Raw genomic sequence first — 140369 nt, 5'->3', positions numbered from 1 at the left:
ATCTTGCCCTGGATGAAGGGAGTCGGGAACGCTCACCCACTCTCCTTCTTGAGCTTGTGTCAGGGACTGTTGGATCCTGTGCTGATTAGCATGGCTGCCAGAACTCACGTCACTGGCACCCTCTGCTCTAGACCTTTACCTGCCTTTCTGGATCATATTTTATTTTTTCATACCCACCCCCCTTCTCAAAAAGCCTTATTTTTGTTAGGAGACAATGAAACAATGAAATCAGCTAGTCACTGCTAATGAGTTTGCTTTCTCATGGTATCCTTCCCAGGTCCCAAATGCCATGACCTAGCTTAGGTAAGAGAAGTGCATCTGCCTGCAGAAGGCCTGAGAGAACACTCCAGGCCTGGGCCACTGGGGCGTGTGGTGTCTGCTGCTGCTGCTAAGCCGCTTCAGTCGTGTCCGACTCTGTGCGACCCCGTAGACGGCAGCCCACCAGGCTCCCTCATCCCTGGGATTCTCCAGGCAAGAACACTGGAGTGGGTTGCCATTGCCTTCTCCAATGCATGAAAATGAAAAGTGAAAGTGAAGTCGCTCAGTCGTGTCCGACTCTTAGTGACCCCATGGACTGTGGCCCACCAGGCTCCTCCATCCATGGGATTTTCCAGGCAAGAGTACTGGAGTGGGTGCCATTGCCTTCTCCGATGGTGTCTGCAGCAGGCGGCATTTGCTAGGCGTGCACCCAGTCTTTTCCATTCGGCATTGTCAGGTGCTGAGAGAAGACACCAGCCCTCATGGAGGAATTCACGTCTAGAAGGGAGTCAGGGGCTCTCCTGGTGGCTCAGTGGTAAAGAATCCTCCGGCCAGTGCAGGAGACACGGGTTCAATCCTTGATCCAGGAAGATCCCACATGCTGCAGAGCAACTAAGCCGGTGTGCCACAACTACTTAGCCTGTGCACCCTAGAGCCTGTGCTCTACAAGAGAAGCCGCTGCAATAAGTCCGCAGACTGCAACTAGAAAATAGCCCTTGCTCGCTTCAGCTAGAGAAAAGCCCACACAGCAATGAAGACCCAGCACAGCCAAAAATAAATAAAGTTATTAAAGGAAAAAAAAGGAGGCAGGCATGCTAAAATGGTCACTGTGGTATAGAGTGTGTGCTGGAGCACACCATTTCTATGTGGCCCTATGTGAGATGAACTGAGCAGATCCATTAATCAGGGAGATCTCAGGGCCTCTGTCCTGGCCTGGGTGGTAGCCATGGAAAGGTTCATTTTAGCTGTCTGTGGACTCAAAATCTTACAAAGACCTGATACTGTGGTGGATGCAGAACTCTTGAGGGCAGTTTATGCTGGAACAAGCACAGCCTGGCATCTGAGAGGAATTTTCTTGGTGGAGCAGAAGCCTTAATAGCATTGTTCAGTCACACCCAGGGGTAGGGACAGTCTTCACATGCTCTCATCCAGGCCTCCTACCTAGTGGCAGTAGTGTAGTGTTAGTTGCTCAGTCGTGTCCAACTCTCTGCGACCCCATGATCTGTAGCCCTTCAGGCCCCTCTGTTCATGGGATTCTCCAGGCAAGAATACTGGAGTGGGTTGCCATGCCCTTTTCCAGGGGATCTTCTCCACCCAGGGGTCAAACCTAGGTCTCCTGCATTGCAGGTGGATTCTTTACTGTCTGAGCTCTTACCTAGAGAATAACTTTTAATGAGCCCCAGTCGTGTGCAGAGTGAATATGGGAATCAGACATACAGACTCCTTCCTTGACCCCAAAAGCCCATGGCCACAGTTCAGGGCAAAGCTTGTAGGACCTAAAAAGGAAGGGTGAATGTTTAGTAATTACTATTAAAACAACTTAATGGCAGGAATTGAGTTACAAATAATGATATCCTTTTTTTTTTTTCTTTTTTAATAAGTACTCTGTAACTCTTTACTTGGAGCAAGTGTTAGTCGCTCAGTCGTGTAAACTCTTTTGCGACCCCATGGACTGTAGCCCGCCAGGCTCCTTCCTCTGCCCACGGGATTCTCCAGACAAGAATCCTGGAGTGGGTTATTATTTCCTTCTTCAGTGGATCTTCCCAACCCAGGGACTGAACCTGCATCTCCTGCATTGGCAGTCAGATTCTTCACCACTGAGCCACCAGGGAAGCTCTTAATAAATAGTTGTTTGAGTAAGATCAATGAAAGATAAGTTGTGTGTGTTTTTTTTAATACTTTTTTTTGGCTACATCGCATAGGATATGGGATCTTAGTTCCTGGACAAGGGATTGAACCCATACCCCTTGCACTGGAATCTTGGAGTCTTAACCACTGGACCACCAGGGAGGTGCCATAGGAAAGTCATTTCTGAGGACCTTGGTTAAGTGATTTGCATCCCTTGAAATTAAAGAAATCTCCCTCAACTTTAGGATCCTTGGGAGGAGATGGTGAACTAAAGGCAGAATGCCATCATTAGTCTGGCCCGTGCTACTGAAAAAGGCTTCTCCTGTGATAGACAGACATAGATAGGTAGATAGATATTAGTCCTTCTTTATAGATGAGGCAACTGAAAAATGCGCTAAGTCCCCCAAATTCACCCAGCTGGTAAGTGGTGGAAGTGTGCATGGAACCCAGGTCTTGTCTGTCATTCATGATCCAAGGCACTTTTCTCTACCCCATGTGGCCTGAACTGAAAACATAGGCATCTCACATCTCATAACAGTACATGGTGAAGTAACTGAGGCCAAGAAAGGCTCTGTGACTTCCAGATTATGTTTTGAGTTGACCCTATCTTTATTTCTGAGAAAGATGTTTGGGCAAATGTTGTCTTCTCTGTGATCACTCCATTCAAAATTGCCCCTTGCCCTTCTCTCTATGTAGAGACCCCAACACCCCTTCTCTGCTTTATTTTTCTCTACAGCATTATCACTATCTAACATTTATATGGACGGGGGAGCCTGGTAAGCTACAGTCCATGGGGTCACTAAGAGTCGGGCATGACTGAGCGACTTCACTTTCACTTTTCACTTTCAGCATTGGAGAAGGAAATGGCAACCCACTCCAGTGTTCTTGCCTGGAGAATCCCAGGGACGGCGGAGCCTGCTGGACTGCCGTCTATGGGGTCTTACAGAGTCGGACACAACTGAAGGGACTTAGCAGCAGCAGCAGAGAGGGCTTGCCTACTGAACATTGCCTTATGGCACACTTTAGGCTGGCATTTCAGAAACCGAGGAAGGAATACAGTGATCAGAGTGAGCCAAGACATTGTCAGTCTTGGGCCTTGTCTTCTGTCTGAAAGGGGGTTCTGATGAGCAGAAGGGTCTTGGAAGTCTGCTTAGCTGAGCTCAGCTTCAGGTCATGGACAAAGCTAATAGTAGATAACATATGGAAAAAGTGATGTGGGTGGTAGGACTCTTGGGTTCCTTTTCTCCTGTGCTTGGTCCTGGGCTCCGCTGTGGTGGGGGGCGCCGGGAGGGCTCTGAGGGCTCAGATTCTCTAGAGTGAAGTCTACAGGTTTGTCCAGTTATGGATAAACTTCAGATCTACGTAAGATGTGATGGTTATTGAGTGAGGGATTACTCTTGAAAGGATTCTGGGCGTCTGTGTGCTGTGGATGCCAGAATCCTCGACTGAGACTTAGCAGCCCCAGGCTCTCATCTTGGCTCTGCAGCTCATCTTCTGGGTGGCTTTATGGAAGGCACGTCAGTTCTCTAAGGCTGGCTTTCCCTGTGTCTCTTTAGCTTGTAAGAATCATGACAGGTTTAAAGGTCTTTAAGGCCTTTGAAGGAAGGAGGACAAGGAATATTAATTAGCACTTATTTGGTGATTCCTAAAGTTGGCTTAAAGCTCAACATTCAGAAAACTAAGATCATGGCATCTGGTCCTTCATGGGAAATAGATGGGGAAACAGTGGAAACAGTGTCAGACTTTATTTTTCTGGGCTCCAAAATCACTACAGATAGTGACTGCAGCCATGAAATTAAAAGACGCTTACTCCTTGGAAGGAAAGTTATGACCAACCTACATAGCATATTGAAAAGCAGAGACATTACTTTGCCAACAAAGGTTCGTCTAGTCAAGGCTATGGTTTTTCCTGTGGTCATGTATGGATGTGAGAGTTGGACTGTGAAGAAGGCTGAGCGCCGAAGAATTGATGCTTTTGAACTGTGGTGTTGGAGAAGACTCTTGAGAGTCCCTTGGACTGCAAGGAGATCCAACCAGTCCATTCTGAAGGAGATCAGCCCTGGGATTTCTTTGGAAGGAATGATGCTAAAGCTGAAACTCCAGTACTTTGGCCACCTCATGCGAGGAGTTGACTCATTGGAAAAGACTCTGATGCTGGGAGGGATTGAGGGCAGGAGGAGAAGGGGACGACAGAGGATGAGATAGCTGGATGGCATCACTGACTCGATGGACGTGAGTCTCAGTGAACTCTGGGAGTTAGTGATGGACAGGGAGGCCTGGCGTGCTGCGATTCATGGGGTCGCAAAGAGTTGGACACGACTGAGCGACTGATCTGATCTGATCTGAACTGTCAGCCATGGAAATCCCACGGACAGAGGAGCCTGGTGGCCTACAGTCCACGGGATTGCAAGACCAGTCGGACATGACTTAGCAACTAAACAAGTGTCAGCCACAGCATAAGATGTTTTCATTGGGAGAATTAGCTCAGATATTCTTCACAACCACTTTTCAGACAAGGGAACTGAGGCCCAGGGGTTTGTCCTCAGTCAGGAACCTTTTCAGGGTTCTGGGTCTGCTTCATGAGCTCCTTCCTCAGACATGGGCCTTGGCCCTCAGGAGACGTCCAGGTGACCCTGCCCTGGGTGTTCTTTGGGGCACAACTGCTTCTCTACTGAGCTTCAAGATGAATAAATAAATAGGTTTTGTTATTCAGTGGTATTAAAATGGAGATCATGAAACACAGCAGTCTTAAACAGTGTTCTTTGTCAACAGCTGGGGACTGGGGACGTGTATAGATTAAAGTGGTTAGAAGATCTTGGGCTTTGCCCGAACCCAGTTGACCCCAGCATTTGACCTGTTGATCGCTTCTCCTAGAAATGCTTCACCCTCGGCTTCTGTGACCCACACTCTCCCCTTAGTCTCTGTCCTTTTGTTCTTTCTTGGTCTCTTTTGGCTCAAGCAACTTCTCCCACCCTTTTATGTTAAGATATCTTAAAGAGTCTGTCCTCCTCTTCATTTCTTACTTTACATGTTCTTCCAGAGTGATATCATTCATTCCCAAGGTTCCAACTCCATGAATTTCCTAATAATTCCTAAATCTCTATCTTCAGTTCAGATGTCTTGTTGAGCTTCCAACCCCTATATTCATTCATCTGATTGTTGGGTATCTCTGTCTGGATGATCCAACAGACTTGACCATAACATTTCTAAAGCCAGCTTCGTCATGTTGCCATCTCATCTACTTCTTGTATTCACTTTCCCAGGAGATGGTTCCATTATCTTCTTGATCACTCAAGCTCAGGTCCTGATCACAGAACCTGAGCATCATCTGGATGTTTCTCTCCACTCTACCCTGTATGCCATCAGTTAAGGAAAGCCATAACTATTTCCCCTTCCTATTTCAGTTTCCACTCTTTCAGTTCCTAATCAGCTCTAACTTCTACCAGCCACAACCTCCAGTTACCCCTGCATCATTCAAATCTAGCCTCCAATTAAATACCAAAGTCATCTCTCTGAAGCACAAATCTTACCATTATCCCCCTGCTTAAACTCCTTCAGTTGCTCTTAATAGGCTGCAGAGTAACACTGATGTTTTTTAATGTGGTGTTCACAGGACACCTCTGGACCTTCTCCTGTGTGTCTGCGTCTTATACTTTATGCTGCTCAGCAACAATCTGCTCTTGGTCCCATGCGCTCACTGCTGCTTTTTTGCAGGTGTAGCCCAGTGCCTGGAGTAGAATAAGTGCTCATTAGTCAAATGATAGTGAATAGTATAAATATGGGACCCACTGAACCAGAAGTATCCCAGGGTTGGAGCTTCTAGAATAGGATACTAGTGAACCAACTTAGCCCGAAAGTTCCCCCAACTGAGAGGGTGTGTGGACTCTACTGACTAGAAAATCGTGCCACACAGCTTATGGGATCTTAGTTCCCCAACCAGGAATTGAACCCCAGCCCACAGCAGTGAAAGCACCAAGTCTTAATCACTGGGCTGCCAGGGAACTCCCTGTAAACTTCTTTTCTGCTTTTCGATTTTGTGGTCGGGACTTGAGTCTCAGCTCTTTTCTGGGATTCAGAACCCTTAGACCTAGTCTTAAATCTGTCACCTGGGGCAAATCCTATCCCATCCCCAAGCCCAGAAGCAGTGAGTGAGCAAAGGAGCTAAGAGAATGATTTCCAGAGTCCAAGCTGCCTGATTGGAGCTCCTCCCTATCATTAACCTCTTCTTTCCTCAGTTTCTCCATCTGTAAAATGCGTGTGATAATAGTCCCTATCTCACACAGCTGTTAAATTAAATGAGTTAATATAGTTCCTGATGTAGAGGGCGTGCCAAATAAATGTTGGTTGCTATGATTGTTGTCGTTATTGAAGGAAATATATTAATATTTGGCCTTAGGAGACCTCCAGATGACAGATAATTATGAGCTTAACTTAGCAGAGGTATAGAGGGAACTGAGGGCTCCTTTTCAGTCCCTAGTCCTGGGGTCTGACCTAACAGATCATGTCTGAGTGACTCAGTGGAATGGGCATGAGTAATGCTTGTCTCTAGTAAGTTCCTGAAGAGTAGAAGAAAGACAACAGGGGTTAAAGAAGCCCTTAGGGTGTCCCCTGTCTCTGTTTGCGTCTTCCTCTTAGATGCTGTACCGTGGGCTCCCAGAGCCCTCATGCTGCTCCTCGGACCCTGGGATGGCCATGATATCCCTTCTTGCTCCTGGCGTGTTTCTCTTCTCCCAGGCCTGTATCCTAGAGAATCCAGGAGTCTCTGTGCTGAGGTCTGATTGCTTGTGCTTAGCAGTTACCCTTCCTGGACAGTCATAGTTGCCCCAGGGAGCAGAGGCCTCAGTGTTTGGAATACTGAGTCCCTTTCAGCCCCGTCCATTAGAGCTTGTTGGGCAGGAGTGTATGTTGGACCCAGTAATTGGAGGCACTCCAGCTGAGCTCAGGCCCAGGCCACTGCCATGGTATATTTGCTGGATTTCTCCATATAAAATGGACAGAGGCAGATGATTACATCATTCTAGACATGCTCATTTTTACCTGCTTACTTTCCAAGGTAAGATACTTAAACTTCGAACCTAACTGCTAAAGAAGCTGTGCAGGATGTGAGGTACAGGGTCAACACACTGGGATGTGGGCATGCTTTACCTTAGCTCTACACTCCACACTGCTCCTTCCTCCACTTCCTCCCTTCTTTCCATGTTTCTCCAACGTGCTAATTCTTTGTTTCTAGTAGAAAAGAAAATGGCAAGCAACCTCACAGGTCCATTTCTTCTGGTGCTAGAGCCACATCCTGGAGTTACGGAGATGCAGAGGAAACAGAAATACAGCTCACTTAATCTATTAATAGCGTAAGTCTGCACCAGAGTTCCTCAAGGTGTGGCCCAAACAATACCTGTTCTTGCCATCACCTTGGGGAGTGGAGAGTGTTGTTAATTATTTCTGGATCCTTCCCCTGTCTTATTGAATCAAGAGTCTCCAGGAAGGTGGCTTGGGAATAAGCACTGTAAACCAGCTTATCTGGTGGTTCCTGTGCTTACTCAAGCTGGAAAATCAGGGCTGTAGAGGTTGGTGTTTAGTCTGGGACAGCTTGAAGCAGGGGACTGAAGTCTTGGGAGGAAGGCTTAGCAACCTGACTGAGCACCAGATAGCAATGTGCTTGGGGTTTGGCAGAAAATATCCCACTTAAACATCCAGGTTTTCCTGAGTGGCATGTTCTAGAGGCTGTGATGGAGACAGGAGGATGTGGGGCATTCAGCAGCCATCTTGCCGGAAGGTAAGAGAGCACTGAAATGATGACCCATCTCTCCCTGTCCCCAACCCCAAGTGATGGAATTAGTCAGATGGGGCTGACCAAAACACGCACCCTTCTAACTTTAGCTTTATTCATTCAGCAAATCCTTTTGAGCTCCACCTATGTGTCAGGCACTGTTATTGGTGGGTTCACTCATGAACAAAGCCAAGATCCCTACCTTTGTGGAGTTTACCTGCTGGAGGTGAGAGTAGAAAATAAATAATAAGTCAGATAGAAGGTAACAAATGCAATGGATAAAGGGAAAAGTAGAGCAGGGTAAAGGGCTTGGGTGGGGTCAGGAGTCAGTATTGAATGGGAGACCTCCTGAGTAAAGGGCAGGAGGAGGTGGGCCGCTGGCTGTGCAGTTGTGTAAAGAAGTGCACAGGGCTTAGAGAACAGTCAGTGCCCAGGCCTGCAGTGGGGAGCAGATCGGGTGTGCCCTTCAGTCTGTGGCTCAAAGTCTTAAGCCCTTTTCCTAGGAAACTTACTACCGTGACCCTAATTCTTTTCATGCTTGGGACCAAAAAGGAAACCGACAGTAGCCTTAGTAAGCATGGGCTAAGCTGCAGAATTGGAGCTCAGTGCTGGAAGGAACCTCTGGCTCATTCCCTTCTTCTTACCAGAATACAGGACATCCAGGGCTGCGCTGAAGGAGTGGCAGAGGTGGGACCAGGCTGTGGGCCCCCCCTTCCTGTTCACTGTGTTAGATTCTTCTGGGGAGTTCTGTTTGGGATTAACCCTCACGTTCGGCTGTGGAAGTGGTGGATTCAGAGGACTTTTCATCTTTCCTGAGGGTCCTCCCCCCAACCGAGGCCATTGCTAACCAGTCTCTCTCCCTTCTTTGCTGCTAATGGTGGGAGCCCTAGAGAGTGGCTGTCAGGCAGAATAATGGTTCTAGAAGACAATATACGCTTTATCAATATTGAATTTTGTAGCTTGCCTCTGCTGCCACTGTAGGAGGGAGCCGGCCAGGCTTGGCAATGTTATTTGATAATAGAATAATCATCATTTATATTGCAGCTCGGAGTGCCTCTGCTACTGACAGCGACTCAGTGCCTGGGTGTTGGGGAGATAAAACAGACTAGAAGGGAGAGTGAACTGGCTTGGGATCCAAGACCCTGGAAGTTGGACTTTGGCCTCTCTCACTGATCTCTGAAAGGGGAGAATTTAGCAGAGATGTCCCCCAGGGATAAAAGCAGCCCTAAAATACTTTCTATAAAACAATGTAAAAAAAAGGTGGGGGGTACCTGTGACCACACTAGGTCTTACCTCCTGCCCACAGGACCCGTGACCACATCTAGGTCTTACCTCCTGCCCACCCTAGTTGGATAGTTGACTCTACTTTGTACCCCCTTTATCACATCGTTCTTCCGCTGGGGGCGTAGCCAGCAGCTGGACAGCGAGGCACACTCTGAAGTGGCTCTGTGAGCCCAGGGGCGAAAGGCCGTCCTGTTGGGCACATGGCGGGGGAAGGAGGAGAAGAGTCAGCCCGTGCACTTACAGATTCTGAGATTAGAGCTCCGAGGGACCTTGTGATGTGCAAATTTGGATGTCGATCTCTTAAGCAAATCAAAATTATCAAAGCTATTCTGTCTTTAAATGGTGTGGTGAGTTATCTTGTGAAGAGGGCCATCATTCTTGTGCAGTTGTCGGGGAGTTTGGAAGGGTGGCTGTGAACTGGGCCAGACTCACACAATAGGACCCATGAAAGAAAGTAAAAGTCACTCAGTTGTGTCCAACTCTTTGCTCCCCACGGACTGTAACCCACCAGGCTCTTCTGTCCATGGAGTTCTCCAGGCAAGAATACTGGAGTGGGTTGCCATTTCCTTCTCCAAGGGATCTTCCCAACCCAGGGATTGAAGCTGAGTTTCCTGCATTGCAGGGGTTTCTTTACCTTCTGAGCCACGGGGGAAGCCCTTAATAGGATCCATATTCCCCTATATATTCTCACATAGTGAGACTCTCCTGGAGGCCCAGTGATTAGGACTCCATACTTTCACTGCCAAGGGCTCGGGTTTAATCTGTGGTCAGGGAACTAAGATCCCACAAGCCATGCAGGGTGGCCAAAAAAAACCCCACAGTTTAATACTGTTCTTCAGCATTTGAGATGTGCTTGACCCCATCAATCTCCATTGTCTGCCAGCTCCCCAAAGGTCTATGCTGGAAAAGATAGGCCCATGCTGTGGCAGAGGGATGGGTGTTCAGAAACTCGGGGGGCTGTGGGCCCTGGCACGTCTCTAAGGCTGGCTCTGGGGTCTCCTCACTGTCATGAGTCATGTGTCCCTGCAGGTTGAAGACAGCCCATCCTCCTAAGGACTGATGGCAAGGCCAAGCAACCCTGGGGACTGCCGGTGCTGAAGTGAGAAGGACAGGAAGAGGGAAAGTTGCTGGGAATATAGCAGGGGGTGTCCCAGAGACACCTGAGATTTCCTGACCAGGATAGGGTAGAATCTGTGATGGGAGTAGAAGCTTGGGGTCAATACCAGTGATGCGTAGTGGGGTTGGGGTGTCCTGGAAGGGAGGGCAGAGATGGCTCAGAGCTGATGTGAACCCAGGGTACCAGGAACACTTGGAGAGAGTCTGTAAAATGTGAACTTCCGCCACCCATCCACACCCCCAAGGGAGTTCACTCTCTGAAGGCGGTGGATGCTGTGGGTTCTGGCAAGCGGGCGGGGGCGGGGTTTAGAAGAGGGAGCCATGAGGGCCAGGGCAGGGTGGGAAAGACAGGCCCAGGCCTTAGTCACAGAGGAAGAAGCGGGTCTGGGTCAAACTTCTAGATAACATGTTTGTGATAAAACCTGTGCTGGCCTTGCCTGAAATTTTAACAGCAGAAAATAGAGGAGCAGAGCTAGAGGTCAGAAAATCCCAGTCCTAACATAAATGTTCAGTGACCTTGGACACGCTCTGTTACCTTGGACAAAGCACTTCACCTCTCTGAGTCTTGGTTCCTCTTACTCTAAAGTGAAAGGATTAGACTCAGTGGTTGCTGAGGTGTCTTTCCAGCTCTGAAGATACAGGTCTGTGACCCTAAGGGTGATATCATTTCTCCTCCGTGAGCTGGTTTGGTGCTTCGCTGCGCTGCACTTGGAAGACCGGAGCCTGGGCGCTGTGCTTTCTTTCTGGAATGCCACACCTAGGGCCAGCTTGTCCAGCTGCCGGCTTCCAGGCCAGGACCACCCCTGAGCACTTGATAGAGCTTTCCCCAAAGTGGGGCACTGCTTCTGTGGGAATAAGTACATTACATTAGGAAGATTTTAAATCAGAGTTCCAGGTCGGGGTTAAAAGCATTCAACACTTTTTTTTTTTAACAGAATTTCTCAGCGCCTTTAACACACCATTCTACATTTTGAATCTCTTAAGATGGAGAATATAGAGTATTTCCCAAATAATTTGATCATAAGATCCATTTTTCTGAGGCGCATCTCATCAGATTCTCATGTCATAGAGCACCCTCAGGAGTTTTGCTATACTGGCATCTCTTTTTCTTTAAAAACAACAACTCAAAATTATTCTTACTGTCTTTTCCCCAAATTCTTGGTCTTCAAGGTGGGTAGGAGTGTCCACTTTTCCTCCTCTGGAATCCTTGTCACAGTCTTCCTGCACGCAGTGTCATTTATCTTCAGCAAACTGCCATTGACTCCTGTGAAACTGACACCCCTCATGGGTCCCCATACACAGCTGCATGTCTCCCAGCAGCAGAGGCTCACAGGGTGCCCCCCACCTTGACAAGGGGTAGGGAAGGCCAAGTCAAGAGGGCTCCTGTGAGCCCAGAGTCTGGTCTTGGTGACCTAATCTGAGGGTCATTGTGGTTGGATGGACAGGTAGTAGCTGTTGACTGGTTTGGAGTTGGTTTTCTCTAAGAGACAGGAAAAAAGCAGCCAGAGTCTCCCACCCTAGGAATATATACTGATCCTTCTCCAGGCTGGATGGGGACGAGCAATAAGCTGTGTCTCATTCGGGCAGGAAAGCCTGGGTCACTCTCACTTGGACTCAGTTTTCCATGCCATTTTCCACGCCCCTGTCTCATCATTCTGTTCTCCTTCTCTTTCCTCTTCTTTTGGGTTCTCTCCATCTGCCCCCACGGTGCTCCTAAGCAGACAAGCTCTCTTTCCTTCTCCCCGATCCCAGTCTCTTCTTCACACCCCTTCTGTCCCCCCAGCCTGGCAGCCTGCCCTTTAGGAATGTTAATTAGCATTCATGGTTTAATTAATTCAGTAGCTAATTAATGATTGGGGGCTGGGAGTGGAGAGCTTGGGTGCAGGGGAGTTGGGGGCTGGAGGTGGCAGGGAGGAAAAGCGGAGGCTGCAGAAGGCATCGCAGATGGCTGTGCGGTGGCTGGCACGGTGCCCACCGCCATGGATGCAAACACTCACGCGCACGCACACGCACACACTCATACACAAAAAGGAAAGGGTGATCGAGGAATAAAATCAAAAGCAGGGAGAGAAGGGCACAGGGGCCCTGGGAACTGGTGGTGGGGAAGGCTCTAGATCTATTTGAATCTGCTCCGGAAGTGGAAAAGGAGGAAAAAAAAAGAAACCACCACAGGCGCAGAGAGAAGAGAGCTCTCCCGGTACCCCACCCCGCCCCCACCCCACCCCAGCCACCCCTCCTCCCTGGCATGGGATTCATGGGCACCAGCTGAGGACAGGGTGCCCTCCCTTTGCCTGCCATAAACATTGGCACTGAGGACCCAGACTCAGAAGGACACGACATTCCCAAAGAAAATAGTTTTCCTTTTAAGTTGCTTTGTAAAATATACATGTATCTCTTTTTTAAAAACATTGCACCCGTCTTGGTGTGAGGGCGAAAGCGAAGGAAAGAAGGTGACCGAGCCAGAAGGAGACAGCACAGATGGCTTGGTGGTGGTGTAGTGTGGTGAGTTGTGGGAGGATGAGAGGGGTCCGGCAGAGGTTGGGGGTGGGCGGAATGAGGACCCTGTTTTCCTCTCTTCGTTTTGCTGTGGATGAAGGAGAGAGAGAAAGAGAGAGAAAGGGGGTGGGGGGAGAAGCGAGACAGATGGCAGAGTGGAGAGGCAGCAGCCAGTGCCGGCACTGCCCAGCCTGGGCGGACCCAGCTCCCCCCTCTGCCAGCCTCCAAATGCCACCCTTCCCCCATCCTCCCTATCCCCATCCCCCCAGCTTGGCACTGATCTCGGAGAGAGAGGGAGGGAGGCTGGGCAAAGAGCATCTGTTCCCTCCATTCTCCCAGCTCCATCGGCTGCCAACCTAGGGCCATCGCCTGCCTCCATCACCCCTCCGCCCGCCCGCCTGCCTGCCTACCCACCCAATCCCAAATGGGTGCTGGATCAGGTGCCGAATCTGGCTGCCTCCTCGGGTATACCAGTCACTATGCATTGCTGTGTGTCTGCCACCGCTGCCTGGCACTCAAGGGGCCGTGTGTGTGTGTGTGTGCGCGCGCGTGCGTATGTGTACGCAGAAGTGAGTGTTATATGTGAGCCTCCTGGGCATGGGTGGGGGTTGGCACTGCGGTCGCCAGTCTAGTGTCCCACCCGAAGGACAGAGGGATGGGGTGGAAGGAGGGGAGAGGTTTGGGGCCTGGGCGAGCAGAAGCAGGTGCCTGAGTTGCTTCATGCTGCCTGCTTACAGGCATGGCCCTGCAGCTGCCACCCTTGTGCCTGTGGAGATGGAAGGAGGCAAATGGGGAGGGGGCAGTGCCGGGAGTCCTGGTGCTCTGGGAGGAAGGCTCGGTACCCAGGAGCCATTGGCATCACATCCGTCAGGCTGGCGCTCCAAGCGGGTGCCGCGGGAACGGGCCCCAAGAGGCAGAGAGGAGGGGCAGGGATGTTTCTGATGTCGCTGTCCATCTAGAGCTCAGCTCTGGGAACTGGTCGGACTGTGAGGTGGTTAGTTCTCTTCCAGCCTGGGAACGTGAAGTGGTGGAGGGAGAGGCCAGGCAAGTGCCCAGAGAGCTTCTAAGAGCCAAGAGGAGAGGTTGTGCCACTGCTCCCCAGGGAGACTCTTTGAGCTGGCAGGCCGGCCTTTGAGAGGCAAGGGGACCCAGCAGGAGGCGGGCAGGTGCTGGCAATGCCCAGGGAGCCTGGCACGGGCTCTGGTGTTGTGTGGAGCGGGGGAGGGTGGCAGTGCCTCTTGCCAATCTGGTTGAGAGGCTTGTTGTGCCAGGAGTGAGAAGGGAAGAGGCAAGATGTTGGGTGTAAGAGTGTGAGAGTGTGTGTGTGTGTGTGTGAGAGAGAGAGAGTTGTTTGGGAACACAGACTTTTTTCTGCCAGGACCTCCTTCCCGTTCCCTCTTAGGCATGGGGAGTAGAGCGACAGACGGAGAGAGGCTTGAGGACACAAAGGAGAAAGCACGCCATTGCCAAGACCCCAAGGAAGGAGGATGGAGAGGCTGGCAGTCCCGCCTGGCCCCCAGCCAGCTTCCTGCTAAAGATGGCCAGATCCTCTCGCCTGGTCTGTATATGTTACTCTGCGGGCGTGGCGGGGGAGGGAAGGGCTTGCTTGCTAGCCGGGGTCTGGAATGAGAAGGGCACCTTGCTGTGGATCCCATTTGGACGCTCCACTCTAACAAGTGAGATGTCTGGTCTTCTCCCTAGTGCCCTCCGCCCCTCCCCCCTCCTTCCACCCCAGCCCCGTTTCATCTCCATCACCACCTGGGTCCTACCGCTTGGCACCCAACCAACTAGATGCCGCCACGCTTGGCAGCGCTGCACTGGCACGTGAACGGCATCCCAGACCCTGGCACTGCAGCAAACCCAAGCCGCTGAACATGCTCACGACCGCCACTTGGCGGCAGGGAGAGGGGTGCACACGGGCGTGCCAGGTACTGGGTGGAGCCCTGCTGTGGGGCAGCACAAGGATGTTCTCCACAGCAGGGCTGAATCTGCGCCCTCTAGTCAGCTCCGACTCCGCCTTCCTCCCAGCCAGACCCCCCTGCCTTCTACCCCCACCACCTCCAAGAAAGGGGTTGAGATGGTGCCACTATCCATATCTGAGCAGAATTCCAAGGGAAGCTAGAGCATGGAGGGATCAGGGCATGTTCAAGAGTCACAGCCAAGGCGCCAGGCTGGTGGACTCCACTCCTGTCTGGGGAGCAAGGACAGAAGAAAAAAAATCCTAAGAGGGCAAAATGAGATCCTAGAGAGAGGTCAGCCAGCTCTGTTGTCACAAAGATGGTGCCAGAAGAGACTTGAAGGGAAAGACGAGAAAGAGGGAGGGGCCCTCAGGCCTTGCTGTTGGATCGTGGGGTGGCTGGTGCCTATGTGGATTTCGTTCTGCCCTCTGTGTGTGATTGGCTCATCTGTGGTTGAGTTGAACCGGTTCTTTTTCCCTTGCGATAAGGCCCATATTCAATAGCAGTCCTAGAAAGATGGAGAGGTGATCAAGGCCTAGAGTGGTGGAAAGGCGTAGGGAAGACAAAGGCACCTTGAACTTATCCTTCCAGAAAGACCACTCTGGGAGATTTTGTGTTTACAAATTTCTCCTTGGCTTCCCAGTTCAAGGTGGACAGATTTTTCTATTTTTGAAGTCCACTCTTGGAAGAGAGACAACAGATCAGCAGTGAGCCCTCCGGGGTAGAACAGAAGCTCTTAGGAGCAGAACCCAAGCATCTGTGGTAACAGAGTCTGTCCCTACACCTCCAGATGCAGTGCCATCAGCAGTCCTGCTAAATTGGACTATGGGCCTCCATGTAGCAGGTTGGGCTTTCCTTGCTTCCTGGGTAGTCAGTGACTAGGAAAGTCTTCAAGTAGAAGAACTGGCGGCTCTGAATGATGTCATGGGAGCTTGGGTGGCTCTGATGAGGGCAGGACCTGCCCAGAGGCCAGTAAAGCCATTGCCTGGGCTGGGGGTATTCTGATTTCAACACCTCTGGAAGTGGACGCAGCTCTAGAAGGTGGTTTCCACAGCAGAGGAGAAAACAGGGAGGACTCAGCCAAGGGGGTGAGTGGGTGATGCCTGTAACTTTTTTCCTGTTCAAGAACAGCCACCATGAGCAAAAGACACAGTCAGACTTCCAAATGTCAGAGTGATGAGGAAGACAGTCTGAGGTGATGCTAGACCCTGTGGCAGCCCTGGGTGTAGCAGGGTTGAGCCTTGGATGCTGGAAAGTGGTGACAGGTCACAGATGTCTGTGGGGCTGAGCAATACACATCCGTCATTCTCAGACTTCAGAAAGCACAGAGTCACTTCAAGCCTGCAGAGAGGTTATGCTGCAGGCTGATTTAGTTGGTCCGCAGTGTGGTCTAGAAATGTGCATTTAAGACAAGCTCTCAGGTGACTGTGATGCAGAGGGACAAAACTCTTGACAACACTGTCCTAAGAGATGGCAGTCGCCTTAGAGGACAGTTAATCAGGTCTGGATTTCCCATGTCTTTTGCATCTTCCTTCATCCTCCCCAACCGTATTTGTGGCCTTATGTGGTCATTGTGGTGGGATATACGTATTGTGGGTTGTGGGGAATGTGTGTTTTAGGTGTGGGCAGCAGGAGGAAAAGGAGAGATTATGAGGTCAAATCAGGTAGATTTAACTTGTGAGAACTAGGTTTCTCACTGACAGGCATTATTGCAGAAGAATCCCTCATGGGACGCTTTCAACCCCCAGGTTTGATGGTTGGCTGCCCTGTTTCTGAAACCTCACCACTGAGAACCCCTTAGGTTAGGAGTGTTGTCAGGAGATGGCTGTCTGCGGCACAGGCAGTTGGGTGTGGACCGTGCAGCTCAGTATGGGCTGGGTCCTAGTTACGTTTCTTTTTGGAAGCAGGTGAAGGTCCCTGGAAGTGGAAGCAGGGCTTGGCAGAGGCCAGTGCTCAGTGAGCTGCAGCCAGTGCTGCTGTTTGAGCACTTAGCGGGGCGGTCCTGGTTCAAGCACAGTGAGGGCAAGCTGGCAGAGAGAATATGCTGCGGGCTGGGATATCAGGGAGGGCCCATAGATGTGGGCAGTGCTGAGCTCCTGCTGATGATTTGTTCCAGGCTTTTAGCCCACTGTCTGTGTAAGAGTCTGTGTATGGCCAGGGTGGGTATGAGTCAATGCTGGTCACCTTTCCCCGCCTCACTGTCTTTCTGGTCCACTGATAATTCACCTGCTTCCCTGCTAGCCTCTATCAGACACCTCTCCCAGGCTGGGAGCTGCAGGAAGCATGAGGCTCAGACTGCTGACAGGGAATAATGCCATTGACCCCTTGTCTCTCCTTTGTCTGAGGCTGTGGGGATTCTCTACACGAAGGAGAATGGTGGGGTGGGTCCTCACTCAATTTTATGTTCTTCTCAGAGTTTATGTCTTTCCCTGGGAGGCTTCCCCTGAGGATCACTTCCCATCTTGCTCTAAATTTAATGAGTGGTGGTCTAGGTCTTCTGCAGACATCCTCTCTGGGTTTTCTTTCATTTGATCTTTTCACAGTGTAGCCACGCTATAATGCTGTAACCCCTTGAGGCAGGGCCACTAGACTTTCTTATCGGAGCCAGAGCTTCGTTAGAATCAGGGCATTTCTTCCTTACTCAATCCTCTAGGAATGACATCCTGAGGGCTTACAAGTTTCTTATTAGTTGCTCCCCAATACCTGGCCCTTCCTGTAACACAGGCTCCCAGCCTAGTTTATCCCTGTGTTTTCCCCGGAGTTTCTCTCTGGTTTCTCTTCTACCTCCCTCTTCCCAGCATCACACAGCAGAGGAGTTTAAGGTCCTCTCCATGGATTAGTGGTCAACATTTGGTCACTCCTCCTGATACTGGTTACATTTCTCTGTTTATAAGCTTTTCTGAGTTAGTGTTGTATGAAGAAAATGACTGTATTGGAGGGTGTTTCTACTCAACGGGAGGGCCGCTGGGGATTCATGGCCCTTGTGCCTGTAAGCCGTGCAGCCTCTCCTTGCTGGCATCCGTGTGTATCCATGCAGCTTTCTGCGTGGTTCTGGTGCTGTTTCTGAAGGTGTGCTTGCTTGTTCTGTTGGTGCAGTTGCATTTGCAGCGTGCTGTATTTCAGGTGTATGTATCTATACAGGGGTGAATGATTAGATGATCGAGTGATCAGAGTGGCCAAGATTTGGGGATCAGTGATGTGGTCTAAAAGCCCTGAATATGGGGAAGGAACAATAGAAGGAATTAAACAGGTGGGTGCCACTGTGCCAGGAGTAACTGGCTTTCTTGGTTCTTGTGCATGCTTCTGTAAGTCTGTGCCAGGGGCCAGAGGGTCAGGGAAGAACAGCTCTCTTTCTGTGGTCCTCTGGCAGACACTGACCCATTTGCCCAACAAGTCTTCATATTTTCTCATGTTCTTCTATAGATTTTGATTTTTGCTCCTAGTTGAGAATTGGGTACCTTAAGCTATCCGCACATAGGCTTTGGCTTAGAGCAAAGACAGCTAAGATCACAATAAGTAGGATGGACCAGAATTTGGGTGCTGTAGGATTTACGTATGTCAGAAACCCTAGGCCTTTGCCCCAAGCCGTGGAAGACCAATCTTGGGAGCCATGATTCAGGCTCACTTTAGAGCTGGGGGGAGGGGCGGGGGCGGGTCCTACAGGATGCGGTGGAGGTATTGTGTCCACCACAGGAGTGGAGGTACTGCACACGCAAGTTGGTTTACTGCTTCACAGAAGCTACACGTTTTAATCTGGGCAACTTGGCATTCACCTGTAGCATTCTTCACGGGGCCATGCCGACTCAGCCTCTCTCCACAGAACTACCCACTCATGTAATCTCCAGAGCATAAGTGGAGGACTTGTCTTGGGAAGGGGTTGGGGAGGAATGCTTCACGCCACTGGGAATGTGGAATGGCACCTTCCAGAAAGAAGCATGTTGACTGACTTTAGTCAGCAGTTGGCCAGACTCTTGTGTCCCCAGATTACAGGATTCCTGGTGAGGACAGCTCCGTAGTCAGCTTCAGTTCACAACTGTGAATGGACATGGTGTCCCGCACCAGGGAATCTGGGTGTAAGAGATTGTGTTGAAGAGCAAGAGGAGGATGAATCTGTGGCTATATTAACTCCTGGAAAAATATTCATAGTTCAAACTAAAGCCAACCTACCCTGGCTGTAAATCCCTAAAACGCATGATACCACACCTCTAATCATGCCACACCAGCTGTTTGCCAGTGTGTTTTATAAAATATTTCCTCTTCTCCTTTTTTTTCTTCTAATTTTTGTTTGTAACTTTTATACACAAATCACATTCCCAGAAAGCACAGAGTGAAAAAGCTTTTTTCCTCATATACATGCTGCTAAGAAAATAATTTTATACACAGAATTTCAACAGGAGAGAGCAAAGGATAGGCGGTGTGCATGAGAGATGCTGGGGTGGAGAAAGGTGGGGGCCACAAGAGCGAGCCCATGGTTGGGCAGTTTCATTCCTCTTGCCTGCATTTGTAACTGGCGTATTTAGCATCATCAGGATAACTAATCCACCCAACCCCTGATTTGCTAGAGTTGGAGCTTTTAATTTCAGAAATGAATGGGCCCGGAAGTGAGATTCACAGAACATATGGGGACTAGAGACCGAGCAGTTTTCCCTCCCCTCCTGTCTTTTCTGCACTGCTTCAGCATGAATATGTTCGAGGAGTGACCGACAGACCACAAAATCTCAGTCCCAGGGCTGGCTGGATGAGCGGTGTGTATGTATGAAATGGATAATGGTAGCAGAGCAGCCTGAAGGGAGCATGTAGAAGGAAACCACCTAGAAAGAGGAGGTCTTAGGGGCAAGGGTTGGAGGAGAAGCCATCAGGAGGACTGGAAAGTTTCTGCAGGCTTCTGCTAAATACCTGCTTCTCTACCCAGTGCCACTGCAGGTAGGCTTTGGGGTTGCCACAGTTACCACTTGATTCTTACAGAAAAACAAGGTTAAAGATGGTTAAAGGTTAAACCCTTCTTCTAGCTGATTCCTCATCTGTTGGTTCCCTGGGGGATCTCTCCCTATCAAAGATTGACCTTGGGCTTCAGTCATCTCCTTGCCCACCCAGCCCCTTGGATGTCATCGGCTCTATGCCCTATGAGCCTCATAGGGAGCACCTCCTTTGGGGAGGTACCTCCAGAAGCTTCTGGTTCCTGGAGGAGGTAGATGTGGCTGGAGGAAGCTGGAAGCCAGGGCAGAGGATAGGGTTGGGAGAGGGGGAAGAACACAGATGGGGAGGAAGGCTCCCCACAAACAAAAAAGTTCAAGAAGTGCCAGAAATGTGAAGGGGGCACCAGGAAGGGAACAGAAGAGTTTTGTGAAAGAAGTGAATGAGAGCAGATGGAGGCAATTACATGCCTAACTGCCCAGTCCAGTCCACCCTTTCCTCCTGAGATGGCCAAGCCACTTTCAGTGACACTGACTTTTCTAACCCACAGCTGAGAATGAGGGGATGTTACCTGTCCTGAGAAAATACTCAGTTCAGGGGGCAAAGATGGGTCCCTCCCAGCGTCCAGGTTAAAGGTGGTTAAAGGTTAAACCTTTAACCTTTCCCCCATTACCAGCTTGTGGCTGGGCACAGTATGGGACAGGGCTGTACTGCTGGCAGTCTCCAGGACCGCTGTACCCAAGCAAGGACTAAAGTCATTGATCTTCCAGAGACAAGGTGGTTCAAAGAAACCCTTAAAATGGAATGGGGTGGGGAGTGACACAAACAGGGAAAAAAAAAAACACTTGTTTGATGGGAGAGTTTTCAGGCTTTTTTTTTTTTTTTCTGTTTTCCAAGTTTGTCATTAGTTCATTCCTCTGGTCTGGTCTCTCCATCTCTCCCACACGAGAGTTCGTGCTCTCTCTTTTTTTTGGTTGTGTGTGTTTCAGTTTTTTTCAAAAGAACTTTGGATTTGCCGTTGGTGGGCAGTGCCGGTCCCGGAGGCTGGATCCCCATGTGGCAGGGCTGGGACAAGGGGCAGGCCCACGGCTTCTGAGAGGATCTCTGTGTTTAAAGCCTTTGAGAATAAGTTAACTGCAGTTCCCAGGGTGCAGGGTGGGGGTTGGCAGAGGGGTTCCTGGTGCCGGCTTCTCTAGAGTCCAGGCCACAGGGGCTCCCCTGTCAGGTGAGGAGGGAGGGCTGTGAGGAGAGTAAGCCGGAGCACTTCCCCCTGCTCACCTCCAGTTTGGTTAGAGTTTCTTGGGCTCCCTGCCCATCTCAGGCTTCAGCCTTGGGAGCCAGCTGAGTATTTGGGAAGAGTTTGTGAGCCGTATGGTACTCTAGCCGAGGAGGGTAGGAAGAAGGGGAAGTGGCAAAGTTTATTTTCCTTTCCCCTTCTTTGTCTTGGGTTTTCTTGTTTTCCTTTCTTTTTTTTCTTTCTTTTGGTGTTTTCTCAGTCAGTGGAACAGCATGAGATAACATGTATTTGCATGGTTATAGGCGTTAAGGGGTGACTGGGAATTCAGTAGGAAAGAGGCTGTAGGAAGATGAAACCAAGGAGATTTTGTGCCTGGTGGGCAGGCAGACGTTAATGGATAATCAAGATGGGAAGATGGGTGTGTGCGCCCATGGAGACCAAGGGGCAAGAATTTGCGAAGGGTTGGCGTGTCAGTGGGGGTGGGGGAGGAGGCAGGATTCTGCTGGAGGTGAGGTGTGAAGCCCACTGGGGGTGGGAACGGAGATTCCCGTGAGGTGGGCGGGGCCGGGGGGGGTGAAGGATTTGCGCTCCCCACACACCCCTTGGAGGAAGAGGAGACCTAAGGCCCACCCTTCCCCCACATCTTGGTTTATCTGTTTATAAAGCTAGAAGTGTAGAGGTAGTAGTCGTTTTGGGGTTGGAGTCCGTGTGAGGTAATCTTGCTTCCTCTTTGGCAAAAGCCACCGCAGCCGTGGCGGCAGTGGCAGCGTTGGTGGCCGTGCCAGGTGGGCCCCCTGGGGGCGGGGCCGCCTTGCGCCTGTGGGCCGAGGAGCGCAGGTGCGAGGCTAGGGCCTCTCGCCCACTCAGCAGCACCTCACATGCCAGGCAGTGGTAGGTACAGACGGGCACCCGCAGCGGGGCAGGCACGGAGCCCCCAGAGCCCCGCCCAAAGAAGCAGAAGGATCTCTGGTGAGCAGTGGCCGGGGCCTCCCCGTCAAACGCCATCTTGCACTGGCGGCACAGGTAGCGGTGGGTCACATCCACGGTGGAGATGCCAGGGCTGCCCGTCAGCAGCTCATCGGCCTCCCCAGCCTCCCCCTCCCTGGGAGCAGGCAGTTCGGGTGGCTTCGGAGGCGCTGTGGCTGTGGGCTCAGGGGCCTGGGGCGGTGGCTGGAGGAGGGCGTTGGGGAGCAGTCCGATGAGGGTCTGAGGTATCACCGGGTTCATGGGGAACAGCCCCTTCTTCATGCCATAGAGCTGTTGGAAGTAGGCCCCCGGCAGCTGGGGGCCAAAGACCGCTGGCGGTGTGGCACCCCCTGCAGGAGGCAATGGGAAGGGCAGGAACTGGCCCCCCAACAGGGCTGGGACAGTAGCCTTCAATGCTTTGAGGTTCTTGAGGGCGTCAGCAGAGGAGTTGGTGGGGGCTGCGACTGGCTTTCGCTCACCAGAAACCTTGTCCCCAGAGGGTTCGGGGGGTGGGCCTGGGGCAGAGTCAGTGGTGCCTGCTGGAGAGGGCTTGGTTTGGTCAGGAACTGGTCTCTGAGGTAAAGGGCAGCCTGGGCCAGCAGTCTGGACCACTGTGGTAGCAGGTAGGACCGAAGTGGCAAGGCCAAGGAGGCCTGAGGAGGCTGCAGGGCCTAGGAAGATGAAGAGTGACGATCAGCCACCTCCCAGCACCACCATCCTGCCTGCTGGAGATGACCTCCTGCACACTCACGCCTTCCACCACCTAGCCTCCATGCTCCCTTCCCTCCCGCACCAGTAGGAAACACAGGGAGGCCCAGGAGGAGACTGGAGGCAGAAGAGTCAGGAAGGAAAAGGAAGGACACCCCATTAGAGGGAGATGCCCTCTGAAGCCCAGCTCCTCCCAAGCTCTCACTCACCTGAACTGAAAGGAGCTAGGCTGCCCAGTGGGGGCTGGGCCAGAGCTGGGCCAGACAAGAGGACGGGGGCCAGGCGAGGCAGGGCCGGGGCAGCCCCGAGGGGCACAGAGGCAGGTGCAGTGGCGGGCGGAGCCTTGGGAGCCGGGGCTGCCTCAGGTGCTGGTGCCAAGTCGTAACACTTGCTTTCACTCTTCAGCTGGGCTCGGACTGCCTCCTTAAGCTTGGCCAGGTGCTGGCGGGAAAAGAGATGGCCTCGGCAGGAGACATAGAAGTCATATTTGACGTCACAGTAGGGGCAGTCAGTGCGCTGGGCTGCCAAGGGGCTCTCACTGCTGCCCCCAGCCCCACCAACTGCTGCCCCTTGGAGCTTGGCCTTCTTCTCCTTGGCGCGAGCATTCTGGAACCAGACCTGGATGACTCTCTTGGGCAGCCCGATCTCCTCGCCCAGCACCTCGCACTCCTGCATGGTTGGGGTGCGGTAGGCTTCATAGCAGGCTTTCATGATCTTCAGCTGCAGGCTGCTCATCTGGGTCCTATAGCGCCGCTGCCCCATCCCATCTGGAACTCCACCTCCACCTCCTGGGCCCCCACTGGCCCCTCCAGCCCCAGGGGACTCTGGTTCGGCCAGACTGGAAGCTGACGAATCACTTAAATCCCCTGCTGATGGACTGCAGGCCTCACTCTCTGGAGAAGCTTTTGATGGCTCCTCTGGGCCCTCATCCTCACAGGGTGGAGGGGGAGCTGGGAGAGGTAGAAGTGGCTCTGGTGTCAGAGTGGGGGGCTCTTTCCCAGGTGGCAGGAAAGGCAGGGGCCCGGCAGCCGGGGTGACTGGGGGGTAGGGAAGAGCAGGTGCATCCCTCTTAGGGGCCTCCCTCCCAGCCCCATCATCTGCCTTGCCCAGCAAGAGGTTGAACTTGGGGAAGGGTGCAGGGCTGGGTGTAATGGGGGGCTTGACTGCTGGATTGGGCACTCCCCCAGGGGTGCTTCGAAACTGGCCCTTCCGCTCCCGGGCCCTGGTGTTCTGGAACCAGACCTGCACCACTCGCTTCTTGAGCCCCACCTCCTCGGAGATGCAGTCGAGCATCTTGCGTGTGGGATTGGAGTCCTGCATGTACCAGCGGTATAGGATCTCCAGCTGCTCGGGCAGGATGGTGGTACGCAGGCGCTTATCCCTGGGGGGCTCGCCCTCCCCACCCACCCCCACTTCACTGCCTGTTGGGGACAGGCTACCGTCCTCGTGCTTCCGTTTGAGGGGTGGCACTGGCGGAGTGCCTGCCACCAGGGGGTTTCGCTCCCCAAACACAAGCATGGGCAGGTCTAGGAGGTGGGGGGCAGCACTGGGCTGCACAGGTGGCAGGAAGTGGAGCCGGCGGTGGTTGGCCAGGAGGTCCTGGTTGGGGAAAGACAGGGCGCACTGGTCACAGGTATGGACTGGGGAAGGCGAGGGAGGGGCCCTGCCTTCGGGCTCTTTGCCCTCTGGCTTTGTGGCCTCCGCCTGGCCCAGGTCCTCCCTGTCTGGGGGTTCTGGTGGTGGGCCCTCAGGCCCTGCTGGGGGCTCCGGGCCCTGTTCCTCCTCTGCGTCATCCTCTGCCTCTTCCTCTTCTTCCCCTCTCTCTGCCTCTTCCTCCTCGTCGTCAGCAGGCTGGTCGTCATAGCATTTCTTGAGGTGCCGTACCAAGTCAAAAACACAGGAGAAGGTGGCATGGCAGCGCCTGCAGCCGGAGGCTCCCCCGGTACCTCCTCCACTGGGCGCAGGCCCACCATCGCTGGCATTTTTACGAGCTTTCTGGCGGGCGTTCTGGAACCATACCACCACCACGCGGCTAGCCAGGCCCAAGAGGCTTGCGAGCCGCTCCACCTCGCCGTCCTTGGGGTAGGCGCTGGTCTCAAAGAAAGACTGCAGGGCTTGGGTCTGAAACTCTGTGAACTTGGTTCTGGAGAAGCGGCGGCCTGCAGGCACCAGGGGAGGAAGATTCCCTCTGGCGCTTTCATCCTCCTCTGGGGGCCAGCGTCCTCCAGCCCGACCTCGCTCCTCAGGGGGACGGGCCCCCCCTACCTCAGGCTCTGGGACCAGGAAAGGTGGGCCCAGTTGGGGAGCAGGGGAATCCAGGGGCCCGTCGGGCGGTTTGGGGGATTCTGCAGGGGGCGGGTAGAGGCTATCATAGCTCTTTCGAAACTGAGCAGCATATCGGCTCAGGGCCTCGAAGGGCAGAAAGCGGCGGTGCACGTGCTCCTCATGTGTCTTGAGGATAAGCATATTGGAGAAGAGTTTCCCACAGGCCCTGCAGGCCAACTTGTCCCCGCCCCCCAGGGCCTCTGGGGGGGGCGGGGTCGGGGGTGGGGGCACAGTCTGCTTTCCTTCGTTGTACTGGATCACCAGCTCAAACCCGAAGTTTTCTAGAAGGGCTTTGGCTGCGGTGCGGGCTGCCTCATTGGGCGTTGGGTGCAGGGGTGAGGGGGGCCCTGCCTCAGCCCCCTCTTCTGTTGTAGGGGGCCGCTCCCACTCTTGCTCAGCCAGCTCAGCCTTCGGAGGCGGCGGTGGGGGAGGGGGGGCGGCCGCTGGCAGGGACAGCAGGGGTGCAGGCCCAGCCAGTGCTAGCTTGGGCCCTACCTTGAGGTCGTGGAGGTAGAAGGGCAGGAGCAGCTGCTGCTGCTGGAGCTTAAGCAGTGACTCAGGCATGAGAGGGAAAGGGGGCAGGACTGGGGGTGTGAAGAGCGGGGCTGGGAATCGGTGCAGGTCCAAGGGAGGTGGGGGAGGGGACAGGAAGGGCAGTCCAGATAGGAAGCCACCAGGCTCAGGGCCTTTCTTCTCAGGGCCTGCCTCCCCCTCAGTCTCGCCTTCCTTGGGCTCTTCTGGGCCTCGCTCTGGCCCCTCGGCCTTGGCGTCGGTCTTGGCTCCCCTGGAGCGAGTTTGGTGCAGGACGGAGCGCATGTGGATCTCCAGGGTGGAGCTCTGGTTGTAGGAGACCCGGCAGACCGTGCACTTGAAGGGCTTGTCTGTGGCGGCAGCAGTGGCAGGCGTGGTGCCAGCTTCTCGTGCTGGGCCAGAGGGGTCAATGGCGGCCTTCTTCATCTTGTGCAGGTGGGAGACCGAGTTATAATGGACCAGGAGAATGTTCTTCTGCGTAAAGGACTCCTTACACACAGTGCACTTGTAGGGCCGAGCAGGGTCGAGGAACTTGTCCAGGGCAAAGTTGGTGGTCTTCCGATAGGTCAGAGGATGCCGAGAGTCAGCCGGAGCGGGCTCTGCAGGGCGGGGCTCCCCACCAGCCCCCTCTTCCTCCTCAGCCATGGCGGGTGGAGGCGCTACTTCCTCAGCTTGGGCATCAGGACGAGGGGCTGGAGACTGGGCTGGAGATGGGGGCTGATCAGGGCTTCCCGTGGGCTTGTCTGGGGCCTCGACTGAGGGTGGGGGAGGCTCGGGAAGAGGATCGGGACTGGCTTCTGGGGTCAGGTGAGGGCCTTCTAGGGGAGAGAGAAGGGGGTGCAGTGAGAAGGGAACCATTTCTGAGTCAGACCCCACCCACTTAACATCTAGGGTAACTCCTCCTGGCTTCGGGCTTCCCAGGTGGCGCTAGTGGTAAAGAACCCACCTGCTGGTGCAGGAAACATAAGAGACGTGGGTTCAATCCCTGGGTTGGGAAGATCCTCTGGAGGAGGGCATGGCAACCCACTCCAGTAGTCTTGCCTGGGAATCCCCATGGACAGAGGAGCCCAGCGGGCTACAGTCCATGGGGTCACAGAGAGTTGGACACGACTGAAGGGGCTTAGCACACATGGTCCTTGCCTCGGCTGTCTTCAGATCTACTTTGTTCAAGGACCCCAGGTCCCCTTTCCTGCCACCTTGGGAGGTCTGCCATCCAATCCTTACCTGCGGCTTGGGCTCTGCTGGGCACAGGCTCAGGTGCGGGAGAGGGGGGCTCTGGGCCATCCCCCAGAGGGCTTAGAGCAGGCCCGGGCAGCACTTTGGTCGTCAGGGTCATCTCTACAGTTGTGGCCTGAGATGGAAGACAGGTCAGTGACTTCCCCCTACTGGCCCTCTACTCCAGACCCCCCGGCTCCACACCTGGTCGTGCCCAGCCTAGCTCCAGGCTCCTCTAATTTCCCACCTAACCCCTGGCTGCGGCCTCTGCTGTCCTACAGCCTCAGCCGTGCCTGCAGTGGAAGCCAGCTCCTGGCACGCCTCAGTGGTGCTTCCTCACCAGCGAGCAGAGGCTGCTGGACAGGTTCAGCCCCCAGGTTGCCTCCAGCTCTCAACTCCTGTCAGATCCCCACAGAGCCACTTCCTTCAGCACACACTCCCAGCCACACAGCTGCTGGCCCCCGCCCCCCGGACTCACCACGAGCAGCAGCCTCTCCACACACTCGGGCACCACGTTGTGGAGGTGGCTGAGGTGGAAGTGCAGGGCAGGCCGGCCCACCAGCTGCTCCTGGCATAGCGGGCACCGGAATGTGGGCTGCACCGCGTGTTGGGAGAGCGCGTGAGCCCTCACCTGCTCGGACTCCGGGCTCAGGAAGCTGCAGAATGGGCAGCAGAATGCCTGGGGGCACACAGGCGGGGTGTCAGGGATGGGAGGGCCCCACCACCTCTGGGCCCTGGGGTTTGTGGACATGGCTGGGTCCCCCCACTCCTGATGGAGGAGGAGCCCCAGTCCTGAAAGCTGACTCCGCCCTCGCTTCTCTCCCACGGGACCAAAGGCCCAGGCTGAATTGCCCTAGCCTGCCTTCCTCAGCCTGCCCTCTGCTCCGGTCTCCTTCATCCCGGTTCCTCTTGCTCCGTCTCTGCTGCCTGCTCAGGTCTCCAGCCGACACAGGGCCCTGTCCCTACCCCTCTGGTTTAGTTTTCTTTTCTTACCTGCCCCTGCCCTGCCTGTATCTCCTCCGTGAAATGGCCCCCCTCCCCTGTGGCACTTCCTGGACCCCACAGGCTCCCTGCCCGCTCTGCCTCTCTGAGGAGCGGGCGCTCCCTACCTGTCTGCTCAGAAGCCGCCTCATTCTCCCTCAGAGACTCAGCAGCTCCCACATTCTCCGCCTGCCTTTTTCTCCCCTTTCCTTTTTAATGTAAACAAACACGACAGCTCCCCCAGTGGCCCAGGAGAATTCTGGCCTGGCTTGGCTGGCACATTCCTGCCCACACCTCCAGAGGGTGGGGCGGGGAGGCCCCTCTGCTTCCGCCTTCGTCACCTGACTGCCTGACCTCCAGCCTGCATTTCTGTCTTCCCGGCTCACTTCCTCCCGATGCCAGTGCCATTGGTCCAGGACTGCACATCAGGGAGGGAATGGCCAGAATGGAAGGGTATCCAGATGCTCAGCTTAATGCACTCAGGCCTGGGAGCGGACATCTTGAAGTCAGGATGCAAGGGAGCTGAGGACATACGCCGTTACTGCAGTGTCTGCAGTCGTAACACACACGGGGTGTGCGGTCCAGATTGGAGAGATGGGAGGCAGGGGTGGCACCTCAGGACCAGAGGCTGGGGATCCCCCCAGAGTCAACCTAAATTACCCTTGGGTCCTGCCTAGGTAGGCATCCAGACTGGCAGAGCTTGCTGTCTGATCACCTGGGTCAATGGGTTAGTTCCTCTGCCCAAGGAAGGAGGTGCCAGGGCAGCGCCACCCAGGGCTCTCAAGGAGGTGAACTTCATGTCTCATCTTTCTGCTCCCAACAGAAATAAAGAACTGGGCAGCAGCTAATGTTTTAGTTTTGCCTTTCTCTCTTCATTTCTTTCTTCCCTCCCTCCATCCACTTCCAGTCTTTCCTCCCCTCAGAACAGTTTCTTTCGTCACCTTTCCCTCGAATTCCCACCATCGCTTCCTGTTTGTTATCCCCCTTGTGCTCCACCCCTCAGGGTCCGCTGTGCTCACATCTGCAACCAGACCTAGGTGCAGAATTGTATTCAGAGTGACAGGAGTCACAGGCATGACAAAATTAAGTCTACCTTTGGTCTGAAATCCCTTGTCTGTAAAGATCTACAGTTGAGCCTTTAGAGTGTGAGCAGATCTCAGTAAAATCAGAGCCCCCCCAGCTCTTCCCCGTTACCCCAGTTCTGACCGTGGTCTGGTTGGCACTGTCTCCAAGAGGGCCAGTCTTGTTCTCTGCCTCTTCAGAAACTGAAGATGAAAAGAGAGATTCAGAGACTGTGACAGCCCTCCCTCTTCCTTTCACAGACCCCGGGCCCTTAAGATGGTCTGATTTGTAGTGCAGGGCTTGCAAGGTAGAGGGTGGGCCCTGGAGAAAGGGAGAAAGAGCAGAAAACTACAGAACTGCGCTCATGCAGGGAGCAGGGCTTGGCAGGGCTGACCCCAGGCTGGCGGGATGGCCAGAGGGCGGAAGCACCCAGCTCTCTGTGGCTCCACCTCCCTTCCCTCTGATGAGCCATTTCTTTTGATCATGGTAGCTCCTTCTAGACAGGAGGCCTTGCTGGGTGTCTGGATTACCAAGAGGTTCCATGAGCACCTCAGAATGTATGAGAATTGTGGGGCAGGTGTTGGGGAGTGGTGAGGAGGACAAGGGATGGAGGGAAAAATGGACCAGATGAGCAACTCACCCAACTGTTCTGTCTTACTCTGGGCATCTTTCTCAGGGGTGGGTGGCCCAGCTAAGAGGGTGACAGGAGTCTTCCCTGTGTAGGATGAAGGGAGAGTCAATTTAAAAGGATGAAGCACTACAGAAGGAAAGAAAAAGGGCAGAGGAAGCAGGACAAGCGGCCAGGCAATGAAGGAGAAAATGGGTAGATGAATCAGTAGGCAGGAGAAGACAAAAAGCTGCCGAAAAGAAATACAGAGAATGAGGGGCAAAATTACAGTGTTAGGACTGGTTACTGTTGTTTTAGTCGCTAAGTTGTAGCCTATTCTTTTGTGACCCCTTGAACTGTTGCTTGCCAGACTCCTGTCCATGGGATTTCCCCGGCAAGAATACTGGAGTGGATTGCCATTTCCTTCTGCAGGGCCCAAGAAATCTTTGTGAGTCTAGCCTGGAAACTTAAAGACGAGGGAACAAGCCCAGCAGTAGACAGGAACAAGAACAAACTCAGCTCCCTGTCTTGACTGATCCTGGAAGCAAGGGAGCCCAGAAATGTAGTGAGAAGCACCAAAGTGGGGAGGTGAGGTTGAAGGGAAGCAGCTGTGGTGAGTAGGAGGCGGCAGGTCTGGCTGGGAAAGGAGATTACCACTCAAGCAAGAATTGACAGATGTGTAGGAATTTATTTTCGGTGGCGGCCTAATTAAAGTGTTAAAGTTCCTTAACTCCATTCAGCCCTGCGCCAGAATCGTTAGCTATTGATCTGGGCCCCTCCGGCACTTAACTCCAGCCAGCGTATTGGCAATTCAATTAGCACCAGTCAATGCTGCCTGTTCCTGGTTCTTGCTGCCTGTGCCCTCACCCTCACCCACCACCGGCCCCTGCAAAGCCCAGACGCCTGTGCCCACGTCTCAGAGTCCCTTTCAGGCTCTTCTGCACTGCCTGGATCAGTGGTACCCGGCAGGCTATTCCCAGTCTCTCTAGTACAACCTCAGCTGCCTAAGGGGGACCCTTAAGCCCAGCCTTGGGGCTGAAGAGCTCCTCGGAGACAGGAAGAGGCTGGGGAGCTCATCAAGAGCATCCCATCCTGCTGCCTTTGGGCCATGCCCCTGGCTCCCACCTCCTTCAGACGAGTCCTGGCCCAGCCCAAAGCTGTCTATTGTTTTTCTGTTCTTCTCCTTCCTCCTTTCCAACCAGCTCCTGCCACCCCCCAACCCTCAACCCCGCCAGCACTGTAAGCACACAGGTCACTACTCAGAGTCACTGGGTGGTTCCTTCTCACCTCCCTCCCTGCTCTATTTCTCCACCCCGCAAAATCTCTGCTCTGCTCTTCTTTCTCCTCCAATAGCCTCTCTTCCCCACTCCCCCCGGCTGCCCCAGCGTTCCTGAAAGCCAGTTTTAGCACCCTTCACGGCACCTTTCCACTTGCTCTGGACTGCGCACAGACCCGTTTCTCATCCCTGTGCCACTCTCTCCTGGGCCCCCCACTCCCGCCCGGGCTGCCCTTCCCTTCCTCTCCTGTCCCCTCTTCCTCACCGCGAGGCCGGAGCTGCCCATGGCTGAAGCTCAGGATGCTCTGAAGAGCCGGGAGCCCCTCGTCAGTCGCGGGGCCGCTCTGTAGTAGCTGCAGGCGCCGCTGGGCCTGGGCGTCGCGGTGGGCAGGTGCCCGCAGGTGCTGCAGCACCGCGAGGCGGGAGGGCGTCTCCCAGGCACACAGCAGGCAGCGGAACAGCCCCAGTTCCGGCCCCGCGGTCGCGGTCCCCTCCATCTCCAGCAGAAACTGAAAGCACGGAAAGAGGCTGCTCAGGCCCAGAAGGACGGATGCCCCGGAGTCCAGGGGGCTCCTCTGCTTCCCCCAGGGGAGCCTGACCAGCGGCAGCACCCCCACGTCCCTTCCTCCCTTTTGAGCCCTTTTCTTTCCTTTGGCCACCTTAGTGTGACTGCTTTTGCTCCCTCGCCTCCCTTTCTTCCTCCCACCAATCCTGGATTTCCTCCTAGTTGTACAAATAGAATCGGTTCTGTCTTCTTGAACTTCTGGTGACGAGATGGACTGAGCAGACGTGAGAACCCTCCCCCCTAGTCCCAAACATCAGAAAAGCCGAATAAAGTACTGGAGTCACCTGGTCAGAATCCACCATCCTTGTTCTCTTTCTCCACATCTGACTCCAAATAGCTTTCACCCTGGTGCCCGGGCCTTCTGCAATTCCGCTCCCCTGGGTTTTTATCACTTTCTCACTCTGCATCTCCTCACTCCATCCCAGTCCCCTTTTCTTCCTCTCTCTCCCCCAGGCTCTGCGCAGTGGCCTTTGGATTCCAGACCTTCCTGCCCCACTCTCACCTTATAGATCTGGCTGTTCTCTTCGTGGGCTGCCCCCCGGGCATGCAGCTGCATCTTCTCCTTGCTGTTGGACTCAAAGTCACAGATGTTGCAGCGCAGGTGCAAGGTGGGGACAGAGCCATAAGGAGCCCCATCTCCCAGAGGCACTGGAGAGGGCGTGCCCATGGCCCCACCCCCCTCCCTCAGGTGGGCTGCCAGCTGGTACTTCTGAGCATGTTTGTCGGTCTTGAGGTGGAGTTGGAAGTTGGCCTTGAGCTGGGTGCCATAGCAGCAGAGCTTGCAGCGGTGGGTGTCACCGGCCACCTCCTTCCACTCGGCCTCCGGGAGGCTCCGGCCCATGCTGCAGTGGTAGAGCAGCAGCTCCAGGCTGTCTGTGCTGAAGGCCTGGCACACCAGGCAGCGGAACACCTTCAGGGACGGGCTGTCGTCTGGGGGCGGCGAGGTGGGCAGCCCGTCAGACAAGGCTCCCAGGAGCTGACTTTGAGGCAGGTGGGTGTCTGGGGAAGGGCTTCCAGGGGCTAGGGAACAGAGACAGGTTAGTGACCCTGGGAAGGAATGGGGCAGGATTAGCTTGCTGTGTGGCAATGGAGGGGTGGGTGCTGAGGGAGCTGGCATTAACTAAGGGTAGGGGTGCTGGCCCTCAGGAGAAAGCAGGGAACCAAGTTTGGCCCTGGGGAAGGGAAAAGAGGAGAGCACCCAGGGAGCTTACCAGGTGCAGGGAACTTGCGGGCAGGCGCTCCAAGGTGGTGGAAGCCATTGAGAAGCAGCTGGGCTTCCAGGGGCTTGTCTGGCCTCAGCCCGGGGCCAGGCAAGGGAGCCTGAGGCTGCCCTAGGGCCTGGGGTCCAAAGTACTGAAAGAGGTCAGGGGGGGTGGCAGGGGCAGCCCCCGCCTGGGGAGGGGGGCTGGGCCCCACCAGCCCAGGCGGCAGGCCCAGCGGCAGCCCCTGGTGGAGCATGAGGACGTTCTGCAGGTGCTTCTCAGAGGTCATGTGGATGCGCAGGTTGCGGGAGATGTTGGTCTCATAGCTGCACACCTTGCACTGCCACGATGACTTGGTCTTGGGCTCCTTGTCCCCTGCAGGGGGCGGGACCACGGCTTCCTGGGGGCTCCCCTGGCCCCCGGGCCCAGCCTGGAAGCCCTGCAGGTTGGCCAGGTGCTTGTCAGACTGCATGTGGATGCTGAGGTTGCCCTTGGTGGTGGTGGAGTAGTTGCAGACCTCGCAGCGGTAGGGCTTGTAGCCGCAGTTGTAGCTCTCTCCCCGGGCGAGGCGGGGGTGTGCGCCCCCTGCAGTACAGTAGCTGCAGTGGCTGTTGCTCTCAGGGTGCTTCTCCCGCATGTGCACGTCCAGGGTCTGCTGGTACTTGTAGTGCCAGTTGCACTTGGGACACTTGAGCGTCTTGCAAGAGTTGCGTGAGTGCAGCAGAGACATGTGGCTGGACAGGCTGAGGCCCTGGAAGGCTGACGGGGCCAGGCTGTAGTCATCGGCCAGGCGATAGGGCTGGGCCGGGTCGCCAGGGTCTTCAGGGGAGCCCCCCAGGGCAGGGAGAGTGCCCCCCTCCTTGGAGGCGGGTGAGCTTTGGTTGAGTGGGGGGCAGAGCCCGCCATCTTCCTCATGCCCCTCAGGGAACCAGTCTGGCCCCGCCTCGCCTGCCAGTGTTGGTGATTCTTTGGCTTGGGTTGGGCTGGGGTCCCAGGTGGCTGGAGTGGTCTCGGGAGAGGGTGGGCTAAGGGCCATGACTTCGTCCATGGGCGGGACAGGGGCCTGGGCTTCTGCCATAGGGGGCCCGTTCTTGGTCTGGGCTGCATTGGCTTCCGCGTTCACGGTGCTGCTGTTGTCAAGGGGTCTCTCTAAAGGGCGAGCAGGCAGATTTGGTTCCAGGAAGCTCAGCAGGGCCATGCAGGCCTCGTCCCCCTCCTGGAGCACGGCTGGGTTGCCCAGCAGGCCCTGGTGTTGAGCAGCGGTTAGCTTCACCCCGTGAGACCGTGTGTGACCCACAAAGGCCTGGTGCCTGCTGAACCCCAGGCGGCACAGGAGGCAGAGCCAGAAGAGTGCCCTGGGGTCTCCTCCCCTGCTCCCCGTGGGGCCATCTTTGGGATCTCCGGGTGGGTTTGGAGCCAGCTGGTAGCTCCAGAAGGCTCCGTCCCTTCCCTCACAGGTGGCCGGAGATGGCGCTGAGGTATCATGGGACAGAATTTGGTCAGAAGAGCTAAAGCCTTGGATTGGGTCAAAGCCATGTTGGACGTGAAGGGCAGTGAGGTGTACAGGGGGCAGGTGGGCAAGGAGGGGCAGGCTGGACTCTTGCTTGACGCCTGCCTCACCCCGGGGGAAGCCCTTTGGTAATGGGAGCTCACTGTCACCTGCCGGGAACAGCTTGGCCACTAGGCAGGCCTCACCTCCAGTTGTGAAGAATAAGTGGTCACTCAGATCCACAGGAGGGAGCTCTCCCTCCTCCTCCTCCTCCTGCTCCTTGTCCTCATCCACCCCCAGGTCCTTTGGTGGGAAGCCACCACAGCCAGGCTCCTCCTGGGGCTCCCCTATCTCCTTTGGTGGGACGAGGCCACAGCCTGACTCCAGGGGCTGCCCCCCTGCCTCCAAGGACCTCATGCTCTCAGAGGGGGAGGGGGCATCAGGGGGATCTTTGGTGACAGGATCAGAAGGGGTGCTGGGGGAGGAGGTGTCCAGAGGCAGGGACGGGGCATCATGTCCAGGGGAGGGGGTGGTGCCAGTGTCAGAGGACAGGTTAAGGGTGGCCATGGCAGACGGAGGAGAGCTGGGGGTTCATTTCAGCGTGACAGCCAGGACCCTGTTGGGGAGACATGGAGAGAGCGGAGCAGTGAGGTGGCAGGAGAGACACTCAGCCAGGCAGCTGATTCTCCCGATACTCCAGGCCCACCCTCTTCCCTCAGCACCATTCAAGTACCCATTTGCCAACCTGAAGCTTCATTAGTGTCTAACAGACTTCAGACTCAACATGTCCAAAGTCAGAACTCTACTTCTGCCCAGAACTTGTTCCTCTCCATCTCTCCTATCTCAAAAATTGGTAGCACATTTATCTGGTTGCTTATGCTAAAAACCCAAAGTTTCCTCTCACCCCCGCCCACAGGCAGGCCATTCGACAGTAACCTCTCAAGTGAGCTCAGTCCTCCATTCATCCTCCCCACGAGCACCACCTTGGCCAAAGCCACAGCTGTCTCTTTCCTAAACTAGTGCAAGAGACTCCACGTTGGCCTCCATTTCCACTACAGCCCCTCCTTCCACTCAGAATGACCCTTCATTTAATTATTTAATTCTTAATTATGACAAATGCCAAACATAAAGATAGACCAAATATAAGGAATCCCTTTGTTTTTACTGATCACCCAGCTTCAACAGTCTTCAAACTTGGGCCAATGTGGGTTTTTTAAAATTAATTAATTTATTTGGCTGCACCAGCTCTTAGCTGCTGCATGCAGGATCTAGTTCCCTGACCAGGGATTGAAGCTGGGCCCCCTGCATTGGGAGTGCACAATCTTAGCCACTGGACCCCCAGGGAAGTCCCTGTTTTGTTTTTGTTTTTTAACTGAAATATAATTGATTTATAATGTTGAGTCAATCTCTGATATACAGCAAAGTTACCCAGCTATATACATATATACATTCTTTTTTTATATTCTCTTCCTTTATGGTTTATCACAGGATACTGAATATAGTTCCCTGTGCTGTATATTAGGAGCTTGTTAACTCGGGGCCAGTCTTGTTTCATCTGTATCATCAGGCACTTCCCCTTTCCCTGTATTGTTTCAAAGCAAAATTCAGACATTATAATCACCTTTCAAAATGTAAACCATACTATATTCTTACAACCCATCAGTGATTTCTCACTGCACTGTGAATAAAACCCAAACTCCACTCCCTGATCTACAAAAAGGCCTATTTGATCCGGCACCTGCCTACTTCCAGCATATCTTTAATACTCTCCACCCCACCTGGCTGGCCAGCGCCAGCCCACTGACGTTCTTCGTTCCTCAAACACAGCAAGTTCATCCCCACCTTAGCCGCTGGCCAGAGCTGTTGACTCTGCCTGCAGTGCTCTTCCCCCAGTCTCTGCCCAGCGGCTCCTTGTCCTGTCTGCTTAAACAGCACCTCTTCCAATAGGCCTCCCCTCTCTACAGAAGCTAACATAGCCTGGGGGGTCTGTTTTCTCCAGAGATCTATCACTAGCTGATATTTCCTGGTTTCCTTATTTTTCCCTTCTAGAAACTGAATTCCATGAGAGCAGAAACTCTGGTTTATTGATTGTTCCATCATGGGTACCAAGAAAGATGCCTGCCACATATCCATACGTATCTGTTGAGTAGATGAACTTTGGAAAAGACCCTCAGATTTTCTACACCCTGAAGAGGTAATTTCCCTAAGTCAAGATCCTCTTGCCAGAGAGGCCACAGTGAATTTCCTCTGGCCCGCAGACCCCATGCTACTCTCAGATGCCTTCCAGATCCATCTCTGGTCACAGGTGGGAGCTTCTTGGCCAGTTGAAAGACAAACGCTTATATGAGATAATCCTCCTCCCCAGAGATTAAAACAAAAAAAGTAACAGTAATATTAAGCTGTCAAGGTACATATACTATGGTCCCCGCACTGCAACCTTATTTAATGGGTGACCAAGAAAGAGAGGCTGAATGAGCTGCTGACTGTCACGAAGTTCCAAAGTGAAACTAGAAAAGGACTGGTGGGGCGCAGAGCTAGACCCCAAAGCTGTGGCCTGGGCTCCGCCCTCTACTGGGACTGGCCCTCAGACAGAGTACGGGCAAAATGAGCCTCCAAGTCTAGAAACCAGGATTCCTGAGCTCCCTCCAGCTGATTAAAACTACCCAGCTCTGCATGCTGCTCCCAAACTTTTTAATCTTGGTTCCCCGCCTAACTCAGCAGTTTCCCACGCCTCACCTCCCCATACCTCTCAGTGTCCCACGTGTCCTAACTCCTCTTCAGTTTGTAGTATCAGCAGGTCCCTAATGATTAAACCTTTAGTGCTCAGGCCAGAGTGTTTCCAGAAAGTGGTGGGGCTGGTGGGGCTTCTCCCTGCTTGGACCACGTCTTACCCTCACCTTCAGATTCCTTGATTTGGAATGGGTCCTCCATCTGGCCCCAGTCAGCCTGGAAGCCTCCATTCCCACTTTCCTCCTCCTGGGGGACCAGCCAGGCGTGAAGTCAGAGTAGGAGCCATTAAGGAGCTCCGCGTGGGGCTGGCTCCGCATGCTAATGAAAATTCAAATCAGCACCTGGGCCAAGGGTGGGGGGTTGGGGGGGCTGGAGAACTAACAGGGAAGTAAAGGAATTGGAAGGTGGTGGGGGGTGTTATCTTAGATAACTAGAAAGCAGAAGCCCTGAATTTGTGGGATACAGGCATTCCTCCTATGGAATCGTTGGGGAGCAGGGGGAAGTGGGGGATACATGTGCTGGACTGGAGGGCCTGATTTTCCACTGTCACCCCCATAATGGGGGCTCACCTGCTAGGAAGAGCTGAGGCTTGGCAAAAGACGCTGAGGGCTGAACATGGTGGGTGCTATGTCCCTGCTGGCCCACCTCAGGTCCATCAGCAAATTCTCCCTAGCCCCAGACTCACAACTCTATATCACACTGCAGAGGAGGGCTACGAGGGCCTAAGCCCCAAATCCTCTCTCCAAGCTTCTACTTCCCAGGACAGAAGAAAGACACAGCTCATTCCTAGCTAGAAACCAAAGGAGCTTAGCTTTGGGCTAGCTAGTGGGTGAGACCTGGATCAGTGCAGGGAGGGTAGGTCTGCAGCTGTTTAAAATTGCAAATCTCTTCCCCACCTCCCCCCTCCTCCTCAACAGGAAAGAATTTCAATTGCAAATTTATCTCTGCCTCAGTGCATCTCCGCCCCCCCACTCCCCTCTCCCCCTTTCTTCTCTGTGCTTCCCCCATCACCCACTATTTATTACAAACCTTTAACTGCAGCAATTATTTTTTTTTCACTTTTTCCCCTCCTTCCATTTTCCTCCGCCTCAATCCTTTCTTCTGCCCCGCTCTGTGACCCTTTCTTTGCCCTTCCTATCTTGACCTCAGTTTTCACCTCCTTCTGGAGATGTTCAGTCTCTAAGTCGTGTCCGACTCTTTGCGAGCCCATGGACCGTAGCATGGAACCAGATAACAGGTCCCCACTCACCACCCCCAGGACCAGAGTCCTGTTCTCCCTCAGACCACGGACATCCCTGCTGTGGTTCCAGGCTTTCCTTAAGGGCCTCTCCTCTCCCTCAGGGTACATCTTAGCTGTGGGGCTAGGGAGAAGGCAAGTCCTCAAAGGTCTTGGCATTCCTGTGTGTGGAGGACGGAAGGAGGAAGAGGGCAAATCAGGTGCAGGGTGTAAGTGGGGGCAGTCAAAAGGAAGGACCTGGGTAGAGGCGAGGGCCGGGGGCCCTAAGGAGAGGGGTTAGGGGAGACAGAGCAGGCGGTGGTGGCGGTGTGATTAGAGCAGAGATTGATGTGAAGGGGCGCCACAGACGGCAGAGAGAGTCAATAAAACGAGAGGATCACATTAGAGGCGACAGAGAGAGCTTTAAATTACAAGGCTGCTGCCACCGAGGGGGATGGGAGGAGGCAGGCCTGGAGCCAAGGGAGGGTGGAGAGTTCTGAGGGTGTAGTCATCCCCGGAGATGAATCTTCCAGCTCCAAAATGGCCCTCAGTCTCCAGAGCTCCCTCGGTGCCCCTCCATTCCATCTCCTTCCCTAACGCTTCCTTCCCTCACAGGGTGGGGAGAGAGGGGAAGATGGAGAGGAAGCTGTGGGAGACAAGAGATTGGTTTTGGTATTGCCTCTCTCTTCCTCGGTGCAGACCCCACTCCCTGGCTGTTCCTCAAGGTGAGCAGGAAAGGATGGAGTGCTGCTTTCAAATTTCGTGGCCAGGTCGGGGGATGGCGCTGCTAGCTGCCCCATCATGAGAGTCTCTGAACAGATATTCCTCAACGGGAGGAGGGCCGAGAAGCACCCTGTAAAGAGCTGGACAAGAATTCCTACTTCTTGATATGCCCTCACTGTTCAGGGGGGCAGATACACTGTACTTAGAACAGGAAGAAGCCAGGGAACTTCCAGGAACCTTCAGTACAGCCTGTAGGGCCTGAGAGCTACTGAAGATGTTACGAGAGTGACAGAAAGGCTTGGATGTGAAGCGGAAAACCGCAAAGGGGGGTCTCTGAGACCACACTTGGCAGAACAGACCTCAGAATCTTGAGAATTAAGGAGCCAAAGGGACAAGGGCAAAGGAAGGACCAAAGAAGTGAGGCCTGAGGAAGGAATGTGCCCCTCACCAAGGGGCCAGGCTGGCCAGGGGCGCTCGCTCTGGAGCTGGAGCCCCTCCCATCTCGGGCAGAGCTGGAGCGGGAAAGCGACAGGAATGCTCCCTAGTGGCTACAAAGGGAACATCACTGAGGAGGGGACAGGCCTGCCTGGTGAAACAGTGGCTTTCTCCTCCCAGCTCCCCTCCTTTTAAAAACAAAGCCTCTCCTCACTTTTCTTCAAACCCACTGGCAGGGCAAAGTCCTTCCCAGCAAAGTCAGCCAGAGGGCACCAGACATATTTGCTTACAATTTGCATACAGTGATTTCCAGTCAGAGCCCTCTAGACTTGTTTGCCAACTTTTCAATTGTTCCATCTATTCTCCTTCCTTAGAGCCCGTTTTGGGGAACTTTCCTTTCGTTCTCTGAAACCCCTGACTCCAAGCTGCCCCCTCCACATTCACTTTGTCCCGCCTTTCTCTCCTTTTGGTTTCAACCTGTTGCTTTCAAGAGGCAGCCACAGAGGGAAGGGGAAGATGGGAGTCTGTGAGCCCACATTAGGGGGATCAGTTGGTACCAACAGCAAATAAATTCTAACCAGATGAGATTTCTTTTCTAAGGCAGTGGAAGAACATGGGCTAAGGATTCATGCAGACCCAGGTTCAGTCCTGGCTGTCCCCACTCACCAGCCGTGCAACCTTGGTAAGTTACTTATCCAGTCTGTTTCCTCACCTGGAAACTCCCTGGCCCTCTAGAGTGCTCACACAGAAGGGTTCAGAGCTGGCTTCGTGTCCTTTGCTGAGCCTGGGTCTCTCCAGTGCATCTGCAGGATCACACAGCTGTGCTCACCCGGCTTTTGTGAAGACTAGTGCAGGTAACATGTGAAAAGTGCCCATACTGGTGTCCATCAGGTCAGTTCCTTTCCTTCTCTCTGGCTTTCCCTGCACTGCACCTCATCCCACCCCACCTCTCCCCGAAGAGCTGGGCAAGATGTGTACAGCTAGGCCAATGCTTTCTTTCGGTCTTGCCCCTTCTTGACCTGGCCTCTTCCTCTCATCTCTGCCCTTTAACTGAGGGCAATTCTTTGTTGAGTAGGATTTCAATCTAGTCTGCCCAGCAGCAGTGTTCATTTCTCATAGGCCCTCTTGATGGCTGGGTCTAGATACACCCCATTATCCCGAACCAGAGACTGGAAGCTCTGCCCAGGTTCACACTTGGATCAAAACTATTATGTCTTCTCCCTGCATTAAAATTATCACTGCCTCTGTCTCTAAAGCTCACCTTCTATATTTAAAAAGAAAACAACAAAAAAGGTATTCCTATTCCTCCATTTTAATTCTACCTATCTCTTTTAGATCTCTCCCCAGCACCCCAACATTTAGGGAGTGTGTACTTTGTGCAAGAGAAGTTTTGTCCAAAAGAGAGAAAATAAGAATGGCAGGGATTGAGGCAGGCAGGGAAAGGAGTATCAGAGAGAGTGAAGAAAGGGACAGCCAAGGCAGATAAGAGGAGGGAGGGAAAAGGGAGGGAGAGGTAGGGAAGGGGCAGGGAGTTGGGTCTTGATCTGCACAGGTAAATACTGCAATCAGAGTCTCCTCAAGACCTCCCAGCTTTGGCATCATATTGGGCAGGGGCCTGTCCCCACTGAGAAGGATGGAGCAAGGAGGTTATCTCTTACACTTTGCAAGATGCTGAAGGTAGGCAGAAGGGACATAGGTGGGGTGTGAGGAGAAAGGAGAGGCTGAGAAGAAGAAGATGGGGGAGGGAGGGAGGAGACGGGGCTAAAAGGGAAGCTACAGATTAAAACCACAAGCAGAGAGGGACATCCGTGCACACTTGCGTCACTTTGCTGAGATGTGCCGCAGCATGCCGGCTGCTGGAGTTGAGGATGTCCCAGAGAGAACAGGAGCCTCTTGCCAATGTGTCTCCCTCAATGATGCTGAAGTGTTAGGACAGCAGTGTGCGGAGCTGTGTGGTCTTCAGGCGCACTGGAGAGACCCAGGTTTAGATAACCGCACCAAGTCAGCGCCGAACTCTTCTTCTGTATCAGCACTCCACAGTGAGAACAGGGGGCTGCACCCTTGAATTCAGATTCCGGACCCTGTCTGATCCTGGCATGGGGTACCTCTGTGGAAGATCTTTGATCTCCCTGAGCTTGAAAACAATTACATGCAATTCTTCTAGAATTATGTGGAAGGGTACCATTGTAAATGGCTGTGTATATAAAATCCTTCTCGTTCTTTGATTCTCATGAACCCTCGTGATGGTAATGACTATTTAAATACTATTAAAACAACAACAACAACAAATAATATCTTTAAATGTTTATCATGTGTCAGGTACTGTGCTGAGCCCTCTGGAAGCATCACGTCACCTAATCTGCCACTACAATCTGATAAAATAGATACAGCTAGTCATTCCCATTTACAAACATGGCAGCAGACTTAGATGGGTTATGTAATTTTCAAGGTCTCTTACTTGGAAAATAGAGTTGAGATTGGCCTCAGGTAGCCTGACTCCAGCACTCTGCTCTCAAGTTAATTTGTAAGCCTTTAAGCTTGGGCTGGTAGGTATTTGAATGAGATCTTTGAGTCTGAGTGTGCTCCTCTGCCCTTGTGTGTGTTGCCTTGAGCGTACATGCTGTCGCGCTCTTTGAGCTTGTCAGGGCCTTCTCCCAGTTGTTACAGTAAGATGGGCCACTGCTGTCTGTGCAGGGGCCCTGGCCATTCTGGGTGCATGTCTGTGTCTGTCTGGCTACTGGAGGTGAAATGGAGATAGCTACCACAGATTTGTGATAAATTCTGAAAGTCTACACATGTGTATTCATAATATGAATATGAATATGAAAAGTGAAAGTGAAGTCACTCAGTCGTGTCCCACTCTTTGCAACCCCATGGATTGTAGCCTACCAGGCTTCTCCGTCCATGGGATTTTCCAGGCAAGAGTACTGGAGTGGGGTGCCATTTCCTTCTCCAGGGGATCTTCCTGAACCAGGGATCGAACCTGGGTCTCCCGCATTGTAGGCAGACGCTTTTACCTTCTGAGCCACCAGGGAAGTCTCAATAGTAATATGAACTTAAGAAAAAAAAAAACAAAAAACGGTATGGTATTGTCTGGAATCAAATTCTAGTTCTGTTCCCTATGATGTAAATGTCCTCAGGGTGGGTTGCTTAAAGCTTGTTTCTTCATAAATAGAATGGGGAATAGTTCCTTATAGAGTTGTGCCCACTGAGATGATCATTATTGAGACTGGCACTTTGTATGTGATCAATAAATGGGAACGATAATTGCTCATCCACCTACCTAACTCCCTGAGTTGGGGTGTGTGTGTGTTTACTGCTTTCTGCTCTTATGTGTGGCCGAGGGCCTGGCTATAGCCTTGTCCGGGCACCTCTTCGGGGTTAGCGAAGGGGCCCCCCAGGCTCTCGGTTACACCCCCTGGGGCCCTGGGTTTCCCGTTCAAAGGTAGGGGTGTCCTGTGCGGGTGTGCTGCCGCGTGCTTGTTTGTGCGCGGTGGCCCGGCTGGCGCGGGCGTGTTTGGGGTGGTGGTAATTACTGGGATGGCCCAGCCCTAATGAGTGTGATCTCGTTACACTCTCACCGCCTCTAATGGAGCTAACCTCATTTCACAGCCATTAGAGATGGAGATGAGGCCCCGCCCCCAGCCCCGCCAGCTGCAGCTCCCACAGCCCCGGCCACGTTCTTCCCCTCCGGCTCGCCATTTCCCCTTGCCACCGCTCCTCTCCCTCCCGGGCCTCTGCTCCTCCTTCCAGGCTTCCCTCTCCCCTTCCCCATTGTTCTTTCCCTTCCCATCTTTCCGCGCTTCCCTCCCCTGCCCTCCTCTCCTCCATTCCTGGCTTCCTTTACCCCTCCCTCTGCCTACCCCCGGTCTGTCTGTCCGCTGCGTCTCCATCCCCCCGTCCCCTTCTCCGCTCCCCTCCCCCGCCCTTCCCCGCTGCGGGCCCTCCCCTCCCCCACGGTGCCCCGTCTGGCCAAAGGACAAATCTCAAGGGGAAACCTGCAAAGACAAACAAGGAGCAGTGACTTCATTATCGTCGTTAATTTGCCACTTCAGTTCCTCCCACAAGGGTCAGAGCCGGCACGGCTTGAACTCAGGACGGAGGCGGAGGCCGAGCCGGCCGCCTGCCTTTTCCGCCTTAAGCCTCTCCCACAGCCACTCGGCCTCCCCTCCTCCTCCCGGCCTTCATTTCTCTGCAGGGGGTCAGGCTCCGGGTTTTTCTCTTCCGTTTCGCAGTCCTCGCAGCCTCAGCCTACCGCCCTCCTTTTTCATTTAAATTATTTGGCCTTCCCTCCGGCTCTCCTGGCTCCAAAGGTTTATACCTTTCTTGTTCTATTCTCCCGGTTTCCCCTTTTCCCACTCTTCCCTGCCCTGCCTCCCTGACTCCCTGTCTTGGCCTTCCTCAGTCTTCCCTTTTCCTAACCTCAAGCACACTCCTGTCCCTAAAGCACTAGGATTTATCTCTAGGTTTGAAGACCACATAGCCTGGTGACGCAGGGAATGGGAGGAAGGAGTCTGTGGTACAAGCAAGAAAAGTAATACAGAAGGTGGAAATGGCTGGATTGAAAGGAAGACAACTGTGATAAGGGATGACAGGCACCTGAGTCAAGGCAAGCAGCAGAATCCAGACTCAGAGACTCAAGACACACTGGGTTCCAGAGAAACCACCTTACCAAGACCAGAGAAAGATGGGCCAGAGGGCCTTGCGGTGGGGGGTGGGAGGGTGTTACCGACAAGACAGGGAATGAGAAATCTGAGGATGGAAATGGTGCTCACCCCATCAGTTCCCCAGGGAAACACAGACTAACACTCCCCTCCCACCCTCTGCCCTCCTCCACTGAGAAGCCAAATGACTGACAATTGACTCTTGACCTTTAGCCCAATCCCAGCCCCAAAGGGAGAAACTGAAGGTAGCTGGCTGTGACTGGAGGAGGCACCGCAGAAATGTCTACACAGGAAGTAAACATTTCTTTACCCACCCCTGCCCTTCCAACTGTGCACTTCCACACGCTACACAGGACCACATTGCATATGAATGCCCTCTTCTCTCCGCAGAAACCGAGCGCTACTTATGCCTTCTAATTGCTCAGGCCCCAGTGCCATCACAGTTCCAGTGGATGGCCCTGCTGTGATTCCCGTCCTGGAACCTTGTATTCCTGCCCCAGTGCAGAGGCAGCTCCTATTCTCTCATTTGACTTTGAAAGAGATATTTTGAGGGAGTGCCATGCTGTCTTGGGAGGGATTAGGAAAAGGTGTCTTTCCAAGTATGTACAGCTTGGTGACAGGAGAACAGGTGGATCTCGGCTCTGTCAGCCCCTTAGCTGGGTACCCTAGACAAGTGGACACAGAGGCCCTGGTCTGCACGTGTGCCTGTAAGAGGGGGGCAGTGAGAGCCAATGGGATTACCTCAGGGTGCTGAAAGGCACCTCTAAATCCTTCACCCTATCTCACTGGCCTAGGGTGGAGGAGGGGTGGGCAGGCAGTCCCCTGGAGCTTTCCACAGAGAGGCAAGGGGCTCTGGAAAAGTGAGTGGTGGGATGACTGAGAAGCCAGAGAAGAAAGATGGAAAAATCAATGAAATGAGTTTCTAACGGTGAGGTAAAGGACCGCTGTGTCGACAGCCTGTCGCCTGCTGCAAAATATGAGCTGCCCAAGTCCATGGCAGCGGCTGACAGTGCATCCACCACCACCGTCCTCGCTGGAGGCCCCCGCCCGCCAGACCCTTCTCCAGCTGCCCTGGCCATTCTTATTACAGACAGGCTCTCCCTCAGGGCTTTGCGACCTCTCTTCCAGGGCTTCTTTCCTACATTCCTTTGATCCATTCAGGGCATTTTTGACTCTTCACCACAGGCACAGGTTAAGTTATAATTCCTGACTGGGTGCATCCTTTTCCTCTACGGCTTCTGTGTTTAGCAGCCTGCTCACAGATCTCAGAGTTGTGATGAGCTGTGCATCTCTTGCCATCTCCTGTTTTACTCTATACCTCTAGACTCCAACAACGCAATGCATAGTCAGAGGTCAAGGCCCTCCCTCTTAGGGCTTCTTGCATCTAAGTCTGTGCCTCTTTCTGCCTTTTGGCCCACTTGGCCAACACTGACTTCCTCGTAATTGCCTAGATTTGGGCAAGATTTGGGGTCTGTATTGATTTATGAACTCTGTGGCTAGCATGTCTGTGCGCATGCATGTGTGTGTATTTACGTATTTACATATGGCAGATTCCATTGGTTTCATGACTGGGAATGGGGTGGGTTAAGGATGCTACTTCCTTTTTTTTTTTTAAGGATGCTACTTCCAATTCAAATCTCCAAATCTGTCTTTAGAAACAACTCTTAACCTTTTCTGGAAATCACCTCCTTTCTCTGCTGCTGCTGCTGCTGCTACTAAGTTGCTTCAGTCGTGTCCGACTCTGTGTGACCCTATAGACGGCAGCCCACCAGGCTCCCCCGTCCATGGGATTCTCCAGGCAAGAACACTCCTTCATATCTTCCTCCTGGGCTTCTAAGACTGTTTATTCATGTTTTCTCCCAGGATCTCTGCAGACTCCCCAGATCAGCTCCTAGAATCAGCCCTGGATGCCTCTGAGTGTGCCCCTAACCCAGTGTCTCTTCTCTCCGCCTCAGGTTTCACAGGCACTTCTGGTAACTGCCCTCCAGTCCTTTCCTCCAGTGTCTGCTTTCTCAACTTGCCCATTTATGCAGACTTAGGCCTGAGAGCTGGGGTGAAAGGAAGGCGGGCACCTCTTCCTTAGCCTCCTCTTATTTATTCACCATCTTGATCAATAGATATTAAGCATCCCCTGTGTGACAGACATTGTGCTAGGTGCTAGAAAACAATCAGAAACTAGACACAGGCAGTGCTGGCTCATATGGCCATCAGGACTAACCCTGGGTCTCTCACTGACAGCTTCTCTCAGAGTCCCCCCACCCCACCCCCACTTTTACCTTCACAGCCAAGTTCCATTCAAGATCCTTCCTTTTTCTGTATCTCTGCTTCACACGGCTCTCACATGGCTCCTATCCCCTCTAATCTGCATTTCCAGCTTCGTGTCTATTCCTAAACCCAAAGCCCAAAGCGAGCTACATCTTAAATTTTTAGTAACTCTCCTTCCTGCTCACAAAGCCCTTCTCCTTTCACATTCTGTAACTGCCCATTTCCACTCTCTTCCTTCTTTGCCTGTCTTTCAGTCCTACCATCCCATCCTCAATGCCCCAGTCTCCTGAGATCCTTTCCTTTTGCTCCTGCAGGCTCTAGTGAACCTCAGGTGCCCACAAACAAGACTTCATTTAGAGCTAAGAATAGCTGCAGGGAGGCAAGGTCAAGCTACCAACCTAGGAATCCTACAGATTTGACTATGGCCCTCGCCAATATGTGTACAGATCCCCAGCAAAGCAGCAAGTTGTTCCTCTGTGGGTTTTAAGGTAACACCCGCTGCTCTGACATCATGGAGGGAGGAACCCTGTCAGGTTGCCAAGGCAACACCAGCAATTTATGACATCAGAGGCTGTAGGTCTTTGGTGCTCAGGGGCTAGAAAGATTCCAGTTCCTATCAGTTAAAGTAAATGGGAATTTCTAGTGTTTTTTTAATCTCTGTGCTCACTGTTGCCCTGGCTTGGGAATGAAATGCAAAGGCCTCCAGTAGCTTAGTGAAGAATTTGGCCAACAGAATGAGCCAAATCTCTCCTCTTCACCAGATATCTTTGCATTTCCTCTCCTCTCCTCTGGCATCCCTCTCTTTTGGGGATTCGCCCAATGGTATTTCTGCTCTGCCTTTTTTCCAAATTGCCCCTCCTGCGGCGCTCTCTTTGCATCCATCATGCTGTGTCCTTCTCACTCCAGAGGCATTTGTTTCCTTTGATACCTCATCCTCTCCTCTTCCCTACCAAGCTCCGTGCAGCTCTGATCTGCTTCAGCAGTCCTCTTTTTGCCTTCCATTCCCCTTCTTTGTACCATGTTTTCCCACCTCATCTTATTCTTTAGTTCCTCCCTTCCCCCATCTTAACACTGTATTTATTCATTTCATATTGCTTTTTCTGTTGACCTTCCTCTGGAGAAATAGTCTATCCTTTCTCTCCCTGTCTCCTTCTGTATCATTATTTATTAACTCATACTTTGTTTCATTCTCCCAATTTTTCATGAATCACCCCGATTCCTCCCCTGCCCCCATCCTGCATGAATTTTCTCTTCCTTTGCGTGTTCCTCACATCATGCATTTCTCTACCCTGTGCATTTCTCTCCTCTTCCTTTCTGTCCCTGTTCACCGCTGAAATCTTCCATCTTCTGCCCATATCTACCTCCTTTTATCCTTCAAGCCCCTGAAGTCTGGAAAAACAATGAGCTTAAAACAAGGTAAACTCTCCCACTCTTTATCCACCTTTCCCATTCTTTAGGCCTGAATGAACCTGGCCCTTTGCATAAGATAGCTTCTGTCACATGGATGAAAACTGCCTCCTGAAGCACACTGAATCCAAATATGATAAGATCAAGGACCCAGGAAGAAGACAAATTAGAAAGTAGAGAAAAAGCCACCAGGGTCTAGAATGAACTGAAGGACAAGGGGCAACCAAGCAGGGTGGAGCTCTGAGTCCCAGAGAATGTCCCCTTACAAAATCAAAGTTGACAGTGAATGAAACATAATGGCTCTGACTGATGAAGGGGTTATATGCCCCTGGAAGCCCATTAAATTGATTTCTTGGCCTGTTTATGTGCCTTCACTAACCATACTCCCCAACTCTCCCAGCCCCTTTGCTCCCTGGTATTTTTGGCTGCTGCAGTTAAAATGCTGAGTGAGAGGGTAAGAAATACAAGAAACTTAGGGTGACCAAAGAGAAAAGGGAGGAAGAGGGCAGATTACAGGAACAAAGGTGAAGAATAGGCAAAGGAGATCATGGGAGATGGGGATGGGGAAAAAAGGGGGTGAAACAAAACGGGGAAATGAAAAAAATAGATAATGGTAAAGTTAGGGAAGGGAGGAAAATCGAGTCAGTGATGAAGAACTATGTGGTGGGAAGCTCCTGGAGAGGCAGGTGACACGCAGGAGACCAGCGGTGAGGTCCTGATGGGGGACACAAGCACATGGCAAAGGGGACAGTTAACAATGCTAGGAGTTCCAAAGTTCCCTGGGTGAAGACCGAAGACGAGGCCGGCCTGGCTATGCGGAAAGGGCACTTGAATCCTTGAGGGAGATACACCTATCCCTCCACTCTTCCAGGCCCCTGACCAGTGACTACCACAATCATCAATCATGACTGATAAGCAAACTCCAAGGCAGCCTGAAAAGGCCAGAGAGATCCATTCAGACCCCGAAGGAAAGGGCACGGAGTCCTAGATGGGTAGACCAGTTATGCAGCCAAGGTGTGACACACAGTGACAAGAACACACAGCGAGAGGATCGCCCGGATAGGAAGTCACATCCGGAGACAGTGACACACAGACGGACCCGGACCCAGAGACGGAGGGGTGGGGAGAATGAATGAGAATGGCAAGATCCAGAGGTAGGGACATGGACAGCGATCGGCAGGGCAACAGGCGCAGCGTGGTCCAGTGCTCAATGATAGAGCTATTCAGAGAGAGGGACAGACAAGAGCGGATGGAGAGTTGGGGGGCCAGGAGAGGCACACTTCACCTTGAACAGGAGCGGTGGCCTCCCCTCACCTACTAGTAGCACCTTTCAAAAACCAAAAAGCAACAAACAACCCAACTTCAGGCAAAACCTAAAAATCAAAGATTAAGGGTACCCACCTCCCCTCCCATCCTCCCACCCGTGGTGAGCTTGCCCATCCATCAGCCCGCCTGCTAGCCGCCGTTCCTCACCCATCCTGAGGCTGGCGGGGGGCCGCCGAGTCTCAGGCCCCTCCAGACTGACAGCTCCGAGCCCCCATAGTCACCCGGCCTCCTCTTCCCTCCAGGATCCCCGCTCCCCGTACTGCTCGGCGCGACCCGTCTAGCCTCTCGTTACCCTCCGCCCGTCCGGCTGGCTTCTAGTCCAGCTTTGATGCCTTTCCGTTCCCCGCCTCTGCCTCCACCCCGGCATCTTTCTCTTCGCACTCTCGCAGGCCCTCTCCTTCCCTCCCACAACCCTGTCTCTCCTTCTCAGGCTCTCGGTCTGTCCGTCTGTCGGTCTGGGTCCCCTCCCCCAGTCCCTTTCGGTCCCTCTCCGTGCCCTCCAACGGCAGTCTCCGAGCGCCTCCTCTCCCCTCCGTCTCAAGCTTCCAAAGAGCAAGGAAGGGAAGAAGAGAGGGAGAGGAGAAGAAAAAAAAAAAAAAAACCAACCAACCCAGCAGCATCGGAAATCGATGCACTTACACCTCAGCTGGAAGCAGGGACGGGAGTCGAACCGCGGCCGCCGAGCAGCGCGAGGCGGGGAGGGGAGGGGGTGGCTCTTGGAAGGGACTTCTCCGATGTGTTGATTCCTTTTTTTCCCCTCCTCCTCCCTCCCTCCAGCGCTCACTCCGGGGCGTCGGGGACGGAGATGGAAAAAATAAATAAATAAATTCACGGCGGTGAGGGAAGTGAAGGAAAATAATCAATGCTATTTGGCTGCGGCTGAAGTGTTTTCCCGGCTTCGTGAGGGGGTTTCCATTGATTCACCCTGGGCACTCGCTCGCTCCCTGCCTCCTCCTCCTCCTCCTCGCCCTCCTCCTCCTCCTCCTCCTCCTCCTCGCCCTCACTCCTCCGCCTCATTCAGTGGCTGGAGCCGAGGCGTCCCACACAATGGAATAATCAATACCCAGGCGCCCGGGGCGGCCCCACTGAGCAGGTGCAGCGGCCCGCCCGTCGCGGAGTAAGCCGGGAGTTGTAGTCCGCCGGCCCTAGAGCTTGGTGTCTGCTTCACCAGACTGTAGGCGGAACCTATGACAGGCGGACTGCGGTGCTGGCCACCTGCTTGACTGTGGCTCCAGGTCCAAGCCGGTGCCTGCAAAGAGCATTTTAAACACTTTCCCGAGTTCTCCTCCTCTTTCTTCTGTCTACAGAAATATACATGTGTTTTGTTATTATTACTATTATTTTTTTTTTAATCAGCTCTAGAGCAAGCCATGGCTTCTATGAGCTTTCCAGAACCACCAGAGACCTCGCTTTTTTTTTTTTTTTTTTCTCACTTTAACTCCCTTCTTTTTGCCTTATTAATTCCCCTCCCTTCCAGTTGGGCACTATAGAACCTTGTCCGCCGCAGCAATTACTCTGAGTCACCGGAGCTTCTGTCTCCTTCACTCGGTCACATAGTCCCCAGAGTTGGGTGCAGGTGGGGTGGGGAGAGGGCCTGGTTCCCCATCCTTATTTTCAGTTTATCAGCTCACATAAACTCCGTTATATTCTAATAACTGCTGAAACTTAACGAGTGCTTAGGGACAGTACCAAGCACTTTAACATATATTAACTTATTTAATCTCCACAACTAGTCTCGTTTTACAGTTAGGAAGGCCTGCATGTATGTTCAGCCCTGTCTGATTCTTAGAGACTCCATGGACTATAGCCCACCAGGCTCCTCTGTCCATGGGATTTTCCAGGCAAGAATACTGGAGTGGGTTGCCATTTCCTCCTTCATGAGATCTTTCCAACCCAGGGATTGAACCTGTGTCTCTTGTGTCTCCTGCATCAGCAGGCAGATTCTTTCCCCTGGCACCAGAAACCAGGGCACAAACAATTCACTGGCCCAAGGTCACATGGCCAGTAAATGACCCAGCCAGGATCCAAATCCTGATGCTCAGACTCCAGAGCCCATACTAGCTGCTACAGCCTACTTCTATTAATAGAAGGAGGAAAAAAAAAAAAAAAAAGGTCCTAGGGTTCACAGGAAAAAAGGAAGGAGAAAGAAACTAATATTTTGAATCTCTATGATGTGACAGCATGTCATTGAATCCTCACACTTATCTGTGAGGGAGTCCACATTCTACTAAAGACAAAACAGAGATTTCAGGAGGTAGAGTATCTTTCCCAACACCAAACACCAATAAAGTGAAGACCGGAGTTGACTCCAGGTCTGACTGACTTCGGAGTCTAATCTTTCTTTCTCTTTAAACTGCTGCCTCTGCCCTATTGGATTTGAACCCTATAACTCAAGGAAGAAATTAAGTCTTCTTACTTTGAGCAACAAAACTTAAAAGCAAAGGACAGATGAAAAGCAGACCAATGAAAGGAGTTAGGGGCTGGGATCCCTCTCTTCCCTGCACACTGGTTCCTGTCATTGGGTGGGTGGGGGTGGGGGGGGGTGGGCGGTTGCAGATAAACATTCAAAACATGCCAGGTTCAAGATGCCATGTCTGTAAACCAGTGTCCTCTCCACGGTACCTCCCATGAGTCATGTGTTTCCAAAAACATACTGGGGAAAGGATAAGTGTAAAGAACCTAGCCCTTCTCACCCATCATAGGAGGGAAGCCAGGAGTTGACAAGAACCACTGTTTCTCAGTAAGCTACCTTACCCAAAAAACCAGACATACAGTAGATGCCTCCAGGTAATCATAACCCTGGGAGGGAGTAAGGAGAAGCAGCATTCTCTATTTTGTCTCCCAAAGCAGTCAGAGGGCCATTCTCATGTCTTCCTATATTTTAAATGAACACAAGTATTTCTCCTATTCCTGACAAAGCCTGCACAGGGGCCACAGGAAACAGACAAACTGCTCAGTTTGGCATGCAAAGCCTTTTCCAGTCTGCTCAGCGGTATTTCCAGCTTCATCTCTTTTCCCTTAAACACTGGCCAGGTGCTCTCCAGCTTCTGGGTCTTTGCTCATGCTGTTTCTGTCTCCAGTCGTTGAAATCCCATCATGTCTTTAGTTTTCATCCAAAATATCATTTCCTCCTCTTACAGAAAGTCGTTGGGGGAGGGGGCTTCCCTGGTGACCTAGTAGTTAGAATTCTGGCTTTCACTGTGGGAGGCTGGTGTTCAATTCCTGGCCAGGAACTGAGATCCCTCAAGCTGCACACACACAAAAACAACTCTCCTATCCACCGTTATCCTGAACATTCTTGGGGATGTTTCAACTCTCCTTTAAAACTCCAGAGTCTAGAGTAACTAGATTGGTCTTAGCTATCGTTCTTCTTCCCCCAGCTCATTGCCATCGGCCTGCATTTAATGGGCCACCACAATAGTCAATAAAGTATCTGCTGGACAGGGTCTGAGTGAGTGGCTTGTATTCCAGGCCCATCTGCCAACGAAGTGAGAGGGTTGAAGGCGGGAATGGGGTCTGAGTTCCTTTTCCATCCGACTTAACTTCAGATAGACTCCCACAGGCGTCAATCGAAGCTTTCTTGTCACCATAGCGACGAGTGGGCAAGAAAGCAAAGTTTCCCTTCGGAACTACACCTCCCATCATGCACCCGGGCTCCAGGGTGTCAGGCTCAGCCTGCGGCCTGAGACCCGGGCCGCCCCTCGGGAGCTGGGAGAGGTCTGGAATGAGGAGCAGAACGGAGGGGGCTATCCTTGCTCTTGGCCCACCGCGGAGGTTGCGGCCCCTCATAACTTAGCAGGCTTCTCGGCCCAAGCCTGCCCTCGGCATCGCTACATCGGGCCTAATATGGCCGCTTGTGCTGGGACCTCCCCCGTGCGCAGAGAACCGGGCCGAGGTCCGGAGCCAGGAACTGCTTCCGGCATTCCTCGCGGGCGTGGCGTGGGCTTCCTTCCCCTTACTCCAGGTCCCGCGAGAGGAAGACCGTAGGGCTTTCAGGTGAGACCCGAGGCTCCGCGGGTCGGTGCTCTGGGGGGATCGGGCGGGGTCATCTCCCGCTGTGAGTAGCCGTACTCCCGAGGTAGAGTATGTCGAACGAGGGGCGTTGAAAGGATACCCGCTACACGGCTTGCTTTCTAGAGAGCCCCTTGGATTTTCCAGGGAATCCTTTGGAATAGGACATCAGCAGCAGAAGGGATCCAACTGGAGATCTGTGCCTGTTGCTGAGACTTAAAAAACATCAGAGACAGACAGGGCCATCCATCACAGAAGGAGGAAGGACCCCCGACAGACAGCCCTGCGACGGTGTGTGCCCCTCACAAGTTCTTCCGGGGGGAGGGATCTTCGGGAGCTCATCAGTGTTTGTTGATTGACTGACTGCAGGTAGCATGGCTCAGGGCCTGATTGAAGTGGAGCGAAAGTTCGTTCCCGGGCCCAGCACAGAGGAGCGGCTGCAGGAGTTGGGGGGTACCCTGGAGCACCGAGTCACTTTCCGAGACAGCTACTATGACACCCCTGAGCTGAGCCTCATGCGAGCTGATTACTGGCTGCGACAGCGAGAAGGCAGTGGATGGGAGCTCAAATGTCCCGGAGCGGCAGGTGTCTCAGGACCCCACACTGAGTACACGGAACTCACAGCTGAGCCTTCAATTGTGGCCCAGCTGTGTGAGGTGCTGGGGGCTGAGGTCCCGGGGGCTGGGGGCGTGGCTGCTGTGTTGGGCCCCCTGGGGCTGCAGTTAGTAGCTAGTTTTGTGACGAAGCGCAGTGCCTGGAAACTGGTGCTGTCCGGAGCTGACGGAGAGGAGCGGCTGCTCAGGGTGGACCTGGATACAGCTGACTTTGGCTACGCTGTGGGTGAGGTAGAGGCGCTGGTGCACAAGGAGGCTGAAGTCCCAGCTGCCCTGGAGAAGATCCACCACCTCAGCAGCCTGCTTGGTGAGGGAGACAGGCTTTTCTGTCCTTCCCTTGTTCTTCTGAGTGTACCCACTGGGCCAATTGTCGGGGATGTCTCGAGGCTATTTCTTTAAGAGGAATTACTTTAGCAGTTTTCTAGAGGACCCAGTTTGCTCAGGGCTCTATCAAATCTGGTTCATCTTTTGCAGTAGCTGTCTAACCTGCACTGAATCCTTCCGTGTGTCTCTAATCCTCCCCAGCCATTGGCTCATGTCATTCTCATACCTCCAGCCCCTCTAGGTATCCTTCGATTCCATTTGTCAGTTCTCTTCAATCTTTCCATCCATCCTTTCTCCCCTCAACTCCTGTCCTCTGATTTTTATAATGAAATCCTCATTGGTCCTACTGGCTTGAGTAAAAGTCAAGAATGTTGTTCCTATGCGACAGAAAGCGGGGCAAACATTAGCAGGTTGGTTCTGTTCCCAGGCTTAGCTCCCCTGTACACAGTTCATCCATGCAAGTACAAGGTTGTGCCTCCCACGGGGCCTTACAGCCCTGGGATGTTGCTCTTGCCTCCTCAGCAAACCTATACTGAGTTCCCTGCTATCGGCCCAGCATGCTGCCAGGCACTAACAATCAGACACTGGCTAATTGTGGCTCCACACCACAGAGGCTGGAATTCTCTGCAAATCCCACCTCATTCATGGTCGTAGCTGCTTCTCCTTTCTACACCCCTTGGTTTCTCTCTGTGTGTGCATCTCTGCATGTGCTTCATTACCAAGCTAATGAGCTTTGGCATGCCTGGAGAGGCTTTAATCTTGATTGGGGGGCAGGAGCAGTAACTGAAATGAGTTGCTATTGAGGCATCCTCTGTCTTCCTAGCGCCTGAGTGCCCTTCGCCACTTCTCCTTGCCAGAGGAGAGGCTCGTGCTTGGCTTCCTAGGCCCACTTCTGCCTCAAGTGGCCCTCTTCGGCCCCGCTTCCCCAGGCCAATCAGGGAGTAGGCTGGTGGGTTAAATAAGCTGGCTGGCTGGCGTTCGGAATCCCAGTGCTGCCTTGGAAACAACTTGGGGTCCAGCTGCGTGGGCAGGGAGAGGCACAGTATTTGTGGCTGTCTGGTTCTCTCCTCATTCTCCTTTTGCCTGTAGGTGTGCTGGAGCAGGGGAGGGCACCTGCCAAGCTGATTGTGTACCTGCAGCGCTTCCGGCCCCAGGACTACCAGCGCCTGCTAGAAGTGTACGGCTCCAAAGAGAAGCCTTAGGGGACTGGAGATCTGGATGTGACACGGGGCTGAGAAGCTTCATTCCTGGGCTCACCGTGCCTCTTCCCTTCTGGCTCCCCTTCTCACAGTGACTCCTCTCGCTCCAGCTCTGCCTGTTCCTTCACCCTACCCTCCGCTATCCTTCCTGGAGCCTTCCTGGCTGCCTCCTCTCCCTCATCCGTCAGATGCAATCTGTGGGCCGCCCCTCTCCCCTGGCCGCTAAGCAGCCTCCATTGATTTCCGCTCGTGTTTATAGGATTTCCACTTAGCCGTGATCAGTAGTTAAGCACAGGAAAATCCCTTGCCACCCCCCTCCCTTGGTCGATGCCATTGATTCTGCCAGCGGCTCCTAAACTGCCTTACAGCTGAGTTAGAGAAGAGGGGAGGCAGCAGGGATTTCCCTGCCTGGGGCTACAGGGAACAGCAGCAGCTTGGGGAAGCTGGTGAGGATTCCTGTTAGAGATCTAAAACTTCTGGTTTGACGTTGCCCCTATGCCCTGCCCTGGCCTAGAGAGTAGAGTGCCTCCTGTGGAGGTTTAGGGGCACATCTGCTCCCCAGCCAGAAAGGGGGTAGAAGGAAAACCTTCCTTTGTTGAAACCAGTTCCAAAAGCTTAGGGCAAGATACCTACTTCCTGTGTAAGAAGGCTCTTCCCTGTCTGTTATTCACATACATTTTCTACCTCAAATATGGCTTTGCCCCCTAGGGCTTTATTGGCTTTCATCATTTGTGGGGTTCCCCCCACCCCAGTTTCTGCAGCAGCAAGGACAGGACCAGAGTGCCACCTGCTGGTCACCCTCAGATATGGATCCAAGTAGCTCCTGATTTGGGGGCACAGGAGGAGTTCAGGCTTTGAGTGGAGGCTGAGTTATTGCCATGTCTCCACGGGCAAGTTGTTCACCTCAAAGATTTCCTGTACCGACTGGCCAAAGTGGTCGTAGGTGAGGCGCAACTTCAGCCGCAAGGGGGCCTAGGAATAGGAGAGCGAAGACCAGGGTAAGCACAGATGACTCCTCCCTGCCCTAGGTCTTAGCCTCGAGGGGCTCCTGGAGCTCACCTTGTTAGGATTGAGGATTCTGAGCAGCTGGGTCATGGGAGGGCCACCTTGGGCTGGAACAGTGTCTCCACTGGGGGCCTGTAGCTGCAGCTGGAAACTCTGAACACAGGAGGTTGGACAGAGCACACAGTAAGGCAGCTGGCTGGCTCAGGCAACCACTCCACACCCAGTAGTTTTACACCCTCTTCCCGCGACTCCCCAAGTGCCTGTCTCTGCAGTCGCTCCCTTCTCATCTCACCCTCCCTCCACCCCCAGTGCCTCCTCTACTTAGTGGCTTTTTCTCCTGGAGTATCCAGGCTACCTCTGAGTCCTGGTCTTCTACAAACCTTAGGCACAGCCGCCTGGCAGATGAAGTGGGTGACGTCACCCCCTGAGGTGTTGGTGGCAGTGACAGTGATTAACAGCAAAGTAGGGGTTCCAGGGGGTCGAACAAAAGAAAGATTCAGCTGAAGTCCTTCACGCTCAAATACTTTGAGATTTGGGATGGGAGCTACAGTAGGGAGAGAGAAGTGACTCTGTATATGGGCTGAAGATAACCATTCATTCATGCAAGAAAAATTAAATGAGCACCCACTGGGTGCAGGGAACTGCTCCAGATGCTAATGATCGAGTGGACAAGAAGATGAGGTCCCCAGTGGAGCTCACAGCTTAGGAGAGAAAAACAATAAACAAGGAAACAATCACAGTCTGTAACTGGTGCTCTCAAGGAAATAACCTGTGGGGGGAACTAACTTAAGCAGGAGAGGGAGGGGAAGCATCTGACATTTTAGCTGAGGCTGAAGATGGAGAATGAGCCAGTTATTTTAATGTGCTGGGGAAAGAACATTCCACGTGAAAAGAATATGAACACCAAGGGCTTGAGTTGAGAGGGGCCAGTGGAGCGGGCAGTGGGAAAGCCTGTGAGGTGGGCAGGGAGGAAGCAGGACCCCGGGCCAAAGACATTGGAGGGTATCCAGGAGGGGACTGTATGATCTAATGAATCCTTTTACTAAGATGGGGATGTGATGGGAGCACACAGCAGGGACAAGGGAATCAGAATCTCGGTCCTCAGCTTAGAAGGGGAAGCACCTATTTCCACCGCCCCTTCTTTAAGACATCTCCCCTTTGCTGAGGCTTACCAGGGGGTCGGGGAGCGCAGGGAAGGTCAAGGAGGTGTATTAAAGTATCTCCTGGGGTGGGATCCAGAGGGGGAGGGTGCTGGGCATTCTCAGAAGGGCCATCCAGGAGATCTAACAGATCCAAGAGCTTTGAGGCCTGGAGAGAGGGCAGAAGGGTCAGGGCTCGGTATGGAAGCTGGACCATGCTCTTCCCCCAGGGCTCCCCTGGCTTCTCACCTGGGTCTCTGTGGGGAGAGGGGCTGCTTCCGAAAGCTGGGCTACTTCTTTGCTTTCCTTTGCTTCCTCATCAACCTGAGGGCCACCCCGCTCCACAAGAGGCATCTTTTCCAGGACGGCAGCCCTGAGAAGAAGAACGCAGGTGTACCCCTCTGGGTAGACCCTGGGGTTTTCACAAGAGATGTGTGGGAGGAGGGGTAAGAATATGAGAGACCTGGGCTCATGGCGGGTCAGACGTACCCCTGTGATTTCCTAAGACGGAACAGTTTTACTGGCTTTCAGATGAACAAGGAGGGTGGGAAGCCCATTTAGTGTCCATGAACTGTGGGCGGGCACAGGTAAGGCTGCGACCCCTGCACCCAGAAATGGACATAGGGAGCGAGCTGGGGGTTGGGTCCCACACCGTCAGCGGCGCACCTCAAGTGGTCGTACTTCCGGAAGAGGGCGTTGTACTCCACTGCCCGCTGCTGCAGCTCCACGTTCTGGCAGCTCCCGTAGATGGACATCACCTGGCAGATGCGGCTGGGCCACAGGATGGTCTGTGACTGGGACTGGCCATCTGCCCTGCCCTTCACCTCTAGGATGCAGCAGGGAAGGAAGAGGCCCCCACAGAGCAGGGAGAGACCCACGATACTTGGCTCAAAAGGATCCAAGGACAAGGGGCTTGGGATGGAAATGCAGGAAACTCAGAAACTGGGGGCCATAGTGAAGGGACATCTCTCGCTGGAGGTACCAAGAAAAGGCTCTGTGGGAGGGGCCGGGACCCAGTCTTACTTGTTGTCCCCATGGAGCCGGGTGCTGAGCTTCATGAGGGCCGTGAGGGCATATCCCCTGGTGGCTGGCAGGGACATCTGGGACTGCAGCACCCTTTCCAGTAGTGCCAACACCTCCTCTTTCTCCACCTTCCAGGGGGCACACAGAGAGTAATCCTGGGGCTGGCTTTGACTCCCCTCACACGTCCCTCCTCAGTGTACCCCCAACGCAGGACCCACCTGCAGGGGCTCGGTTTCCTCACAGGTCCCCTCCAGCAGGAGGTCTCCGTATTCCCCGATGCACCAGGCTGCCACCTGCACCAGTGGTTGCTGTGGGGGATGAGAAACATGCTGGGCCATGCTGACCCATGAGAAACATGGGTCCCTTCCTCACTTCCAGACCCCGTGACATCCCTTTAGGCAGTGCAGAGATAGTGGAGTTTGCAGGGGTGGGGAAAGGGAAGGCCCTTGGCACAGGGAGCAGTTATGAGCAGTTGTGTTAGTTCCGGGCTCTGTCCTGGCTCCTGGGCTTCCTCTGCTCTCTAGTGGCCAAGTATAAGAACTACATGGCTTACAACAGATCTCATGATTATACTAAGTGAAATAAGCCAGAGAAAGACAAACGGTATGATATCTGTGAGGAATCTAAAAGATATTACAAATGAATCCAAACACAAAACAGAAACACTCACAGAAATAGAAAACAAACATTGTTACCAATGGGGCAAGGGATGGGAAGGATAAATTAGGAGTATGGAGATAAACTGATACAAACTACTATATATAAAATAAATATGCAAGGGTTTACTGTATAGCACGGGGAACTACATTCAATATCTTGTTATAATCTATAATGGAAAATAATCTTGGGACTTCCCTGTCAGTTCAGTCATTAAGACTTTGCCTTCCAATGCAGAGGGTATGTGTTTGATTCCTGGTTGGGGAGCTCAGATCCCACATACCTCAGGGCCAAAAATATATATATATATATATAAAACAGAAGCAATATTGCAACAAATTCAATAAAGATTTTTAAAAAATGATCCACATGAGAAAAATAATCATCTTATAACTGGATCCCTTTGTTGTACGCCTGAAACTAACACAGTATTGTAAATCAATTGTTTCAGTTTTTAAAAGTACTGTAGGATAAAATTCAGAAAGAAATACCAAAAACAAAACAACCCCGCCCCCCTCCCATGGCCTAACCACAAGGGGTGCAGTGAGGATGAAGTGACGGGGTCCTCCCTTGAGGAAGGGGTAGGTGGTTTCTGCTAGACTACTAAAGTAATATGGAAAGCGGTATTGGCGTATTGGTTATTGGTTGGCATCTGTGAATTCACTCAGCATTCAAGGTAGTAATAAGAACTAATACATGCAAAAAGAGCTTTTATCTATATCCTGTTTGATCAAGACAGCTCTGGGTGGTAGGCAGGGTAGAATGCTGAGTAGACCTGGTATGAAGAAAGTTCAATGAGTCATCTGTGGTTGCACAGACAGTAAGTAACAGAACCAGGACAGAAGTCCAGGTGTTCTAACTATAAGCAGGGCTCTGTTCTTCAGTGACTCCTCTACTAAGTAGAAAGCTGTGAGGATAAAAAAGAGAGTGAGACAGAGCTGTGACTCTAGGGGAAAAACAGTTGGGAATCTGGTGTATGGAGCAGGTAGCCCAGGAAGGGATGAGGCGGGTGGACAGCCCTGCGCCTGGTGGAAGGAGCGGTACCTGGGAGATGTCCTCAGCCAGGGCGCTGTAGAGGCGGCGCACAGAGTAGGCGTGGAGCTCCTGGGCGCCCCCAATCAGCTGGATCAGGTTGGCCACTGCATCATCGCGCACATAGGTGCCTGCCTGGAGGAGTGAATGTGGCTTGGTCAGCGTGGTGAACCCTGCCCGCTCCCACCCAGCTCTCAGCCCAGCCCCTGCCTCACCGTCGTCAGCACACGGAGGATGGTATCTATGTGCCACCGCTTGGTTGGGGCGAACCTAGGGGACATCATGGCTCTTCAGTCCTGGCGATGACCCTCCCTGGATTCCACCCTCTCTACCTCCTGGGCACCCATCCCCTCACCTCTCTGCTGCCAGTAGGATGCCAGAGGCACAGTCGGCCCGTAGATCAGGGGGGCAGGACTCCAGAAAGCCCTGCAGCTCCTGGGTCATGGCTCGTACGTTAGAGCTATTCACCAGGGCCAGGCTCAGTTCCAGGGCCCGCCTGGAGAAGAAACGTGTGTTTAGACAAGGTCTCCCAGGTCACCCCATGACATTCCTTGGGGCTCCCCTTTCCCAGGCACCTGTCTCCTTAGTCCCCTTTCTCCAGCTGCTAAGCTGGCCCGGTGCCTGGGCCCTCTACTCTTTGCTATGGTTCCTCTGCCCTGCTTACCGGCTGAGGGAGGCATCAGGTTCCCACAGACATTCCACCACAGTGGGCCGGTGCCGCTGCACGGCACTGTGATCAGACTGCACCAGCTTCAGCAAGGACGTCAGCGCCACGTATCTGGTCAGAGCACGAGGGTCCTTAGCATACCCTGGCCGTCAGCCCTCTCCCCACCCGTCCTGCTCTGGTATGGAAATAAGAGGCTGGTGAATCCGGAGATTCTGGAAGAAGGAGGGCAGAGGGTCAAGGGCTCAGTGGCACAGCCCTGCCAGACACCTGGGCCTATTACCTAATGTTCCTGTCACTGTTGAGTAGGAAGCGGCCAAGAATGTTGACAGCTAGAACCTATGGAAGGCAGAGGTTGGGATTCAGGGAAGGAGCAGCCTGCTCATTCAGCAGTGGGGAGTGCATGGCACAGGGTGCCCAGGGTGGGGAGAAGAAACTGGAGAACAGGACCTGTCTCCCTGGCTGGAGTGGGTGGGAGGGGCCCAGGGGAGGGGCCTCGGGGACGGTACCCTTAGGCCCGCGGCAGAGCGGATGTCCATGATGGTCAACACTGTCTCAAACAGCACCGCGTTGCCCGCGTTTCGGCTGGTGTCCGTGTTTGTGGCTACCTGCGTGGATGGGAGAGAAGCTCTAAGGGGCTCCATCCTTTCCTCATGTCATCCCTCAAACAGCTTACAAAAGTCTATCCATCCCCTCCACCCCCACCCCCCCCCAACTATGTGCCAGGGATTACTGCACTGCAACAGACTGTGTCCCTGACCTCAGGAGAGATCACAGTCCAGAAAGAAATGGAGACACGATCATCTGGCCACTGCATGGGGAGTGGTCATGGGAGGGACGCCCAGGCCAGTGGGATCACAGAGCAATACACATAACCCAGGCCCCCACCCCAACCTGGGCCAGCAAGTCATTCATGGTCTCACTGCTCTCCTCGTGGTTCCGGCCCAAAATCCGAAGCAGACGAAGTATCTGGACCTGAAATTGGGTTAAATAAAAGTTGGGCGTAAGGGGCTGAGGATAGAAATCCAACGTTGAGAGCGCTGTGAGGGGTCTGGCTGGCTCCCAACAGTCTCCTTGCACTCCCTCCTCCCAGCCTCCTCTGTCCCCTTGGGCCCTGGGAGGGTTCAGAGATGAGTGAGGCCAGGAGATCTGGGGACAGTCTTTTGAAAAAAAAAATTGTTACCAAGTTGGACTTTCTAGTTTTCAGGCACTCCCCCTCACCACACTGGACCTGGGATGAGCTGGTGCCTGCTACCCTCCTGCCCAAGTTATTGATGAACCAAAGTATTGTCTTGGAGGGGACCACTGGCCATGGGCTGCCTAAGCTTTTTGTTCCAGGGATGCAGCAGGGAAGGATCAGCCCACCTGCAGGAATGGGTCGCTGACTCCAGACACGCTGTGTTCTGCGGAGCATCCTGTCATCACCAGAGTCCGGAGGGTGTGCACCAGCTGGGGTACCACCTGAAGGGAGGGCAGAGCCTGACCTGGGCATTCTTCTTAATCCTCTCTCCCTTCAGCCCCCTCCAACCCCACTGCCCTTCTCCTCCTGGCCCGGGGCCCACCCCTTCACCAGCCCACCTTTCGAAAGTGCTGGAGGGCTGCAGGGCTTCGTTCGCAGAGCTCGGTGATCAGCGTGACAGTGCCCAGCAGGATGCCTGGGTCAGGGTGAGGGAGCGAATGGTGGACAGAGCGCAGGGGAGTCTACTGTGTGCGTGTTTGCATGCACATGCTGCCCTTCACCTAGGAGCTACTGTTCCTGTCCTAGGGCTCCCTGCTGCCCACAGCCAGAGCTGAGGCAGTGGACGAGGAGCCCCGTGGCCTTACCATGGTGGCGTTCATGAAGCAGCTGGGCACAGGGTGGGAGGAAGATGTCAGAGAGTTCAGGGACCTTCCGGATCATGTGTACTGCAGTCAGAACAGCCTGCAGAGGTCAGGGGGCTCAGAGAGGGCGGGGGTCTGCCAGGATGGAATCCCCCACCTCTATCATGTGGCAGACAGGACAGTTTGTGCAGGAGCAAGAGCCTAGAACCTGCTGTCTCACCTTCTTGCGCACATAGGGGCTGGGCTGCAGGAGCAGCTTCTCCACCTCCGGGGCCAAGTCCCGGCACATCTCAGCAGAGCCCATGGCGCTCAGTGTGCACAAGGCTAGGCCTTGGACAGCCTCAATCCCCTGGCTCAGGTCACTGCAGAGTTTGGGGAGGACAGTCAGTCAAGCCTCTGAGAAGTCCAGTCCTCCAGTACCTACAGCAGGCAAACCCCTGGGATTTCCCAGTTCCCCACTCTCCCATCTCCCTGATTCCAAGTGCTTCCCAGAACCCTCTCACTTCTTGATGCTGTTGGTAATGAGCAGGTGGGCATCCTGCCTCTCATCCAGTAGAAGCATGGCCCCCAGGTAGCCCACCCTCTTGTCTGTGAACCTGGGGGAGGCGATCAGTTTCAGGCACTCCATCTATAGGGAAGCGGGCAGACCAGGAAGGGGTAGGGGTGAAACCGGAGGCACTAGCGTGGCTTTTCTTTCTCCTTTACACCAGATTAACCTGTGGGGGCAGCATACCCCAGGACCGCCCCGTTCAACAAGAATAGAGGTTTAGGAGATTTAGTTTCAAGGAAACGGAAGATTGGGAGAGAAGAGCAGGGGCCTTGAATGGCGCTGGCCAGAGAATGAGGGGTTCAGTCCATCTGATGACCAGTTGGGGTTGTAAGGGCAAGGAGATCTGCGGTACACCCTGTGAGGGCCCAGCAACTCCGCAGAATAAAGAAATCGAGAAACAAGTGAGGGGGGTGTTCGCTACCGTGCCCCACTAGCTTCTCTCATCAAACTCGGACGGGAGGCGTCCACGCCCAGTACCTGTCCAAAGTGGGCGGGGTAGCCTAACATGTGGACGTAGAGCAGTTTGGCCAGCTGGCGGTGGCTGTGCAGAGGGTCCCCATCGCGGAAGGAGGCCCGGATGTGGGCGCACTCTTTCTGGATCACCTCCCGCTCCTGGGCCTGGGTCTTGGCCCCACGAATCTCCTGGATTAGATCCTGAAGCTTCAGCGAGGACGCCACCATCCTGGCGGGCAGAGCCCGGAAACGGAGAGGGCCTTAACCCTCTGGCAGTAAGCATCCGGCCTTTTCTGCACAGGCTTGCAATAAACCAGATTCCTGAGGGTCCGGGTCCCAAGACACCCTAAAACTGATTTCTGTCACCAAATCCCGCCCGAGACCTCCATTACGCATGCGTCCTCGCCCCACCCCCGCACCCGTCGCTACCGAGCCTGCGCTGGAACCCCGCCTATTTCTCCCCCAAAGGCGGGTCTCCACCTGGCTTCCCATCCCTAGTTCAATTATTCCCTTCCTTCTAGAGCCCGGCGCTGTTTCTTTCGCAGAGACCCCGGTCCCCTTCTCAGGCGGTGTCAGCTTCCCCACACCAGGACGCCAGCCTCACCTAGCTTCAGTCTCAACTCCGCGGCTCTCCCCCCAGCGCTTCCTGGTCCAAGCCCCGAGGAAGGTCCGGGCTTGGTCTGATCCTTCCGTCTCCCCGCCCCTATTGTGGGACCCCGCCCCTCCTGGGCCGCCCTGCAGAGCAATCTTGAATCCTCTGACCTCAGGCCTTTGTGATTTAGAGTTTAAGGGAAGGATCTTTTTAACTACTTCGAGGCGGCGAGACTGTCTAACAGGCCTGGGACTTCCCAAGAGGGCTCCTTCACTGGAGAGCTTCTGAGAGCTTGGGTTTGAATCCATCGCACCCAAAGGAGAGGACAATTCCCCCCCCTTTTTTTGAACTTTTTTATTAATATATTTTTTTTGGTTAAATTTCTTTGTTTTTTTTTTTTCCTGCAAGACTTGGTGTTGGCGGCACTGTTGTAGTTTAACGTCAATCCCAAATTCCATGAAATAGAAATCAGAAGTAAAGGTTGAGAGGGGAGGAAGGAGGGAGGCAGGCCAAGGAGTAAACAGAGTTTGACTAGAAAAAAAAGAGTTTGTGTGTGGTGGGCATTCCCAGGCAAGGCCATTCCTTGAGGGAGGGGGTTGGCAGGCAGCTTGCCTCTGCCTCATGCAGGGGAGGGAGGAAAGATCCCCTGGGGACCCTCAAGCCCCCTCTTCCTAGGGCTTCCTGTCCCCAGGGGAAAAGCTAGTACCAGGGATCAGCCACAACCTCCAACAGAGCTCTCTACCCACCTCTCACCCGGGTTTGGCTCTCACCTCTCTGCTCTGCCTGGAAAGTGTGTGAGAGATTGGCTTCCTCGATCCCCTCCTTCCTGTTTTTTTCCATTTCACAAGATTCTGATATGATGGAGGAAGGGATCTAACCCACTTAGAGACTACTGACCAGCTTCTCCTGCCCTGTGAGTTCCTATTTTCTTGTGTGGTTCCTTTTCCAGAGCTGCCTCCCCTGCCACTACTGCCAGAGTTGGGGAGTGGGGTCCTTGCTCAGGTGCCCCTAACCCTCTGCAGTAGAAATGTCTTCTTCAGGTCCCTTAGGAATTTAATCAAAGGCCACACGTGAGTCCAGACCAACCAAATAAACTTTTAGGGGGAGAGAGAAAGGTGGGAGAGGTCAGCAGGTGGGCTTGGCTGCATGGGGCATTATCTTTCCTTTACACATTGCTTTTGACATGGCATGCCACCCTAGGGGGTTGGGTGAGGGGCTGGCTGTTGGGGAAAGAAAGAGGGAGAAGATGCTGGGGAGCTGTTCTACTTTTCATTTCCCTTATCTCCTTCAGGGAAGGATGGAGTTTGGTAAGAACCTAGCTCAGTGCTTGGAGGTGAGATAGGCTCCTCCGAGGTCAGAGATGGAGGCTGCACCCCTTCCAGCTTTGTCACTAGGCCTCAGAGGGACACCTGGCTCCTTGGGTCGGGGAGTCCTAGCAGCACGGCCAGCGCCTTGCCCAGTCGATGGTCTTCTCCAGTATCAAGTGTACCCCTTCCCCATGTTCCTTCCTTTCCACTTAGCTTCCAGGAGACTCCTCAGGACACCAAACCCCCACCCTCATCCAAGTTCAGGTCTAAAGAAAAGGCAGGGAGGGTGTGGGGGCAATGGTCTGACTTAGAATTGTGTGTCTCAGAGAAGAGACTCTGAGCGAGAAAAGCCCTTCGTATGTAAACAATCTAGAGAGAGAAGGGTTGGGTAGGGAAGGGAGTGGGAAAGACAGAGACAGAGCCAGAGGGAATGAGAGAATCTAAAAGGAGAGAGGGAAAGAAAAAGCAAGAGATAAAACCAGAGAGGGACAGAAAAGAAAGAGAAGGGAGAAGAGAAAGAAAGACAGGAGAAAAAAACAACCAGGGGGAAGGAAAGAGAAAAAAGGCAGGTCAGAGGAGTGAAGAGGCAGCGACCAAAGCCGGAACTAGGCCAGGCAGGTGCCTCAGGTGAGGAGCTGGGAGAACAGGAATGCCAGGCTGAGGTCCAGGAGGGCCACGGCTCCCACCACCAGCGGGTTGGCAGCTCCCTAGAGAGATGGGGAAAAGGCAGTCTCAGTGCCGGAGGACCAGGCACTACGAGTCCCACCTCCTGCCTTGGCTGAGGTGGCAAAGCAGAAGGGTCCCGGACACCCTTCCTCAGAGGAGAGCAGGGATATCTCCAACTTTGGCTTTGGATTGCAAAACAGCCCTCTACTCCCAGGCAGAGCCCTGCCTTCCCTCTGGCTCCCTCAAGTGAGCCCATCCCCCGCTCCTCTCCCCTCCCTGCAGCACGTGGCCCAGGCAGAAGGTGCCTGGCCTTAGTAGCAGACGTTGGCAGCAGGCGCCTTTACTGCAGTGAAGCAGAGAGGGATGAAGGGGTGAGGATGTGGTTGCTAGGAAACAGGAGAAGGCCTGGAGTCCAATCAGAGTAGAGGGTTCTAGGGAAACTCCACCCTTCCAGTTTTCTGCCTTCTTCCCTATTTCCCTTCTTCCCTGGAGAGGGAGGGAGAGTCAGGGTAGGGAGGGAACAAGCTTTTCCTTTTTTATTCCTGGGCACCAAAGAGAGAAAGTGTGGAGGTGGGGGTGGGGGTGGAAGTGATATGAAAGGAGAGCACGGGAAGATGTTCTGGCTCTACTGATAATTATTCATTTGTAACCTTGGTGAGTTACTGTAACTGCTCTGGGCCTCAGTTTCTCCATGTGTCAAGTGAAGGAGTTGGAATGTGAAGGTCTTGGAGGTTCCTCCCAGCTTGAAAATTCTCTATTTCTATTTTTTTGAGGCAGGATATAGTCCAAGACTGGGTAGGCAAAAAGAAAGCTAAGTGCAAATCAAAGCCCCACAGGGGATCAGAGAGAGGCCTGGAAGTGATGATAGGCCAAACTTTGAGGGGTAGCAGGGCCAGAAAGGATGGGAGACTCAGAAGGCACAAGGTTGGTGGCGGGGGAGAGTTTCTTACCGGCTGGGCAGGCCTCTCCGTTGCAGCAGCCTCCTCAGCCTCTTCCACCAGGCACCCGGCTTCAGGACCCCTCGAGGACAGGCCCCTCAGGACTGGCAAAGCTGCAGGTTCTGGCTCCGAGCCCCCTGGGGTGCTCAGCTGGGGAAAGGGCTCTTCATCCTCCCCTTCCTCCTCTCGAAGACTTCCAGAACTGTCGCTGCAGCCTCCAAGGAGTGGGGAGCCATCTCTGGGCTCTGGCCCTTGCATCCCAGCCTCATCCTCAGCCTCATAGCCAGCTAGTTCCTCTGCCTGCTCACCCGGGCCCCCCCACTCCTCAGGCCAAGCTTTGGGGCTGGAGAAGGGACCCCGGTCCCCTCCAGAAGGCAGTGGGCTCCGGCAGGTAGGGGGTCGCCAGGGTTGGTGGGAGGAGGCAGGACTGCTGGGCAGTTCAGGGGAGCCCTCTGAGGGGGTCAGTCCATTCTCGTATACCCCAGGGCTGTCCTCATCCAGGGGCTCGGTGTCGGAACCTTCCGAGTCCTGTCTGGGTCTTCGGCCTGGGGTAGGGACAGCTATGAATCAGATGTGCTGAACTAGCCTTGGGCTACCAAAGCTACGATTTTATCTCTCTGTCTGGTCACCCCTCAGGACTCTGGTACCCCAACTTTACAGCTTCTAAATGCCAGGTTCCAACCCCCAGTCCTTATTACTCTATTTTTCAAATGCCTACTTTAGTTCTTAAACAACTGGGCTTGGTCCCCACCCTCTGTCCCCTTAGACTCTCATACCCTGGCTTTTCCCATCCCCAGTCCCCTGCAGGGATTCACTGCCCCCTTTTCCAAGCCCAGGTCCCTCCAGCTCCCAGGAAGCCAACCCCCTACCCCGCCTCAGGCTACCCACACCTTACCTGGGGCTTCCAACATTGGCTGCAGATCTTGGGCTATCAGTTTGGCCATTCGAGCTGCCTCCACAGCCTTCTCGGCAACGCTGCTGGCTGCCACTGCCTTGAGAAGGGCGTCTGCTGCCCTGTCGGGTTCCGGGGACAGGGTCTTAATAGACCTACTCCAGTCCCTTGACCCATCTCCCTCCCAACCCACCACCCCCCATGTCACAGCCCCCAGATCTGAGATCACCTCTGGCAGCCTCAAGCTGGCTCACACTCTGCCAGCTGCTCCCCTTCCACGGCCTGGCAGGGCAGCTGGCCTTTGCTTTCCTCTCCAATACCTGGGCTGGGTTTGCTGTCATCACACCTTCCCGTTCTTCTCGCACCCCTCCACCATTTCACCCAATAGTAACACTTCCCTTCCCCCAGCTGCAGAGGCCAGGCCCTCCCTGCTGCCGGCAGCCCTGTAATTCCATTCCTGTCCTGCTCCCTCCCAATGACAAATGAGGCCTCACTCTCTTAGCACCTCTCTGCAGCTCACCTGCTTGGTGCTCAGAAGCTATGCCACTTTGCTGTGTTGATACCTCCTGTGTTACGAGAATTTAAAATCTTTTCTTCAGCTACTTCTGTTATCACATCCTTCTCCCCTGCCCCTGATCACTGTCACTGTCCCTCACCCCATCTCCTCCTTTCTGAGCTCTGGAACTGGGTGGGTCTCCCCTTTCTGCCACTACCTATTCCCTCTCCCTGCTAACATGCATGCTTTCTCACCATTGTGATTATACCTTCTGGGTGAGTGCTTAATCTCCCTTCCACAACCAGCCTTCAACCCTGCCCTGCTCCTTGAGTGTTAGTTGTTCAGTCGTGTCCAACTCTGTGTGATCCCATGGACTGTGGCCCGCCAGGCTTCTCTGTCCATGGGATTTCCCAAGCAAGAATACTGGGTTGGGTAGCCATTTCCTCCTCCTGGGAGTCTTCCCAACCCAGGGATCGAACCTAGGTCTCCTGCACTGCGGGCAGATTCTTTACTATCTGAGCCACCAGGGAAGCCCAGCCTTGCTCCTCAGTTACAGGTAATCTTGAAGCACTATCAATCCCTTCCTCTTTTTTATTTCTCAGTTTTCCATCTGACGTCAGATGTTTCCTCAATTTTCCCCTCCCTTTTACCCTCTGCTGTTATTCATAGATGCCTTATTCATTAATGCATTAGTTCTGTAATCTTGACTGAAGATGGGGTGTAGGATCAGAGGCAGAGGTAATCTTGACTGAAGGACCAGAGGTAAACGTAATCAGATATACTTGCCATGGGCTTGAATGTATCAAGACCTACGACTCCCTCGGGCCTAGGCTTGTTTTATCTGGCCTAGGAAAGTGGTCTGGGTATCAGGGTATGGAGAGGGTCAAGGTGTCCCCTACCATCTTAGGTCTACTTCCTTTTTATATACTGTGGGAGATGTGGTTAGCTTCCTCCCCTCAGACCTGGTCGGTCAAGGACTGTTAGAACCTGCTTAGAGGGATCTCAGATACCCCTCCCTGTTCTTCTGTCTTACAGCTTTCAGGATCTATATGCTTAGCCCTGGTCTGAAACTGAGCTGGTCTCAGAGTTTAAGACAGGGGATTAGGATCACAGTTTGGGGTCGCATTGTGTTCTGTTGGTGGCCAGGAAACTGCAACATTGACAAGGGTCTGTGCTTTTCACTTCGGAGGGTATGGTTGGTCAGAGCCTAGCCACTAGACCCAGTCTGTGTTCAGGAGTCAGGCCAGGCTCAGGCTACCTGAATGATGTAGTCTATGTGCACCTGCTGCTGAGGCTCTGCTGTTTCCATGGCAACCAGCAGCCAATCAAGTTTGCCAGGCCTGTTGCTGGGGAGATCAACCAGCTTCCTCCTACTGCCTGATCTTTCTGGCTACTGAGACCAGTTTTTCCTGCACATGCCCACTCCCTATCCAGCCTAAAGTGCTCCCTGGTGCTCTGCCCTCCCCCTTCCCTGGCTCAAGGCCCTGGACTCTAACCATCCAGAAACTCACATATATCCACACACAGACATAGACATTCTCTGGTTCAGGCCTCTACTCTGGATATGACCTATTCTCACACACACACACACACACACACACACTTTACACCCAAGCATATTTGGACATATCTTGACTTTCATCCACTGAAACCCTCTCAAATTTCAAACAAGATCCTTCAACTGTGCCCTCCCCTTTCAAGAAAAAACAATATCTAAAAATTCCTATGTGTAAATTGTATAATTAGGAGCTTATGAACTCATTACAAATAGATTTTTTGGCTTTCTTCAGTCACAAGCCATTAAGCACTTAAAATTAAGCACTTAAAATGAGGCTAGTCCAAATTAAATGTTGTACTCTAAATGCAAAATATATATTAGATTTCAAAGATTTAGGGAAAAAAAGAGGGGGTGATATAAAAATCTCTCCTTAATTATTTCATACTTATTTTAGATTGAAATGATAATATTTTGGATACATTGGTTTAAATAAGATATATTATTTAAATTCATCTTTTTCTTCCTATTTTTTTCATATGGCTACTAGAAGGTTCAAAATTATGTATTAGGCTTACATTATATTCCTACTGGACTGCACTGCTTGAGATAATGAGGTTCCTGATGCATGAAATGTAATCTGATTTACAGAAAGAAAATTTCATTTACAGGCAAGTCTGCTTCCCTCCAACCTTTATCAGTTGGGTTAAGGGAGTCCGAGGAGTCAGAGCTGAGAGGGACTATTTTTTCAGGTGGGTAGATCAGCTGTGGGCTTGCGTGATAACTCAGTTGGTAAAGAATCCGCCTGCAATGCAGGAGACCCTGGTTCGATTCCTGGTTCGGGAAGATGCTCTGGAGAAGGGATAAGCTACCCACTCCAATATTCTTGGGCTTCCCTTGTGGCTCAGCTAGTAAAGAATCCGCCAGCAATATGGGAGACCTGGGTTCAATCCCTGGGTTGGGAAGATCACCCGGAGAAGGGAAAGACTACCCACTCCAGTATTCTGGCCTGGAGAATTCCATAGACTGTATAGTCATGGGCTCACAAAAAGTCGGACACAACTGAGCGACTTTCACTTTCCAGATCAGCTGTACAAACTAGACCTTCCCCAGGCCTAAGGCTGAAATGTTATCAGACTGTGGGCTGGCTTGGATGTGGTTAGGCATGTACACCTCTTGTCTCTCTGCCTGGGGCTGTTGCTCCCAGCAGCAGAGTCCTGGAGGCTGGATCAGCTACAAGATGAGGAAGACTAGGAACATGTCTGAGTTCCAAGAGGTTTCCTGGGCCGGCACAAGGCAGCGCTCATTGCTACTCCCACACACAACAATGACACACTCCCTACAAAAGACACTGAGACACACTTATAGTCTAACAGGGCTTCCCTCAAATACCCAGCCACCCACAGTTACACCTAAGTCCACCTGTAGCCTCAGATATAAACACAACAAATTCCCAGGGCTACAACTGCCAGGTCCTAGGCCTTGGGTCTTGGTCCCCCTTTAAGCAACGCCCACCGCCCCCCCAACCCTTCCGTATCCACGGCGTACATTCTTGCCTTAACCCAGCTTCGGGCTCTGCAGTGGGTGCCCACCTGGCAGCGGCGATCTCCTGGCGCTGGCGGGCAGCGCTCACGGCTCGACGAGCACCCTCGACCGCCCTGTCCACCTTCTCCTTGACTTTGCCCCGGCGAAGGGCCAGAGGGAGGAGGCTGCGCACGCGCCCCCCGTGCACTAGCCGGTTGCGCTTGTACTTGCCCTCCTCGCGGGAGCCGTCGGGGCGGGTGGTGCGCCCGTAGCCGTGCCGCCGGTTGCCCAGCCACTCGCCCTCGTAGCGTAGCCCGTTGGAGCGCTGGCTCACGCCGTAGCCGCTGCGCCGGTCGGCGCGCCATTCACCCGCATACACCTCAGTGGCCGAGCCCTCGATGAGGGCAGGCGGCGCTGGGGCCGGGGGCCCGCTGGCCTCGGAGCCCGGGGGTCCCGTGCTGCCCACCTCGCTGCTCACCTCGCTGCGCAGGGAGCCCCGCTTGCTGCCCAAGGAGCTTCGGCGCCCGCCCGCCCGGAGCCCGCTGAGCAGTAGCGAGCGGCGGAAGAACCCGCCGGCCGCGGGGGTGCGCTTTCGGGAGGACGCGCCGTCACCGTCCCCGGGCCCGGCCAGCACGAAGCCTCCCCGGGAGCCAGAGGCCGGGCTGCCTCCTTCGTCGCCGGGCAGGGGCAGGGGCGGGGGCGGTGTCGGGGGGTCACTGTGGCCGGAGTCCAGGGAGGTGCGGCGGGGCGAGCGCAGCAGCGCCGCCTGATGGTAGGGCACACTCTGGCGCACCCCGTAGCCGTGGCGCTTCCCCGCCTGCCACTGGCCCTGGTAGGTGCCTGCGGGGGCGGGGTAGGAGCGGGAGAAAGAGTCAGGACCTGCCGTTCCTTGCACCCCCAGCCCCATGCGCCCCTGGAAGCCTCAGAGTCGGGTGGGAGAGGTGGGGGCAGTTGGCGTGGAGGTCGGGGAGGGGCACTAGGAACTGGGGACTGGCCAGGTTGGGTCACAAGGTGTGGAAGAGCCGAGTGAAGACTCTGCAGGTAGCAGGAGATGCATGGATTAGGGGCGTGAGAGTAGACAGGGGAAAGGGGAAGGGACAGGCAGGCTGGGGTGTGTGAAGGACAGGCAGTCCAGAAGGCGTGAGGGGCAGGGCGACGGGCTGTATAGATGACACATGGCAGGCAAAGAGAACTCTCAGGGCAAGCTGGCCGAGGAGATGTGAAGGGACAGGCAGAGCAGAGGCGTAAGGGTCAGGCAGGTGGAGGGGGGGAATGGGGGGGACTGGCAGACGGGGTGGTGAGGGTCAGAGAGGCGGGATGTGAGGGTCAGGCATACAAGGAAGGGGAGAGGGCAGGCAGATGGGGGAGAGGAAAAAACAGGCAGGGAACAGGCAAATGAGGCGTGTGTGATGATGGGGGGAGAGGGCAGAAATATGGGCGCAGGGGCGCTTATCGATGGGGAAGGAGTGTAGGACGACAGTGGAGCACAGGGGCGTCTGGCTGGGGAAAGCATAAGCGGGGCAGGCCAGCGGGGAGGCGCACGCGGACGAGCAGACAGACAGTGGGCAGGGCCCCGCACCTCCGTCGGAGTAGGTCTCGGTGCCGTAGCCGTCCTGGAAGCCGTCCTTCCAGAGCCCGGCGTAGCGCAGGCCGGACACGCTCTCCCACACGCCGCTGCGCCCCTTCAGCCCGCCCAGCCACTCGCCGCGGTACGTCCAGCGGCTCTTGCGCTCCACGCCCAGCCCTTCGCGCTTGCCCTGCTGCCAGTGGCCCTGGTAGCTGTGTCCGCCGGGCCCCGTGAAGACGCCCAGTGACTCGAAGCCGTGCGCCCAGCAGCCGCTGTATTCGCCCTGGGCGCCGGGCCCCGTGCACACGCCGTAGCCATGTGCCCGCCCCGCCTCCCAGCCCCCCACGTAGCAGCCCCCGTCGTCAAAGTCGAACTTGCCCCCGGGGGACATGCATGTAGTTGGCGCGGCCTCAGCCCCCCGGTGGCTCAGCGCATCCTGGGGCTGGAGAAGCCGGCTGGGGGCCTGGGAGCCGGGCGAGGCCTGGGGGCGGGGGCAGTTAGACCGGGGCCGGGCGGGGGGGCCCCAGCGCGGGCTGGCAGGGCCGGACCCTCATCCTGAGTGGCTGCGGAGAAAGAGGGGGGGAAGTGGCGAGGGAGGCCCCTCCTCTTTGCCCGCCGCTCCCTGGCCCAGTGGCTCCGGGGCACCAGCACCGCCCCCCAACCCCCCACCCTTCGGCAGCATCTTCCAGCAGCTCCTAAGCTTTGGAGGCACAGTGCTCCCCCACCCCTCTTTTCTTATAAAGGGCCGCTCCCCGGGTTTGGGGTCCTCACCCCTAGCGGGAGTCCCACTTTTCCAACCTGGAACCCCAAAGTATCGAGTGTGGATGGCAGTAGGCGGGGGTCCTTAGACGGGGGCTGGGCAGAATCGTAGGCCACCCGCTTCCCTGCCTGCTGTCAGGACCTCTCTGCCCCGGTTCTTTGGCTTCCCTGGCAAGGGTGGGGGTGGTTGAAAATGTACGGGGGAGATCGGAGCAAGGTGGGTAGAGGGTTTGGTGGGGGAGAGGATGGGGCTGGGGGAGGCTCTGCAGGGGAAAGGCAAGGGTAGGGATGGTAGACAGGCAGAAGGGAGGAGGCAGGTTACTCACCATGTGGGCTGGGGCTCAGGCTGCCTCCCAGGCACAGCATCCATGACCGGAGACCTCCACTCCCACCTCGCCCAGACAAGCCAAGCCCCCTCCCCTTCCGGAGAGACTGCTCCAACCCAAAGAGCCGAGGTGGGGGAGCCGCAGGAGAGAGTCCCCTCTCTCCCCAGCTGGAGGAGCAGGCGGTGGAGGGAGGGGGCGCGAGGTAGTGGCAGGGGTAGGGGGAGATGAGAACAGTGTAGGGAAAAAAAAATCTGCCTTGGATGGAGATAAGGAAGAGGAGCTGGGAGCTGGATGGGAAGAAAGAGGGGGCTATCAAGAGGGGGTGTTTTTATTATTTTCTTCTTATGGTTGGGAGAGGGGAAAAAAAATCAAAATTCTGATTCCATCCCAGCACAAATCAATGTTTGCTCCCTCCCAGCATCGCGGGGGAGGCTGGGCCAGGCAGATTTAAAGGGGCAGAGAGAAGAGAGGAGAGGGTGGGGAGAGGAGGAGACCCGGCTGAAGAGGCAGCGGCGGTGTTAGCGTTGGGGGCGGGGCAGGAAAGGATGGGTGCCTGCTCTACCTGCGCTGAGGGAGGAGGCCAGTAGAGTGGACGAAGAGAGGCACCGAGCCCCACAGGGTGAAAAGAAACCTTGGGGTGCAGGCCGGGAGTGGGGTGAGGCTGAGGGGAGGGGAGAGGAGCCAGGGGGAGGAGACTGAGCTGAAGATGGGGAGGCTGGGGGAGGCCGAAGCCAGCCGGGGGAGGAGAGATGCTGGCGGGGCCGGGAGAGGGCGAGAAGAATACAAAGAAAGAGGTGCAGGGATGAGAGCTAAGGCGGGGGGAGATTCTGCCGGAGAAGGAGAAGGGGAGGGAGACCCATTCCGGGGCTGGTGAGGGATGGCAAGCAGAAGAGAGGCAGGGGAGGAGGAGAAGGAGGGAGAAGAAATAGATATGGAGACTGAGAGAGTGAAATAAGGGTTGTGAGGGAAGGAGAAAGCTCTCCACGGGGAGGGCGGGCCTGGGGAGACATCTAGGCAGGAGGAGCCCAAGCAGGGGCTGGAGGGCCGGAAGTGGTGTTTGTGGGGCCCTGGAAAGAAGGATGAACCTGCCAGCTGCTTGGACTGAAGTCAGGAAGCCTTTGGGCCTGGACGCCTGTGTCCACCAAGTCCACTGTCCTCCCTAAGAAACCGCTGCAGTGGACCGAGAGGCTCTGCACCTGCGCCTTCTGAGCGAGCTTGAAATGGGGCCCTGCCAGGAGGCCTGGCTGCACAATCCTCCACCCCCTCCACTGTTTCTCCCTGGGTTCTTCCCAGGGAGGGGAAGGGCAGGCATGAGGGGGTGCATTGTTTTTAAATAGGGAACAGGGGTCTTGCTTGGGTGGTGCCACGAAGAACCTGGGTGTTTGGAGTCTTCTCTTTTGCAAACCTAGAGGCAATGACGTGTTTTTTGGGGGGGTGCTTTATTGTGGCAAGGTCCCCTTCAGCCTTCCACTGCTCCCTGAGGCTCCCTGACCAGAGGGGCCACACAGCCTGGGTCTTCCTGTTTACAGACAGAAGTAGGCACATCTTTCCTCTTCTCAGCTTACTCAGACACTGAATCTACCCTGCCCCTAAGCATTAGGAAGGAGAATGCTGTCCAGTTACCCACAACAGGGTAGAGAGTCAACTGCAAATGAATGCTTTTCTTCTTTTTTTTTTTTGGCTGCTTTCAGGATCTTATATCCTGGACCAGGGATTGAACCCAGGGCCCCAGCAGCGAGAGCGCTGAGTCCTAACTACTGGACTGCCAGGGAATTCTCTCAAGTGCTTTCATTTTCATACAAGTTCTGGTCTACCCTATCATTTTACAGAGACGAGAACAAGGCCCAGCCAGGGTTTGAGGGGAGATCACTTACCCAAGGTCACACAGCAGAGGTGGCAGAACTAGGATTAGGACAGACAGAGACGCCTTTTGAGCCTCCCAGGAATAATTCCTCCCAGGAATCCCTTGTACTTGGAATCTGCCCTTAAACTCAGGAGATCCATTTTGAGTACTGAGGTAAAAGAGCATGAAGTTTGGAATAAAAGGAAATTTCTCTTGCACGTTGTTTTTCTAAAGGTGGATATGAGGTTGGAGAAACATGTTAAGCCTTCAGGGTTGGGACCACATCTAAGAGCTTAGCATGGAATGGGGCCACTGTGGGTCTACTTGGGACAAGGCTGCTGATGGAGAGGTCCTCCCTTCCCCTCTCTCTTCGCTTTCTTTCTTGCTGAATGGAGAGACATGTACATAGTTTACGATGTATCAGGCATGTTGCAGGGGAGACAGATTCAGTGGTGAACAGTGTGGTGCCTGCCCTCATGGAGCTTATTATCTAGTAGAGAAGACAGACAACGAACAAGCAATTCTAGAGTAGTTCATGTTACCATGAACTAGGGGTAGAAATAGAGAAGAGCCTAACTTTCGCTGGCTCCCTAGGGAAAGAGCATTGAAGATGAATCCAGGAGCTGTGGAATAGGCTCAACTGCATTGCAACACTCACCCCTAGATACCAAGGCCTTCCTTCTCCACACAGCACACGGTACTATTCAGACCCTAAGATCCCCCTTTTCTCCAAAAAAAAAAAAAAAAGGGTAGGAAACAAGAAGAGAAAAACAAAACTATGGGTCTGGGGATACTTGTGCCCTGTGTTTTAGGGAGGAATGGTGGCAGGGTAAGTGAAAAGTGGGGAGCAATGCTTATTGGCAGGGTGACTCAGTACTGAATTCTAAGCTGCAAATCAAGGTATCGTCTGATGAAGTCCCTGGCAGGACTACCCTGGAAACTGCGGGGCACGCACAGTCCTAGCCCCTCATATTGCCCTGAAAGGCAGTTTTCCAGCCCCTCTCTGGTCTGTCTCTACAGGTCCTATAACCCTTCTTTTAGGGTCAAGATGCCTTTTTCTTTTCCTTTGGAGGTTGCAATGGTTTGTTCTGCCACAATTTCCTAAGGCCTGGAGGGTCGTAGAAAAGGGAGCCAATACTATATGAAGCAGCTCTGGACTCGGAGCCCCACTGTGGGTGGTCTTCCACCTGTGTTACTTCATTCAATCCTCATAACAAAACTAACTTTGAGCAGCCCAGACAGGAGGCCAAGAACTGGGCTGGCAAAGACGGACAGGCCTCCGTCTGAACCCTGACTCTACTGCCGGCTAGCTGGGTAAAGCTGAGCACAGTCCTTAACTTTTCCGAGCCGCAGTTTGTGTATTTCTAAAATGGGAACACTGTAACCTACACTTCAGCTTGTTGTGAGGATTGAAATGATCATGTATGAGTAGCACATGTGATTATACAGCGAGGCAGAACCACTTGGTCTAGTGCGTCGTACATAGTAAATGCCCAGTAAATGGGGCTTGAAAAATAGGTGGCATTATGCCAGTTTTATAGGTGAGGAATCTGAGACCCAGAGGTTAACTTGCTCAGTGTTGCACAGCTAATATGTGGCAGCCGTTGGAGTTGAATATCTGTCAGACTCTCAAGAGTATTATTTTAACAAATGCAATTTTGGGGGCCTATTTATTAAAGTTAAACATGTAGAAATACAAAAGCACAGTATCAAGAGTAAAAATCACCCATAGTCATTGCATGACTAGCAATCAAGTGTATTAATGTTTTCATACTGTCTTCTCCTCTATGCATTTTTTATTTAACATAATTATTTAAATACTGCATAAACAATTTTGTATCCAACTTATTTGCTTTGCATTACACTGTGAGCAATTTTTCATATCATTCAAACATCCTTGAATTTTTAATGACTGCGTAATATTTCACTGTTTGGATGCAACATAAATTGTTGAACCATTCTAGCATAGCATATTTATGCTATTTATAGTTTTTATTATTAAATATTAACATCAATTTTTTTTCTTTTGACTATGCCACAAGGCTTGTGGGATTCTTGCTCCCTAATCAAGATTTGAACCCACTCTGTTGGCATTGAAAATGCAGACTCCTAACCACTGGCCCACCAGGCAATTCCCCCAGATTAACACCTTTTATACAAATCCTTGCATTTCTGATGCTTTTCTTAAAAAATGTTTGAGAATTCCCTGGCAGTCCAGTGGTTAGGACTTGGTGCTTTCACTGCAGTGGCCCGGGTTCAATCCTTGGTCTGGGAACTAAGATTCTGCAAGTTGCATGGTGTGGCCAAAAATACATATAAAGTTTTATCACAGAAAATTTCAAGCCTATACCAAGATAAACAAAAAATAGAATAGAAAACTCCTATATGCCCATCCCCCAACTTCAACAGTTACCACTTTTGGCTAATCTTGTTTTCTCTTCTATTTATTTCAAAACCCAGGCATCATGTTATTTCAGTCTGTTGATTTCTTGAATTTCCCAGAATTACTGGACCAGAAGATAGAAACACTTGGTAAGATTTTGGATTTATTTGGCTAGAATCACTTCTAGAAAGGTTGCACAAATTTGTACTCTCACCAGTTGTGCATGAGAATGCTGGTCTGATTGCCTTCATGTATTTGTCACGTTGTAGCCACGCGTTCCGGGAAACAGACTCACTCAGAAAGACAGTGCAGATAGTGGAGTGCAGTTTATTACAGCGGCGGGCCCAAGGCAGAGTCTCCTCTTAGCCAAGGACCCCAGCCAGTTTTTGTGAAAACCTTATATACCCTAAGTGTACGTGCCCAAACCCACCTCCCCAAATTCCCTGAAACTAATCTGAACAAAGATACAATCAAAGTTAACCCGGTGATTCATATGCCTTAAGCCTAGGTAGTTAACAGTGGGCAATTATCAATAGGCCTGTGGTCATACTCCAATAAGTATAATAGAATATATGATTCTAATCAGTTACACAGATAATTAGCATATTCTTTTAGGCTAAGGAGAGTCTAGGGAAGAGCCCTGGGGCCTGGTTTTCCAGTTTGTGTGTTGTTTCCATAGATACTGGGCATATAGCTCAAAGTCCACAGTCTGGCCCAAGATGGAGTCCTGCTTTCAAGATAGAGCCTGTTTTGTCTATTTCCTCTTTCAGTCTCTCTCTCTCTCTCTCTCTCTCTCTCACACACACACACACACCTTTGGCCAACTTGACAGGTGAAAAATGTTTTTTTTCATGTACATTTGTTTGATTGCCAGGCTTAGACTGAGAAGGCACTGTAGTTGAGTCAACCCCCTGAAGCACCCTGAGAAACATGCTGATATCTCCTGGGGACCCCAGCAGGGGCCTGTAGGCTTGGAAGTTCATCTTCCAATGTTGCTTCCCCTTCCAACCCCCACGGGGCAGGGGGGAGCTTGGGAAGCTCTCTCGCCTCATCCCATTGGCAGCCACCAGGGGTCAGGATGGGGCCAGAGATCCCCATGGTGGGAGAGAGGGTAAGAATGGCCAGGGTCCAGACACTGCATTACCTCTGTCTGGCCACAGCTGTTGGGACACAAAGCTTCCCCTGCTCATCAGATCATGATTCTAGAATGTTCAATATGCTGTCTTTCCCTGTGTGGCCACTCCTGCCTCTCCCTGCTCCCGGTTTTGGCTTGCCAGAAGGGAAAGGGTGTTTGAGACCTTGTTTCTGTTTCTTTTCCCACACTCTCTGTGGGGTTGGGTTCTCTACAGAGCAGGGATTTTTAACCCAAAGTCTATGGACTAAAAGACCCAAGGATGGGCCTTCAGGGACTGTGAATCCTCTGAACATGGGCAAATGGGGCCTGGATATCCATTTTTCCCCTGTGGGAGAGGACAAGAACTTCAGATTCTGTTGAAGGGATCTATGCTTGGCAAAGTCCGGCATCATCTGGTACCCCTCATCCCTCCTAAGCTCATTTGTTTCCTATGGTGGCTGTGAAGGGAGCAGCTTGGTGTTGGAAAGAGGGGTGGTTCTGGGGGTTATGCTATGGGGTTGGGCCTTCAACATCATCCAGTGGAGCTGAGAAAAAGAACCTAAGTTTTTCCCGGGGTGGGATGGGAAGGAGAGGGGATAACAGGCTGTCATTAGGGCTGACTTAGATTTGGGTGCACACTGAGGTACCGTGCCTCACACTGAGGAGCACGTGTTTGTATGCTTTAAATGACTGGGGTGGGGATCAGAGGATCAGGGGAAGAAAGGCCTGGGTATCTTCCAGGTCGTTGGTCTTGGAGCCCGTACCTCTGAGCCATGGGAGGTGGCAGGGTAAGATGCCCAATAGGCAAAGAAACCAGCCAGGTTACATTCTGCTACAGCACTCGTCTGTGCCTTGTTTCATCACAGCTTTCTCTGAGTCCTAGCCCCGTGCATGTGTGGATGGGAGGTGGGATTCCAATCCTGGAGATTCTCAGAGCAGGGCAGGCTGGCCCTACAGCAGAGGGAGGAGCCGGGGGCGTGGAGAAGCTGAGATTCAAGGCCAGAGTCAGATATGAAGGGGAAAAAAACCCCTGTGCCTTCCTAAATCCCACACTAGTATCCTGTTTTAACTCATAATAATGGTTTATATTTGTACATGAAGATAACCTGAGGATACAGCCAATCCAATCATTCCCCACATTCCTTTTTGGCAACTGCCCGAACAGCAGGAGGTAGCGGGTGGAGACCTTAAACTGCAGTCATCGCATGTGTGTGAATACTTGGCATTCTGTTTCAGGTGTCTCAGTTTCTGATGTTCACTCTGGACTCAGTTGTGCTCCCCCATCTTATTTTCCAGGGTGGAATTTCACCTCTTGCAGCTGCAACTGCTACTTCCCACAGAATTTCCTTATTAAACGGAGAATTAGCATGTGTTAAAGACAGATTCACATCTACTTGACTCTTTCTCTCTGATGAAAATAGAAAAATTGAAAAAAAAAAATTTTAAGTGACATCTTCGAAGAAAAATGGGAACAACTGTTCAAAACACGGTGTGCCAGGAATAAATGCAGGGAAATAGCCTTCTCTGTGAAATTCATTTTCAGGTTAAGAGGCTTCTCATCCTGCCCCTTGGAGCTGGTGGGAAATGGCCCCACCCTTTCCTCCCTTGCCTTTGTGGGATCCCTTCTTCCCGCTGTGGCAACCACGGACTCAGTTCCCGCTCTCTACCCTCTGGTCCTCCTGGACGAGGCTGCTCTTGGTAACCATAGAGACCAGGATGTGCCCTTGCACTAGCGTTAGGTGGGAGAGCAAGGGCGTTCACACTGTGAAAAGCCTCCCCTCCTCATGTTTCAACTAAAAACATCTTTGCACCAGCACATTTATCTATCTAATCCGTTATTTGAGTCACGGTTTTCTATTAACTCTGGAAGAGGTGGTGGTGGTGCAGGCTGATGTGAGGCTTGGAGAAGTTGATTTTTACCCTTCAGTGAGGATGGAGCAGCCAGTGTGTCCCTGGTCCCCTGGTGTGGGACATACAAAGGGAAGCCCACACACAGCTGAGCTCCCTGGCTGGGACCTGAAGCAGGTGGCCTCCCAGTCCCTTCCCTTCCCTCAGTACACAGTGAACACCCCCCTGAGAGGGAGGTGCGCTAGGTATCTTCCTGTTAGCACTGCATGCTTGAAAATGACACTGACTAGGTGGCCCAGGAAGAGGGCAACACTAGGCCCTGGGTTCCCTTCCTTTTGTGGAATAGCTGGGAGATGATAGTACTAATAACTGACATTCACAGAAGGCTTACCAAGTTCTGGGCCAAGTTCTGTATTTGCAGTATCTTATTTAATCTTCACAATAACCTTATGAAGTAGGCACTATTATCTTCACTTTTCCAATGAGAACAACTGTGCCTTAGAGAGATTGGTAACCGTCCTAGGTTAGCAATTCTCAAACTCTGGCATGCAGTAGAATCAGCCAGAGTGCTTGATCAAACAGTGAGTGGGATCTCACCCCCAGAGTGTGATCCAGAAGGCTGGGATGTGGCCCAAGAATCTGCATTTCTCCTAAGTTCCTGGGTAAGGCTAATACTGTTGGACCAAGGAAGGCACTTTGAGAATCACTGCCCTAGGCCATATAGCTACTAAGCCTAGCAAGTAAGCAAGCATGCATGCTTAGTGTCTGTAGCCCATGGACTATAGCCCTCTAGGCTTCTCTATCCATGGGATTTCCTAGGTGTGAATACTGCAGAGATTTGCCATTTCCTCCTCCAGGGGCTCTTCCCAATGCAAGGATCCAACGCATGTCTCTTGTATCTCCTGCTCTGGCAGGCAGATTCTTTACCACTGAGCCACCTTTAGAACAGTTTCTTTGGTGTCTAAAGCTTGTGGGGTTTTTTTGTTTGTTTGTTTGTTTGCAAATGTTTTCTGTTATGGCCACACCTTGGGGCTTGCAGGATCCTAGTTCCCTACCAGGGATTGAACCCTGGCCCCAACAGTAAAAGCACCGAGTCCCAGCTACTGGACCATCAGGAAAGTCCCTGAAGACTGTTTTTCTAGCCACTGCACACATTGCCTTTTTGTAGACTTTTCCATGCAGATTCCCCCAAACCCTGCCCTTGATGGGGGATGGACTGGATGAGGAGGGCAGTCAGCTTCTTCCTAATGACCCCAATCACATCCATAGCTTTCTCCCCACCTGGAAAGACCTGTCCCAGTTTCTCAGCTCTTTTTCCTTGTGGCTTTGTCACCCTGTGGGAATATCTGCCTAACAGCTTGATTCCTCCCTCACCTCCGCCCTCAGTTCTGGGAGCACTCCTGCTCCTGCCCCATGGATGGGAGGAGTGATGATTCCCATTTGTTAACCTGGCTTCAAGGCCTGTGGTGGCTGGTGTTTCGGTGAGCCTATTATTCCTTTGTATCTTTAGGTCTGTCATTATGACTTCATGCTCCAGACCACCTGGTGACTGAGGATCCTTCCCCGGAGCCCCTGGTGGCCAGACCACTCTTGTGCTGTCCTTCTGCCCACTGAAATCTTGCAGGTCCCTCCCTGCTTGAGTGAGTGCTGTGTTAAAGCAAGGGCAGGAGCTGCCCTGAATATGCTCAGAGTGACTGGACATTCATCACCTGGGGGATATATATAAGATCATAATCCCATCCTTGGAGCTGGGCTTCCCTTCACTTTATCCACCACTGTGTGCCTGTGCTAAGTACAGGAAAATGAGACTCAGGAGGCTTTTATTGCCCTCGTATTTAGCAGCCCCTCCCCTGCCAGAGCAAAGTTCTAGGGTGGGAGTGAGGGAGTGGCTGACCTTGTGGTGTGACAGAAAGCATCCTGGAGGAGCAACATGAATATAAGGACCCACACGCCACATCCAGCAGCTCCAATGCCTAGTAAGGCTTCCACCGCCAAAGGCCACTGTCTCCTCTTTAATAAATCAAGCATTAGATTAAGCACATGAGAAGGCCAAGTGTCTCATTTCTATTTCTGGCCTTCAGACACCGGTGACAGTGGTGACCTCAGGCTGTGGACGGGAAGGATTTGCCCCAAACCCTACCCAGGAGTGCCCTGAACAACTCAGGAGAGAGTCTGCCAGTTTTCATTTTGGCCAATGACATGCCAGGCCCTCGGCTTTTGCCTCAGTTCAGATTTGATTTCTGGGCCTTTGTCTCTGTGAGCTTCCCCCTTGAACAGCCCCGTCCATCACACTTTCACCGGCTTCTGGACGGCTGTCCTAGCAGAACACGGGACTCTGTTCTTAGGGTGGCCCTGGGGTTTCCGCCCTCGTGTTGTTTGCGGTAGTTTTTCCCTCACCCCATCCCTAGGCCTCCTGGGGCTCCATTCCAGGGTTAAGCAAAGCCTGACAAGGTGCAGTAAGAGCCCAGAGGCTGTCACACGGCCCCGGGGACTACCAGTCCCTTCCCAGGTCCCACTGGGCTACCAGAGCCTGGTCATCTGGATTTGTTCTAAAAGTCAGAGCTCAAGCTACTCCAGTCAAATTGCCACCCAGGAGAGGAGGAGGCAGCCAGTGAAGGGGAGGTGGGTGAGGGCTGCTGTGGAACTTCAGTGGGAGCTGGGGGACTGTTCCTTATGCCAGGCTCTGGTGCAAAAAGGAGAGGAAATGCTGGTGGGAGGGAGACAAAGAAGGCAGGAGGCACTAGAGGCTGGCTCAAGCCTCTAGCCATTGAAGGAGAGAGGCTTCTCTTAGCCCCAGTGTGCTGGACCTCCCATTAGCATGCTTTCATGCTATTGAAAACCATTATCAAATGAGTTTGGGATCTGCAGGCTTTAAGGTGGGAAGGGCAGAAGGCCTGGGGCCCCTGAAGAGGGAGGTGAAGTCGCTCAACATTTAACTTTCCAGGAACCATCTTCGCTTTATCTCAGACCCCGCTTCTTTGGTCTGCAGGCAGACCTTTGCATGGGCAGGTGGGTGCTGACTATCCTGCAGGGGGCTCTTTCCCAGATGCACAGCTGTCAGAGAGGGCGCTGGAGCCTGTACATACATACACTTTGTGCGTCTTTGGGAAAGCTGTCACCCCTCTGAGACCAAACCTGCAGTATCTCTGAGGTATGCCTGTAGTGGCTGTGTGACCTTGTGCAAGTTACTGTATTTATCTGGTGCCTCAGTTTTCTCTTCTGTGAAGTAGGAATGATTATGATATCTACCTTAAATGGTTATATGAGGATTAAAGACTTAATATTTACAAAATACTTGGAATAGTCCCTGGCACATAGTAAAAGCTATACTAGTATTATAGAAATATAAGAACAAACAGGTCATAGTTGAACCTCAGAGTAGATGAGTGGTTTGCCTCCTCCAGGTAATCATTACCATTGTGAAAGAAAAAAGAAAGGAAGGAAGAACTCCTGTTCCTTTTGAAGTATGCTAAGTAGATTTGACCAGTCTTACAAAATCTTTTCCAGGAAATGGAAAAGGAAAGAAAACTTCCCAACTCATTTAATAAAGAGATTATCTTGATACTGAAACCAGACCAAACATAGGAAGAAAAAAGAAAAGAAAAAGAAAACGACAATCCAGTTACCCTCATGAGGGACTTTCCTGGCTAAGACTCTGTGCTCCTGATGCAGGGGGCTGGGTTTGATCCTAGGTCAGGGAACTAGATCCCACATGCCACAACAGAGAGCCAAGATCCCACGTGCCACAGCCTGGCACAGCCAAATAAATAAATAAATATTGGAAAAAGAACCCTCATGAATATAGATACACAAATAGAAAAATATTAATGAAATTTTAGAAAATAGAATTTAGCAATGCCTAAAAACCATTATCTGAGAAGGCAATGGCACTCCACTCCAGTGTTCTTGCCTGGAGAATCCCAGGGATGGGGGAGCCTGGTGGGCTGCCATCTATGGGGTCGCACAGAGTCAGACACGACTGAAGCGACTTAGCAGCAGCAGCAGCAGCAGCAAAAACCATTATACATCATAATCAACCAAGACGCAAAGCTCATTCAATGTTCAAACATCAGTCCATGTAATTTATCATATTAACAGGCTAAGGAAGACTACTGTATGTTTTCTTCTAAAAGTTTTATAGTTTTATGTTTTACTTATAAATCTGTGTGCTATTTTGAATTAATTTTTGTGTACCATGTGAGCTTTAGGGGCAGGCCGACTTCATGGATACGCCTGGAGCTGGAAACCCAGGAGGGAGATGAGATGCAGAGGCTGGGAGGGCAGGAGGGAGCACAGGATGTGAGCAGAGTCCTGGGACGTTCTGTGTATTATGTTGTGAGATGAATGTCAGTGAGAAAAATAATTTATGACTCGGCAACAGTTTGTTGAGGCAATATTTAGGACTGACAGGGAGAATATATTCTCAGGAAAGAGGAGGATGGGGGTCAAATGCTCTGTCTGGAACGTCCTTGGTATGCAGCCTTGGAGGACACACTATCAATCTTCTTAAACTGACCTATAATTTCCAGGAGCCTGACCTGTGCTCAACTGGAAAGGCCTTGGGTATAGATAGGGATTAATAGACCGTCAGTGAGGGTGGAGTCTCCTAGTGGAGGAGGGGGGAGCTTTTCGTCCTTGGGGGGATAGCAGGAACTGGTGGCTGTGTAGGGAGCCTGCCCTCTGAGAAATTTTCCTTGGGGCAGAAACAGGGTGGTGGGAATCTGAGAGGAGCTGTCAAGGGCCTGCTCTCTGCCCTGGTTCCCCTCCGCCCCAGGGCTACTGCTCTGCCCGGTAGATTGTGGAGTGGGCTTCTCAGATCTGAGGCTGGGGGCAGGAAGGCTGATGGGAAGTAGCCTTGGGAAGTCTCAGGCAGGTTGTTGTTTAGTCTCTAAGTCATGTCCAACTCTTTGCGACCCCATGCACTGTAGCCCACCAGGCTCCTCTGTCAATGGAATTCTCCAGGCAAGAATACTGGAGTGGGTTGCCATCCCCTTCTCCAGGGGAATCTTTCTGATCTAAGAGTTGAACCCACATCTCCTGTGTCTCCTACATAGGCAGGCAGGTTCTTTATCACTGGCACCACCTGGGAAGTCCCAAAATTTACTGTAATAGAAATTAAAACTGAGAAATTTTAACTTATTCATTAAAACCCATTATATGTTCATATATATAACATTTTCAGCTTTATTGAGTTATAACTGATAAAAGATTTGTAAGATATATTTAAAGTGTACAATGTGATGATTTGATATACATATACATTGTGCAAGGATTCTCCCCATTGAGTTAACACATCCATCACCTCACATAATTAACTTTTCTTGGTGAGAACATTTAAGTTCTACTCTCTTGCTGCTGCTGCTGCTAAGTCACTTCAATCGTGTCTGACTCTGCGACCCCATAGACGGCAGCCCATCAGGTTTCCCTGTCCCTGGGATTCTCCAGGCAAGAATATTAGAGTGGGTTGCCATTTTCTTCTCCAATGCATGAAAGTGAAAAGTGAAAGTGAAGTCACTCAGTCGTGTCCGACTCTTAGCGACCCCATGGACTGCAGCCTACCAGCCTCCTCTGTCCATGGGATTTTCCAGGCAAGAGTACTGGAGTGGGGTGCCACTGCCTTCTCCCTACTCTCTTAGCAAATTTCAGTTATTCAACGTAGTGTTTATCAACTCTAGCCACCATGTTATACATATATTAGATCCTCAGAACTTTTCATCTTATAATTGAAAATGTACCCTTTTACCAATCTTTCCCTATTTCCCCTACTCCCCAGCCTTGGAAAAGACTTTTTTTTACTGTTTCTATGAGTTTGACTTTTCTTTTTAGATTCCACGTGTAAGTGATACCATGGAGTATTTGTCTTTCTATGTCTGGCTATTTCACTAGGCATAATGCCCTCCAGGTTCATCCATGCTGTCACAAACGACAATATTTCTTTCTCTTTCTTTTTTAAAGCAACTTTTTATTAAACTATAGTTTTCTTTTTTTTTTAAGGCTAAAATATTGTGTGTATATATAATATACACGGTGGTGGTAGTTTAGTCACTAAGTTATGTCTGACTCTTGTGACCTCATGGACTGTAGCCTGCCAGGCTCCTCTGTCCATGGGATTATCCAGGCAAGAATACTGGAGTGGGTTGCCACTTGCTTCTCCAGGGATTTCCCCGACCCAGGAATTGAACCTAGGTCTCCTGCATTTCGGGCAGATTCTTTACCGACTGAGCTACGAGGAAATCCCATACTATACATATATATCACATTTTCTTTATCCATCTATCCATTGACAGATATTTAGATTGTTTCCATACCTTGGCTATTGTAAATAATACTGCAATGAACGTGAGAGTACAGATACTTTTTTCAAGATAACAGTTATATTATCCTTCAATTAAAAATTTTTTTAAAAGATAATTGTTTTATTTCTTTTGGATATTTACCCAGAAGCAGAATTCCTGGATGAAATGGTAGTTCTATTTTTAATTTCTTGAGGAACTTCTACACTGTTTTCCATGGTGGCTGCACCAGACATTTTTTCATAAATACCGTGTTAAATGAAAAATAGCTATACTTTCTAAGGCAAAAATATAGTGAGAAAAGTGGCATTATTGTACATTTCTACAAGCCTCTTTAATGTCAGGCTTAATAATAGACAGCTAACATTTCATACCTGCTTCTGCATTTACTCTGTTATAATGTGCTGTTTTGATGGAAGTAGATGAAGCATATCTGTACTCATAGATACGCAGTTGGAAAGAGAGGAGTATCAGCCTTCTCAGATAATTGTGAATATTTCTCTTTCATACTACAGCAACACTTGACAACTGATAGTTTCTTTTTTAAAAAAGTTTACTTTATTTGGGCTGCACTGGGTCTTCCTTGCAGCGTGTAGGCTTTTCTCCAGTTGTGCTCGGGGTTAGTTGCCCCCATGTGGGATCTCAGTTCCCTGACCATGGATGGAACCTGAGTCTCCTGCATTGGAAGGTGGATTCTTAACTACTGGACCACCAGGGAAACTGGTAGTTTTCGTAAAGCTTAGTTTCAGTGTGGAATGTGAAACCATATCAACACATTTTTCAGCTCTGTTATATTAAAATTCCTTTGATCTATCTTACACTTTGAGTGGATCATTCACCTACGTGTGATGCTGTAACATCACGTGTTGGTCTTCTGGAAAATTTTGGTTCACTGAGCTATGCATACCCCTCCAAACGCTGATATATTTTATTGCACAATACTAAAAATCACATTTATTAATATCAATATTGATCTCATTGGAAAACTCTTATAGTGTCAGGCAGTTGTTAAATTCAGGATGGCAGATGCAGATTTCCTACAATTGTAATTTTTGTTGGAAAATTCAAATTGTATGAATGGCAGCAAGTATTGTCACTTATGTTCCTTGAAGTGAAGTCTCCTTTGTTTATTTTTGAGAAAATACCTGCCAAATATCCAAATATAAATAATCATAGTTTGCCTATCAGTCATTCTTTCCAGTAAAATAGTGCTACACAAAGAAAATGAACAGTTCAGTTTCCGTCTCAGTTGATTTCGCAAGTGCTTTTCCTTGAGATAACCATTGTTCTTCAGCATGCATCAGCAATGTTTTATGTATATTTCCCATTTCTTCACAGTTCAGTTCAGTTGCTCAGTTGTGTCCGATTCTTTGTGACCCCATGAACTGCAGCACGCCAGGCCTCCCTGTCCATCACCAACTCCCGGAGTTTACTCAAACTCATGTCCATTGAGTCGGTGATACCATCCAACCATCTCATCCATCCTCTTTCGTCCTCTTCTCCTCCTGCCCCCAATCTTTCCCAGCATCAGGGTCTTTTCAAATGAGTCAGCTCTTTGCATCAGGTGGCCAAAGTATTGGAGTTTCAGCTTCAACATCAGTCCTTCCAATGGACATTCAGGACTGATTTCCTTTAGGATGGACTGGTTGGATGTCCTTGCAGTCCAAGGGACTCTCAAGACTCTTCTCCAACATCACAGTTCAAAAGCATCAATTCTTTGGTGCTCAGCTTTCTTTATAGTCCAACTCTCACATCCATACATGACTACTGGAAAAACCATAGCCTTGACTAGACGGACCTTTGTTGGCAAAGTAATGTCTCTGCTTTTCAATATGCTGTCTAGGTTGGTCATAACTTTCCTTTCAAGGAGTAAGTGTCTTTTAATTTCATGGCTGCAGTCACCATCTGCAGTGACTTTGGAGCCCAGAAAAATAAAGTCTGACACTGTTCCCACTGCTTCTCCATTTATTTCCCATGAAGTGATGGGAGTGGATGCCAGATCTTTGTTTTCTGAATGTTGAGCTTTAAGCCAACTTTTTCACTCTCTTCTTCACTTTCATTAAGAGGCTCTTTAGTTCTCTTCACTTTCTGCCATAAGGGTGGTGTCATCTGCATATCGGAGAAGGCAATGGCACCCCACTCCAGTACTCTTGCCTGGAAAATCCCATGGACGCAGGAGCCTGGTAGGCTGCAGTCCATGGGGTCACTAAGAGTCAGACATGACTGAGCGACTTCACTTTCACTTTTCACTTCCACGCATTGGAGAAGGAAATGGCAACCCACTCCAGTGTTCTTGCCTGGAGAATCCCAGGGATGGGGGAGCCTGGTGCGCTGCCGTCTATGAGGTCACACAGAGTCGGATATGACTGAAGCGACTTAGCAGCAGCAGCAGCATCTGCATATCTGAGGTTATTGATATTTTTCCCGGCAATCTTGATTTCAGCTTGTGCTTCTTCCAGCCCAGTGTTTCTCATGATGTACTCTGCATATAAGTTAAATAAGTACGGTGACAATATACAGCCTTGACGTACTCCTTTTCCTATTTGGAACCAGTCTGTTGTTCCATGTCTTCACAAAGAATGATAAAAGATGTGTTCTCAAGGATCAAGGTTTTTGTGTGTGTGCTAACTAGTTTTTTTTTTTTAATTGAAGTATACTTGATTTGCAGTGTTTAAGGTGCACAACAAAGTGATTCAGTTACATATACATGCATGTCTATCTCTATTCCTTTCGGATTCTTTTCCATTATAGGTTATTACAAGATACTGGATACAGTTCTCTGTGCCATACAGTAGGTCCTTCTTGTTTATCTATTTTATACACAGTAGTGTGTATCTGTTAATTCCAAATTCCAAATTTATCCCCACCCTTTTCCTCTTTGATAGTCATGTTTGCTTTCTTTGTCTGTGAGTCTATTTCTGTTTTGTGAATAAGTTCATTTGTATCATAGATTCCACATATGGGTGATATCATCTGATATCTGTCTTTCTCTGACCTGCTTTACTTACTATGATAATCTTTAGATCCACCCATGTTGCTGTAAATGGCATTATTTCATTCTTTTTCAGGGTTGGGTAATATTCCATTGTACATTTATGTGTATGTACCACATATTCTTTAAAAGGTTAAGACTTAATGAAATAATCTTATATGAAGTTGGCATTTTTTTCCTAAACCGCAAGTATGTGCAGTGAAGAACTTAATGACAGTTTTGTGCCACTGTTTTATTTGTGCTAAGGTAAGGGCCAGCAGCTAAATATCAAAACAACTGTTTCAGGAGAAACCACGAGATTCAAGAAGTCAGCACTGAGAATTCGCCACTACTTTTGTTTGCTGCCAAGTATTCACATAAAAGAAGACCTTTAATGATTAGTTAGTGCTGACATGAGATGGATACAAGAAAACAGCATGTTTCTCCTATGTATGTTGATTCATTCATTTATGAAGCAGAAGTACAATTCTTCAGAATAACTCAGTCTTCATATTTGCTGCTAAATCTTTAATTTGATAAGTGACTGTATTGTTGTTAAGTGGCAGCGCTCAGATTTCTTTCATGGCTTTTCATCCAGCAGGTGCTCAGTGATGTCAAGGTACGAAGCTTTATTATCTCTCAGCTATTGTGTGCACTTCTCCAGTCAGTGCAATGCAATAACTTATCCTGTATGATGCTTCAGTAACTTTTTCATTTCCTCTTTGAAGGGCTGAAAGAAACAATTTTTAGCTTTTAAAGAACTCAACATATCTACATTTAAAATAGGCAATTCCTTTTTCTCTAAACTCTGAGCGATTAGTCTCATAATGATGCTGCAGTATACCTACTGCTATAATACTATTCAAAATGTTCTGTTGCATAAGACATAATAAAATAAACTATTGGTAGCTATATAGTTGAGGGAAATATAACTTTCATTATATTTTTGTTTCTTAGTTTTGCCCAATTGCTTTGGAATCTATTGTTCCTTTTAGCTACTTAGAGAACTCTGACATGTCAGTTTCATCTTTTCCAGTATTTTTAGACACGAATGGTGCAACTGTGGGTTGAAGAAGCAAGTCTTCTAATCTGTCTTTCTTAAGCCAATGGCAAATTCTTGAACATAAGAAACATATAAAGAAGTGATGATGTGTGTTAGAATAAAATATTGTAACATTTCAAAGTATGAATTTTAGATACAATTACAGATTTTTATTATTATTTTAAGTTAAAAAACTTTTCTTGGTCACACCTCGCAGCATGTGAAATCTTAGCTCCCAGATCAGTCATTGAACCCATGTCCCCTGCAGTGAAAGCTCAGAGTCTTAACCACTAGACAGCCAGGGAAGTCCCACAAAATGACAAATTTTAGAAAGGTTTTTGAAAAACATTAAAAATATTATTGCAGAACAAAATAAAGTGTACTTATTTCTTGTGTTTCCCCATGGGTCCAAGGAAAACATCAGAATTTCAGAATAACAATATTGTACAATCATACAGAAATTAAAGCAGGTACAGTTGAAGTTAGTAAGGAATAACACAGTAGAAGTTCAAGAACAAGCTGAATTCATCTTTTGGAAATGCACATATTTTTTACCCCAAGTCTACTTCTTTAGAACATTTTGGAAAATATTAGAAGTACACGTATTATTTCATTAGCTATCAGAGCCATGATATCATCACATGTCATGGAGCCCCTGGAAAACTCCACTGTGCATTTGTAAGGGAGTGAGAGTGCAGAAGGCAGATAATGTCTTACTGTTATGAAAATAATTTTGATCTTATAGGCCCCCTGAAAGGATCCCCCAAGGGGTTCCCAGACCACACTGTCAGATCTGCTAAACTAGGGTAGTATTTGTTCTGTGGAATATTATGTAACTTTTAAAAAGCTGTGAGGTAGATCTGTATGCACTGTCATGTAACAAGAGCAATGCCATAGGGCTTCCCTGGTGGGTGGTCGTAAAGAATCCTTCTGCCATTGCAGGGGACACAGGTTTGATCCATGATCTGGGAAGACCCCACATGCTGCAGAGTCTTTTCCAATGAGTCAACTCCTCGCATGAGGTGGCCAAAGTACTGGAGTTTCAGCTTTAGCATCATTCCTTCCAAAGAACACCCAGGACTGATCTCACTTTCATCTTTCTTTTTTTTCATACAGTTGCTTTTCAATGTTGTGTTAGTTTCAACTGTACACCAAAGTGATCACTTCCACCTTTCTTAATTCTAGAGCTGTAAAGTCCATGTATCCCTTAGCTCTTCTGATAGAATCAGCAGTGCCTGAAACCCAGCCTGCTACCTAGTCACATCTTTGCACTTAATTGCAGACTCCACAGCAGAGGAGACCCTGACCCATGCTCAGGACAGACAGAAGCACAGCCCAGTAAGGGTAAGGCTGAGCTGGCCTCACCTCAGCTCAGGGCAGGAATGTTGTACCCAGGTTGGGGTCTGTGATGCCAGAACTGCCCACTTCATTCCTTTTTACTTTTTGTGCTGGGGCTTCTTTATCCCTGGCTCTCTCTGCAGCTCAATCTTGATTTCTTCTCTGATTCTCATAACAAAGCTCTTGGGACTGTCACAGCCCTTCAGTTCAGTTCAGGTCGCTCAGTCGTGTCCAACTCTTTGCGACCCCATGAATTGCAGCACGCCAGGCCTCCCTGTCCATCACAAACTCCCGGAGTTCACTGAGACTCACGTCCATTGAGTCAGCGAGGCCATCCAGCCATCTCATCCTCTGTCGTCCCCTTCTCCTCCTGCCCCCAATCCCTCCCAGCATCAGAGTCTTTTCCAATGAGTCAACTCTTCGCATGAGGTGGCCAAAGTACTGGACTTTCAGCTTTAGCATCATTCCTTCCAAAGAAATCCCAGGGCTGATCTCCTTCAGAATGGACTGGTTGGATCTCCTTGCAGTCCAAGGGACTCTCAAGAGTCTTCTCCAACACCACAGTTCAAAAGCACCAATTCTTCAGCACTCAGCCTTCTTCACAGTCCAACTCTCACATCCATACATGACCACAGGAAAAACCATAGCCTTGACTAGACAAAACTTTGTTGGCAAAGTTATGTCTCTGCTTTTGACTATGCTATCTAGGTTGGTCATAACTTTCCTTCCAAGGAGTAAGCGTCTTTTAATTTCATGGCTGCAGTCACCATCTGCAGTGATTTTGGAGCCCCAAAAAATAAAGTCTGACACTGTTTCCACTGTTTCCCCATCTATTTCCCATGAAGTGATGGGACCAAATGCCATGATCTTCATTTTCTGAATGTTGAGCTTTAAGCCAACTTTTTCACTCTCCACTTTCACCTTCATTAAGAGTCTTTTTAGTTCCTCTTCACTTTCTGCCATAAGGGTGGTGTCATCTGCATATCTGAGGTTATTAACATTTCTCCCAGCAATCTTGATTCCAGTTTGTGTTTCTTCCAATCCAGCATTTCTCATTATGTACTCTGCATAGAAGTTAAATAAGCAGGGTGACAATATACAGCCTTGATGTACTCCTTTTCCTATTTGGAACCAGTCTGTTGTTCCATGTCCAGTTCTGACTGTTGCTTCCTGACCTGCACACAGATTTCTCAAGAGGCAGGTCAGGTGGTCTGGTATTCCCATCTCTTTCAGAATTGTTCACAGTTTATTGTGATCCACACAGTCAAAGGTTTTGGCATAGTCAATAAAGCAGAAATAGATGTTTTTCTGGAACTCTCTTGCTTTTTCCATGATCCAGCGGATGTTGGCAATTTGATCTCTGGTTCCTCTGCCTTTTCTAAAACCAGCTTGAACATCAGGAAGTTCACGGTTCACATATTGCTGAAGCCTGGCTTCGAGAATTTTGAGCATTACTTTACTAGCGTGTGAGATGAGTGCAATTGTGCGGTAGTTTGAGCATTCTTTGGCATTGCCTTTCTTTGGGATTGGAATGAAAACTGACCTTTTCCAGTCCTGTGGCCACTGCTGAGTTTTCCAAATTTGCTGGCATATTGAGTGCAGCACTTTCACAGCGTCATCTTTCGGGATTTGAAAAAGCTCCACTGGAATTCCATCACCTCCACTAGCTTTGTTTGTAGGCCCACTCGACTTCACATTCCAGATGTCTGGCTCTAGGTCAGTGATCACACCATCGTGATTATCTTGGTTGTGAAGATCTTTTTTGTACATTCTTGCCATCTCTTCTTAATATCTTCTGCTTCTGTTAGGTCCATACCATTTCTGTCCTTTATCGAGCCCATCTTTGCATGAAATGTTCCCTTGGTATCTCTGATTTTCTTGAAGAGATCTGTAGTCTTTCCCATTCTGTTGTTTTCCTGTATTTCTTTGCATTGATCGCTGAGGAAGTCTTTCTTAACTAGTCTTGCTATTCCTTGGAACTCTGCATTCAGATGCTTATATCTTTCCTTTTCTCCTTTGCTTTTTGCTTCTCTTCTTTTCACAGCTATTTGTAAGGACTCCCCAGACAGCCATTTTGCTTTTTTGCATTTCTTTTCCATGGGGATGGTCTTGATCCCTGTCTCCTGTACAATGTCACGAACCTCAGTCCATAGTTCATCAGGCACTCTATCTATCAGATCTAGGCCCTTAAATCTATTTCTCACTTCCACTGTATAATCATAAGGGATTTGATTTAGGTCATACCTGAATGGTCTAGTGGTTTTCCCTACTTTCTTCAATTTAAGTCTGAATTTGGCAATAAGGAGTTCATGATCTGAGCCACAGTCAGCTCCTGGTCTTGTTTTTGTTGACTGTATAGAGCTTCTCCATCTTTGGCTGCAAAGAATATAATCAATCTGATTTCGTTGTTGACCATCTGGTGATGTCCATGTGTAGAGTGTTCTCTTGTGTTGTTGGAAGAGGGTGTTTGCTATGACCAGTGCATTTTCTTGGAAAAACTCTTAGTCTTTGCCCTGCTTCATTCCATATTCCAAGGCCAAATTTGCCTGTTAATCCAGGTGTTTCTTGGCTTCCTACTTTTGCATTCCAGTCCCCTATAATGAAAAGAACATCTTTTTTGGGTGTTCTAAAAGGTCTTGTAGGTCTTCATAGAACTGTTCAACTTCAGCTTCTTCAGCGTTACTTGTTGGGGCATAGACTTGGATTACCGTGATATTGAATGGTTTGCCTTGGAAACGAACAGAGATCATTCTGTTGTTTTTGAGATTGCATCCAAGTACTGCATTTTGGACTCTTCTGTTGACCATGATGGCCACTCCATTTCTTCTGTGGGATTCCTGCCCACAGTAGTAGATATAATGGTCATCTGAGTTTAATTCACCCATTCCAGTCCATTTTAGTTTGTTGATTCCTAGAATGTTGACATTCACTCTTGCCATCTCTTGTTTGACCACTTCCAATTTGCCTTGATTCATGGACCTGACATTCCAGATTCCTTTGCAATATTGCTTTTTACAGCATTGGGCCTTGTTTCTATCACCAGTCACATCCACAGCTGGTTATTGTTTTTGCTTTGGCTCCATCCCTTCATTCTTTCTGGAGTTATTTCTCCACTGATCTCCAGTAGCATATTGGGCACCTACTGACCTGGGGAATTCCTCTTTCAGTATCCTACCATTTTGCCTTTTCATACTGTTCATAGGGTTCTCAAGGCAAGAATACTGAAGTGGTTTGCCATTCCCTTCTCCAGTGGACCACATTCTGTCAGATCTCTCCACCATGACCCGCCCGTCTTGGGTTGCCCCACAGGCATGGCTTAGTTTCATTGAGTTAGACAAGGCTGTGGTCCTAGTGTGATTAGATTGACTAATTTTCTGTGAGTATGGTTTCAGTGTGTCTGCCCTCTGATGCCCTCTTGCAACACCTACGGTCTTACTTGGGTTTCTCTTACCTTGGGCATGGGGTATCTCTTCACGGCTGCTCCAGCAAAGCACAGCCACTGCTCCTTACCTTGGACGAGGGGTATCTCCTCACCGCTGCCCTTCCTGACCTTCAACGTGGGATAGCTCCTCTAGGCCCTCCTGCGCCCACGTAACCACCGCTCCATGGATGTGGGGTTGGTCCTTCCAGCTGCCACCCCTGGCCTCGGTGTGGGGTAGCTCCTCCCGGCCGCCACCCCTGACCTCGGACGCGGGGTAGCTCCTCTCGGTCGCCGACCCTGACCTCGGAAGTGGGGTAACTTCTCTTGGCCGCCGCCCTTTGGGCATGGGGTCCTCCTGGCTTCTGCCCCTGACCTCGGACGTGGGGTAGCTCCTCTTGGCCGTGCTTAGTGTGTCGGTCACAGCCCTTAGGACCACCTAACTTAGTTCTTATCAAGGTGCCATTGGAGTCAGAGAGAGGAATAAATGCCCAAGATCACGCAGCTTTTGTTGACATGTCCCTCGTTTCTCTCTCCTGATTATCAATGTTTCTAATGACCGGGCATCTTTCCCTAGTCTTTGTTTTCTTTCCTTTACCATTCTCTTCTCTTTTTGGTCCCATCAGTGAAGGCCATCCACCTCCACTTGGGACTAGATTGAGGGTATGTCTACTTGGCTTCCCATCCTCCACATTTGGGCATCTGAACTGATCTGCATGGGAAGGGGAATCAGAGTGGGCAATGCCAGGCTCAGAGGCCACTCTAGGCTCCCAGGACCTGTGCTTCAGAGTGAAGATGAGTGAGAATGAAGGGAGAAATTGCCAGAGTCTGGGCCCATGGAAGTCATTCAATCTCAGGCCTTGATCTAGGGGAACTTGAACAGGAAAGGGAACCAAAGGAGATAGAGGAGGTCTCACCAGTCTCTCCTGGAGTTGCTTTTCCTTACAAGTAGGGCAGCTTTCCGGCAAACGACTTTGCTGCAAGTTGAAGGCTTGGTAAGAAGTGCTGGAAGCGGCAGACTTGCTGAGCAATGGGACCTGCTTCCCTGAGGTGCTATAAAACCAGCCTTCCAGCAGGGGGTGTCCTGCCCCGACAAAAAGGGAATCCTCTTTTTCCTGCTGCCCTCCCTGCCAAGGAGACTGATTTCCCTTGGCACATGATGGGGTTAACCTGTGATCGCAGCTGCAGGGGAGAGGAGTCCCCCAGGGGTCAGAACAACATTTAGAATCTGTTGTCCTATTTAGGAAAGGTAGAACCATCAGAACCTGAAACCCCTCATCCCCTCAAAAGAAAGACTGTATTATGACCTTGCAGAGAAGAGAGAGAGAGAGCAGAGTGAAAGCAGCTGGGATTTAACAACAACAACAACAAAAAAAAGCAAGGAGATCTAGGACCTGCAAAGGGTGTTTTTGGAAGTATGGTACCAGTAGAGAGACCAAAATTGACTATCAAGACCTTCCTTCCCAAAGCAGACCATTTGATCACCTGCAATATGACACTGACGCAAACTGATATTTACTCTGAAATTTCTCCACTATTCCTGAGCAGCACCCATTCACTTATCATGTATAGATACCAACCCCTAACTCCAAGGAACTGGGTTATGCAAGGGTTGCTAAGGAACGAGGGGAGATGCAGTAGGTACGGCAGGGGTTGCTTAGTAACCAGAGTCCCTTGTGATGGAGTGGCCAGAGCAGGTCTGGAACAGATGAAGGGTCTGTGGACAGAGTCAGCCCACACCAGAGACTCCTGAAAGGGTATGTTTGTTGGCCCCTGGACTCAGAGCTGCCAGGGCTTACCTCTCTTCAGCTCCCTGACTCTCCATACCCCAAAAGTATACCCCAAGTCCCTGAGTGTCCTTGACAGTCCCTTGCTCCAACCATGCCTTCCCCATCTCCCTTAGCAGGAAGCTAATCAAATTCCTAGATTCAAGAAGGGACAGTGCTCCTCAGCAAGCAAATGGAATCTCATGCTGGGGGAAGCAGGAGCCTCGGCTCACACTGATGTGGAGCTAGGAAATTGGAGGTTGGAGGGAAAGGTTGGAGATGTGGAGCTCACACTGATGTGGAGCTAGGAAATTGGAGGTTGGAGGGTCCCCTAGGCAAGCATCCCTGATATATTTCCAGTTCACGGGGAACTGGGAATACGTGATTCCCCCATGCCAGTTCTCAACCTGTGCATAGATAGGGTGGCACACCTCTCCTTTCTGAGTGTTTCCGAGGAGCATGGGTCTCCACACCAGTCTGGCTTGGGGCTGCTTTGACTGGCCTGGGCTCCCCACAGCTGCCCTTCAGATAGCTTCACTTCAGCACAGCCTGGTGGAGTCATCACGCAGGCATTGGGAACCACAGCCAGGTTTCTCAGCCAAGGGTCCCTCGTTCTCTGCTCCCCTGGCACAGAGAGGACCCTACTCTGTCCCAGCCACCATGGACATTCACACCCCTCTGCTCTGCCTCTCAATCTGTGCCCCTGGACTAGAGTACCCATTCAGCTACTTCCCTCATCAGACCCCCTTCATCTTCCAGGTCCTGTTTTCTGCAGTCTCCCTAATGACGGTTCTCCCAGCCTGAGCAGAAAGGAGCCAGGCACCCTGTACTGAGTTGGCCTGACCAAGCACCCCTGGCTTCAGGCCTGGCAGGGATCTGGGGCCCAGAGAGGAAGCAAGTGGAGCTGCCCTCAAGGAGCCCACTGATCCTCTGCTTCCTCCACTGCCGGCAGGATGCTCCCAGGAAACCCTTTGTGGATCGAATGTTTATACACAAAAGCTTGTTGTTCCAAACAAAGCCCTTTGCACAGAACATCTCTGAGAAAGTGTTTGAGACACTGGGATGTTTGCCTCCAAGATGAGAACTGAGAGATTTAGTTTATGAGTTAGCTTTGAACTGCTTGAATTTAAAAATTTACCATAAGTAGATAATCTTAACTTTTTAAACATTTTGATTGTGAAATATAATAAATACATAAAAGTGTATATGAATGCATACACACAGACACACAGACACACACACACACACACACACATATATACACAATATATATGCACACACAAGACACATGTATCTTTTTTTCTTGTGGGGGTATATTCTTTTTAAAAATTTTTATTTATTTTTATATTTTGATTAAACATTTTTATTGAAGTATGACTGATTTGCAGTGTTTCAGGTGTACAGCAAAATGATTCAGTTCCATATATTATTTTTTCAGATTCTTTTCCTTCATTCTTTACTGCTGGCCTTGTCTGTGCGGAGGAGCTGGGCTTTTTTTTTTTGCCTTGCAGTGCAATATGTGGAACCATGTGGGATCTCAGTTCCTCTTCCAGGGGCTGAATTTGTAGTCCCTCAGTGGAATCACAGAATCTTAACCATTGGACCGCCAGGGAAGTCCCTGTTATAGGTTATTATAAGATATTGAATGTAGTTCCCTATGCAATACAGTAGGTCCTTGTTGTAGATCTACGTTATACACAGTAGTGTGTGTCTATTAATCCCAAATTCCTTAATTATCCCTCCCTCAAGTCACATATATCATAATGGACACCATAGTCATACAGTGGAACGCAACCAGCACCCCAGGAGTCCCTAGGTTTGCCGCTCCCCAGTTGTAACCTTTCTTTTACCCTCGGAATATTCACCATCCTGAATTTTGTGATAAGTATTATTGTTTTTCTGTGCAATTTTACCACCTGTTTGCATTCTTAAACAACACAGAGGGGTTTTGACTGCTTTTGAAACTCATGTATATACAATCACATAATAACACATGATTTTGTGTCTGGTTTCTTTCCCTCAAGGATATCTTTTAATTTTTTTTTTTAAGATTCATATATGCTGTTCAGTATGTAGCTTCAGTTCACTAATTTTCATTGCTGTGTAGTATTCTGGTATATAAGTGCAACCCAATTTGTCTACGCTACCATTAATGGACGTTTAGGCTTGGTTCCAGTTTGAGGCTATCACAAAGCATGTTGCTGTGAACGCTCGTGTGCAGGCTCGTGGTGCACACATGACCACCCTCTTGGGCTGTGAAAGTGTGGAATCAGAGGGCTGTCTGTTCAAATTCCCTGGGCAGTGCCGAACCATTTTCCAAAGTGATTGTGCTTGTATTCCCTCCAGCTTTGACTGAGAGTTTCGTTGAATTCTGTTTTTTCAACCATAAGCAGCTCATTAAAATTGATGATTGGTATAATTATTGGTTTGGTATCTGGCATCCTCACCCTACTGGGAAGCACCATGGGTGGGGATCAGAGGGCATGGTTCACCAGGGTCATGACGTCTATTGCCTGGTACCCGACACATTGCAGGTGCTCAGTGCTTGTTTATGGACTGAATGGGAAAATAGCCTTGTCTACTGAATTCTGGGTCTCCCATTCTAATTTTCCCCTTTTATAAACAGGAAATTTTCAGAAAAGTTTCCCTGGCCTGAGGCTCACCTGTTGATTTTACATTCTCTGCTCCTGGCCCTTGTCTGTCCGGAGGAGCTCGGCATAATAAGTTTTAAGTTTTTGATTCTTTCCCCCAGGGTAGAGTTTAGCAGGGAGCAGGCCAGTCACTGGCCACCATGCTCCAAGCAGTGGCCTGGGTCCCTCAGAGCTTGTTCCATCCTCTGCTGAGCTCTCTGGACAATGTAGCAGCAGAGGGATAAAACAGAAGTGCATCCTGGTCAGTTGGGTAGCCATGGTCATGGCGTCCACTGATGGGTGAGCACCCCATTATCCCATGGGCCCTGACCCCTCATAGGGATCCTTACCACAGAAGGACCTCAGGGCTGCGGGGCAGGGCATGGCTTTGTTGATTTTCAGAGGGGAAAGGAGAATGGCAGCAGGGAGCTGGGGCTGCCTTGTTCCTTCCATCTCTGCCACAGGATCAGCTTCACCACGATTCAGTGTCTGGCAGCAGAACATGGACTGGGCGGTGGCAGAGCTGAAGGGCGAGGGGCTGAGCATGATGGGCACCATGTGCCACAGGGGATGGCAGAGACCGGGAGCAGCTGGTGGCCACAGTAATAGGCCACGGAGGTGGAAGGACACAGAGAGGAGAACATGCAGAGCCTTCCCCTCCTTGCTCAGCTCTGGGGGTTGCAGGGAGGCAGGGACTGGGATGGGGGCTTGGAGGCCCCAGAATGTGGCCTGAGACCATGAGTGCTCATGGTCTAACTAAGCCCACCTCACTGCTCACGCTGGCACTCTGTAATGGGGCCTGTTGATGGTAGGGCCTCACTCCTACCCAAGCTGGGAGATCTATGGTTGAAGAGAGCTCTAAAGGGATTCCCCCATCCTCACCCCCCAGAGGGGTCCTGGATAGGACTTTCCTCCCCTGAGGACCTTGGCTCCGGAGAGCCTGGCCCGGGCCTGTCCGAGGCCCTTACCTTCACTGAGTTTGGTTCTCACAGAGCCTTGACACCATTCCTGCTGGAGACGATATCTGATTAACAAGCTTTGTCTCAACGCCCCTTGCACTGGACTGCTCTGGGAGGGCCAGGCCTGCTCAAGCCATCTCCAGCTCACCCAGCCTTACATGCCACCCTGCTCTGGAGCACTGTGGGGGCGTTGACTTCCTGGTGTGCAATGCAGTGGTCAGCCCGTTGGTGGGGAACACCCTGGGGGCCAGTAAGAAGATGGGGGACAGGTGAGAGGCTGCCCCTGGGAGTTGGCAAGGGGTCTGAGGCACTCCCCACTGAGACCTGTAAAAGCAGGCACAAACCACGTGTCCCTGGGAATGTGCCATGATGGTCCTTTCTGGCTTTTAAAGCTGGTTCCTATACTCTCTGCTCTCCTTTCTCATGTCTTTTGCATTTATTCATTCAGCAAATATTTTTCGAGGGCTTGCTCTTTGCTAGGCCCTGTTCCATCCTCCGTGGGTAGAGTTGTGGATTAAGTCTCTGCTCTTGGTAAGAGTCAAGAACAGGTGTCCGCTCTCTGCCAACAATTTATGTTTTTCACATCCTTTGGTGGGGACATACATTGGTGATTGTGGTCCTCCTTGGTGACTGTGCCTGACACTAAGATTCTCCACCTTTTTTAGACAAGGGATTCTCAGTGTCTCTCAGACGGATCTTGCACTAGACCCGCCCCCAGCCTTGCATAAGCTCAGGTGTTCCAACCCACTACAGTGCACCTAGCCGTCCTGCCACTTGGCTCACCTGGGTCCGTGAGAGACCTTGTAAAATGCCTTGAGGTCCATCTCTGGCTTTGTTATTCTCCTACAACTATGTTCTGTTCACTCGGGGGGTTTGTCCCCTAGCCCCTCTGATAGGCCAGATGGACTGTGATGAGGTCACGGTTGTCCTGTCATTGTTACCGTCCCCCTCTGCCCATGCACTGGTCAGAGCTTGCCTTCTGCCTCCCTAGTTCTCTGTGCTCTGCCAACATCCTTCTCAGACTGGTCCCTCCTGTGTATCTGCCCTTGGCCAAGTGCCCTTGCCTCCATCCTCAGAGATGACCTGAAATCCGAGCTCCCTGTGGCCTCCCCAGTCTCTTCAGCTTCCTTAGTGCCTCCGAAGGCTCATTTGTGAGTCCGTAGCTGAGATTTCATTGCTGACAGTCTACTAACCCTCCTGAGTCATTTTCCCTTTTAGCATCTCGGTTCATGGGATCATGCCTCTTCTCGGAACTGTTTGCAATCTTCTCTCGTGAAGCTGAGCACACTCGATGATGGCCCGCCTTACCTTCTCTGCTGCCCCCCTGTCCTCCAAGGGCTTGATGCTCTACAAACAACTCTGGCTACGGGACAGAAATCTTCCCCCATCATGTCTGCCACCACAGAGGTGAAATGCTCACAAAACAAGCTGCTCTGCTTTCAATGGAATGCAATTAAAAAATTTGGGGGGGGGCACTGTATGGTGAGGGGAATTTCTCCTTGCTCATCTTATCCGTGGTCCCATTTGTGCACCACCCTCAGGCAGATGCCATTATCTCCGACTGACTGGGAAATCTCTCGTCTCCTACCCCACCCACCTCTCCTCCATCCCTTCCCCAAGCACGCACCCTCTTTAGATTCACAGAGCTCCACAGAGGTGCACAGGGCAAAGTACGGGGCAGAAGGACTTCCCTGGTGGTCCAGTGGTTAAGAATCTGCCTTCCAATGGAGGGAACATAGGTTCAATCCCTGATCAGGGAATTAAGATCCACATGCCTTGAGGCAACTAAGCCTGTGCACAGCAACTATGACCCAACACAGCCAAATAAATAAACAAATATTAAAAAAAAATAAGGTAAGGAAAAGAGTACAGAGCTTCCTTGACCTCTCAGGCACCGCTGTCCCCAGATATCCATGTGCTCACCAACTCAGGAGTTCTCTGAATCCTGACCTTTGTGTTTTTATGAAGCTTCATTGCATAGGCATGATTGATTAAATCATTGACCAATGGCAATTTATTCAACCTCCAATCACTCTCCTCTCCCCAGAGATCAAGGGGATGGGGCTGAAAGTTCCAGCCCTCTAATCACATAGTTGGTTCCCCTGGCAACCAGCCCCCATCCTTAGGTGTTTTCCAAGTTGCCTATTAACATAAACTCAGGTGTAGTTGAAAGAGATACGCTATGAAGATCAAGACACCTTTACTACTTCTGTTACTTAGGAAAAAGCCATGAAGTCTCCCTGGGGTTGGGACAGTTCCGGGCTGCAGGTTCAGGGCAGGGTGCCACCTGCAGCAGCCTGACTGAGGGCTCTGAAGTGGGGAGTCAGAATTTACCAGTGAACCAAGAGTATTTAAGTCTCTGGGCCAAAGGCTTCGGTCCTTGCAGAGTAGGTTTTTACAGACCTGGAAGAACTGGGGCCTCAGGGGGTGGTTATGCTGGGAAGATGCAGACAAGCAGGGTGGGACAGAATGGTTCCGTGAGAAGGCCAGGCCCAGAGAGGGGACTCGGTGGGGTGTCCCCCAGCCCTTTAGTAGCCAGGGCCATGGGCAGAATCTTGCCATTGGATCTCCAGTCCCAAGACTAGAGATCCTACACTCTGCAGGGGCTGAGGCAGGGGAGGACAGTCGCGGGCAAGCCAGGCCAGTGCCCTGCAGGCCTGCAGGGGAGAGACTGAGAGTGGTGCAGGGGGCCTGCAGGGAGAGAGAGGCCACAGAGAGGAGGTGGACAATAGGAGCCTGACAGCAGAGTCAGGGCTGCTGACCCCTCGCCTCCTGCAGTGAGTGAGGGAAGGTGCTGACTGCCAGGGTAGCAGTGGGGATGGCTGTCACTGAGAAAAGTCCCACATGCAGGAGGCAGGGATTCGAGAGAGACAAGAGAACTTTGCTTCCAATAAGGAAATGCTCAGAGAGGGGATTTGTGTGTGTGGCTGTTGGTGTGTGTCTGTGGTGGAAAGACCTCAGGGATGGGAAGGGCTGGGGGAGAGGGCAGGAGAAAGGGTAGGGGTGCAGAGGGAGGGTCGGCACTTGATCTATGGCCCTTGCCCCTTCTTCTGTCTGGAAAAGCCCAGCCTGGGCTCAAGTTGCCTATGAGATGAGGCTCCCTCAAGAGCGCCGTGGGATGAGGGAGTGTCCCCAATGTGGAGGGGGCTGTGAGAGGCGGAGGGGCAAAGAGAAGGAATGGGCTTTGTGTCCACCGCTCACCTGGCTCTCACCTCGTTGCCTCACAAGGGGACAGGGGCTGCGGGAAAGGCAGCTGCCCGGGTTGGGTGAGGACAGGGGCTGGACTCTTTGGGTCTCTCCATCCGTTCCCCCCAGAGCCCTCCCCAGGTCAAATTTCCAGCCAGAGGCTGTGGATTGTGGGTAACCAGACCCAAATGCTTCCTGGGAATAAACCACCTCAGTATTTATTTGGTTCCCAACAGCCCTTGAGGTGGTATGAGATGCTTTCATCCTAACAAGTGAAAAACAGAAAGCCACCGAGTTTGGAACATCAGAGAGTCCTGCTGTTCTGCAGATATTTGTGTGCTGGGAGGCCTGGGGAGGAGAAGGTGTGAAGCCTGTTTGGGAGGGAAGGCGGAGTGGGGTGGGGTGGGGACTAGTTAGCTTGCAGCTCCTACAGATGTGGGAGGGAGGTCCTCAGGACGGGTCAGACTTTGGCGCTGAGGCTTGGCATATGTGACTCTACCTGGGAGCATTTTGTCTGCGTTTATACATTTCAGGTTAACCTCTTCCTCTCTGATGCCTTAAGAAAGATCTGGAAAGAACTCTTAGGGCAAAGGGGAATTCTGGGGTGTCCTGAGATGGCCACAGGTGAAGGTTATGATAAACAGGGGTGATGCCCTTCCAGCCTGAGGGTTCTCTGTCTTGTTTGGATGTGGGGCCCCTTGGGAATAAAAAGTGGCATAAGTTGCAGCCTCTGGCCATTTTTCTCTTGTTTTTACCCCAGACTACTGTGGTGGTTGGTCCCTTGTCCCCTATAATGCCACATTCACCCCTGTGCTGACATCCCTGGCTGCCTCTGCCCAGGTCCCACTCGTGGGGCTGAACTTATGGGCAGGAGGCAACTTGAGGGTCAGTGCCTAGGTGGACAGTCCTGGCGCAGCACTGGAGCAGAAGAGGCAGTCCCTGGCTGGCCTGAGGCAGTGTACCTGGGCTAAAGAGTCCATTACCTGAGTTTTCATGGAGGCTGGGTTCTGTGGGATGAGGGTAAAAATCTGCTGTGTGGTGCAGATCCTGGGTCAGATTTACCAAGAAGTTGCACGACCCTTTCACCTAAAGGGAATGCTCCTTTTGGTCAATTAAGCAGTGGGCCAAACATTATTTTATTTAAAATATTCCTTTATAGTTTTTTCTTAAAATCGTTTATTTATTTTTGGCTGCACCGGGTTTCATTGCTGGCGGGGCTCCTCTAGTTGCAGTGCACAGGCTTCTCGTTGCAGTGGCTTCTCTTGTTGCAGAGCACGGGCTCTAAGGCGCGAGGTTCGGTTGTTGTGGTTCCTGGACTCTAGACCACAGGCTTTAATAGTTGTAGAGCATGGACTTAGTTGCTCCATGGCATGTGGGCTCTTCCTGGATCAGGGATCGAACTCGTGTCTCCTGCACTGGCAGGCAGGTTATCCCTGAGCCACCAAGAAAGCCCCACTCTTTTATAGTTTTTTTAAAAAAAATTTTCCTCCTCATATTCATTTTTATTTCAATCTTTTGGCCACACCATGCAGCATCCCTGCAACCAGGGATCAAACACACGCCCCCTGAATTGGCGGTGCTGAGTCTTAACCACTGGACCGACAGGGAAGTCCTAAACATTAGTTTATTAACAGAATAAACGAAAGATTGGGAATAGAACAGGAATGGAGGACAGGAGTGATCAAGGAAAAGGTTCAGAACTAAGGCTAGAGGCCATAGTGTGCCCTTGGGCTTCCTTAGGGATGGGACACTGTGTGGAGGTTGGGGGTGGGGGCACGGAGGGAGCCTTGCTGGGCGGGGCTGTTGAGTGTGCCCTGGCTGACTCCGCTTAGAGTCTCCATTGCCTTAGTAATTGAAAGTCAAAAGATGCTGTTCCTTCTGCAGGATGGGTCCCTATGAATCCCAGTGAGTAAAATGACTCCCTTTGCTGATCATTTTATCATCAATCTTTGATGTTTTCCAGATGCTGCCGGCTCCAGAGAGGTTAATCTGTCTAAATACATTAGCTTGTAAAAGGCAAGGCTTTTTTGAGATTTGAATCCACATCTGTCTCTCAACCACCCTCCATGAGAAAGTGATGGCCAAGCTCTGTCAGTCCACTTCTCTCTTCAGGTCTGTCTTAGTTTGGCTTCTTTTGAAAACAGTGACAAGGGCTTTTGGACAGGAGATGGGAGGAAGCAGGAGCGAGGGAGTGAGTGGTGAGTGATCATGGAAACAAGGAAAGCCCATATAGGGGTGTGCAGGGATGGGTGCCATTCCTGGCACAGACTCCTTCCCCCGCCACCCCCAACTTTCCAAGGAGAGTAGAGAATGCCTCTCAGACTGGAAGTGTCCACCCTAAGGCTGGTAGGCAGAGTGTTTACCGAGTGTTTCATCTCCCATCCACTGAGGGCTGTACTGGGTTTATCAACACTCTCATTCTTCCAATCAGAGGAAGATGCTTTCTGCAGTGTGACAAGTCAAGACCCACAGGCACAATCCACATACTCATGTCAGAAATCAGGAGGAAGGCAAGAGGGGTGAGTCAGGGCACATAAGTGTCTACCTCCGGTCTCCAGGAAGTAACCATCTGTGGTCTCAAGTATGTTTCAGGGACAAAACACTCAACCATTGCTCCACTGAGGCCCCAGGGAGAAACACAATCTCTCCTCTTCCCCAAATAGCAATTAGTCCACTTCCCCCAAGTGACAGCCTTCAGAAATTTTCACTAGAGGCTTTAGAGCTGCCAGATCTCATATCTGTGGTTAATGGTTTGAGCAGTCCACGTGACTGTCCCATGGGATTCCCAGAAGAAACCAGAGGATTAAAAGGTTGAGGAGATATTTGCAGAGCAGTAATGGGGACACAGACATTGAGAACAGACTTATGAACATGGCTTGGGCTGTGGGGAGGAAGGAGAGGGTGGGATGAATGGAGAGAATTACATGGAAACATATATTATCATGTGTGAAAGAGAGTGTCAGTGGGAATTTGCTGTATGACCAGGGAACTCAAACCAGGGCTCAGAAACAATCCAGAGGAGTGGAATGAGGAGGGAGGTGGGAGGGATGTTCATGTGGGAGGGGACATGGATAAATCTATGGCTGATTCATGTTGGTGTTTGGTAGAAACCAATGCAATACTGTAAAGCAATTATCCTTCAATTAAAATAAATAAATTTTTAAAAAAGTATGAGGAGGCAGGGAAGGAAGATGAGAAAGGAAGGTCTGAATAAACTCATTACACACAAAAGAGAGCTGGGCTGGGGTCTTTCAACAACTGGATGTTGTTGAACAACTTGTCAAAAAAACCCAGAATCGTTTAAATGCAACATTTAGTACAGTGAAATTTACATATTAACAATTCCCTTTACTTATCCCTGAGTAAAAATCAGGACAGTTTAGAATGTGAAGACCTGGCAGGGGAGGAAGACAGAGCTTCCTTTTGTCTCATTTCTGGTGACCCAGCTTCTGGAGACAATTGACAGAATATGTTGATGGTGAGGCTGGGACCTTGGTGACCTGACGTGCTCCAGGTGTGGGACTGAGATGGGTGGGGGGTGTGGCTTGGGGCTAGTAACTGGATTCCTTGACAGGAATCCTGACCAGAGCACTGGGTCTTGAGTTTGGGTCTTGAGTGTCCTGGGTCAGATTTTATCACTTAAAGCACATGGTCCCATTGGCCAATTAAACAGCTTATTGAGAGTACAGTTGGCTCCTTTTAACAGGCACCAGGAAGGAATATGCGGTGCCAAGCAAAAGAAACCATCACCCCCACCACCCAACTTCAGAACAGACCCCAACTGCCCACATTAGATGGATCTGTGTCCGTCATTCTCCTCTAACTCCTTTCTTCTCTTCCCCAGTCTCCTGACGCTCATCATCTAACTCCAAGTCAAACATTTCACCCTCCTGCCTTGCTTCACTTGATGGTAGTTAAGAACTGAAGCAGGTTTGGGGAGGTGTGGCTCCCTGAGGATTTACAAAACCCAAGTCACTTGCTTGTCAGAGGCTGTGTTTTTCTTGCCGAATTTGCTGGCTTCTCTCCAGTGCACCTGATCTCTTATCTTTTCCAAAAGAGGTTGAAACCTGCTCATCACCTGCCTTGGCAACATCTGTACCCCAGAATCAAGGAAAATAGAAAATGTCATACAAAAGATCTGGTTTACCCCACCTTTCCTCTCCTCTGTCATTTTACAGATGAGGAAACAGTCCCATGGACGGTAAGGAGCTTGACAACATGATGGGCTGTTCGGGAGAAGTGGTCCCCAAATCAGGTTCCTGGTCCTCATTCTGAGCTTATCCCAAGAAAGTCCTGTGCCAGGTACTCTTGGCCATTACCTCTTGCACTGATGTTCCCCAGGAAGTTCTCTTTTCCAGGGCAGCAGCTTCTGGGTTTGCACAGGGAGATGGATGGAAGGTTTGTGTGCCTCCCCCAATAGTCACGTGTTGGAACTCTCACCCCAGTGTGATGGTGTTTGGAAACTGGACCTTTGGGAGGTCATTTGGGTTAGATGAGGTCACAAAGGTGGGCCCTTCATGGTGGAATTAGTGCTCTTATAAAAGAGATATGAGATCTCCTTTTCTCTCTGCCGTGGGAGGACACAATGAGAAGATGGCCAGCTGCAAGCCAGGAAGGGTGCCCTTACAGAACCTGGCCAAGCTCACTGTGGGCTGCTCTATCAGAGGTGGTGGGTACAAGGCGTGCTCTGGACTGCTGGGGAGGACATTGTCACACTAGGCAGTGGAGGCAAAGTCCTCCTCGGTGACACCACGCCTAGCTTAAGTGTGGCAGGATTAGTTTTCAATTTTTATATTTTGTCCACAGAATGTGGCATGTGGGATCTTAGTTCCCCAATCAGGGATGGAACCTGCACCCTCTGCATTGAAGCTAGGAGTCTTAATCACTGGACCACCAGGGAAGTCCCCAGTGTGGCAAGATTTTATAAGAAATCACTTTTTCTGGCTTTGCAGATAGCAGGTAAGACAAAACAAATTTCCTTTATCATCCAGGCGAGTCACCAAGTGCAAAGAAATGCTTTGGAGACAAGAAAATCCATATAGTTTCTCTCTTTTCCTTTCTAAGAGTGAAGTCCAAACTCTACTCTTTGAAAATCTTCCTTGAAAATCCTAAAATTCCACATAGGAGCTCATTCCTCCCAATTTAACTTCTGATCTCCCTGAGATGATACACTTCAGTCTGTTATTAGTCACCTTCAAGTGTGAATCGGCCTCTGATCCTTCTGTGAAAGCAGGTAGTGTTGGGGAGAGGTAAGGGGTTAGGGACCTGATGTAGGCCATCTCAACCTAGCTCAGCTCGATTCCAGGTGGCCGAGTCCGAGTGTTGGTTTTGAAAGGGACTAGGCATTTCAAAGAACCCTAGTGCCCTCCCTGCTGGACTGTGAACCTTAACAGTACAAAAGCCAAGATGCTGGGTATGAAAGGCCGAAGAGAAAGATGCAGACACAGGGCAGAGAGACCGGAGTGGACCAGCAGAGGTCTGTTTGTTTTGTTATCAAAGGTTCTGGGATAATACACAGGTATCTGGGCAGAGAGGAGAGAGTGTCTCCAGCTGTATCAGCTCATATCTTAGCAGGGAGAACCTAGGTCCCGCCATGTGGGGAGGATGGAGGGGTGCAACCCAGGAGAAGTGGGGTGGGCAGGGACGCTACCTGTGGACCCTAAGAAGGGCAAAGTTGTTCTCTATCTCAACCGTGCTCTCCTGACTTGCAGGGTTTTTTTTTCCCCTAACATTTATTTATTTAGCTACACCAGGTCTTAGTTGAGGCACACAGAATCTTTAGTTTTGGCATGTGGGATCTAGTTTCCTGACCAGGGGTTGAACCCAGGGCTCCTGCATTGGGAGTGAACAGTTTTAGCCACTGGACTGCCAGGGAAGTCCCCTGACTTGCAGTCTTTACTGGTGCAGCCAGAAACCTGGAGCTGCCATCCTCTGTGGCTGGAGAGTAGACAAGGATGGTGGCATGGCCATTATAGAGCCAGGCCAGTGAAACGGCTGAGAAACTGCGTCTTCAGGAGGGGAATGTCTCCTGACCCCCTAAGAGGAGCTTATTTCCCAGGAGTGTTCCTGTGAGTTAATTTCCAAGGCCAGCATCGTTTCTCCACAGATCCTTTTTATTGCCATGGAGACAGTCTGCACAGCTCTGTCCAATGAAAAGTCTGAGCAGCAGGCACCATGACAACCTGTGGGGGCTGGAAGGAGAGCTCCAAAGTACCTTGCAGACCAGAGCAAGGATGGAGGCCTGGGGACATTATGATTGTCACAAGTGTGGTTGATGAAAGGAGATGGCCTGACTATTCACTGCCTTCTCTGTGAGCAGTGAGCAAGGGATGGGTGTGATGGTGGGCTTGTGGCTGGTGGTGTTGAGGTTTGGCGCTACCGAAGGCAGTCAGCATCATTCTTTTATTGATTGTATGCTGTGTTTATCCCCGGCCAGGCCAGTTAATATGTGTCTGAAGCTGTGACAAAGCCAGAGCAGAGCAGATCTGTCTGGCTCTGGGTGAGGGGTGGGGGTGAGAAGGAGGAAACAGCCTTCTCACCCTAGGAGACATCTAGGATGAGATCTAGGAGACATCTCCACCCTAGGAGATGTCTCAGGGCTAAACAAGTCCTTCTCTGTAGAAACCACCCCATCCCGCCCAACAGGGTGGAGACAGCTTGCTGCCAGGTTGACATGAAGCTTTCAGATTCCCGTGTTGGGGCATCCTGGCCTGAGGTGTTGTGGTATGAGGCCTGAGGCCTGAGGCCGGCCCTCCCCTCCCTGCTTGTCCTCGGCACTTGCCTGATGCCTGCTGAAGCCTGCCAGACACATAGGGGTCCCATGACCTCTATGTTCAGCCCAGAGCTGGCTACTTGTCTGAACAAGCTCAGAAGCCTTGCCCATCTCCTTCCTTCCTTCCTCCCAGGCTCTCTCTCCATTCTGTCTGTCCCCTGGCCCTGGGCTTCCTCACTCCCAGCCCAGCACTCTTACTCCCACTATTCCATGGTTGGGTTATTCAGAGAATCAGCTTGTGTCTCTACACCAGGCCTCATCCCGAAGGGCTGGGAGGAGCAGAGTGGTCCTGATATCTCTCTGCTCCTGGAGGGGCTTAGGAAAGTCACAGACATGACTTACGGCCTGCTTGTCCTACTGGGAGCTATCCTTGTGAAGGCTACATCTTAGGGGATAGATAGCAGATGGTCTCTAAGAACAACTATTAGGACTAAACTCATAACCAAATTTTGATAGTAGATGCAAGTTACATGACTCCAGTTCTGGAGGGTCAAGCTCTGCATGACTCATTTTTCTCATGTGCAAAATGGGTATAAACTTGTAAGGCTGGGATGAGAATTAGATGAATTAACACTTGGGCCTGGTTTATGGTAGGTTTCAGCTGTTGTTTTGATTCTTATTACCTCATACAGTGCTTGGGAACACGACTTGTTGTTCAGTCACTAAGTCATGTCCAACTCTTTGCAACCCCGTGGACTGCAGCACACCAGGCTTCCCTGTCCTTCTCTATCTTCTGGAGTTTGCTCAAACTCGTGTCCATTGAGTCAGTGATGCCATCCAACCATCTTGTCCTCTGTCATCCCCTTCTCCTCCTGCCTTTCTCTGTAGATGCTCCCACATCTGTCCAGCAGGGGCTTTGCTTATTTCCATCAACTCCAGTGCTGAGGAGCAGCAGCCCCTGGCCTACTCTTCCACTGTGTAGGAAGTGGCTATCTTACCTGGAGAGTGGCTATCTCACCCCGGAGCAATTCATCTGCATCTCCCGGGGATCCCCAGCTGGTGGGATCAGCACCTCCACCCATCTTGGATAAGAGAGTATCTCCCTCATCCAGTCTTTATGGTTGATGGCATTACCTTTCTCTCCCATGGCGTCTTCCATCTTCTATCCACCAAGCACAGATCACAAGCTTCTAACTGCCCATCATAAGCCCTGTATGCTCTCACATAACCAAAGGATCAGTTCTGCGTTCAGCACTCTGATCTGACTCCTGTATGGCCTTGCTTCTTTGCTCATCACCTCACTTAGCACGAGTACATACCTCCATTCCTTCCAGCCCTCAGCTGACCCACTTAGCCTGCAGTGGTTCTTCTGAACCATTCCATGAGACAGGTCTCAGTCAATTCACCCAGAATTTGTCATCAGAAGCTTCTTTTCCTGGCTCATCACTGTTTGGTGCATCCCATCACTGTACTTATGTGATGTCTTTCGCTCCTCCCCATGTCAGAACCTGCTCTTAGGAAGTTTTGCAAACTCATTCATTCTGATGGGTGAAAGTGACTATTAGGACTTAGTCATTCTGACAGTTACAAGGCTTCCAGGTAGCCATCCTTAATGCGTCATGTCAATTAACTGCATGCTCGTAGATTCAATAAACATACCTTGATGGCATGCTCCAGTGGATGCTGCTATAATTATCATGATAACCATTTACAAGCACTTACTATATCTCAGGTGAGATAACTGACCATAGTAGAGCGAAATGGTCAACATCTGTACTGGGTCTCTACGCCATTCGTTTTGCCAAAAATTCCAGAAGGACCAACAATTTATATGTAAAGTAATATAACTTGTGTTGAGACTTATGGACAAGAATACACTTTATAGCCCCATGTACAATAGAAAAAGGCAGGAAACCACCTAAATGCCCCTCAACACAGCATCATTAACAGGGGAGGATTAAATAAATTATGGTATATCCATTTATGGACTGCTCTGTGTTGTTTTTTTTTTTAATGGGCATAGATTTGTAACTACCGATAATGAAACAATCTCCAAGATAACAATTAAAAGGGAAAAAATCAAGTGTGTAGCACAGCGTATAGAGTGTGCTACTGTGTGTGCAGTGAGGGCAAATCCATAGAGGGGTGTATGCAGAGACTACTTTTGGAAGGAGAAGAAAGTTGGCAAGAGCAGCTGGTTCGGGGAATGGGACTGTTGATCCAGGTAGGAAAATGGCTTACTTTTTATCCTTTAATGGAGTTTGGATTGTTTTTATTCCTTACCACATTCAGGTATTATTTCTGAGTTTCAAAAGCTTAAGAAATGAGCAGATGCTATGGAATCAGACACACTTGGATTGAAGTTGAATTTTATCGGTTTCTACCTGCGTGGTCTTCACTGTGTTACTTACCCTCACCTAGTCTCTGCCTCTGCGGAGTGGGGAGTAATAGCACCCACCTCTTGGGTGGTGGTGAGGATTAAGGGGGAGCGTGCCTGGGAAGTTCTCAGCACAGTGCCTGGGACAAAGCAAGCCATCAGTCATCAGGCCCTTTACATAATCATCTCTAATTATCATTCTGGGTCCGGTACTATTCAACAAATCTGTGTCCTGTGCATCAGGCACCCAGCAAAGTCTGGCGATACAAAAGCAGTGGGAGAATCAGGCCGTGGAAAACCAACCATAGCAATCCTAGAAATTTCAGAGGAAAGCATGTTGAACTCTGCCTGAGGGGCAGAGGGCAGGGGTCCCGGAAGGGTTCCCTAAAGTGACATCTGTGGTGGGGTTTCAAAGGATGAGAAGGAGCAGCTCCAGCAGAGATGCCACATGAGGCAAGGTACAGGTGGTGGGGCTGGGGCCCTGGTCCCTGCCACAGGAGCGCATTAGTGTGAGGGAGAGAGTGGGGGCAGCACCCTCAGATAGAAACCGTGCTGGAGAGAGGCAGAGCACCAGTTCCTCGCAACAGCAGTGCCTCGCTCCCTCCTTTTCCCTGTGGTCACCTCTTTGAGATCCTAATCTTTTACAGTTGCTGTGGTGCAGTCTGGGGCAAAAGTACCAGGAGTCTTTATGCAAATGTGCTCTGGGGACTCCTCTTCTAGCCCCAGCCCTCGGAAGTGGCAGAGACACCTGTTCTTCAGGGCAGGCGTGTTTCTATTCCACATGCTCTTAATACTGCAGTCAGTTACCTCTAGACATTTTTCTCCTCTCAATGATTCACACCAAGGGCTTGTATGGATGTTCTGTTTTCTCTATCAATTATATATCTGCCTATAAAATAAAGATACGTTTCTCCCTTTCTGGATAAGCAGGGAAGGACCAATGCAAGGAAACTCGACTGAACCAGACACTCTGGAAAGAGGAAGAGCTGGAACAGCCGATGGCTCTGGTGGTCATCCTACAACCAGAAAAGACAGCCCACTGTGCTCTGTCAAATGACGACTTGGCCACGCCCGGAGAGGAGCAGAGAGTGCAGCCTCCCTCCCTGTCTCCTGGGTGACAAGGTCTCCGGATGACCCCACCAACAATGAGATGAAAATGAAGAGCCCTGCAGCATAATGAGTGTGATAAAAATAGGAACTTGCTGAGTAAAGGGCAGGCCACAGTGGAGGCGTGGGAGGAGGGGGAACCCTGCCCGGAGCAGGTGGACCGGGCCTCCCGGCCTGACACCCTACTCTGTCTCTGTGACTCAGACAGATCAAGGCTGGTAGAGGGGGTGGCAGGGAAGCCAGAGAGGGACTGAAGAGTGGGCTTACTTGAATGTCCCAAGCAGACTCTGTCCTGGTCACTGTGACTCTGACCTCCACAGGGGGTGGACAAGGTGTGGCCAAAACACGCTGATGGGGGTTGGGAAATTCCTGCCCATGTCTTGAACCTCTTGCCTGCCAATAAGCGTCAGAAAATGCATTAAGAGTTAATGTGTCAATTTTTCTTAAAACACTGTGCCTTTTGTCTGTAGTATAGAGTGGAAGAAGCCTGCTAACTGTGCCTCCTTCCCTTCTTCTTTCCCTTCCTTTCTTCTCTCTTCAGTTGGCAGCTTGGAGTGTCTGCCAGCAGAGGCAGCCGCTCCTACAGAAGGAAGGCTCTAGGTGAGCAGTGACAGCTGTCTGTGATGCCTTCTAGCACCTTGCCCCTCTACAGTCTTGCTTTTTTAAGTTATCTTCTAAAAAATTAAAATTTATTTTGATATTCAGCCATGAGAAAGGAAGATATCTTCCCATTTATTTGTGACGATGTGGATGGACTCTGAGTATTTTATGCTAAGTGAGATAAGTCAGGCAGAGACAGGTACTACATAACATCACTTACATGTGACATCTAAGAAAGTTAAACCAGAAAAAAAACAGAGAGTAAATGGTGGTGACCAGGGGATGGGGGATGCTAAGGGCAAGGGTGGGTTTTTATTTTAATTTTGGCTGCACTAAGTCTTTGTCGGTGCCTGGGCTTATTTCTAGTCGTGGTGAACAGCAGCTACTCTCTAGCTATGGTGCTCCAGCTTCTCATTTCAGTGGCTTCTCTTGTGGAGCACAGGCTTAGTTGCTCAGAGGCACATGGGATCTTCCTGGACTAGAGATCGAACTCATGTCTCCTGCATTGGCAGATGGATTCTTTACCACTGAGCCAACAGTGAAGTCCCAGAGTGAGGGTATTTAGGGGTACAAACTTGAAACAGCTAGTAAACAAGCCATAAAGATCTAATACACAGTATAATGAATAGATAATATGATATTATAATACTATAAATATGTAATGTGATCATTAGTACTATATCACAGTCATGTTACAATATATAAACGTATCAGAGTAGTACAGTGCACACCTTACACCTGCAATTTTACATGTCAAATTAATTTTAAAAATTCACAAAAATTATTTTTTGAGTAATACATGCTTATAGTACAAAATTCAGAAGGAAAAAAAATAACTATACAATAAGATAATTTCCCTCTATCCTGCTCCGCGACCCAAGCCGCCACTTCCTAGAGGCACCACCGTTAGCAGGTTCTGAGCAGCTTTCCAGAGCTGTTAGCGAACATAAGTGCATGACCGCAATCTCCCCAACTTGCAAATTTTTTTTATATAAGTGCTAAATACTGTATCAGAGTCCTGACAGAAAACAGGTGGTGCACATAGATATGAGTCATTTGAGTTGAGTTTAACGAATGGCCTGCTTATAAAAGTGTGGGCAGGACCTAGGAGAAGCCCAAGGAGGTGCAGCAATCAGGGCCAGCAACAGTTGAGCTGGGTGACTCGTGGTGAGTGACAAAGCCAGCTGGAGCAACCCAGGGAGGAGGCAGGGCCCCAAAACCTGGCTCTCTTCCCTCCCTGTGCCCCGAGGGCTGAACCCAACCTGCGCCAGAGACCAAGGGCGTCTGCCCATGTGGTTTACAGAGGTCACTCTGTAGAAAGGGGGCAGAGGAGGGGGAGGGGGGGATGGGTGAGGAGGGCAAGCGGCGCTGTGACGCCGGCACGTGCACCCAGCCCCTCCACCTGAACTTGACAGTCCGCCCGTATATCTAGCCTCCTTCTTTCTGCTGGCCTAGCACATTCTACAGGATTCCTGTTCTGGAACACTATACCATATATATAATATATATAATAATATATACCACATATAATGCTTCTCTGTAAATATAAATACCTTTGGTATATAGAAATTCAATATTGTATATTGTAATATTATAATGTATAGTTATATAAATATAGAGGTATATATAAATTATATAAATAATTATCTATTTGTATACCTCTATATGTATATATGACTTTATATATATATAATCCCTCACTGATGGACTTTGAAGATTGTTTCCAGTCTTCTGCAAACAATGCTGCAAGGCATAGCCTTTTACTCAGTCATTTCACATGGCAAGAATATGTAGAGAATAAATTCTAGGAGAGAGACTGCTGGATCAAAGAGCGTGTGCTTTTGAAATGTTGATGGATACTGGCACATCACCCTGCAGAGCGTTTGTACCAACTTACACTCATATCAGCAACGTGTGCGATGCCTGTGCAGTGTCTGAACATCTGGGTTATCAAGATGTGAATAAACCTATTAGAGCACCTTTCTGTCAGTGTCTGTACCTTCACAAAACGTGAACTTCTCTTTTTTGGGGAAATTATGAAAATACACATTTCTCTCTTGTTTTCTGTCATTTCTTTCAAGTTTACTCAGCAGTGATAAAATTCCTCCACCCACGAATGGAATTCTGCTCCTTCTTTGGGTACAATATTGTGTCACTTTGAGTCACAAATAGCAGCCTCAGCTTAGAAAAGTTTCTAGTTTATCTTTCTGTGTGTGAACAAACCAACTACATATATGTATATGTATACACACACACACATATATAAAATAAAAGGCATCTAGGAGACAGGTAAGGAAACTATATATGTGTCTGGAGGCACCAGGGGACTCCAGAGGATCACCATTAACCCCACTAGGTATGACGGCATTGCTGTGATTGCAAGAAAGTGCCCCAGTTCTCTGCAGAAGCAGCCTTAAGTATCCACAGAAGTGGATGGAATCCCAGAAGTCTGCAATCCACCCCAAAACACCTTAGGAAAAACAGTGAGGCAAATGTGCAAATCTTAAATAGTCATTAAATCTAGGTGATGGATCTTTTTGTATGCTCAAACATCCTCATAATAAAAAAATGTAAGTATCCAACCAAGATAATAATCAACACTTCACACTGTGAGATTCTCCTTCTCCTCCTCCTCTCCCACCTCCTCTGGCTTCTGCCTCCACCTCCCCCCACACCACTCGCGGATCCGGTGGTCACCGGTACACCAACGACTGAGGTCTCTTCACTCTCCACCTGGTCTTCATGTGAAGCTCTTGCCATGGCTCCAGCCTGGTTTCCCCTCTGCTGAGTGGCAAACACTCCACGGAAAATCCTCGACCCTCCAAACAACCCTGGCAGTGCAGGTCCCCTGTCCTGTGGCCACAGGCAGCTTCCACTTTCTCAGGCCCAGGTTAGACAGGAGTCTCAGATCCCCTCCAACTGCAGAGATGCACAGCAGGCTCTCCAGTGTCCCCTGGAAACCTGCTCTCAATACGTTTACATTGGAAAGGAGCTTTCTATTCTCTCCCTGGAGATGAGGGAGTGAGAAAATATCAGCATTCTCCAAGGAAATCTCATAAATCCTCAGGTAATACACTTTCCTCCCACCTTGATATTAAATATATCTTCATTATTATTAAACATTTACTTTCCACTACATACATTTAGAGTTTTGCCCATATTTACATAGTTGGATTTACTACATTTAACTCAATTTGTTTATAATTGTGCTGCTGCTTCTGCTGCTAAGTTGCTTCAGTCGTGTCCGACTCTGTGCGACCCCATAGACGGCAGCCCACCAGGCTCCTCTGTCCCTGGGATTCCCCAGGCAAGAACACTGGAGTGGGTTGCCATTTCCTTGTCCATAATTGTGCTAGAAGAATCTTATTTTATTACCTATTGCTACAGTAGCTTAAAACAGCCAATATTTATTCTCTCATACAGTTTCTGAGGATCAGGAATCTAGGACTGTCTTAGTTGATGGCTCAGGATCTCCCATGAGGTTGTAGTAGAGAAGCTGGCCAGGACTGGGCTTGACTGGGGCTGGTGGATCCACCTCCAGAATTTTCACTTATGTGGCTGAGCCTCAGTTTCTCACCAATCAGGCCTCTCCACAGGTCTATTCAAGACAAGCAACTGCTTTTCTCTTGAGCGGGTGATCTGAGGGTGCAAGGAAGAAGCAATGATCTTGATCTTTCATGGCCAAGCCTTAAAAGTGGCATGCCATGGCTCCTGCCATATTGAAGCTGCAGAAATTCATCTTGGGGGGCTCCAAGGAACTCCAGTTTTTTATGTCTCAGTGCAGAATGAATTCAGCAAGAGGCAGAGTGATAGATAAGAAGTGGCCTATTAGAATAGGACACTTGTGAGCTTTACAGGCAGGTGGGCAAGGGAGTGCCACACCCAGAGCTTAATGGGCTACAGTTTTACAATCAAAAGAAGAGTGGAGAGGTAGAGAAGATCACCTTCTTCCTGATTTTTTTGAGTAGGTATCCTCTTTGCATCATCAGCTTTTCCTCCATGTTGGGTGGGGGAGTTTTCTTGTCCCTACATGGTTAAACTAGGACTGTCATGGTGCAATGGAAATGAGCAAAAAGGCAGTAACATATTAAAATATGGCAAATCGTCTCAGGTTTCAGTATAAGGTTACATTTTCCTTGAGTTTTGTTTTTCGTGAGCACAGAGGAGCATGTCCTAGGAATTATAAACTTACTGACCTCACTGGGTGGGATGTGGGTCTCTGTCCACCATTCTTTTATTATTCTGGAGCATGTCTTCATGCTTCTGTTGCATGGTTTTGCTGATAAGAAAGTCTGCTTGGTTCTGTGGTTAAACAAACCTGCTTTCTTGAGTGCTCTTTAACTTACAGGGTCTACCATGCTTTTTTCTCTGCTTACGATCCCTTAGTGGGACTAACAATTTAATCACCTGCTTTTTCTCCCTTTACTCTATCCCTATCTGTATGCTGTTGGTCCTGTGGTTCAACAATGACACATGTGGAAAAGGACAAGGATGTGATGCCAAGAGGCAGGGGCCACTGGGGTCATCTGGAAGGCTGCCCACCATGCTTACTGACATCATCTTGCACGTGTCTTAGCTGTCAGTGTCCGCTTTGTCTTGTGGACTCGTGACCCACAGAGTTACATTCTGTGGGGGAGAATCCCGCCAAGGTTTTCAGTGTGGCCCTTGCTCACTGGGTACCAGCACTCAGCGGAACCTGCCTGTGTCTTCCGGAGGTCATCTTGATAATAGCACCGGCACTCTCTGCAGTGAGTCTGGGCCAGAGAATAAATCTTCCTGACGGACCCTGTTCTGCGTTCCTAATTTCCCTCCGTAGTGCCCAGTGCTCTTCCGTGTTCTTACCATTGAATCTCATAAAAAGAAGACCCGAGGTGGCCTGGCATGTCCAGACATGACTGAATCCTAGTAAAGATTAGGCTCAAGTAGGTACTTCTGACTGCTCCCCGGCAACCCCCCAGCACACAAATAAGGAGCTCTGTCTGCAGGGATCAGGGTGATAAATGGGGACAAGGCAGGAGTGGATTTGTGCTCAGGTTGGGACTTAGGGCATCAATCTCCCTGTCACAGGAGAAGTGAATCCTAACACAAGGCTGCTTCCATGGAGGGGAAGAGGAGAGACCAAAAGCAAAGGTATAGAGGGTACACCCTTCCCCTCGCACAAGACCAGTGAGTCTGTGAATTCAGTTGTCCTGTAGCACCAGGGACCCAACTCTGTAAGAGAAGGAAAGGGAGGGAGAAAGGGGAATTTCTTCTTGAATCTGGGGAGAAACTCTCCATTTGACACTTTTACAAAAACAAACTTTATTTGCACATAGTTTCTTGTAGATTAGTTTTGCTGGAGATTTTTTTTTTTTTTAAGTGAGCTTCTAGACCATCAAGGTTGCAAACTAGGTTCAGAACTGAGATGGCCCCTGAGGCATTTATCCCAGGGAGTGGCAATACTGTGCTGGAGCAGGATTTATGGCCACACCTCACGGCTTAGGGGATCTCAGTTCCCAGGCCAAGGACTGAACCCAGGCCACCACAGTGAAAGCCTGGAATCCTAACCACTAGGCTACCAGGGAACTCTGTAGCAGGTTGTTTTTTTTTTTTTGGCTGCATTGGGTCTTCGATGCTGCGCACGGACTTTCTCTAGTTGCAGAGAGTGAGGGCTTCTCATTGCAGTGGCTTCTCGTTGCAGAACAAGGGCTCAAGGGCGTGTAGGCTTGGTAGTCGCAGTTTGTAGGTTCTGAAGAGCAGGCTCAGTAGTTGTGGCGCACGGGCTTAGTTTCCTTGTGACACGTGGGATCTTCCCGGACCAGGGATCGAACCCTTGTGGTCTGCATTGGCAGGTGGATTCTTAACCACTGGACCACCAGGAAAGTGCCCTAGCAGGTCTTTATCTTAGTAATCAATAATAACAGCTGTTTACCAAAGGCTAACCATGTATTATAGAGTTGGACATACCAAAGGTTAACTATAACCATATAGAGTTGGACTATGAAAAAAAGCTGAGCACCAAAGAATTGATGCTTTTGAACTGTGGTGTTGGAGAAGACTCTTGAGAGTCCCTTGGACTTAAAGGAGATCCAACCAGTCCATCCTAAAGGAAATCAGTCCTGAATATTCATGGGAAGGACTGATGCTGAAGCTGAAACTCCAAAACTTTGGCCATCTGATACGAAGAACTGACTCATTGGAAAAGACCCTGATGCTGGGAAAGATTGAAGGCAGGAGGAGAAGGGGATGACAGAGGATGAGATGGTTGGATGGCATTACCAACTCAATGGACATAAATTTGAGCAAGCTCCAGGAGTTGGTGATGGTCAGGGAGGCCTAGAATGCTGCAGTCTGCTGCCGCTGCTGCTGCTGCTGCTAAGTTGCTTCAGTCGTGTCTGACTCTGTACGACCCCATAGACGGCAGCCCACCAGGCTCCCCTGTCCCTGGGATTCTCCAGGCAAGAACACTGGAGTGGGTTGCCATCTCCTTCTCCAATGCATGAAAGTGAAAAGTGAAAGTGAAGTCGATCAGTCTTGTCCGACTCTTAGCGACCCCATGGACTGCAGCCTACCAGGCTCCTCTGTCCATAGGATTTTCCAGGCAAGAGTACTGGAGTGGGGTGCCATTGCCTTCTCCATGCTGCAGTCTATGGGGTTGCAAAGAGTCGGACATGATTGAGCAACTGAACTGACTGAACCCTGTCCAGGCACTGTCATCTAAGTTAGCCTTTCCCCAAACTCAGAGAGGTGGTGTCACTTTATTCTACGGGTGAAGAAACAGGCTTGGAGAGGGAACATCTTGCTAAGTTATTTCTAAAACCAGGTGGAAGGTTGATACCCAGATGAGAGGAAGCGCATCCTAACTGCTGTGCTAAATTTTCTCCCAGGCTGCTGGAGACGGATTTTACCAGTGCTTGTCATTTTCTCACAGACTATTATCCATTGTCTGTGCTCAGCAACACCTTTCATATGGTCACTCTCTGGTCAGAAAAGAAAGCACAACCTGAACTGACTCACCACTTTCCGGATCATTGGTCTTTCCTGCCTTGTCCTTCACTAACGGTCCACTTGCCCCTGTGCGGGTTAACAATGCTGCGATGGTGTGGTTTCCGAGCGTGTTACTCCCCTGGAGGTCATGGTTGACGTCAAAAGAAAGGATGAGCTTTCTCTTTCAACGTTTTCGAGGCACCTTTCAAAGTCTTTTCTCTTCAAACAGCATTGAGCTGGATTAAAAAAAAAAACTGATCTGACACATCTCATTTTTCTTTTTTTTATTGCTTTTATTATTCATTTAATTTTGGTTGTGCTGGGTCTTTGTTGCTGCTTGAGGGCTTTCTCTAGTTGCAGTGAGTGAGGCTACTCTTCGTTGAGGCGCTCAGGCTTCTCACTGCAGTGGCTTCTCTTGTTGAGGAGCACAGGCTCTAGAGTGTAGACTCAGTAGCTGTGGTGCATGGGCTCAGTTGCTCTGTGGCATGTGGAATCTTCCCAGACCGGGAATTGAACCCATGCCCCCGGATTTCTATCCATTGTACCACCAGGGAAGTCCTGACACACCTCATTTTTAAATAGTTGACTTTAGTCTGCATTTTTTTGCAATCCCTGATGTATTTGGATTTTTTTTTTTTTTTACCTTTACCAAGGTTTTTTTTCCCCACGTTTCTCTTTTTTTTCCCCCTTTTCTCCATTCTTGCCTTTTGTTGGATTAATAAAGTTTTCTTGGTTCTTCCATTAATCAGAAGCAGTAACTTCTGTTTCTATACCCATTTTCTGTGGCTAGGTTAAAACCATGCATACTTAATTATATTTTTCTATATAAGTCAAAAGTTAATGAAACTGGTGATTCTTCTCCTCCACTAAAGATATAGCATGCTTTAATTTCCCTCTGCAATCTTTCTTCCTAACTTCCACATCATAGTTGTCTAGTATTTAAATTCTTGTAAGCTTTTAACCTCTCAATATAGCTTTATAATTTACCATCAATCAAAGATTAGATTTGCTAACGTGTTTTGTTGCTATTTTGGCCCACTACTGCCTCTTGCATTCTATTCCTCCTCTCTGATTCATTTTCTTTTTTGTTGAGGTAATACTTTTGAAGTTCTTTCAAGTCATTCTTTCTCTCTGATAGTCTGTAATTGCACTCTGATGTCTCCAGCAGAGGTGAGGATTTGTCTTTAATCATGTTGCTTGATATTTTGTGTATTCGTTCATTTCTGGAAACACTCAGCTGTATTTCTCCACAGGACAACGTCTTAGAAGTGTCTAGAGATGGGGACAATGTTGCAGAAGACAGTCACAGAAAGGTCTCTGTGGAGGGGATATGGAGCCAAGATATAAATGACAAGGAAGGCTCAGCCCTGGTCAGACAAAGTTCCAGGCAGAAAGAAGGGGTGATGCATGGGCTTGGTGAGATTCAGGAAATGAACGAAGGCCCATGGGATGGGGGCAGGGTGAGTGAGGGGGCTGGTGGCAGGAGATTCGACTGGATCAGAGAGGGAGGCAGGAGCCAGCGGGGTAAGTGTTCCTGGGCACTTCAGAGAAGTTGGTGTTGAGAGATGAAGGCTTTCTGTGTGAGCTTTTGTGGTAGAGACACACCATTGTTCACCAAAATCCCCTGATTCTTTTTTTTTTTTTTCGGGCTGTCAGGAATACTATCTGCTGTGCCATTGGGTGTGGCTGTGTGACATAGTTATAAAGCCAGAATGGGAGCAGAAGTGATGTCCCTACTGCCTGTCCTGGCCTGCAAAACGTGCCCACAAGTTCTCCTCTTCCTCCTTTCTTCGCATCTGGTTAACTGAGATGGGAACAATCACAAGAGTGGTGAAAGCCTTGTGTTGAAGATGGCAGAGTGGCCTCTAGTTTGGGTTCATGAATGACTTCATGGGGCAGAACGCCCACCCCCAGCCTTACCACAGCCTTTCTGACCTGGAACCGCCTTGGAGTGCAACATGTGAAGAAAAATCAACACCCTGTTCTAACTGTGGAAAGCTGGTCATTGCAGCACAGCCCAACTAATACTGCCAGGAAGACCTTGGCAATGAAACCTGAAGTCCTGTGGGTCACAGGGGAGAGAACAGGATCTTTAGGGTAATCTGAAAGTATACAGATTAATAATGTGAGAGATGGAATGACTTGTTGAGGGACTCTGAGTTCAAGCCTACCATTTAACAGATGAAGCAATCATAGCCCAGAGAAATTAGCCGCTCTTTCCAAAGATACTCAGTGGTAAAGGCCAGATTATAAACCAGAATTCCTAGTCCAGAGTTGTTTCCTTTGGGATTGCAGGAAGGAAGGTGGGGAGACTTGGAGGAGCGGGGGTGAGAGAATCTCTTAGATTCATTGGCCACCTGAGGGCTATGCTTTTCACTGGTGCCTTTAGGACACCTCAGCAAAAACAGCCCAGCTGCCCCTCTCACTCTCTGGACAAGTGTGCTCAGCCTTCCTGTGGCTGAGGGTACTCAAATCCTCACGGTGGTGCTTTGGACTCTGGGTCAGTTTAGAGTCTCAACAGGAAATGGGTAATAATTCAAACTGGGTAATTGGAAACAGTCCTTTTATTAAACAACCCTCAAAGGTTTAAGGAGTTTAGAAAATCAACTAGGATGGAGCAGTGCCCTGGAACCATTGTCTCCTCTAAGGGGTATATTTATTGGTGTGGTAAAAAGTTACTGCAAAGTGAGTGGCTTAAAATAGCACAAACGTATTCTCTTACATTTCTAGGGGGTCAAAAGTGTGAAGTGGACCTCACTGGGCTAAAGTCAAGGCATTAATGGGGCTGGGGTCCTTTCAGGAAGCTTTATGACTTTTGCACATTCTTTGGCTCACAACCCCCTTCCATCTTCAACGCCAGCAATGGCTGGTCGAGTCTTTCCAACGATACCATTGCCCCACTTCTGGGTATTCTGCTTCTCTCTCAGACATTTAAAGGATCGTGGTGATCACACTGGGCCAACCTAGATAATCCAGGATAACCTCCTTATTTTAAAGCCACATGATTAGCAATCTTAATTTCACCTGCAACCTTACTCCTCCCCTTGCTGTATAAACTAAGAGACTCACAGGTCAGGGAATTAGGGACATGCATATACTTGGGCACCATTATTCTGCCATTATAAAGAGGCAAGGCCAAGGGGTAGTTACTGGAACCTAGATGAGGTAGCTGCATGGAAAGAAAGGGTCACCTGACAGGAAAGTGACCTTTGGTGAGAATAGATCCCCAAATCAGAAGTGGGAGATATCTTCTGGCCACTTTTCTCCATGACCACAGTGGACCAGGAAGCCAAGGAAGGGCTTATTGTGTTAGTCGGGTGATCAATGAGGAATTAGGGTTGCTTCTATGCAGCGAAGAGAATTTGGGTGTCCCTTAGTATTCTTGTGTCCTGTAATAACCTTGGAAATCACAACTATAATCCGCCAAGGGCGAGAAAAAGCAGGAGTCTGAAGGTTTGGTTTACACCACCCAGCAATCAACCTTGACCAGGTTAAATGTAGTCAGGAGATGAGGACATTTAGAACGGAGGGCGGAGGAGAGATGATGATTATCAGTTAGGACCTGGGACCAGCTGCGACAGCAACAGCTCTTGTTTCTGACTCTTGTGTCTGAACTGCAGCTGGCTGCCAACTTTAAGGGACTCTGACTGATTGGACCCCATACCTCCCTACTGGGGAAGGGGTTAGAGCATCTTGTACTCACAAGAAATGGAGTCCCTACAATGTAGTGTGGAGTCAACAATGGAAACTGGTGAATCCGAGTGGTGCGAGGAGTGGGTTATATTTAACTCAAATCTATGTTCATCCTCAGATTTCCCTGGCACCGAGAGCCTCCTGGTCTCTACCGACACCACCAGGCGCTGACCACAGCTTTCTCCGGAAATGGTAAGTCCTTCACCCGGACTGCCCCCAGGTAGCCAGGCTGAACACCCAAGAACCCAGAGTTCCTGGCTCCTCCCACCACATCCGGACTTGGATGAAACGTCACACTGATTCTTACTGCCAAAAGGGCCACTGACAACACCTAGCACTGTTGGGGAGTTAGCTTCCTGTGGACTGAATCTTCACTAATGGAAAACAGGAGATGAGAGGGAGACTGGCAGACGAATCCCCCTTCCTCCTCCCTGCCATGGCTATCATGTCTCTCTGCAGCCCTTTCAGAGACGAACCATATGCCAGCCAGACATGCTTGCTGAGTACCCTGCTGTGATCTCTGAGGCTTGGCATAAAGTGTCAGCCAGAAGGACAATGCACCATTTCACACATCCTCATATTTCTTTGCTTTGCTTTTCCTTGTCTCAGCCTTGCTGCCTTTGTTTGCATTTCCTAAATGTAATAGTTAATTTTATGTTTCAACCTGTTTGGGCCATGGTGTCCAGGCATGGTATCAAACATTTTTCTGTGAAGAGATAAATTTATATATTTGGGAGGCTATTTTGGGGGTGAGATTAACATTTAAATCAATGGACTCTGAGGAAAGCAGACTCTTTCCCATAATATGGGTGGGCTTCATTCAACCAGCTGAAAGTCTGAACAGAATAAAGGGCCGACTTCTTTTGAGCAGGAGAGGGAGGTTTCTGCAGCAGACAGCCTTCAGAGGGAAAGACAGCATCAAGCCTGCCCTGGGCCTCCACCCTGCTGGCCTGCTCTGAAGATTTTGGACTTGTCAGCCCATAATTGCAATCGTCAATTCCTTAGAATAAATCACTTTCTATATAAATCTGGTTCTGTTTCTTTGGAGAACCTCGGCTAATACATTAAGTAAGACTTGAGCTCTCCCCTCCCTGCTTTAGCCTCTGTGTTAGAGGCAATCAGACCAAAATAAAGTCCCTGCTTCTCATGGATCTGAGGCCTTACTTCCCTCCCCACGTGGATACTAAAGCCTCAGACGCTGGACCCTACGGGTCTGTCTGCAGGTCCAACACTCCACAGATAGCCCTAGTTTCTCCTTCCTTACCTGCTAGCTTTGGTTTCCATCTTTCTTTCTGAGAGTTGAAAATTTCCTACTATTTATTTTTATTATTATTTAATTTTTTTGATTTAAAAAATATTTATTTGGTTGAGCCAGGTCTTAGCTGTGACATGTGGGATCTTTAGTTGTGGCTTGTGGACTCTTGTAGCATATGGGATCTAGCTCCCTGACCAGAGATCAAACCTCTGCTCCATGCACTGGGAGTGCAGATTCTTAACCACTGGACCACCGAGGAAGTCCCTCCTATATTTATCATATTCTTATTGTTTTACCATAAAATTCCTTTTTATTAATTTCCTTCCTCAACTACATATTTCTAATATTACTATATGTTATTCAATATCTCTCTGTATTTGTCCATAGGAGGGTCATCCTGGCTCTGTCCAGCACATCAATTAGAATTCCTTGTGTAATTTGCAGGTTGTCTTTTACACAGGTATAACAGTATAACATATGTTATTTAATGAAAACAAGCTCCTCATACATGTATGTATATGAGCCTCATACTTTCTTTCACATGGGGATTTAATTTTCCTGACCATTACACTAGTGTTAGATATTTAGATTGACTTTTATTTTTACTATTATGAATCATTTTATGATGAATATATTTATGGGCAAAGCTCTTTTAAGTATTTAGTATTATGCCCCTAGTATAGATTCCAAAAAGGAGAATCACTGCATCAAAGAATATAAACATTTAAAAATCCAAATCGTTCTCATCAATTATGCCTTCATGTAACTTCACTCTAGACATCTTGATTGAAGTTTGCATCCACTTGTCTTTTCTAACTTTGATCTGTTCTCTAAAGTGAATTCTTTAGCTAGCTACTCTCATCCATTAAAGATTTCTTTTTACTGGTGTAAGTCTCAGAGGGCAGGCATCTACAAGTTTTATCTTTCTGGGTCTAAGGACAGAGTCACGTTAATGAACAAATATCTCACATGCTCTTCTGTAGCTATTGCTTTGGATTATGTCTTAATGCCAAGATAATTGTGTGGACATTTACTTCAACTTATTAGATAATCACATTGCAGCAAAATGGTTAGGAATCTGGGGTTGGACATGCCTGGAAACAAATTATAGTTCCACTCTCACTTGCTTTGTCACTTTGACAAATTATTTACACTCACTGAGCTTTAGGTTTTTCATCTGTCAAATGGGAGTAAAAATAATTAGATCAGATCAGTTGCTCAGTCGTGTCCGACTCTTTGCGACCCCATGAATCGCAGCACGCCAGGCCTCCCTGTCCATCACCAACTCCCGGAGCTCACTCAGACTCACGTCCATCGAGTCAGTGATGCCATCCAGCCATCTCATCCTCTGTTGTCCCCTTTTCCTCCTGCCCCCAATCCCTCCCAGCATCAGAGTCTTTTTCAATGAGTCAACTCTTCACATGAGGTGGCCAAAGTACTGGAGTTTCAGCTTTAGCATCATTCCTTCCAAAGAAATCCCAGGGCTGATCTCCTTCAGAATGGACTGGTTGGATCTCCTTGCAGTCCAAGGGACTCTCAAGAGTCTTCTCCAACACCACAGTTCAAAAGCATCAATTCTTCAGCGCTCAGCCTTCTTCACAGTCCAGCTCTCACATCCATACATGACCACAGGAAAAACCATAGCCTTGACTAGACGAACCCTTGTTGGCAAAATAATGTCTCTGCTTTTTAATATACTGACTAGGTTGGTCATAACTTTCCTTCCAAGGAGTAAGCATCTTTTAATTTCATGGCTGCAGTCACCATCTGCAGTGATTTTGGAGCCCAGAAAAATAAAGTCTGACACTGTTCCACTGTTTCCCCATCTATTTCCCATGAAGTGCTGGGACCGGATGCATGATCTTCGTTTTCTGAATGTTGAGCTTTAAGCCAACTTTTTCACTCTCCACTTTCACTTTCATCAAGAGGCTTTTGAGTTCCTCTTCACTTTCTGCCATAAGCGTGGTGTCATCTGCATATCTGAGGTTATTGATATTTCTCCCAGCAATCTTGATTCCAGCTTGTGTTTCTTCCAGCCCAGCGTTTCTCATGATGTACTCTGCATATAAGTTAAATAAGCAGGGTGACAATATACAGCCTTGACGTACTCCTTTTCCTATTTGGAACAAGTCTGTTGTTCCATGTCCAGTTCTAACTGTTGCTTCCTGAGCTGCATACAGGTTTCTCAAGAGGCAGGTCAGGTGGTCTGGTATTCCCATCTCTTTCAGAATTTTCCACAGTTTCTTGTGATCCACACAGTCAAAGGCTTTGGCATAGTCAATAAAGCAGAAATAGATGTTTTTCTGGAACTCTCTTGCTTTTTCCATGATCCAGCAGATGTTGGCAATTTGATCTCTGGTTCCTCTGCCTTTTCTAAAACCAGCTTGAACATCAGGAAGTTCATGGTTCACATATTGCTGAAGCCTGGCTTGGAGAATTTTGAGCATTACTTTACTAGCGTGTGAGATGAGTAAAAATAATACCTAACTCAAAAGGCTGCCATGAGAATTAAATGAGATAATGAACCCAAAACCTTGGATATACACAAAATAAGGCACACAACCAGTTCTCACAAGTGTAGCTGTCATTAATAAGCAGATTTCAGGTTCTGATGGCCTCCCCCTATGGCCCTTGTATCCTGACAGCATATCCAAACTCCACCAGGGCACTTTTTGTCATGCCCACTTTTTGCTCCTAACAGCACTTTATAGATTAGCTAAGTATAACATTATTACCTGTTTTCTTCTATTTTCATTTTAGTCTTTTAAAAATTGTTTGTTTTTTAAAAATTGAAATATTACAGATACTGCTGCTGCTGCTGCTAAGTCTCTTCAGTCGTGTCCGACTCTGTGCGACCCCATAGATGGCAGCCCACCAGGCTCCCCCGTCCCTGGGATTCTCCAGGCAAGAACACTGGACTGGGTTGCCATTTCCTTCTCTAGTGCATGAAAGTGAAAAGTGAAAGTGCAGTTGCTCAGTCATGTCTGACTCTTAGCGACCCCATGGACTGCAGCCTACCAGGCTCCTCCGTCCATAGGATTTTCCAGGCAAGAGTACTAGAGTGGAGTGCCATTGCCTTCTCCAACAGATACTGCTAAAGTCCTTTAAAAATTTTTTTAAATATGGTTCAATAAACTTAAAATTTACCATCTTAATCATTTTGAGTATACAATTCGTTGGTATTAAATGCATTCATAATGTTGTGGGACCATTACCACCATCCATCTTCATAGCTCTTTTCATCTTATAAAACTGAAACTCTATACCTGCTAAACAATTAATCTCCATTTCTCCTTGTCCTCAGCCCCAGGCAACCACCCTTTTACTTTTGGTCTCTATGAATTTGACTCCTCTAAGAACCTCACATCGGAGAAGGCAATGGCACCCCACTCCAGTACTCTTGCCTGGAAAATTCCACGGATGGAGGAGCCTGGTGGGCTGCAGTCCATGGGGTCGATAAGAGTCAGACACGACTGAGCGCCTTCACTTTCACTTTTCACTTTCATGCATTGGAGAAGGAAATGGCAACCCAGTCCAGTGTTCTTGCCTGGAGAATCCCAGGAACGGGGGAGCCTGGTGGGCTGCCGTCTATGGGGTCGCACAAGGTCGGACATGACTGAAGCGACTTAGCAGCAGCAGCAGCAGCAAGAACCTCACATAAGTGGAATCTACAGTATTTGTCATTTTGTGACTGGCTTATTTCACTTAGCATAATGTCCACAAGGTCTGTTCATATTGTCACATATGTCAGAATTTCCTGCCTTTTTTAGGCTGAATAATATTCCACTGTATGTGTAGACCACATTTTGCCCATCTGTTCACACTAATTTCCCTTTGGCAACACTCCCACCTTTAACCCTTCTTCACACCTGAATTATACAAACTCAAGAACTTAGTATTTTTTCTTCCAGGCATTTTTTTTACCCAAATATTTGTATTCACAGAAAATGCATAGTATTATAACTGTATGACAGTTTATATAATTAATATCAGACTGCATATAATATTTTGCATCTTGTACTTTTCACTTAATTTTTTAAAAATTTACTCATGTTGATCTATACAAATCTCGTTGCTCTATTTTAATACTCCATAATTTTTCCATATTACAGGTATATTTCAAGTTATATTACCTATTCTCCTATTGATCCCCAGGATTTGAGCCCAGTAACTTTGATAGCTTTCTACTACCTTAAAATACATTAAAAATATTTTGTCTAGTTTTCTTAGTCCTGAGAGAGAGAGCTGATCTTGGCTTTGTTTGCAGCTTTTTATTCTGCAAACCAAAAACACAAGAATATGCTCCTGGAATTCTTTACAATAAATGTCACAGAAAAGTAAATAAATAAATGCCACAGAAAAATGTCAAAAAATTTTCCACCCAACAGATAGAGAGATTTAAAAGAGAGAGAAAGAGTGAGAGAGATCCAGTTACATTTTTTTCCTTCAGTTCAGCAAAATTAGAATGAAAATAGCTAACTGTATTAAGCATTTAATAAGTGCTAGCCATAAATCTTGATGCTTTAAACATTGTTGTTCAGTCACTAGGTTGTGCCCAACTCTTTGTGACCCCATGGACTGCAGCACCCCAGGCTTCTCTGTCCTTCACCATCTCCTGGAGTTTGCTCCAACTCATGTCCATTGAGTCCATGATGCCATCCAACCATCTCATCCTCTGTCATCCCCTTCTCCTCCTGCCTTCAGTCTTTCCCAGAATTAGGGTCTTTTCCAGCGAGTCGGCTCTTTGCATCAGGTAGCCAAATTATTGGAGCTTCAGCTTCAGCATCAGTCCTTCCAATGAATGTTCAGGGTTGATTTCCTTTAGGATGGACTGGTTGGATCTCCTTGCAGAGAGTCTCTTGGACTGCTTTAAACATAGTAAGCCATAAATTTCATTTAATCAGCACAATAATCCCTTGAAGTAGGAATACTGTATTATCATACACAAATGAGGAAACTGATGTGAAAATGACAGGAGCAGTGTAAAGGGAGAAAGTAGCTGATTAAACAGTTAATACAACTAAGGGATTGTAGGTAAATAAAGAAGGATGGGAGAGACCCCTGTAAGTTAATAATAACTCAAGAAAGCAGGCCTGCTTAGCAATGAAACCATGCAACAGAAGCATGAGCTATGCCCCTAAATAATAAAGCAATCGTAAAGCAGGATGTGACCTGAGACCCACATCCTGCCCAGTAAGCTTAATAAGTTAATCACCCCTAGGACATGCTCTCTGCACCCATAAAAAACAATCATTTATGGAAATGATGATATTTTATTTATTTTTTCTTTTTCCTTTGTCTTTTTTTAAAATTTTATGTTATTTTATTTTTAACTTTACAATATTGTATTGGTTTTGCCATATATCAAAATGAATCCGCCACAGGTATACATGTGTTCCCCATCCTGAACCCTGTATAATATCATATATGAAACAAGTCGCCAGTCCAGGTTTGATGCACGATACTGGATGCTTGGGGCTGGTGCACTGGGACGACCCAGAGGGATGGTATGGAGAGGGAGGAGGGAGGAGGGTTCAGGAAATGATGATATTTTAAAGTGAAAGACCCTCAACATACTGAGACCTGAGATAATTTTTCCATAGTGCATGACAGTCCCAACTTGACCATGTTGGGACAAGAAAACTCCCTTGTCCAACCTGGAGGAGGCACTGGTGATGAAAGTGTAACGTCTAATCAAGAATGAAGAAGGTGGTCTTTTCCCCCTCTCCACTTTTCCTTTGATTATAAAACTGTAGCCCACTGAGTTCTTGGGGCCCTGCATCCCCTTGCCCACGCACTTGTAAGCCTCACAATAAATCACTATCGTTTTGCCTCTTCTGAATTCTTTCTGTGCTGAGACTTAAAGGACTGGAGTTTCTCAAAGCCCCTCAAAATGGCACCTAGCGGTTTCAAAATAACTTGCCCCACTTCTCACAGGGTGTCATAGGTAGAACAAGGATTCAAAAACAATAGCAATCTGGTTCCACAGCATTTAATCATTTCATTACACTGCCATATTGAAAGTAGAATTAGAAAGAAAGAATGAACACTTGCAAATTAAAAGTCAAAGAGACAGTAAGATGATCCTACGGTGCGCGCGCGCGCGTGCGCGCGCGCACACACACACACACACACACACACACACGCAGGAAAAAGAAAAGCCTGGAAGGCTCAAAGTATGTTTACTGGAAAACCAGAAGACTGATTACTAAATGAAGGCAAATGGAGAGGGAAGGTATAGGAAGCAAGAAGCAGTGGTAATTATTGAATTCTGTAAAATGTTTTGGTAAATGTGTTTGAATGGACAGTAAATTTCTTGTTAATATACTTGTGTTGTTTTGAAGGTGAAATAAAATCTCTAAGCAAATGGTATCCAAAATGGGGTGCTTGCACACCAGAGGGTTAGCAAAATGATCTCTTTGTGTTCAGAAAAAAAAATTAGAATTTTTACCTTTGTATTTCTTTTTTATATTTTTAATATTTTATAGTTTGTGTAATATGTTGATGTGGTACATGTATATAAACCAAAAATAAATGAAAACACAAACACTACAGCTGTATTCTCAAAGTTTTCTGATTGGGTGTTTGGAATTTTTGAAGACCATTATTCTAGACAAAATAACAAAGAGGATTGGGTAGAGGGTTATTCAGTGATCAATGAAAGTATGCTAATTTGGGGGTCTACTCTGTGGAATGTAAACACTGAAAAATTAGATTTCATTAGAAAATTTTTTGGCTATTTATATGTTAAAATTTAAGGACACTTACCAAAATTAATGTAAAAAGCCATAGCTTCTGAACAGAGGTAAAAAGATGAACCTTTGTCAATATGACATTAGTCAAGAAAGAAGCCAAAAATTTAAAAAGCAAAGAATAAAGAATAAGAATGGGCCTGAATGATAGCCCCTAAAGATGTACCCACATCCTAATCCCTGGAATTTGTGAATGTGACTTATTTGGGAAAAACGTCCTCGCACATGTAATGAAATTAAGGATCCCAGGACTTTCCCTGTGGTCCAGTGGGAATCTGCCTTCCAATGCAGGGGGCGTAAGTTCAATCCCTGGTTAGGGAAGTAAGATCCCACCTGCTGTAGAGCGACTAAGCCCCTGCACCTGTGAGTACTGAGCCTGTGCTCTCTAGAGCCTGCACGCCACAGCTAGAGAGAAGCCTGCTCACTGCAGCTAAGACCCAATGCAGCCAAAACCCAATGCAGCCAAATAAATGAACAATTATCTAAAAACAATTAAGGATTTCTAAATGAGATCATTCTCAATTGTCTGGGTGTGACCTAAGTCCATTGATAACTGTCCAGCAACACATGGAATAAGGAGTTGATGGTTATATCTACTGAAGACAGAGGCAGGATGGAAGTGATGCGGTGAGAAGCCTATGGATGCCCCTAGCCACCAGAAGCTGGAGGAGGCAAGGGATGGAATCTCCCTAAGAGTTCCTGGAGGGAACTCAGCCATGCCAACTTCTGATTTTAAACTCTGGCCTCCAGAACTGTAAGAAAATAAATGTCTGTTTTTTGAAGTTTGTGGTAATTTGTTAGAGCAGCCCTAAGTAAACATATAGTTGATAAGCAGAAAGCACAATAAAATATGGTAAAAGTCCAAATTTATTGCTAATCACATGTGAGAAGTAGATAAACTCATCTGTTAAACAACTAGCAGATTGGACTTAAAAAGGAATGTAAAATCCAGTTATATGCCGATTACAAGATGCTGAGTGGAAAAAGTGAGTATAGAGGTTGTAAATATAAGGATGAAAAAGATACACTGGGCCATTACTAATCAAGAGAAAGCTGGAGCAGCAATATTAAATCAGACCATATAAAATTCAAGACAATAAAGAATTAATGAGAATAAAAAAGGATAGCACGTAATTATATAAGAAAGAGTCCATCAAGAGAACTTTATTTATTTGCAAGAAGAGTTAAAATACAAATAACAAGCTAGAGGAAATTATTTGCAGCTCATATTGTAGACTAAGGCCTGAATTTCCTAATGCATAAAGAATCATTAAAAATCAGTAAGAAAAAGACAAGAACTCTTAGAAAAAATGGTCAAGGAAAATGAATGAATGTTCACAGAAAATGTTCAATTTCACTAGTAAATGTTCAATTTCACTAGTATAGAAACAAATGCAGTTTTATTTTTTAAAAATTTTATTATTATTTTGGCTGTGCTACACGGCTTGTGGGATCTTAGTTCCCCAAGCAGGGATTGAACCCATGCTCTTAGCAGTGAAAGCATGGAGTCCTAACCCCTAGATTGCCAGGGAAGTCCCAGAAATGCAGTTTTACACTGCAATACCATTTTAAAATGATCAAGTTGGTAATGATTCAATAGATTGATTAAACACCAGGTTAGCCAGTGCTTAGGAGGTGTGACGTTTGTCTCACACATTGCAAGCAGCAGTGCAAACTGGTATAACATCTATGGAGAATTTGGCAATATCTAATAAAATTACAAAAACATATACCTTTTGACCTGCCAATTTTATTCCTCCTAATTTTGTCTATAGATACAGCAAAATGTTATATGAAAAATGTTATTAATTTCCCTATTTAAAAAAGCAAAAGATTTATTACATTATAGCAAACATCCATAAAATACAAATATTATTTGTAAGTATTAGAAAGAATGAGTAATCTCATTTTGTAGTGATTCATCATCTCCAAAATACATTAAGTGAAAACCATAATGGGACAGACAGTGTGCACAATATGCTGCTCTTTTATAAGAAGGAGTTCAAACTATGTGTGATTCATAAATGTATGTAGCTGCTCATACAAGCACAAAATCTTTCTGGAAGGGTACATTAAAAATTGGTGATGTTGGTTGCCACTGGTGAGGGAAATTGAGAGGCTGGTGGAACAGAATGGGAGGGAAACTGAAAACCAATCATCCAACAAGCCAAACAATTATAACACCAAACCAAACCTCCACCAGCATCCTCCAGTCTTCACAGAAAGAAAAAATTGTAGGGATGATCAGTAAAACTAGGAGTTGATCCTTTAAAAATGACTAATAAAATGGACAAACCTCAGGGGAAACCTGAGGAGGGAAAGAAGAGAAGGGACAAATAATATTTGGTGAGGTGTGTCTGTCCTTGGTACCCGCTTGTCATGTGTGAAGGTTGCAGGTGAATTCCGTATCATCTAGAACAGCAGTCTCCAAACCTTTTTGGCACCAGGGACTGGTCTTGTGAAAGACAATTTTTCCACAGACTGGTCGGGGGTTGGGAGGGTGGTGATGTTGGGGACAAGGAGTGGTAGATGAAGCTTCCAGCATCACCTGCCACTCACTTCCTGCGGTGTGGCCAGGTTACTGACAGGCTGAGGAGTGGGGTTTGGGGACTCCTGATGTAGACCAGGTTACAGAGTAGACTTCATTGGGAAAGGGATCACTTACAGAGCCACGTTGTCCAGAAAAGCGGAAGTCCCCAGCAACTCTACCATCCTGCAGAGGCTAGTCACGGGTTGCTGCACCCAGAGTGGTCTGCGCTGCAGTGAAGGTTCTCTTCCCCATGATACACTCTCAAAGTGCAAGCAAAGAAGCAACCTTACCAGTGGCAGAACAAATAGATTGTTCGGCATCAAGAAAACTTGAAAAGAATTTAACAATTAGAGAAAAATAATCAATAGTCAAATTCTGTCTCCCTGCTTCCTCTAGATAAAAACACTATGACAAGATGATTTTATAGATGATCAATAGTTAGCCAACTAGAAGTGGATCATTCTTTTTTTATATATACAAGCTGTTTGGCAGGGGTGAGAAAACATGCATGAGAGAACAATGACACTTGTTTGCATCTCCCAAAGTTTGGTATATTGTGTTTTCATTTTCATTCTACTAAAACATTTCCTAACCTCTCTGGTGATTTTTTGTTATTGTTCTTGGCCATGTGGCTTGTGAGATCTTCCCTGACGAGGAGTTGAACCGTGGCCCCCTGTGCATAGAATCCTAACCTTCCCTGGGTCTCCAGGGAAGTCCTGCTGATGATTTCTTTTTTTATGTAAGAGTACTTAGCAGTGCATTGTTTAATGTCCAGAAGTTTAAGGATTTTCTAGGTAGATTTTCTAGATATCTGGAGATTTTCTAGATATCTTTGCTGGTTACTTCCAGTTCAATCCTCTTGAGGCCACAAAACATATTTGTATGACTTCAATTCTGTTAAGTTTATTGGTATTTGTTTCATGGTCCAGAATACAACCTATCAGGATGAGTGCTCCATGTGTGCCTGGAGGGAAAAGCCATGTATTCTGCTCTTGTGTAAGGAGAAGGTTCTATACATGTTAGTGAGGACACATTGGTTAATAGCATTGTTTGGGTCTTCCATTCCTCTTTGATTTTCCATTTACTTGCTTTAGCAGTCACTGAAAGAGGACTGTTGAAGTCTAGAACTATAAATGCAGATTTTCCTATTTCTCCTAATTCTATCAGTTTCTATTTTATTTCGAAGCTCTTTTTAGATGCATACACATCTAGGATAGTTGTATCTTCTTGATAATTTGACCCCTTTTAAATAATGTAACATTTATTATTAAATATTAGGTAATACTTATTCAATATTGTCTTTTTTCCCCCCAGAAAAGTTCAAGGGAAGAAGAGAGGAGAAACTACACATACAGAGAAGTGACTATAATGACGGAATGTGTATTCTAAGCCAGGTAAGGTAGGAGGTGAGGACATGAAGGAGTGGGGGATGTGAAAATTGGTGGATCGATGGGTAGCAGGTTCCATTAAGGTTGCAGAATTATTGAAGTCGGGCTGTTGGCAAGAGTGCGCTGAAAGACAAATAGCGACAGACTGGGATGCTTGTCATCGAGATAATGGAGGGAATGCTAATGGCAAGGTCTGGGGCATGACTGTGGAGCAGGCAGCTCAGGGGAGGGGATCAGAAACAAAGAAGATCATCCTTGTGAATTTTGAAATCCCTAATAATTAGGACAAGGCTAGTGCTGGAAAGAGAGACAAGAACCAGATGATAACATTTTCAAGAAATGAGGAGTGGGATAACCTGATGTCAGATGATTGCAGAAAGGAAGGGGAAAAGAGGATAGTCTATCAAAAAGGATGAACATTCAGAATATGCAAATAGCCCTTCAATCAATAAAATACAGACATACAATTCAATAAACAGTGGACAGAGAATGAGCAGGCAATTTACAGAAGAGGAACCCTGAATGGCCATCAAACAAGTAGAGACCAAACTGCATTGGTAATTAGGAAAACGAGATTCTATTTCACATCTATCTGAATGAAGAACGATGTGGGGGGAACAGGAGCTCTCATATGGCTTCAGAGAACAAATTTAGTAATATATACTAAAGGTCAAGATGTGCGTGCCCTTTGACTCAGCTTCCCTCTTCCAATATAAACTTTACAGAGCGCTCACATGCATATGGTGCAAGGAGATGGCAGCATTATATAAAATACATAAAAATCAAAACAACCCCATGTCTATTGACAGGAAAACGGATCAGTAAACAGTATCTATTCAAGCAATGAGAATTCTCATTCTATGCAGTGAACATGAATGGACTAGAGATGTATGTCCTGTACTTGGATTCCCCAAATACAAAGCTGATGAAAATCGGATGATGAGTACAGTGCGGCAATATCACTTTTGGTAAAGCATAAAAATAAGCAAAACAATGTATATACTACATAATGAACACATATATAGTAAAAATGTAAAAACATGGGCCAGAAAGATGCACACAACTTTAGGACAGTGGCCACCTCTGGAGGGGGTTGGAGAGAGGGAGTGGGATCTTGGAGAAGCACAAAAGGGGGTGTCTGTTCAATCTGGAATGTTTTAATTTTGAAAAACAGATGAAGCAAATAGGGCAAAATGTTGATATTTGTGAAACGTGGGTGTTGGCTATATTACACTGTTCTTTTCCATTCATTTGAAATATTTCACAACATAAAAACTTCATGGCATATGTAGGATGACAGCACTTTCCCACATCAGATAAACACATTTTTAAAACTCAAGGAAGCCCAGCATTCAGTGTCCGTCTGTCAATTTGCAAGCGTTTGTGGAGCACCTAAAAATCGCAAATTGCTCTCCGTGTCCAAACACCTGCAGAGAATGAGCACAATTTCCAAACAGATGTCAGTTATCTGAACTGGCCACTTGTAGAAATATATAATTCATCACAAGTGCACATCAAGAGGAGATGGTGCTGGTGACTTGGCCTAGAATGGGTTGAATTTCTCCATGGCCATTGCTCTCCAATTCAATACGTGACTGCATTCCCCCAGGCTCTCTTTGGGCCATTAAGGGACATTTGGATACATGTCTCTCCTTTTTCTGTGTAATGTGTATATACACAGACATAGACACATGCACACACATGACTCATGTATGGTTCACTCCCTTTCCTAGGTCCTCTCCCTCTTACGGTAGCGTTAACCCCAGGCCCCTCTGCCTGCCCTCTCCTGGAGATTGAACCCCTGTCTTCCTCCAGAATGTTTTGTTACTAGAAGCCTCACTGCGACAATTTTGGAAGCAGGATGTTGCCTTACAAGGGGTTGTTGTTTAGTCACCCAGGCATGTCTAACTCTTTGCGACCCCATGGACTGCAGCATGCCAGGCCTCCCTGTCCTTCACCGTCTCCTGGAGTTTGCTCAAACTCACGTCCATTGCGTTGGACAGGAACTGACTCGTATTACATATTACATACGGGTTACTCAGTGATACTACAGGTGTCTCTAAGGAAATCACATTTTGCTTAGATGTTTTCATGACTCAACAAAGGGCTTGGGAGTGTGGTGGGCAGGGACCAGGTGAACTTCAGGGCAGTGTCCCGAGAGATAAGAGGAAAGGGGAAGACTCTCTTCTACAGCAGAATACTCTCAGGGTGATCAGCAGAGCTCCTTGTCTGCTGCAGTCCAGGCTTCTGTTCCAGGAGCAGACAGAAGCAGTCCATCACTCCCAGGTAGGCATATTTATGTCCTTCAGGAGACCCCCCTGGGGACAGAGGGCTGTAGACACTGGAGAGGCCAGAGTCCTCCAGTGACCCATGCCTCTTCTCAGCAAAATTCCTGCTCTGCAAGGCTTAAGGTTGGCTTTGGGGGTCTGGGGGCAGCAGGAGGACCAGAGTAGGGAGAGGGAAAGTCTTGAGGTGGGGAGCCAAGTTCTCATCAGAGAAGAGTTTACCTCCTTATTTCCTTTGCACCCAGAGAGATCAGGTAAAATCCCCAGTCCTTGCCGTGGTTAAAAGCA

General features: G+C 49.8%; 4 protein-coding genes and 1 long non-coding RNA gene across 11 annotated transcripts; 2 read left to right on the top strand and 3 right to left on the bottom strand.

Annotated features, from left to right (window-relative positions):
* Positions 1–20511: 20511 nt before the first annotated feature.
* Positions 20512–49553, bottom strand: ZFHX2 (zinc finger homeobox 2). Of its 3 annotated transcripts, none has more exons than XM_027553263.1 (10): positions 49211–49553; positions 32326–34421; positions 31617–32134; positions 30815–31058; positions 29307–29381; positions 28811–28869; positions 27102–27302; positions 26633–26759; positions 22762–26226; positions 20512–22515 (listed from the first exon to the last, which is right to left on the bottom strand). In XM_027553263.1, the coding sequence occupies exons 2-10, from the start codon at positions 34370–34372 to the stop codon at positions 21536–21538; spliced, it is 7716 nt and encodes a 2571-aa protein (XP_027409064.1). In that variant the 5' UTR covers positions 34373–34421; positions 49211–49553; the 3' UTR covers positions 20512–21535. The 3 variants fall into 3 exon arrangements, with proteins under 3 accessions (XP_027409064.1, XP_027409066.1, XP_027409065.1); XM_027553265.1 differs by having other exon boundaries at positions 31617–32044; XM_027553264.1 differs by lacking the exon at positions 49211–49553 and adding an exon at positions 39622–41787.
* Positions 49554–52223: 2670 nt separating this feature from the next.
* Positions 52224–56471, top strand: THTPA (thiamine triphosphatase). Of its 2 annotated transcripts, XM_027553261.1 has the most exons (4): positions 52224–52567; positions 52730–52873; positions 52952–53503; positions 54610–56471. In XM_027553261.1, the coding sequence occupies exons 3-4, from the start codon at positions 52957–52959 to the stop codon at positions 54720–54722; spliced, it is 660 nt and encodes a 219-aa protein (XP_027409062.1). In that variant the 5' UTR covers positions 52224–52567; positions 52730–52873; positions 52952–52956; the 3' UTR covers positions 54723–56471. The 2 variants fall into 2 exon arrangements, with proteins under 2 accessions (XP_027409062.1, XP_027409063.1); XM_027553262.1 differs by lacking the exon at positions 52730–52873 and having other exon boundaries at positions 52225–52567.
* Positions 55410–64304, bottom strand: AP1G2 (adaptor related protein complex 1 subunit gamma 2). Of its 3 annotated transcripts, XM_027553257.1 has the most exons (22): positions 63668–64304; positions 63088–63292; positions 62564–62688; positions 62281–62422; positions 62064–62160; positions 61818–61894; positions 61605–61700; positions 61134–61214; positions 60749–60847; positions 60523–60578; positions 60240–60353; positions 59931–60071; positions 59791–59845; positions 59588–59710; positions 58105–58194; positions 57887–58014; positions 57530–57634; positions 57113–57236; positions 56897–57032; positions 56105–56268; positions 55779–55877; positions 55410–55691 (listed from the first exon to the last, which is right to left on the bottom strand). In XM_027553257.1, the coding sequence occupies exons 1-22, from the start codon at positions 64276–64278 to the stop codon at positions 55590–55592; spliced, it is 2970 nt and encodes a 989-aa protein (XP_027409058.1). In that variant the 5' UTR covers positions 64279–64304; the 3' UTR covers positions 55410–55589. The 3 variants fall into 3 exon arrangements, with proteins under 3 accessions (XP_027409058.1, XP_027409059.1, XP_027409060.1); XM_027553258.1 differs by lacking the exon at positions 62564–62688 and having other exon boundaries at positions 63668–63710; XM_027553259.1 differs by lacking the exons at positions 61818–61894; positions 63668–64304 and having other exon boundaries at positions 62281–62688; positions 63088–63274.
* JPH4 (junctophilin 4) lies at positions 64021–74244 on the bottom strand. Its single transcript, XM_027553260.1, is given in 7 exon segments — positions 64021–65669; positions 66579–67111; positions 67462–67580; positions 71042–71813; positions 72553–72923; positions 72925–73103; positions 73626–74244. Coding segments are annotated over 6 exon segments (1890 nt in total). The 5' UTR covers positions 72936–73103; positions 73626–74244; the 3' UTR covers positions 64021–65585.
* On the top strand, positions 74193–80485 carry LOC113899898. Of its 2 annotated transcripts, XR_003513028.1 has the most exons (4): positions 74196–74280; positions 76063–76165; positions 77929–78000; positions 80262–80485. It is a non-coding gene; the product is annotated as an uncharacterized LOC113899898 (long non-coding RNA). The 2 variants fall into 2 exon arrangements; XR_003513029.1 differs by lacking the exon at positions 76063–76165 and having other exon boundaries at positions 74193–74280.
* Positions 80486–140369: the final 59884 nt, after the last annotated feature.

Source organism: Bos indicus x Bos taurus, chromosome 10, assembly GCF_003369695.1.
Source record: "Bos indicus x Bos taurus breed Angus x Brahman F1 hybrid chromosome 10, Bos_hybrid_MaternalHap_v2.0, whole genome shotgun sequence".
In the NCBI taxonomy this organism is placed as follows: Eukaryota; Metazoa; Chordata; class Mammalia; order Artiodactyla; family Bovidae; genus Bos; species Bos indicus x Bos taurus.
Note: the sequence above shows the minus strand (reverse complement) of the source record. Positions and strands in the feature narration are given on the sequence as shown.

Excerpts from the sequence above, each read along its gene's own strand:
- ZFHX2 (XM_027553263.1), bottom strand. The coding sequence starts at position 34,372 with ATGGCCACCCTTAACCTGTCCTCTGACACTGGCACCACCCCCTCCCCT. Across the intron at positions 29,382-30,814 it reads TGGGCAGCTCCGGCCTCGCG|GGAAGACTCCTGTCACCCTC; the intron begins GTGAGGAAGAGG and ends CATCCTACACAG. Across the intron at positions 27,303-28,810 it reads ACAGTGCCAACCAGACCACG|GCATTCTGCTGCCCATTCTG; the intron begins GTCAGAACTGGG and ends GTGTGCCCCCAG.
- THTPA (XM_027553261.1), top strand. The coding sequence starts at position 52,957 with ATGGCTCAGGGCCTGATTGAAGTGGAGCGAAAGTTCGTTCCCGGGCCC. Across the intron at positions 53,504-54,609 it reads CCACCTCAGCAGCCTGCTTG|GTGTGCTGGAGCAGGGGAGG; the intron begins GTGAGGGAGACA and ends TTTTGCCTGTAG.
- AP1G2 (XM_027553257.1), bottom strand. The coding sequence starts at position 64,278 with ATGAGGCAGAGGCAAGCTGCCTGCCAACCCCCTCCCTCAAGGAATGGC. Across the intron at positions 63,293-63,667 it reads GGAGTTGAGACTGAAGCTAG|GATGGTGGCGTCCTCGCTGA; the intron begins GTGAGGCTGGCG and ends TCTGCCCGCCAG. Across the intron at positions 62,161-62,280 it reads GCCCCTATGTGCGCAAGAAG|GCTGTTCTGACTGCAGTACA; the intron begins GTGAGACAGCAG and ends TGACCTCTGCAG.